Source organism: Bubalus bubalis, chromosome X (assembly GCF_019923935.1).
Source record: "Bubalus bubalis isolate 160015118507 breed Murrah chromosome X, NDDB_SH_1, whole genome shotgun sequence".
In the NCBI taxonomy this organism is placed as follows: Eukaryota; Metazoa; Chordata; class Mammalia; order Artiodactyla; family Bovidae; genus Bubalus; species Bubalus bubalis.
Genome location: NC_059181.1, coordinates 58,122,789 through 58,266,967, shown reverse-complemented (window position 1 = coordinate 58,266,967; position 144,179 = coordinate 58,122,789). Strand labels below are relative to the sequence as shown.

Here is a 144,179-nt window from a genome sequence, read left to right as displayed (position 1 = left end):
CCTAGATGTCCACCGACAGATGAATGGGTCTAGAATCTGTGGTACATATATACAATGGACTACTATTCAGCCATAAAATGGAACACATAATTAACACATTAGTCAATTTTAGTGAGGTGGATGAAACTAGAGCCTATTATACAGAGTGAAATAAGTCAGAAAGAGAAAAAGAAATATTGTATATTAATGCATATATATGGAATGTAGAAAGATGGTACTGATGAACCTATTTGCAGTGCAGCAGTGCATATGCAGACATAGAGAGCAGACTTATGGCCATGGTGGAAAGGGAAGGAGAAGAGGACGGGGTGTATGGAGAGTGTAACATAGAAACATAAATTGTCATATGTAAAATAGATAGCCAATGCGAATTTACTATATGACTGAAGGAACTCAAACTGGGGCTCTGTAACAACCTAGAGGGATGGGATTGGGAGGGAGGTTTAAAAGGTTGGGACATATGTACACTTATGGCTGATTCATGTTGATGTTTGTCAGAGGCCAACAAAATTCTGTAAAGCAATTATCCTTCAATTAAAAATAAATAATTTTTTTAAAGTATGGCTGTTGTTTTTTCAGTTCCATATTTTCTGTTTTATATATTTTTATATTTCTTTTTGTTTTCCTCAGACATTAGGAAATTTATGTCAGCTATTCCCATGGTTTTTCCTGTAGTCATGTACTGATGTGAGAGTTGGACTGTAAAGAAGGCTGAGCACCAAAGAATAAATGCTTTCAACAAGGACAGGGAGTGGGGGAAGAAGAGGGTGAAATGAATGGAGAGAGTAGCATGGCAGCATATACACTACCATATGTAAAACAGATAGCCAAAGGAAGTTTTCTGTATGACTCAGAGAACTCAAACTGTGACTCTGTAACAACCTAGAAGGGTGGGAACAGGTGGAAGGTGTGAGGGAGGTTCAAGAGGGAGGTAATATATGTATACCTATGGCCAGTTCATGTTGATGTATGGCAGAAATCAAAAGAATATTGCTCCTTCAATTAAAAAATAAATTTAATTAAATACTGGATTGCTTGGGGCTGGTGCACTGGGACGACCAAGAGGGATGGTATGGGGAGGGAGGAGTGTTCAGGATGGGGAACTCATGTATACCTGTGGCGGATTCATTTTGATATTTGGCAAAACTAATACAATTATGTAAAGTTTAAAAATAAAATTAAATTAAAAAAAAGAAAAAAATAATTAAATAAAAAAGAAAAGTGGTAGTATCACAAATGGAAATGGAGACTTTGAAATAGGCAGTACCATGACAGCCAACAGAAATACCTGATAGTGTTGGAGTTCAGACCACAACTGCAGGGTATGCCTACCTAGGTTTAGTTCCAGATCTGCTATTTTCATTGGTTACATGACATAGAACAGGTAACAATCTTAAATCTGCCTCAGTGCCTTTATACATGAAGGGAGGACACCAATAGTATCTACACTAAAGGCTACTATGAAGATTAAATTCATTAATGCATGCAGAGCAGTTAGAACAATGTTTGGCATACAGGAAGCTCCTGAAGAAATATGGCTTCTATTATTTTCAGGATGAAGTGAAGATTTCCCTAAAGAAGTTTGGTAGTGCTTGTGAATTGAAGCATACAGACAACTAAGAGAGACTTACCTTTGAAGTGTGTCTCTCTTTAACTTCATCCCCTATTTTTTATCCCCACTTCCTGGGGCCTCATATGGGTCTTTATCATTTCTCATCTGGTCTTATTGTGCATGTATTGGGACAAGTAGAGCATAAGTTGAGGAATAGGATGTAATCCTGTTTGCCTGGGGCACCAAACTAAAGTAGAGTCAGGTCTTGATTACCAGGCAAAAGAGTTTAAACTTGATCCTTAGGCAATAAGGAGTCCTAGAAGATTTTATAAGAAATAATAGTATTGTAGAATTGTATTTTAAGGAACAGTCTCTTAATGGGAGAAAGACTAGGTGTGGAGAGACTAGCTAAAAGGGTTCCCCATAATCCAGGTAGAGAGTTAATGCTTGACACGGTACTGAAGAGGGAAAACAGGATAAAAGAGATATTGGAGCAGTTGATGAGAGTTTGCAAGTTAGTTTATTCATTCAGTATTCATTGAACACCAACTACATGCCTGACATGGTGACAGTTATTTGGGATCCAGCAATACATAATCATTCATTCAGTAAACAAATATTTATTGACAATTACAAAGTGTCACACATCATTCTAGGAGCTCACAGCCTAGACTGGGGGAAAGATAATGAAACAGACAATCATGGTACATTTCAACTAAACTGAGATGAAGATTAAATCCATGTCTAACCCGTTTTTTTGTTTGTTTGTTTGTTTGTTTTACAATGGGAGCCGTGCCACCTAAACTGTGGTGTATATGTGAGTGCTAAATCGTTTCAGTCATGTCCAATTCTTTGCTACCCTATAGACTGTAGCCCACCAGGCTCCTCTGTTCATGAGATTCTCTAGGCAAAAATGCTGGAGTGGGTTGCCATGCCCTTCTCCAAGAGATCCTCCTGAGCCAGGGTTCAAACCCATGTCTCTTATATCTCCTGCATTGCACCTGGGAAAACTGTGGTATTTGTGATAGTGAAACAGCAAAGGTGGAGGTCAGATAGGGAAGGGAAAAAAAAAAAAAACAAATTATGAAGGTCTTTAATTTCACAACACAGTATTTGAGCTTTCTCGTGGGCAAAAGGCAAGGATTAGAGGATTTAAACAAAGGTGTGCAAGCATAATTTAGAGATGTTGCCCTGGGAATTAAGGTAGGGGTGAACTACTTTAGGGACGGTCTCCCAAGTGGCCCAGGGAAAATGAATCTGCCTGCCACTGCAGGAGACGGATTGGATCCCTGGGTCAAAAAGATCCCCTGGAGTAGGAAATGGCCCACCCACTCCACTACTCTTGCCTGGAAAATTCCATGGACAGAGTAACCTGACGGGCTAAAGTCCATGGGGTTGCAGAGTCAGATAAGACTCAGCGACTGCACGCTGGTGCAGAACTACTTTGAAAGTATAAAGAGATAAGTTTCTTACAATCCTAGCTGGTCACAAAAGGCCCATCGATATGAGTAAAATCCTACGATATTAATCAATCTCTTTCAGTTTTGTGGACTGAGACCCTAGAGAGGTCAAGTGAACTTGTCACACAGCTAGTAAACTGCAAAGTTTAAATCTGAAATTCTGGTCTGATTCTCAGTCCAGTGATCTAATTACTACTCCCAGGTTTGGTGCTGGAGTATGGTCAGCAAAAAAAAAAAAAAAAAAAAAAAAACTACAGGGATGGATATAACAAGTGTGAAAGGCAAGAAAATGAAAGATCAGAAAAGGAAGTCAAAACATTACTGCTAAAAACAAAAGAACATTGCTTAGTCAGAAGGCCAAGAATGGTTAATGGTTAAGAGGGTTTGAGGGGGCGCGTGCTAAGAAGTTTATTCAGTCAGAGAAGAAAATGCGTGGACAAATCCCTAAAGAGCAGGTCAGAAAGTTGAGATTTCAGCCCATTTGGCTAACCACAACCTCCATCACGAAAGATGTACTCCAGCGCCCTCTGCTGAATCCTAAAAGCTGGTCACCTAACTCGTGCTGCTGGGAGGGACTGGGGGTAGGAGAAGGGGACGACAGAGGATGAGATGGCTGGATGGCATCACCGACAGAATGGACATGAGTTTGAGTGAATTCCAGGAGTTGGTGATGGACAGGGAGGCCTGGCGTACTGCAATTCCTGGGGTCGCAAAGAGTCGGACACGACTGAGCGACTGCACTGAACTGAACTGAACTCGTGCTGATGCAGTCTGAGAAATCAAAATGGTGGCGACGTTCCAACGCTCCGTACTGTGAAGGACAGGAAGAATTCAGCAACAATGACTGGAGGATGAACTTTGGGCACTGGCCACTGAGATTGGGGTTTTGGAATCCCGAGCTGTGACAGCATCCTCTTATGAAAGCGCTCTGGAAATTTTAAAAAGGTCTCTAAGCTCCAGGTATGGCGATGTTGTCATTACAGCAGGCAGTCCAGTAGGCAGCGGTAGAGTGTAGCATAAGAGCCTCAGCTGTTCCCTCTTTGTTTCTAGATCTGAGCTGTTATGACAGGATTTGAAGCTAAGTTAAAGTGTAAGACTGGTGACATTTAGACTTAAAAAGAAGGAGTTTTAATCTCAGATACCTACATGAGCTACATGGATGGGATTTATGCTAGTAGTAGTAGTAAAGGTCAGTGAGTGAACTCCTTAAAATAGTATGTAAAAACATATATGTGTGGATTTCTGTGTATTTTGGGTGACAGAGGGTCCAAAACTTTCATCAGAGTTTTTCAAAAGGGTTGGTGAATCTTTTTTTTTTTTTTTAAGGATGTGGCTCTTGGGGAAGAATACCATACCAAAATGATTATGCAGAACTTTAGAGCCAGACTCTCTGGTTTCACATCTTTACGGAGATTGCTAGCTGTGTGACCTTAAGCAAGCATCTTAACCTGTCTGTGCTTCACTTCTTCATCTGTAAAATGGGGATAATACCAGTGCCTACTGCTGAGGGTTGTGATAAAATGAGTTTATTAACTAAAATTTGTTATACTAAGCATACATTAACTAAAAATAATTTAATGGCTTCCCAGGAGTTTAGTAACCATTGGCAGCATTATATTGTGTGTATATATATATATCTCATGTTGTTAACACTTTCAACTTCCATTCTCTCCTTTGATTCTTCTTGTGATTTTCTGAGGTTGATTTACACATGAAGAAAATTGAGACAAAGATAGACTAAGTAACTTATATGAGGTTGTCCTGGTCAGTGACTGACGGGATTTTAGAACCAGGTCTGCTAGATTCTTGGCCTCACGCTCTTATCAATATGTCATGAGGGACTTGTGCAAAAGACCTTAGTTAAAGATGGGTTAAATCTTCTAACCCTGACTCTCATTTTAGAGTTAAGAAAATAAATTCTCAGTTTGGTTAAGTTGCTCGGTTATGACTGACTCTTTGCGACCCCATGGACTGCAGCATATCAGGCTTCCCTGTCCATCACCAACTCCCAGAGTTTCCTCAAGCTCGTGTCCATCGAAACAGTGATGCCATGCAACCAACTCATCCTCTGTCGTCCCCTTTTGCTCCTGTCTTCAATCTTTCCCAGCATCAGGGTCTCTTCCAATGAGTCAGTTATGTGCATCAGGTGGCCAAAGTATTGGAGCTTCACCTTCAGCATCAGTCCTTCCAATTATTCAGGACTGATTTCCTTTAGGATTGATTGGTTTGATCTCCTTGCAGTCCAAGGGACTCTCAACAATCTTCAATACCACAGTTCAAAAGCATCAATTCTTCAGTGCTCACCTTTCTTTATAGTCCAACTCTCACATCCATATATGACTACTGAAAAAACCATAGCTTTGACTATACAGATCTTTGTTGGCAGAATAAGTCTCTGCTTTTTAATATGCTGTCTTGGTTGGTCATAGCTTTCTTCCATGAGCAAGCGTCTTTTAATTTCAAGGCTGCAGTCACCAACTGCAGTGATTTCAGAGACCAAGAAAATAGTCTGTCATGGTCTCCATTGTTTCCCCATCTATTTGCCATGGAGTGATGGGACTGGATACCATGATCTTAGTTTTTTGGATGTTGAGTTTTCAGCCAGGTTTTTCACTCACGTCTTTCACTTTCATCAAGAGGCTCTTTAGTTCCTCTTCACTTTCTGCCATAAGGATGATGTCACCTGTGTATCTGAGATTATTGATACTTCTCCTGGCAATCTTGATTCCAGATTATGCTTCATCCAGCGTGGCATTTTGCATGATGTACTCTGCATATAAGTTAAATAGGCAGGATGACAGTATATAGACTTGTCGTACTTCTTTCCCAATTTGGAACCAGTCCATTGTTCCATGTACAGTTCTAACTTTTGCTTCTTGACCTGCGTACAGATTTCTCAGGAGGCAGGTACAGTGGTATGGTATTCCCATCTCTTTAAGAATTTTCCAGTTTGTTGTGATCCATACAGTCAAAGGCTTTGGCGTAGTCAGTAAAGCAGACGTAGATGTTTTTTTCTGGAACTTTCTCGCTTTTTTCAATGATCCAGTAGATGTTGTCAACTTGATCTCTGGTTCCTCTGCCTTTTTTAAATCCAGCTTGAACATCTGGAAGTTCATGGTTTACATAGTGTTGAAGCCTGGCTTTGAGAATTTTGACCATTACAAGAAAGTAGGGAAAACCACTAGACCATTCACGTATGACCTAAATCAAATCTCATGATTATACAGTGGAAGTGAAAAATAGAATTCAAGGGATTATATCTGATAGACAGAGTGCCTGAAGAACTATTGGTGGAGGTTCATGACATTGTATAGGAGGCAGGGATCAAGAGCATCCCCATGGAAAAGAAATGCAAAAAGGCAAAATGGTTGTCTGAGGAGGCCTTACAAATAGCTGAGAAAAGAAGAGAAGCTAAAGGCAAAGGAGAAAAGGAAATATATACCCATTTAAATGCAGAGTTCCAAAGAATAGCAAGGAGAGATAAGAAAGCCTTCCTCAGTGATCAATGCAAAGAAATAGAGGAAAACAATAGAATGCGAAAGACTAGAGATATCTTCAAGAAAATTAGAGATACCAATAGAACATTTCATGCAAAGATGGGCACAATAAAGGACAGAAATGGTATAGACCCAACGGAAGCTTAATATTTTAAGAAGAAGTGTCAAGAATACACAGAAGAACTCTACAAAAAAGATCTTCATGACCCAGATAGCCACGATGGAGTGATCCCTCACCTAGAGCCAGACATCCTGAATGCGAGGTCAAGTGGGCCTTAGAAAGCATCACTATGAACAAGGCTAGTAAAGGTGATGGAATTCCAGTTGAGCTATTTTAAATCCTAAAAGACAATACAGTGAAACTGTTGCACTCAATATGCCAGCAAATTTGGAAAACTCAGCAGTGGCCATAGGACTGGAAAAGGTCAGTTTTCATCCCAACGCCAGAAGCCATGCTATAATTTTTGATTCTTATTTCTGCTTTAACTCTTATATATCATTAATTTAACAAATACTAACTGAGCACCTACTTTGTTCCCAGCATTATGCTATGTGCTGAGGATACAACATCTAGCTTTGTCCCAGCAAAGCCCCTGTCTTCATGCAAATTTCATTCAAGTGTGTAGCTTAGTGCTCAGTTGCTCAATCATGTCTGACTCTTTGTGACCCTTTGGACTGTAGCCCACCAGGCTCCTATGTCCATGGGATTTTTCAGATGAGAATATTGGGGTGGATTGCCATTTCCTCCTCCAGGGCATCTTCTCAATCAAGGGATTGAACCCATGTCTTCTGCATCTCTTGTGTCTCCTACATTGCGGGTGAATTCTTTACCACTGAGCCATTGGGGAACCAAGCTCAGTATTAAGCTGTAATTCACATAATAAATTAATCAAAATTTTAAATTATGAAAATAAGAAGAATAATATGCTATGAGAGCACATAACTTAGGACTATGTAAGACTTCCCTGAAGAGGGGATGCTTGAGTTGAGGGAATTAAATAAAGAGAAGGAAGAGAGTCTGGGCAGAGAAGAGAGCATGTGTACAGTGTCCCAAGGCAGTGAGAGGGTGATGTATTTGGAAATCAAAAAGAAGGCCAGTGTGTAGTTGACATGTAGAGGAATGCTGGACAGAGTAATGAGACAAGGGTGAAGGAGTGGGCAGGAGCTTTATAGGCCACAGAAGTAATTTGAAGTTAATTTTTCTTGAAGTTTTCTTTTTCTTGAAGTTAATGAGAAGCCACTAAAGAGTTTTCATCAGGGAAACGACATGGTCAAATTTGGATTTTGTAAAGATAACTCTACCTGCTGAATAACATATCAGAAGATTTTGAGACAACTCAGGATGCTTTTAAGATAATTCAGGCAAGAGAGGTGGTGGCTTCTGTTGGGTTTGTGTCCATAAGGGTCAGAGAGATGAGCATATTAAGGGATTAATTGGGAAGTAAAACTAATAGGACATAGAGAGTGATTATATATGAGGGAAGAAGATAGTCATGTAGAGAGAACAGAAGTCCAAGGTTCCTAGTTTCTATCTTGAACAATTAAGTGAATGGTGGTATCATTTTCTGAAATCAGAATGCTATAGATTTTGGGTGCAAACAGGTGATTTTAGATATTATTTGAGCATCTTTTCATGTTTGTTGGCCATCTGTATGTCTTCTTTGGAAAAATTCTATTTAGGTCTTCTGCACATTTTTTTATTGGATTGTTTGTTTTTTGATATTGAGCTACATGAGCTGCTTGTATATTTTGGAGATTAATTCCTTGCTTCATTTGTGGATGTGTATGTTAGTCATTCAGTCACTTTTTGTGACCCCATAGACTGCAGATATTTTCTCCCATTCTGAGTGTTGTCATTTTATCTTGTTTATGGTTTCCTTTGCTATGCAAAATCTTTTAATCTTCATTAGGTACCATTTATTTATCTTAGGTTTTATTTTCATTAATTTAGGCAAGGTTAAAAAAGATATTGCTGTGATTTATATTAAAGAGGGTCCTGCCTTGCTTTTCCTCTAAGAATTTTATAGTGTCTGGCCTGACATTTAGGTATTTGATCCATTTTTTTTCCAAAGAAGTATATACACTTACTTATTTTGATAATTGACCTTGTACATTGACTAGTAACTGCTTTTTCTGTATAGAATTCAGATGAAGCTTTCAAGTTAGACGTTTGATACATAGGCTATACCTGAGTTGTTGAGGACAGGAGAGGCACAGAACGCAGAAGTGAAAAGGAGGGAGAAAATGAGTCAGGGTTTGAAATCTAGAGAAAACATTTAGTGGGAGAAAAGAGACAAGATCTATTTAGTGCACTTTACTCATTTTAAGCAAACTCTTTGAAAGAATCATGAAAGCTATAGTCTTTCTCATCACAAAAATATATCTACACAAAACTTTACACATAGTTCTCAGGGGTTTACAGACTTCCAAAATCACTGCAGATGGTGACTGCAGCCTTGAAATTAAAAGACACTTACTCCTTTGAAGAAAAGTTATGACCAACCTAGATAGCATATTGAAAAGCAGAGACATTACTTTGCCAACAAAGGTAAAGTCAAGGCTATGGTTTTTCCAGTGGTCATGTATGGATGCGAAAATTGGACTGTGAAGAAAGCTGAGTGCTGAAGAATTGATGCTTGTAAACTGTGGTGTTGGAGAAGACTCTTGAGAGTTCCTTGGACTGCATGGAGATCCAACCAGTTCATCCTAAAGGAGATCAGCCCTGGGTGTTCTTTGGAAGGAATGATGCTAAAGCTGAAACTCCAGTACTTTGGCCACCTCATGCGAAGAGTTGACTCATTGGAAAAGACTCTGATGCTGGGAGGGATTGGGGGCAGGAGGAGAAGGGGACGACAGAGGATGAGATGGCTGGATGGCATCACTTACTCGAGGGACATGAGTCTGAGTGAACTCCGGGAGTTGGTGATGGGCAGGGAGGCCTGGCATGCTGCAATTCATGGGGTCACAAAGAGTCGGACATGACAGAGTGACTGAACTGAACTGAAATCTTATATATATACCCCAGATTTTGCATTATATTAGTGATTAAGATGCTATTTTTGTTAGAGTTTACTTATATTTTTGATAAAGAATATTATTTCTTATTGGCTTCCCAAGTGGCTCAGTGGCAAAGAATCCTCCTGCAAATGCACCAAACACAGGAGCTGTGAGCTAGATCCCTGGGTCAGGAAGGCTTCCCAGAGAAGGGAATGGCAACCCACTCCAGCTTTCCTGCCTTGGAAACTATGCACAGAGGAGCCTGGCAGGTAACAGTCAATGGGGTCGCAAAGATTTGGACATAATTGAGTGACCAAGCACACATTCTTTCTTATACATCCCTAGATATTTTCATTAGAGATAATTATTTTACAATATTGTGATGGATTTGCCATACATCAACATGAATCTGCATTTAGGTATACATATGTCCTCTCCCTCTTGAACACCCCTCCTGACTTCCTCTCCATCCCACCTCCTCTAGGTTGTCACAGAGCATTGGCTTTGATTTCACTGTATCATACATTAAACTCCCACTGGCTATCTGTATTACATATGATAATGCACATGTTTCAGTGCTGTTTTCTCATATCCCATGCTCTCCTTCTCCCACTGTGTCCAAAATGACTGTGCCTCTTTGTTTTCTTGTAAGTAGGATCATCAGTTCTGTCTTTCTAGACTCCATATATATGCATTAATATATTAATTTGTCTTTCTCTTTCTGACTTACTTCACTCTGTATAATAGGCTCTAGGTTCATCCACTTCTTTAGAACTGCCTCAAATATATTTCTTTTTATAGGCAATATTCCATTGTGTAAATGTACCACAACTACATTATTCATTCATTAATCCACGGACATCTAGATTGCTTCCATGTCCTAGCTATTGGAAACAGTGCTGCAGTGAACATTGGGGTACATATGTCTTTTTCAATTATGGTTTCCTCAGGGTATATGCTGAGTAATATTAGTGGGTCATAGGGTAGTTTTATTGATAGTTTTTAAGGAATCTCCATACTGTTCTCCATAGTAGCTGTATCAATTTACATTCCCACCAATGGTGTAAGAGTGTCCCCTTTTCTCCACATCCTCTCCAGCATTTATTGTTTGTAGAGTTTTCGATGATTGCCATTCCAACTGGTGTGAGATGATACCTCATTGTAGTTTTGATTTGCATTTCTCTAGTAATGAAAGATATTGAGCATCTTTTCATGTGTTTATTAGCGATCTGTATGTCTTCTTTGGAGAAATGTTTGTTTAAGTCTTCTGCCCACTTTTTGATTTTTTTTTTTTTTTTTCAATCTGGTATTGAGCTGCATGGGTTGCTTGTGTATTTTGGAGATTAATTATTTGTCAGTTTTGACATTTGCTATTAATTTCTCCCATTCTGAGGGTCATCTTTTCATCTTTATCATAGTCTCCTTTGTTGTATAAAAGCTTTTAAGTTTAATAAGGTCCCATTTGTTTATTTTTAGTTTTATTTCTATTATTCTAGGAGGTGGGTCATAGAAAATCTTGCTGTCAGAGAGTGTTCTGCCTATGTTTTCCTCCAAGAGTTTTATAGTCTCTGGTCTTATATTGAGGTCTTTAATTGATAGTGAGTTTACTCTTGTGTATGGTGTTAAGGGGTGTTCTAATTTCATTCCTTTATACGTAGTTGACCAGTTTTCCCAAAACCTCTTGCTGAAGAGACTGTCTTTTCTCCATTGTATATGTTTGCCTCCTTTGTCAAAGGTAAAGTGCCCATAATTATAAGGATTTATCTCCTGGAATTCTGTCTTGTTCAGTTGGTCTATATTTCTGTTTTTGTGCCAGTTCCATACTGTTTTAATGACTGTAGTTTCATAGTTAGTCTGAAGTCAGTAAGGTTGCTTCCTACAGTTCCATTCTTCTTTTGCAAGATTGCTTTGGCTGTTTGCGGTTTTTTGTGTTTCCATACAAATTGTGATATTATTTGTTCTAGTGCTATGAAAAATACTATTGGTAATTTGATAGGGATTGCATTGAATCTATAGATTGCTTTGGGTAGTATAGTCATTTTCACTGTATTGATTCTTCCAATCCAAGAACGTGGTATATCTCTGTTTCATCTTTGATTACTTCCATCAGTGTCTTATAGTTTTCTTCATACAAGTATTCTGTCTCTTTAGGTAAATGTATCCCTATGTATTTTATTCTTCTTGATGCAGTCGTGTATGGGATTGTTTCCTTAATTTCTCTTTCTACTTTCTACCTTTTGATTGTTAGTATATAAGAATGCAAGGGATTTCTGTGTATTAATTTTATATTCTGCATCTTTACTATATTCATTGATGAATTTGCTCTAGTAATTTTCTGGTGGCATCGTTACAGTTTTCTATTTGGAAAATAATGTCATCTGCAAACATTGAGAGTTTTAAATCTCTTTTCCAATCTTTATTCCTTTTATTTCTTTTTCTTCTTTGATTGCTGTGACTATGACTTCCAAAGGTATGTTGAACAATAGTGGTGAGACTGGGTACCTTTGTCTTGTTCCTGTATTTAGAGGAAATGCTTTCAGTTTTTATCCACTCAGGACAATGTTTGCTGTGGGCTTGTCATATATAGCTTTTATTGTGTTGAAATATGTTCCTTCTATCCCTACTTTCCGGAGAGATTTTATCATAAATTGGTGTATTTTGTCAATGGCTACCTCAGCGTCTGCTAAGATGATCATATAGTTTTTATCTTTCAATTTGTTAATATGGTGAATCACATTGATTGGTTTGCATATAATAAACAATCTTTGTATGCCTGGGATAAAGCCCACTTGATCATGATGTATGATCTTTTTTAAAAATTTTTATTTATTTATTTTAGTTGGAGGCTAATTACTTTACAATATTGTAGTGGTTTTTGCCATACATTGACATGAATCAGCCATGGGTGTACATGTGTTCCCCATCCTGAACCCCCTCCTACTTCCCTCCACATCCCATCCCTCAGGGTCATCCCAGTGCACCAGCTCTGAGAACCCTGTCTCATGCATCAAACCTGGAGTGGCGAATCATTTCACATATGGTAATATACGTGTTTCAATGCTATTCTCTCAAATCATCCCACCCTTGCCTTCTCCCACAGAGTCCAAAAGTCTGTTCTTGACATCTGTGTCTATTTTGCTGTCTTGCATATAGGGTCATTGTTACCATCGTTCTAAACTCCATATATATGCGTTAATATACTGTATTGGTGTTTTTCCTTCTGACTTACTTCACTCTGTATAACAGGCTCCAGATACATTCACCTCATTAGAACTGATTCAAGCGCATTCTTTTTAATAGCTCAGTAATATTCCATTGTGTATATGTACCACAGCTTTCTTTTCCATTTGTCTGCCGATGGACATCTAGGTTACTTCAATGTCCTAGCTATTGTAAACAGTGCTGCAATGAACACTGGGGTACATGTGTCTCCTTCAATTCTGGTTTCCTCAGAGAGTATGCCCAGCAGTGTGATTGTTAGGTTGTATGGCAGTTCTATTTCCAGTTTTTTTTTTAAGGAATATCCTCACTGTTCTCCACAGTAGCTGTACTAGCTTGCATTCCCACCAACAGTGTTAGATGTTTCCCTTTTCTCTGCACCAACTCCAGCATTTATTGTTTGTTGACTTTTTGATAGCAGCCATTCTGACTAGCGTGAGATGATACCTCACTGTGCTTTTGATTTGCATTTCCCTGATAATGAGTGATGCTGAGCATCTTTTCATGTGCTAGTTACCCATATGTATATCTTCTTTGGAGAAATATCTGTTTAATTCTTTGGCCTATTTTTTGGTTGGGTCGTGTATTGTTCTGAAATTGAGCTGCAGGAGCTCCTTGTATATTTCTGTGATAAATTCTTTGTCAGTTGCTTAATTTCTTATTATTTTTCCCCATTCTGAAACCTGTCTTTTCACCTTGCTTATAGTTTCCTTCATTGTGCAAAAGCTGTTAAGCTTAATTAAGTCCCATTTGTTTATTTTTGCTTTAATTTCCATTACTCTGGGGGGTGAGTCATAGAGGATCCTCCTATGATTTATGTCAGAGAGTGATTTGCCTATGTTTTCTTGTAGGAGTTTTATAGTTTCTGGTCTTAAACTTAAATCTTTACTCTATTTTGCATTCCTTTTTGTTACAAAGTGTTCTAGTTTCATTCTTTTACAAGTGGCTGACCAGTTTTCCCAGCACCACTTGTTAAAGAGATTGTCTTTTCTCCATTTTATATTCTTGCCTCCTTTGTCAAAGATAAGGTGTCCATAGGTGCGTGAATTTATCTTTGAGACTTTCTATTTTGTTCCATTGATGCATAATTCTGTCTTTGTGCCAGTACCATACTGTCTTGATGACTGTAGCTTTGTAGTATAGTCTGAAGTCAGGCAGGTTGACTCCTCCAGTTCCATTCTTCTTTCTCAAGATTGCTTTGGTATTCGAGGTTTTATGTATTTCCATACAAACTGTGAACTTATTTGTTCTAATTCTCTGAAAAATACCATTGGTAGCTTGATAGGGATTGTATTGAATTTATAGATTGCTCTGGGTAGTATGCTCATTTTCAATATATTGATTCTTCTGATCCATGAACATGGTATATTTCTCCATCTAGTTGTGTCATCTTTGATTTCTTTCATCAGTGTTTTATAGTTTTCTACATATAGGTCTTTTGTTTCTTTAGGTATATTTATTCCTAAGTATTTCATCTTTTTTCATTGCAATGGTGAATGGAATTGTTTCCTTAATTTCTATTTCTGTTTTCTCATTGTTAGTGTATAGGAATGCAAGGGATTTCTGTGTGTTAATTTTATATCCTGCAACTTTACTATATTCTTTGACTATCTCTAGTTATTTTCTGGTGGAGTCTTTAGCGTTTTCTATGTAGAGCACCATGTGGTCTGCAAACAGTGAGAGTTTTATTTCTTCTTTTCCAATCTAGATTCCTTTTATTTTTTTTCTTCTCTGATTGCTGTGGCTAAAACTTCCAAAACTATGTTGAATAGTAGTAGTGAGAGTGGGCATCCTTGTCTTGTTCCTGACTTTAGGGGAAATGCTTTCAATTTTTCACCATTGAGAATAATGTTTGCTGTGGGTTTATCACATAGGGCTTTTATTATGTTGAGGCATGTCCTTCTATGCCTGCTTTCTGGAGGATTTTTATCATAAATGGATATTGAATTATGTCAAAGGCCTTCTCTGCATCTATTGAGATAATCATACGGCTTTTATTTTTCAATTTGTTAATGTGGTGTATTACATTGATTGATTTGTGAATATTGAAGAATCCTTGCATCCCTGGGATCAATCCCACTTGGTCATAATGTATGATCTTTTTAATATGTTGTTGGATTCTGTTTGCTAGAATTTTGTTAAGGATTTTTGCATCTATGTTCGTCAGTGATATTGGCCTGTAGTTTTCTTTTTCTTTTTTTTGTAGCACCTTTTTCTAGTTTTGATATTAGGGTGATGGTGGCCTCATAGAATGAGTTTGGAAGTTTACCTTACTCTGAAATTTTCTGGAAGACTTTGAGTAGGATAGGTGTTAGCTCTTCTCTAAATTTTTGGTAGAATTCAGCTGTGAAGTTGTCTGGTCCTGGGCTTTTGTTTGCTGGAAGATTTCTGATTACACTTTTGATTTCCATGCTTGTGATGGGTCTTTTAAGATTTTCTATTTCTTCCTGGTTCAGTTTTGGAAAGTTATACTTTTCTAAGAATTCATCCATTTCTTCCAATTGTCTATTCTATTGGCATATAGTTGCTGATAGTAATCTCTTATGATCCTTTGTATTTCTGTTATATGTTTTGATTTCTCCATTTTCAACTCTAATTTTCTTGATTTGATTCTTCTCCCTTTTTTTCTTGATGAGTCTGGCTAATGTTTTTTCTATTTTATTTATCTTCTTAAAGAACCAGGTTTTAGCTTTGTTGTTTTTTGCTATGGTCTCTTTTGTTTCTTTTGCATTTATTTCTCCCCTTATTTTTATAATTTCTTTCCTTCTACTAACCCTGGGGTTCTCATTTCTTTCTTTTGTCATTACTTTAGGTGTAAAGTTAGGTTATTTATTTGATTTTTCTCTTGTTTCTTGAGGTAAGCTTGTATTGCTATGTACCTTCCCCTTAGCACTGCTTTTACTGAATCCCATAGGTTTGGGGATGTCATGTTTTCATTTTCATTCATTTATATACATATTTTGGATTTCTTCTGTGATTTGTTGGTTATTAAGAAGCATGTTGTGTAGCCTCCATATGTTTGTATTAATAATACAAACATAATAGTTTGTATTATTATAACTATTAATACATATAACTATTAATACATAATAGTTTTTTTTTTTTCCTGTAGTTGACATCAAATCTTACTGCATTATGATCATAAAAGATGCTTGGAATGATTTCATTTTTTTGAATTTACCAAGGCTAGATTTATGGCTCAGGATGTGATCTGTCCTGGAGAAGGTTCCGTGTGCACTTGAGAAAAATATGAAATTCATTGTTTCGGAGTGAAATGTCCTACAGATATCAATTAGGTATAACTGGTCCATTGTGTTATTTAAAGTTTGTGTTTCCTTGTTAATTTTCTGTTTAGTTGATCTATACATAGTTGTGAGTGGGTTATTAAAATCTCCCACTATTACTGTGTTACTGTTAATTTCCACTTTCATACTTGTTAGCATTTGCCTTATATATTGCAGTGCTCCTATGTTGGGTGCATATATATTTATAATTGTTATATCTTTTTCTTGGATTGATCCTTTTATCATGATGTAGTTTACTTCCTTGTCTCTTTTCATGGCCTTTATTTCAAAGTCTATTTTATCTGATATGAATGTTGCTAATCCTGCTTTCTTTTGGTCTTCATTTGCATGAAATATCTTTTTCCAGCCCTTCACTTTCAGTCTGTTTGTGTCCCTAGGTTTGAGGTGAGTCTCTTGTAGACAGCATATATAGGGGTCTTGTTTTTGTATCTATCCAGCCAGTCTTTGTCTTTTGGTTGGGACATTCAGCCCATTTACATTTAAGGTAATTATTGATAAAAGACGCTTACTCCTTGGAAGAAAAGTTATGACCAACCTAGATAGCATATTGAAAAGCAGAGACATTACTTTGCCAACAAAGGTCCGTCTAGTCAAGGCTATGGTTTTTCCAGTGGTCATGTATGGATGTGAGAGTTGGACTGTGAAGAAAGCTGAACACCGAAGAATTGATGCTTTTGAACTGTGATGTTAGAGAAGACTCTTGAGAGTCCCTTGGACTGCAAGAAGATCCAACCAGTCCATGCTAAAGGAGACCAGTCCTGGGTGTTCATTGGAAGGACTGATGCTGAGGCTGAAACTCCAGTACTTTGGCCACCTCATGCGAAGAGTTGACTCATTGGAAAAGACTCTGATGCTGGGAGGGATTGGGGGAAGGATGAGAAGGGGACAACAGAGGATGAGATGGCTGGATGGCATCACTTACTCGATGGACATGAGTCTGAGTGAACTCCAGGAGTTGGTGATGGACAGGGAGGCCTGGCGTGCTGCGATTCTTGGGGTCGCAAAGAGTCAGACACGATTGAGTGACTGAACTGAACTGAATGATCCCTTTAATATTTACTTTATTGTTGGGTTCGAGTTTACATACCTTATCTGTGTTTCCCGTCAGAGAAGATCCTTTAGCATTTGTTGAAGAGCTTGTTTGGTGGTGCTGAATTCTCTCAGCTTTTGATGGTCTGTAAAGCTTTTGATTTCTCCTTCATATATGAATGAGATCCTTGCTGGTTACAGTAATCTGGGTTGTATGTTTTTCTCTTTCATCATTTAAAGTATGTCCTGCAATTCCCTTCTGGCCTGAAGAGTTTCTATTGAAAGATCAGCTGTTATGGGAATCCCCATGTGAGTTATTTGTTGTTTTTCCCTTGCTGCTTTTAATATTTTAACTTTGTGTTTGATCTTTGTTAATTTGATTAATATGTGTCTTGGGGTGTTTCACCTTGGGTTTATCCTGTCTGGGACTCTCTGAGTTTCTTGGACTTGAATAGCTATGTCCTTCTCCATTTTAGGGAAGTTTTTAACTATTATCTCCTAAAGTATTTTCTCATGGCCTTTCTTTTTGTCTTCTTCTTCTGGGACTCCTATTATTCGAATGTTGGGGCACTTAACATTGTCCCAGAGGTCTCTCAGGTTGTCCTCATTTCTTTTAATTATTATTTTTTTCTTTTTTCCACTCTGCTTCATTTATTTCCACCATTGTATCTTCCACCTCACTTATCCTATCTTCTGCCTCAGTTATTCTACTGTTGGTTCCTTCCAGAGTACTTGTCATCTCAGTTATTGCATTATTCAGTATTGATTAATTTTTTTAAATTTTTTCTATGTCCTTGTTAAACATTTCTTGTATCTTCTCAATCCTTGTCTCCAGACCATTTATCTGTAACTCCATTTTGTTTTCAAGATTTTGGATCATTTTTACTATAACTATTTTGAATTATTTTTCAGGTAGACTCCATATCTCCTCCTTTTTTGTTTGGTATGGTGGGCTTTTATCATGTTCCTTTACCTGCTGAATATTTCTCTGCCTTTTCATCTTGTTTAGGTTGCTGTGTTTGGAGTGGCCTTTCTGTATGCTGGAAATTTGTGGTTCCTCTTTATTGTGGAGGTTCCTCCCAGTGGGTGGGGTTGGATGAGTGGCTTGTCAATGTTTCCTAGTTAGGGAAGCTTGCATCTGTGTTCTGGTGGGTGGAGCTGAATCTCTTCTCTCTGGAGCACAATGAAGTATCCAGTAGTGAGTTTTGAGGTGCCTATGGCTTTGGTGTGACTTTTGGCCCCCTGTATTTTAATGCTCAGGGTTATGTTCCTGCATTGTTGGAGAATTAGCTTGGTATACCTTGCTCTGAAACTTGTTGGCTCTTGGGTGGAGCTTGGTTTCAGTGTAGGCATGGAGGCTTTTGGATGAGCTCTTGTCAATTAATGTTCCCTGGAGTCAGGAGTTCTCTGGTGTTCTCAAGTTTTGGATTTAAGCCTCCTGCCTCTGGCTTTCAGTCTTCTTCTTACAGTAGCCTCAAGACTTTTCCATCCATACAGCACCAATGATAAACCATCTAGGTTAATGGTGAAAAGATTATCCACAATGAGGGACACCCAGAGAGTTTCACAGCGTTACATGGAGAAGAGAAAAGGGAGGAGGGAGATAGAGGTGACCAGGAGGAGAAGAGGGGGAATCAAAAGTGGGGGAGAACAATCTAGCCAGTAATTAATTCCCTATTTACTCTCCACAGTCTAGAACACTCAGAGTTTCATGGAGTTACACAGAGAAGAGAAGAGGGAGGAAGGATTATAGAGATGACCAGGAGGAGAAGAGGGGGAGTCAAAAGGAGAGAGACAGATCTAACCAGTGATCAGTTCCCTGAGTGTTCTCTACAGCCCAGAACACCCAAAGAGATTCACAGAGTTGGATAGAGAAGAGAAGGGGGACGGAGGAGATAGAAGTGACCTGGGGGAGAAAAAGGAGAGTCAAAAGGCAGAGATAGCAATCAAGCCAGTAATCACACTCTTAAGTAAAAATGGGGTACTGAAGATTGGATTCTTAAAGGTACAGAATTGATAACAAATACCAAAAAGCAAATATTAAAAATCTAGAGTAGAGGTTAGAGTCTCAAAAATACAATATAAAAAAAAATCACAAAATTATAATATATATATGTATATATATATATATATATGAACTTTGCTTTACAGTTCTAATGAGGTGGATGAAACTGGAGTCTATTATACAGAGTGAAGTAAGCCAGAAAGAAAAACACCAATACAGTATACTAATGCATATATATGGAATTTAGAAAGATGCTAACAATAACCTTGTATACAAGACAGCAAAAGAGATACTGACATATAGAACAGTCTTTTGGACTCTGTGGGAGAGGGAGAGGGTGGAATGATTTGGGAGAATGGCAATGAAACATGTATAGTATCATATATGAAACGAGTCGCCAGTCCAGGTTCAATGCACAATACTGGATGCTTGGGGCTGGTGCACTGGGATGACCCAGAGGGATGGTACGAGGAGGGAAGGGGGAGGAGGGTTCAGGATGGGGAACACGTGTATACCTGTGGCGGATTCATGTTGATATATGGCAAAACCAATACAATATTGTAAAGTTAAAAAATAAAATTTTAAAAAAAGAAAAAAAAATTGGATCTTTTCCACAAGGTAATGGACAGGGAGGCCTGGCGTGCTGCAATTCATGGGGTTGCAAAGATTCAGACACAACTGAGCAACTGAACTGAACTGAACTGAGTAGGTTATAAAAATGAAAATTGAAAGAGTGATAAAGAACTTAAATTTTTTTTAAAAAATGAAAAATGATAATAGTAAATGATATCTAGGAATTTCTCTGGAGCTATTGTGGGCAGTATGGGGTCAGTTCAGATTCAGATATTTACTTTTTCCAGCTTATACTTCTTCTCAAGGTCTATAGGCCCCTTCCAGTGTAGTCAGTGCTAACTACAGGGTTTTAATCTGTTGCACCTGTCACTTCCAAATAAGTTCCCTCTTCTTACTTTATTTTGGCTTCCTCTGTTTGCAAGTCTCTTCAGTGTCTAATTTCCACCCTGACACAAGGGGGCAACGGTGGTCTCTTATTTAGGCTCACTTGTTCAGTTGTGCAGTGGGGAGGGAGGAACACTGAAAACAATATCACTGGCAGGTGTGGGGAGTGCTTGCAGTGTCTGGGCCACCCTGGGTTTGCCCCCGCTCATGGCGCATATGCTTTCCTGGTCTACACTGCTCAGGCTCCATGTTACTCTGCAGGGGAACTGTCTAAAGTGGGCCCTGGGTTGCATGCACTTCCCAGGTCTAAGCCACTCAGGTTCAGGTTTTCCAGTACTCCAAAAAGGCACAGATTTGGTTGGGCCTGCATTTTATGCCCTTCACAGGTGCAAGTAGCTCAGGTGACCAGGTTCTTGGCGACTGAACTGTCCCAGGCAGATTGTGCATCTTATCACCTCCCCGGTCCCAGCCGCTTAGTTTCCTGGGTGCACAGCAAGAGCACTGTCTCAGATGTGCCATATGTCTCCTCTTTGGAGCTGATTTCTGGCTGCAACCCTCTGGAGGATCTCAACCGTCCAGGATCCCAGGAAGACCTGTTTAGCAACTGGGAGCCTGCTCCCAGTTCGGTGGAGGATGCCGTCTCTGGGGCCGAGATTGCCCCTCACCTTTTGGCTCTGGCTGTCGCCTGTCTGCCTCTCTGCCTCTGGCAGGGGGAGGGGCTGGTCTGCAGCCGGATAGCTCTCCTCTGCTATTCGCTCAGTCCTTTGTTCTGTGAGCAGGTCAGCAGTGCCTTAGGTTAGAGCTTTTCATGGGAAAGTTCTCTTTCTCTCTTTCCTTTTTTTTTTTTTTTTTTTTTGTCTTTTTCTCTCTCTCTGGCTTTCCCAAGCTTTGGGTTGCTATCTCATGTTAGCTCCCTTAGATTTCCCTCAGGGCATTCTGGCCTGCTTCTTACCCTAAGCAATGCAGCCCGCACCTCCCTGTTCAGCCCCCACTTGCTGGTGGTGGACGTGAGTCTCTGGGCTACTTCTCCCATGGGAGTTACAGTTAGGCACATAATTTGTGTGTTTTATTTATTTATTTTTCCTCCTGGTTATGTTGCTCTCTGAGATTCCCTCCCCAGAGACCCACTGGTGAGAGGGTTTCCTGGTGTTTGGAAACTTCTCCTCCTTCACGAGTTTCCTGGTGTTTGGAAACTTCTCCTCCTTCACGACTCCCTCCCTGGGATGGGTCTCCATCCTTAACTCTTTTGTCTCTCTTTTTATCTTTTATATTTTGTCCTACCCCCTTTCAAAGAGAATGGCTGGCTTTCTGGGTGCCTGGTGTCCTCCGCCACCATTCAGAAGTTGTTTTGTGGAATTTGCTCAGCGCTCAAATGATCTTTCAATGAATTTGTGGGGGAGAAAGTAGTCTCCCCATCTTATCCCTCCAACCTTCTTAGGACCACCCCCTGTATGATCTTTTTAGTGTGTTGTTGGATTATGTTTGCTAGAATATTTGAATATTTTTGCATCTATGTTCATCAGTAACATCTGCCTGTAATTTTCTGTTTCTCTTTTCTTTATTTTTATAGTGGCATCTTTGTCTGATTTTGGTATTACAGTGATGGTGGCTTTGTTTGGAAATGTTCTTTCCTCTTCAATTTTATGGAAGAGTTTGAGCATGATAGGTGTTAGCTCTTCTCAAAACGTTTGGTAAAATGCACCTGTGAGGCCATCTGGCCCTGGGCTTTTTTTCCTTTTAGATAAAATATTATAGGTTTCAGTTCAGTTCAGTCGCTCAGTCATGTCTGACTCTCTTTAGGACCCCATGAATCACAGCACGCCAGGCCTCCCTGTCCATCACCAACTCCAAGAGTTCACTCAGACTCACATCCATTGAGTCAGTGATGCCATCCAGCCATCTCATCCTGTGTCATCCCCTTCTCCTCCTGCCCCCAATCCCTCCCAGCATCAGAGTCTTTTCCAATGAGTCAACACTTCACATGAGGTGGCCAAAGTACTGGAGTTTCAGTTTTAGCATCATTCCTTCCAAAGTAATCCCATGGCTGATCTCCTTCAGAATGGACTGGCTGGGTCTCCTTGCAGGCCAAGGGACTCCCAAAAGTCTTCTCCAAAACCACAGTTCAAAAGCATCAATTCTTCGGTGCTCAGCCTTCTTCATGGTCCAACTCTCACATCCATACCTGACTACTGGAAAAACCATAGCCTTGACTAGACAAACTTTGTTGGCAAAGTAATGTCTCTGCTTTTGACTATGCTATCTAGGTTGGTCATAACTTTTCTTCAAAGGAGTAAGTGGCTTTTAATTTCATGGCTGCAGTCACCATCTGCAGTGATTTTGGAGCCCCCCAAAATAAAGCCTGACACTGTTTTCACTGTTTCCCCATCTATTTCCCATGAAGTGATGGGACCGGATGACATGATATTCGTTTTCTGAATGTTGAGCTTTAAGCCAACTTTTTCACTTTCATCAAGAGGCTTTTTACTTCCTCTTGGCTTTCTTCCATAAGGGTGGTATCATCTGCATATCTGAGGTTATTGATATTTCTCCCAGCAATCTTGATTCCAGCTTGTGTTTCTTCCAGTCCAGCGTTTCTCATGATGTACTCTGCATATAAGTTAAATAAGCAGGGTGACAATATACGGCCTTGACGTACTCCTTTTCCTATTTGGAACCAGTCTGTTGTTCCTTGTCCAGTTCTAACTGTTGCTTCCTGACCTGCATATAGATTTCTTAAAAGGCAGATCAGGTGGTCTGGTATTCCCATCTCTTTCAGAATTTTCCACAGTTTATTGTGATCCACGCAGTCAAAGGCTTTGGCATAGTCAATAAAGCAGAAATAGATGTTTTTCTGGAATTCTCTTGCTTTTTCCATGATCCAGCAGATGTTGGCAATTTGATCTCTGGTTCCTCTGCCTTTTCTAAAACCAGCTTGAACATCAGGAAATTCACAGTTCACGTATTGCTGAAGCCTGGCTTGGAGAATTTTGAGCATTACTTTACTAGCGTGAGATGAGTGCAATTGTGCGGTAGTTTGAGCATTCTTTGGCATTGCCTTTCTTTGGGATTGGAATGAAAACTGATCTTTTCCAGTCCTGTGGCCACTGCTGAGTTTTCCAAATTTGCTGGCATATTGAGTGCAGCACTTTCACAGCATCATCTTTCAGGATTTGAAATAGCTCAACTGGAATTCCATCACCTCCACTAGCTTTGTTCATAGTGATGCTTTCTAAGGCCCACTTGACTTCACATTCTCCAGGATGTCTGGCTCTAGGTCAGTGATTACAACATCGTGATTATCTGGGTCGTGAAGATCTTTTTTGTACAGTTCTTCTGTGTATTTTTGCCATCTCTTCTTAATATCTTCTGCTTCTGTTAGGTCCATACCATTTCTGTCCTTTATCGAGCTCATCTTTGCATGAAATGTTCCTTCGGCATCTCTAATTTTCTTGAAGAGATCTCTAGTCTTTCCCATTCTGTTGTTTTCCTCTATTTCTTTGCATTGATTGCTGAAGAAAGCTTTCTTATCTCTTCTTGCTATTCTTTGGAACTCGACATTCAGATGCTTATATCTTTCCTTCGCTCCTTTGCTTTCCGCTTCTCTTCTTTTCACAGCTATTTGTAAGGCCTCCCCAGACAGCCATTTTGCTTTTTTGCATTTCTTTTCCATGGGGATGGTCTTGATCCCTGTCTCCTGTACAATGTCACGAACCTCATTCCATAGTTCATCAGGCACTCTATCAGATCTAGGCCCTTAAATCTATTTCTCACTTAAACTTAATTCTCATCTTGAATATGCAAAATATGAATTCTACAAAATGTTAATTTTTTCTTTACAGTTTACAAATATACAAAATGGAAGGTTGCTTAAATTTATATTACATATTATTAAGGCAGGGAATTATATTAAAACATTTGTTCTGCTTAAGGTATACTTGGGAATAAACCATTGTACATATTATTGCACATATGGAACCACAATGCATAACAGACTGTCTGTATAAAAAGATTTAAAGTAAACCAAGTGTATTTCTCAGACTTAGGCCATAAATGTAGCTCAGAAGGCAAAAGTATATTTTCCTTGACAATGTAGCAGTTTATGAACTCTGGCTCCACTTGGTACTTTTAGAACCAAGACTTACCAAGCACCATCGTTTAGGCTATTAAAAACATTTTCTGTACTTGAATTTTGTCCTCTTATAAGGTCATAATTGGAGAAGCCAATGGCACCCCACTCCAATACTCTTGCCTGGAAAATCCCATGGGCAGAGGAGCCTGGTAGGCTGCAGTCCATGGGGTCACGAAGAGTCATACATGACTGAGTGATTTTACTTTCACTTTTCACTTTCATGCATTGGAGAAGGAAATGGCAACCCATTCCAGTGTTCTTGCCTGGAGAATTCCAGGGATGGGGGAGCCTGGCGGGCTGCCGTCTATGGGGTCGCCCAGAGTCAGACACGACTGAAGTGACTTAGCAGCAAGGTCATAATAATGGCTTTTAGAATGCAAGGAGAACACAACATGATGTTTGTTCTTATATCACATTGAACAAATTCAGTGGATTCTGGTTTTCCCTCCCCCTCAACTCTAAGATCTAATTTATACCCTGATATCCACAACTTCCAGTCATCTCTTTGGCTTTTCGTAACTCCAGGAATATGTATTCAATTTCGATTTAGAATTGGAATGATAGAAGATCCAGCAACAGACCCCATCTGTTTTTTTTTTTTTTTCTTGTTTGTTTGTCTTTTGGATTCCTACTGTCTCCTGATTATCCATTCACAAGTTGACCGGTTGAGAATTTGACCATGATTATAGTGCTTTCCAGCTGGGTTTCTCTCCTCACCGGGAAGACAATATGAAAGGTTAAAAATACTGAATTATCTTCTGGCAGTGCAGGTCACATCCACTGTTTGGGGATTTAAAAGCGCCTCTTTGGGGGGTGGTCCTAAGATGGTGGAGGAATAGGACAGGGAGACCACTTTCTCCCTCACAGATTCATCAAAAGAACATTTGAACGCTGAGTAAAATCCAGAAAATAACTTCTGAATGCCAGCAGAGGACATTAGGCACCCAGAAAAACAGCCCAGTGTCTTTGGAAGGAGGTAGGAAAAAATATAAAAGACAAAAAAAGAGACAGAAGAGGTAGGGATGGAGCTCTATCCCAGGAAGGGAGTCTTAAAAGAGAAGTTTCCAAACACCAGGAAACACTCTCACTGCCGAGTCTTGGTACCACAGAGGACAACATAACTGGGAAGAAAAATAAATAATAATTAAAACCCACAAAATAAATAAATAAATAAAAATAAAACCCACAGATTACATGCCCAACGATAACTCCCCCAGCAGAGAAGCAGTGCAGATGCCTGCTCCCACCACTAGCAAGCGGGGGCTGGGCAGGGAGGCACGGGCTGCATTGTTTAGAGTAAGGACCAGGCCTGAATGCCCCAAGGGTAATCTGAGGGAACTAACCTGGGCTAGAAAACCAGACTGTGGGATAGCTACCACGTGAAAAGCCCTAACCTAAGACATTACCAGGCCTGCTCACAGAACAAAGGACTGAACAGAGCTAGCCCGCTGCAGACCATGCCCCTCCAGTTGCAGGCAGCCAGCACCGGAAGCGGGCAATCGCGGCCCCAGAGAGACATTATCTACCAAACTGCAACCAGGCTTATTTGCCAACTAAGACTTCTTGAGGTTTTGGACGGTCAACATCCGCCTGAGAAGGTGTGTCAGTTATACAGCCATAAAACCGAGTGGGAGGGACGGGGCAGGTGATAAGTCGCAGTGACTGCACTCACCAAACACCTCATCACCTGAGCTGCTCGGACCTGGGAAGGGCACAAAACGCAGGCCCAACCAAGTCTGCCTCTCTGAGGACTACCTGAGTGCCTGAACCTTAGCGGCTTAGACCTGGGAGGTGCATGCAGACCAGGGCTGGCCTCAGACGGTTCCCGGTGGTGTAACCTAGAGCCTGAGCAGTGTGGGCAGGGAGGACACACATGCCGTGAGCAGGGGCAGGCCCAGTGTGGCTGAGACACTGCGAGCACATGTCAGTGTTACTTGTTTGCAGCGTCCCTCCCTCCCCACACCACGACTGAACAAGTGAGCCTAAAAACGTGTCCATCACCATCCCCTTGTGTCAGGACAGAAATCAGACACTGAAGAGACCGGCAAACAGAAGAGCCTTGGAAGTGACAAGTGTAATAGATTAAAACCCTGTAGTTAGTACCAACTACATAGGAAGGGGCCTTTAGATCTTGAGAAATATAAGCCAGACCAAGGAACTATCCAAAAATGAACTGACCCCACACTGCCCACAACAATACCAGAGGAAGTCCTACATATATTTTTACTATTTTTACTATGCTTTTTTAATTTTTTTTTTAATTTTTAAGTCCCCTATTACTCCTTTAATTTTCATTTTTACAACCTACAATTACTCTGAAAAAAAAAAAAAAAAAAGAGAGACCCTAATTTTTAAAGCAAACTTCAGTACCCATTTTTACTTGGGAGCAAGATTACTGGTTTGACTGCTCTCTCCCCCTTTGGACTCTCCTTTTTCTCCACTAGGTCGCCACTATCTTCTCCCTCCCCCACTCTTCTCTGCCCAACTCTGTAAATCTTTTTGTGTGTTCCAGAAGGTGGAGAACACTTAGGGAACTGATTACTGGCTGTATTTGTCTCTCTCCTTTTGATTCCCCCCTTTTTACTCCTGGGCACTTCTGTCTCCTTCCTCCCTCTTCTCTTCTTTGTGTAACTCCATGAACATCTCTGAGTGGTCCAGACTGTGGAGCACACAAAAGGAAGTGATTACTGGATAGCTTGCTCTCTCCTCTTTTGATTCCACCTCATGTCATTTGGGTCACCTCTAACTCCCTCCTCCCTCTTCTCTTCTCCATGTAACTCAGTGAACCTCGCTGAGTGTCCCTAACTGTGGAGAAACTTTTCATCTTTAGCCTAGATGTTTTATCAATGGTGCTGTTTAGATGGAGAAGTCTTGAGACTACTGTAAAAATAAGACTGAAAACCAGAAGCAGGAGGCTTAAATCCAAATCCTGAGAACACCAGAGAACTCCTGACTCCAGGGAACATTCATCAACAGGAGTGCATCAAACGCCTCCATACCTACACTGAAACCAAGCACCACCCAAGGGCCAACAAGTTCCAGGGCAAGACATACCATGCAAATTCTCCAGCAACACAGGAACACAGCCCTGAGCTTCAATATACAGGCTGCCCAAAGTTACTCCAAACCCATTGACATCTCATAACACATTACTGGACACTTCATTGCACTCCGGAGAGAAGTCCAGCTCCACCCACCAGAACAGGGACGCAAGCTTCCCTAAGCAGGAAACCTTGACAAGCCACTCACACAACCCCACCCACAGTGAGGAAACTCCACAATAAAGAGAAGTCCACAAACTGCCAGGATACAGAAAGGCCACCACAAACACAGCAATATAAACAAGATTAAGAGACAGAGGAATACCCAGCAGGTAAAGGAACAGGATAAATGCCCACCAAACCAAACCAAACCAAAGAGGAAGAGATAGGGAATCTACCTGATAAAGAATTCCGAATAATGATAGTGAAAATGATCCAAAACCTTCAAATCAAAATGGAATCACAGATAAATAGCCCCGAGACATGGATTGAGAAGATACAAGAAAGGTTTAACCAGGACCCAGAAGAAATTAAAAAAAGAGTCAATATATAATGAATAATGCAATAAATGAGATAAAAACAACCTGGAGGCAACAAATAGTAGAATAACTGATGCAGAAAATAGGATTAATGAAATAGAAGATAAAATGGTATAGATAAATGAATCAGAGAGGAAAAAGAAAAATGAATTAAAAGAAATGAGGACAATCTCAGAGACCTCCAGAACAATGTTAAATACCCCAACATTAGAATGATAGGAGTCCCAGAAGAGGAAGACAAAAAGAAAGACCATGAGAAAATACTTGAGGAGATAAAAGTTGAAAACTTCCCTAAAATGGGGAAGGAGATAATCACCCAAGTCCAAGAAACCCAGAGAGTCCCAAACAGGATAAACTCAAGGTGAAACACCTCAAGACACATATTAATTAAATTAACAAAGATCAAACACAAAGAACAGATATTAAAAGCAGCAAGGCAAAAACAACAAATAACACACAAGGGGATTCCCGTAAGGATAACAGCTGATCTTTCAATAGAAACTCTTCAGGCCAGGAAGGAATGGCAGAACATACTTAAAGTGATGAAAGAAAATAAACTACAGCCGAGATTACTGTACCCAGCAAGGATCTCATTCAAATATGAAGGAGAAATCAAAAGCTTTACAGACAAGCAAAAGCTGAGAGAATTCAGCACCACCAAACCAGCTCCAACAAATGCTGAAGGATCTTCTCTAGACAGGAAACACAGAAAGGGTATATAAACTCGAATCCAAAACAATAAAGTAAATGGCAACGGGATCATACTTATCAATAATTACCTTAAATGTAAATGGGTTGAATGCCCCTACCAGAAGACAAAGACTGACTGAATGGATACAAAAACAATATCCCTATATATGTTGTCTACAAGAGACCCACATCAAAACAGAGGACACATACAGACTGAAAGTGAAGAGCTGGAAAAAGATATTCCATGCAAATAGAGACCAAAAGAAAGCAGGAGTAGCAATACTCATATCAGATAAAATAGACTTTAAAACAAAGGTTGTGAAAAGAGACAAAGAAGGACACTACATAATGATCAAAGGATCAATCCAAGAAGAAGATATAACAATTATAAATATATATGCACCCAACATAGGAGCACCACAATATGTGAGACAAATGCTAACAGGTATGAAAGGGGAAATTAACAATAACACAATAATAGTGGGAGACTGTAATATCCCACTCACACCTATGGATAGATCAACTAAACAGAAAATTAATACAGAAACACAAACTTTAAACGATACAATAGACCAGTTAGACCTAATTGATACCTATTGGACATTTCACCCCAAAACAATGAATTTCACCTTTTTCTCAAGCGTACACGAAACCTTCTCCAAGATAGATCACATCCTGGGCCATATATCTAGCCTTGGTAAATTCAAAAAAATTGAAATCATTCCAAGCATGTTTTCTGACCACAATGCAGTAAGATTAGATCTCAATTACAGGAGAAAAACTATTAAAAATTCCAACATATGCAGCCTGAACAACACACTGTTGAATAACCAACAAATCAAAGAAGAAATCAAAAAAGAAATCAAAATATGCATAGAAACGAATGAAAATGAAAACACAACAACCCAAAACCTGTGGGACACTGTAAAAGCAGTCCTAAGGGGAAAGTTCGTAGCAATACAGGCACACCTCAAGAAACAAAAAAGTCAAAGAAATAACCTAACTCTACACCTAAAGCAACTACAAAAGGAAGAAATGAAGAACCCCAGGGTTAGTAGAAGGAAAGAAATCTTAAAAATTAGGGCAGAAATAAATGCAAAAGAAACAAGAGGCCATAGCAAAAATCAACAAAGCCAAAAGCTGGTTCTTTGAGAGGATAAATAAAATTGACAAACCATTATCCAGACTCATCAAGAAACAGAGGGAGAAAAATCAAATCAATAAAATTAGAAATGAAAATGGAGAGATCACAACTGACAACACAAAACTACAAAGGATCACTGTCCTTTGCATATATGCTTTGTATATCCTCTGTACATACAAAGATACTACTATCAGCAATTATATGCCAATGAAATGGACAACATGGAAGAAATGGACCAATTTGTAGAAAAGTACAACTTTCCAAAACTGAACCAGGAAGAAATAGAAAATCTAAAAAGACCCATCACAAGCACAGAAATTGAAACTAATCATAAATCTTCCAGCAAACAAAAGCCCAGGTCCAGACGGCTTCACAGCTGAATTCTACCAAAAATTTAGACAAGAGCTAACACCTACCCTACTCAAACTCTTCGAGAAAATTGCAGAGGAAGGTAAACTTTCAACCTCATTCTCTGAGGCCACCATCACCCTAAGACCAAAACCTGACAAAGTTGCCACAAAAAAAGAAAACTACAGGGCAATATCATTTATGAATATAGAAGCAAAAATCCTTAACAAAATTCTAGCAATCAGACTCTAACAACACATTAAAAAGATCATACACCATGACCAAGTGGGCTTTATCCCAGGGATGCAAGTATTCTTCAATATCCACAAATCAATCAATGTAATACACCACATTAAGAAATTGAAAAATGAAAACCATATGATTATCTCAATAGATGAAGAGAAAGCCTTTGACAAAATTCTACTTTTTTTACTAATGCATATATATGGAATTTAGAAAGATGGTAATGATAACCCTGTATGCAAGACAGCAAAAGAGACACAGATGTATAGAACAGTCTTTTGGACTCTGTGGGAGAGGGAGAGGGTGGGATGATTTTGGAGAATGGCATTCAAATATGTATAATATCATATATGAAATGAATTGCCAGTCCAAGTTCGATGCATGATACTGGTTGCTTGGGGCTGGTGCACTGGGATGACCCAGAGGGATGGTATGGGAAGGGAGGAGGGAGGGGGGTTCAGGATGGGGAACACGTGTATACCTGTGGTGGATTCATGTTGATGTATGGCAAAACCAATACAATATTGTAAAGTAATTAACCTCCAATTAAAATAAATTAATTAATAAAAAAAAAGATACAAAGCTCATCTAAACCTTCTACCCTGTGACAGCCTTTCCCTTCAGATATGGGCAGAAAGTGACCAAGGCTTGAGGCTTCTCAAACCAAACATAGTGCAGTGTGGGGTGTAGCAATGCCTGCATATCTGGATGTCTCACCAATGCTAAGAATAAGAATTTTATAACCTGCTCTCTGGATACGAGACAAATCCCTTCAGTTCAGTTCAGTTGCTCAGTCCTGTCTGACTCTTTGTGACCCCATGAATAGCAGCACGCCAGGGCTCCCTGTCCATCACCAACTCCCAGGTTTCACTCACACTCATGTCCATCGAGTCAGTGATGCCATCCAGCCATCTCATCCTCTGTCGTCCCCTTCTCCTGCCCCAATCCCTCCCAGCATCAGGGTCTTTCCCAGTGAGTCAACTCTTCACATGTGGTGGCCAAAGTATTAGAGTTTCAGCTTTAGCATCAGTCCTTCCAAAGAACACCCAGGACTGATCTCCTTTAGAATGGACTGGTTGGATCTCCTTGCAATCCAAGGGACTCCCAAGAGTCTTCTCCAGCACCACAGTTCAAAAGCATCAATTCTTTGGCACCCAGCCTTCTTCACAGTCCAACTCTCACATCCATGCATGACCACTGGAAAAACCATAGCCTTGACTAGATGGACCTTTGTTGGCAAAGTAATATGTCTGCTTTTGAATATGCTATCTAGGTTGGTCATAACTTTCTTTCCAAGGAGTAAGCGTCTTTTAATTTCATGGCTGCAATCACCATCTGCAGTGATTTTGGAGCCCCCCAAAATAAAGTCTGACACTGTTTCCACTGTTTCCCCATATATTTCCTTAAAGTGATGGGACCAGGTGCCATGATCTTAGTTTTCTGAATGTTGAGCTTTAAGCCAAATTTTTCACTCTCCTCTTTCATTTTCATCAAGAGGCTTTTTAGTTCCTCTTCACTTTATGCCATAAGGATGGTGTCATCTGCATATCTGAGATTATTGATATTTCTCCCGGCAATCTTGATTCCAGCTTGTGCTTCTTCCAGCCCAGCGTTTCTCATGATGTACTCTGCATATAATTTAAATAAGCAGGGTGACAATATACAGCCTTGACATATTCCTTTTCCTATTTGGAACCAGTCAGTTGTTCCATGCAAAGAAATAGAGGAAAACAACAGAATGGGAAAGACTAGAGATCTCTTAAAGAAAATTCGAGATACCAAGGGAACATTTCATACAAAGATGGGCTCAATAAAGGACAGAAATGGTATGGACCTAACAGAAGTAGAAGATAAATCGCTTATATGATTATTAATCTTTTATGATTGTGTATCCCTTAGTGTGGTCACAATAGCTTTATTCTTTCTCCTATTTATGAATTTATTTATTGTCTACTTATGTGTTTGTTTATGTGCCAAGCATATCATGCTGTGGATTCATTTCGAAACTGAACTGAGCTAAACAACTGTAATATTTTGCAGAAATGCTGCTTCAAATTACTTTGGACCTCATCCTATAAGTAGAGCTTTAGAATGAAGTATCTATTTTTTGTTTGTTTGTTTGTTTCCATTCCTAGTGACAGTTTTCTATCCCCACAAAGCAGTTGGTAGGTGAGAAGTAGTATGGTATAGTAAAAAGGGTTCAAATCTCAACACTTCTGCTTAGCAATTCTGTGCTCATTTGGATGTCACTTAATGTTTTATATATTCCTTTTTTTTTTTTTTTTTCATTTTTAAGATAGAGCTAATAATCCTCAGATCTTGGATGTACTCTAGAAGGGTTATTGCGATAACATATAAATTGCCTATCTCAGTTCCTGCATATAGTACACATGCAAGAGATGGCATTTCTGGTGTTTCCAATTAGTGTTGTTGTTTATTTGCCAAGTTGTATCCGAACCTTTTGTGACCTCATGGACTATAGCCCGCCAGGCTCCTCTGTCCATGGGATTTTCCAGGCAAGGATACTGGAGTGGATTGCCATTTCCTTTTCTAGGTTACAATTAGTAAATTGGCATAGTAATAATAATGGCACCTTCCCATAGTTATAATGATTAAAGGAAATACATGTGTAAAGAATTCTAGAGGACTATGCTACCTGTTGTTTTAAAAGTAATATTATTAGCAAATACATTTGTAGAACGGTCAGAGTTATACAGCCTTCTGGTCACTGTGTGCTGAACTTCCAGTCCTAGGCCTAAGAAGGTAGTGTGTAGGGAAAACACACAGGGGTTTGACTAATTGCCTCAGTTGAAATTACATTCTCTCAGAGGAGGATTGCATTAGGAAAAAACATTAGAAACTAATGACAAGAAAGTAGACTAATAAGGTTAAAATAATAATAAAATGTAGAAAAAGTAGAGGGAAAAGATTAATAATTATAGACATAGTAGTTGTCACTGTCATTCTAACAGGTCTCAGTTATTGAGTTCCTGTGTCTGGAACTGAATTAGAAAGTCTATAAATATTCTCAAATCTTCTGACCTTGTTTCTTTCCGTATTTTATAGATAGGGAAACAGAATTTCTGAGAGATTAAAGTACTTGCCTAAAATGACACAGTATGCAATTTTTTTTTTTTAATTTTAAGTGGCCATTCTGGGATCCCAATTTAGACTCCAAAGACATTCTATTGTGCCCTGCCCTTATTCATTGGAGCAAGACAGCACGATGTAGCATGCTTAGAGTCAGGTTCTGGTTATAATTCTGGATTAAGCTTGTACTTGCTGTGTGCCCTTGGACTATTCAGTTAACTTGTCTGATCTTGAGTTTCCACATATATAAAATAAGGAAAATAATACTTCAAAGAGTTGTTCTATTGGATAAATGAGATTGTATGTATAAAGTGTTGTGAGAGTCCCAGCATTGCCAATATTATATCACTGGAGAATATCCAGTGACATAATCTGAGAAGGGTTAGAGAAATAGAGGAAAACCAGGAGGTGACCATGTTTTCCAACACAAGAAATAATGTTTCCCAAAGAAAAGGGTGGCTGATACTGAAAAAATAAATAAATAAATAAGAAAATGAGTGAAAATGTTCTCTAAAATGTGGCAGTATAAAGGTCATTTGTGACCTCAGGGAAAGAGCATTGGGCTACAAGCCAGATTACAATAATTTGGGAAGCTAATGGAAAGTGAAGACATGGAAACAGTGAATGAAGACTACTTTAGTCAGAAATTTGGCTGAGAAAGAAAGACAGATGAGGCTATTATGTGAGGAGGCAATGTGGTAGAAGATTTTACTTTGCAGTGGTAAGAAGGGTATGTTTTGTGAGTAGAAAGGTTGGGCACAAGGGGGAAGGTGAATAATAATGATACCAGTGAGGCAGTAGTTTTAAAATAAGTCTTGGTTCTACTGAGTGAAGTCTAAGAGAGAGAGACAGATATCATATAATATTACTTATATGTAGAATCTAAAAATGGGAACAAACTAATTTATCTACAAAACAGAAATAAAATTACATATGTAGAAAACAAATTTATTGCTATCAGAGTGTAAGAAGCGGGAGGGATAAATTGGGTGATTGAGATTGACATATATACACTATTATATATAAAATAGATAACTAATAAGGACCTACTTATTAGAGTTCCACAGGGAATGCTATTCAGTACTCTGTAATGGCCTACACAGGAAAAGACTAAAAAAGAGTGGATATATGTATATGTATAACTGATTCACTTTGCTGTACAGCAGAAACTAACACAACATTGTAAATCAACTATACTCCAATAATTTAAAAAAAAATAAAAAACAAAGTACAAAAAATGAGGCATGGTTTATAGGGAAGGGGTGAAGGGAAGATCTTGAGCTCTTGAGGCTAGGGTTGTTGAAAATCTCATAAGTCTGACCTTGAAGAATGTTTCCATCTTAGCTGGAAAGGACTTGTGTTAAAAAAATAAATAAATAAAAGATAGCAAGGATGTGTCCATGGGAGAGTGCCCCCAGGCTAAAGGGTCCTCTTGCTGCCAGCTCACGTTTCTTCATCCTGTGGGGCTCTGTGGCTACTCAACTTAAACATATTCAAAGTCTTTCTGACCTCTTCCATTCTGTCCTTTACCCCTGGTTCTCTAGTTTATTTATTCCTTCTTCTATATACCAGTCTCCTTCCCAGCTCTGTCACGTATTAGCTATTTGACATTGGGCAATCAGACTATGCTTCAGTTTTCTTATCTCTAAATTGAGAATCAAACTAGAGTAGTTATGAGGATTAAATTAGTTAATATATGTAAAACATTAAGAAGAGTGCCTGGAAGATATCAAGTGTTGCATAAGTGTTGTTATTGAGTGTTAGCTCATAATGCTTACCGATTAGTGGAAGGGAAAGGACAGACATTAAACAACCAAGCAAATTTATCAACTAAATTATTACAGATTACAATCCAGTGACAGTAAGGAAATAAGCATAATGCAGTGGACAAAGGGACGACTTGAATGAGTGAGGCTTATGTACAGAAGTGACACTCTGCCACAAAGACTCAAGTCCTCCCGAGAAACCACAGATCTTAACCAGCTCCACAACCTCTCCTGCTTCTATTCCCTTTCTCCCTGCTGTAGTCCCTGGAGTTTTCCAGTTCCTGCCAAAGGTGGGGCTTTTTCACTATTCACCCACCCTTCCCCAACTCCTCCCCTAATTTCCCTGTCAGGGGTGAAACTTCTTTGTGTAGCCACGCCTAGACACTGCAGTGATCCAATAGCTGCTTCATGGGGGCGGGGAAGTAGGCAGTAGCATGAAAGGAAAGAGAATAGGTTCTGGCTGTTGTTGCTGCACATGTGAAATGAGTCAGAGTCTACTGAGTGTGTGGTATGGAGGCTGGGGGCTGAGAAGTGGGGGCTTGGTGGGATATCTGGCCTGCGCTGAGGTACATTTGTCCAAGAATTCTGTTGCTGGAACAAGATCCATCCATCCATTCATTTACAGGGTAAGTGTGGAACACTCTCTGGTGTGGCAAGGTGGTTGAGATTTTTGGAGCATAGATATGGGAGTTCAGGATCATGTTAGGTTGATCCTGCTAAGGTGCTACAAAGTCAGAATGGCTGGGGAGGTGTCCTGTGGCTGTCTTTTTACCCACCCATCTGTATCCAGAAAGTGCTGTGTAAAATGCCAGGGACCTGCACTAATACCCTGATGACCTTGGTGAGCCAGTTCCCCTGGGTAGGCTTTTACTCTACCCCTACGTCCTTTGGAAACATGCCTGGACCGTCCAACCACCCTAACTGCAGTTGGGAGATAAGGAAGAGAAGGAGTCTAGGAGCTTAGGGAAGGGAGGGAGGAGTCGGATCATATTTGTAAAGCATCCCTAAGGAAGTTGAGCTGCTGGCCTACCCACGTGGCCCCTGGGCAAGTCGGGGCTTGTGTAAAGAGCTTGTAGGTTCTATTTGGGGGTTTTCAGTTTTCACCCTCACCCACCGGGCTGGGTTTCACTTGATCCTTCATTCCTGGAAACTGAACCCAGGGCAGTGATATTTTGATCCTTCCTTATCTCAAACATTGGCCAAGGCTAAGGCAGCTGTGAGAACTGGGGGACAAGAAAAGACCCACCAGGAAACTAGGCTGGGGAAGCAGAGACTGCAAGATATTATTTAGACAGATGTTGGCAGCTTTGACCAGTATATCACACCATGCAGGGTGGCTAAGGCAGGAGAGTATGGGGTATCTTCCCCTACACAATTCTTCAGTCCCTTCCTTCACCCCAGCATACCTCCAATTCAACATAACAGATTCACTGAGCACCTACTCTGTGCCACACTGTATGAGACAGACATATGCCTAAAGACATAGTCTGTGCCCACTAGCACCTCGTCATGGGTATATTAGCAATTAAATAAGATAAGCTTTAAAGATCCTGTCAAAATGTTTTGATGTTGTCAGATAAGGATCACATCTAATTAAGCCAGAGAAAATCAGAAAGGGTTTTTTATTTATTTTTTTTTTTGACATTTTAGCACCTTTCAGAGCTGCAAAGCCAGACTACTTGAACTCAAATCCCATCCCTACCATTTATTAACTGTGTGATATTGATCAAGCATAATTACTACACCCTGTCTGAATTCTGTTTTAATCTAGGCTAAAGCCATAGATAAAAATAGAGCTTACTTTATTAAGTTTCTGTGAGGATTAAATTAGATAATCTGCGTGAAATAATTGCACACACTTAGCACAGTGGCTGGACCAAAATAAGCACTTTATAAATGTTAACTATTATTTTTATTTATGATGAGCCATGAAACACAGATAGGATTTCAACAGGTGGAAACAGGAGAGACGGCAGTCCAAGCAGAGAAAAAAACAAGAACAACTGTTTGGAGTAAGGGAAGCTCTGGGCTTGTGAAAAGAACACCAGCTGAACTGGACTTTAGATTACAATTAGGTGGAAAATGGAAGTTAAAGTTGCCATGGTAGATTGATGACAAACCATGGAAGACTTTTGAATGTTAGATTTTCTCTTTAATTCATCAGACTTTGGAAAATCATTGAAAGTTTCTGAGCTAAAGGAAGAAGACAAATCTGTGTCTCAGAAAGAATAATCTGGTAAACATGAGTTACCTTAATTGGAATAGGAAAACATGAGAGGTAGATAAACCAGATGCAGAGAGGGAATGAGACCGTGGAGGTGGTGACTATGGGAATGGAAATGAGGCAATGAATTTAACAAGATATCACAGAAGATGAATCTGCAGAATTTGGAAGTTGACAAATTACATGAGATTGAAAAAAGAAGAATGAGAGAATCAATATCTTTTGGGGTTGGTTTAGACTTTAAAATGTTGTGTATTCCACTAATTCCATCCATTTTTGTGGATGGTACAAATAGAAAGGATATCCAATTTCTGAGTTAGACACAGCTTATTAAAGTTCTGAGTCTGCTACTTTTGCTGTTTGTGATCCTAAGCATATCAATTATTCCTTATTTCCAACCAGGATCAAAACAGTACTCATAGGACATTTAGAAATAGGTCCTGGGAGTGTGATTTTTGTACACAAGAAATGAAGTACTACTGCATTTAATGCCAACCAGTTTGATACAGCAAAGCATTGTTCCTACTACCCAATTATTATGCAGGTAGCTAGCCCACTGAGAAATAAGAATTTCTCCAAAACTGTTTAGAGGGAGAATAGTATCCATATCATAGGTTTGTTGAAAGGATTAAAAGAAGTAATCCTTGCAAAATGTCTAGCATGATATCTGATGCATAGTAGGTTTTTATGAATCATAATTTTCTTTCACTCCAATTAACTACACCTTATAAAATCTTTGCTAGTTTCTGCCTGAATACTTTCAGAGGGAATGTACTTAATAATCTCTGAGAGAGTCCATTCCCTTCCATAGAAAGCCCTGACTCTGCCAAAGTTCTTCCTTTTGTTAAGCTAAACTCAGTATTCCTGTGGCTTCCAGAGGTTCTAGTCATTCTCTCTGGGGCCACTCAGAGAAGTCTTCTCAGTCTCTTCAGGATAGTTCCTCAAAGATTTGAAAACCAAAGACCAGATTCTCATTCATCTTTCATTCCCAGGTCAAAAATTCTTCCATCTTTACTCTTATAGCATGCTGTCATGTCAAATAAGACTCTGAGATTTTAAGTTATATAAGTTGGGGTGGTGGTGGTACCTTCAAAGTGATGGGAAACACTAAAAGGAACATGATGGATGAATGTGACAAGTTCCTTTGTAATTTATTATTTCTTAAATTCCCACTATGTGCCATGTACTTTCAAATACATAATCCCACTGACTACTTAACCCTAGGGAAGGTCCAGGTCTTCTGGTCTTAATTGTACAGGTGGCCAAATAGGCCCAAAGAAAATGAAACTTGCTAGAAATCATCGAGTTAGTAAGTGAGCAAAAACTGGAAACCAGATTTTTCTTACTTCAAGGTCAATTTTGTTTTGTTTTACTTTTGACACTAGGTCCTAAATTTGGAGGCTTCAAATTCTAGTCCTGGCTCTGCCACTGACTGGCTATGTAAATGAAGAGAAATTCTATACTTTCTCGAGGAGCCTCAGTCTCCCCATCTGGATCATCAAGGGAATGAGGTTAGGTTGTCTTAAAGAATCCTTTTGAGATTCCATGACAATGTTTTCAATTATTTGATGGTTTGAAGTTTTAGCCAGTTACCAAAGATGAGGGGAAAAAAAAAAAAAAAAAACCAACATAATGAACTGAGGTGCCCGCCTATTACTAAAGAAGTTCAAGTAGATATGGATGGCATTTCTTTATTGAGCAACAGACCTTTGGGAATAAGATGACTTTTGAATTTCCATCTAACTCTAAGATTGTACGATACTGAACATTGTTTTATAGGATGTACATTTACATATGAGATCATGAACTTCTTGTTATATCAGTTTCACCTTTCCCCCACTATCCCGCCACCTATCTTTTCCTTGCTGCTGCTGCTGTTGCTAAGTCACTTCAGTTGTGTCCAACTCTGTGCGACCCCAGAGACAGCAGCCCAGCAGGCTCCCCAGTCCCTGGGATTCTCCAGGCAAGAACACTGGAGTGGGTTGCCATTTCCTTCTCCAAAGCAGGAAAGTGAAAAATTAAAGTGAAGTCGCTCAGTCGTGTCCAACTCCTAGCGACCCCATGGACTGCAGCCTACCAGGCTCCTCCGTCCATGGGATTTTCCAGGCAAGAGTACTGGAGTGGGGTGCCATTGCCTTCTCCGATCTTTAGGCAGCCTAAAAAATAAAAGTCAAGCAATATTTTGGCATCAATATCTCATCCTGTACAGACAGGCTTCACTCTATGGACTGATTCTCCCATTCATAATGTGAGGATAAGTAGCCCTGAGCTGTGCTTGCAAATGCTTATCAGTTTGTATGTCTGTTTCCTTAGGATATTTCTGGCCTGTGAGGAAGAGATAGTGCATATGATAGAATTTAGATTGCTTTGTGAGAAAAAGCACTGTTCTTATTGACATCCTCAGAGAGATATAGCTATTCCAGATAGTCTGGTAAATTGGACAGGGTGGAGAGAATATGGGGCAAGACCAAAGAACATTAATAAAAATCAGAAATGAGAGCACTTGAATGAGTTTTATCGAGTTCCTAACCCTGTAAAAAAAATCATACTACAAATCCAGTTTTCAGCTGGGAGAACTCAGTCAAGAGTATATCCTCCTTGGGAAGTCACCTAGTACTGCTGGTGGTGTGTGTGTGCGCGCATGCATGTGCATGCTCAGTCAATTCAGTTGTGTCTGATTCTTTGTGACCCTATGAACTGTAGCCTGCTAGGCTTCTCTGCCCATGGGGATTCTCCAGGTAAGAATACTGGACTGGGTTGCCACGCCCTCCTCCAGGGGATCTTCCTGACCCAGGGATCAAACCTATGTCTCTTAAGTCTCCTGAATTGGCAGGTGGGGTTTTTTGTTTGTTTTATCACTAGCACCACCTGGGAAGCCTATTGCTGGTGATGTAGGTAGCTTTTAATGATACCAGAATTTCATGGTATCTTGTGTTGGTCAGTACATGAATGTGACTCACTTTGGCTAGGGACACTGGGGAACAAAAGCAGTGGTTTGGGGTATTGGTTGTTTGTCTGGCCTGTGGCCTCTCTTCAATGCCCTTTGCTCCCAAACTCTGGGTGGAATAGAAACAACACTCATAGCAACCCCTCATATATGTAGCACAATTTGGAGTTTCCAGAGCACTTTCACATACATTATTTCATGTATCCCTTGAACATCATCCAGGGTAGTTTTTGTACCCTTGCTCATACTTGGGAAAACTGTTTTAGCAATCATTAATGTTTTCCTAATATGCTGGGAAAGATTGAGGGCAGGAGGAGTAGGGGACAACAGAGGATGAGATGGTTGGATGGCATCACTGACTCAATGAACGTGAGTTTGGGTAAACTCCAGGAGTTGGTGATAGACAGGGAGGCCTGGCGTGCTGCTGTTCATGGGGTTGCAAAGAGTCAGACATGACTGAGTGACTGAACTGAACTGAACTGGATATGTTTTCATAATCAGCCCAAAGATGGCTGGTCTTAATTATATCACCATATTCTTAGCTACACTTTTCTCTTCCCCACTCCCTTTAACAATTTTTTCAGCAGTCTCCAGACACTAACCATATATTTATATACATTTTAGCATGTCCCCCCTCAATTTAGAGTCTTTTAAGTTATGTTTGTCTTTTTTAGATTTATGCTTTTTTTTATTGTGGATGTGTGTGTTTTCACATGTTTTGAAGGAGAAAGATTTTAACTCACATGGTTAACATTTGTTTTTGGATGAATTAGAATTGCCCCATTGGATATTAATTCTATCTGTACAGTGACAATTGTTTTTAATAAAATTTTATTTTATTTTTCTACCTCAACATCTTTATTCTTGCTGAGTCATTATCTGTTGCTCTGTACACTGGAATAAAAAACAAGGTAAATAGTTGTGACATCTTTAACTTTGCTAGCTCTCTTTATTCTCCTCTGTTGATATACTAATCAACAGTACTGAACCAAACGTTGCTATCACTAACAGTTGAAATACTTCAACCACTTTGTAAATGAAAAGAGAAGCTTGATAAAAACTGTAACAACCACCTGTGGTCTCTGAATTATTTCTATTCCATGCACATATTGTGATATATTTGAATATTAAGAGGCAATCTACTTTGTCACATACCAACAAAATAATGCATTTCCAGTCCTGATGCTCCTTCACGTACCTGTACCAACAGCTGACACTATTGCTTATCTTTTACTTCTTAAAACTTTGTCCTGCACTATCCCATCCAGGTTCTATTCTTTCTTCCCTGGATTCCCCTTCTTGGTTGCTGCTAGCTATTCTTCTTCTTCCAGCTTCAAATATGGATGTCTACTAGTGTTTCATTCTTAACATTTTTCTTAGCTCATCAAGCCTCTGTTGTGATTTACTTAGGCCAATGTTGCTTAACCTTCCAAAAGCTTGTTTTTTTTTTTTTTTTTAATTCGTCTAAGGTTTAAGTATGTTTTAAAAGTGAAAGTGTTAGTTGCTCAGTTGTTTGCGACTCTTTGTGACCCATGGACTGTTGTCTGCCAGGCTCCTCTGTCCGTGGAATTCTCCAGGTAAGAACACTAGAGTGGATAGCCATTCCCTTCTCCAGGGAATCTTCCTGACTCAGGGATCAAACCTAGGTTTCCTGCATTTCAGGCAGACTCTTTACCATCTGAGCCAACAGGGAAGCCCTATGTTTTAAAGTACCCCAGATAATTCTGATGTGCATCCATGAACTGAGCTGGTATTTTTATGCATTTGACTTATTTCTAGCCCAAACCTATGTTCTACGTATTTTAATTGCCTGTTGGGCACCACCACTGACATGTTCCTTTGTCTACTCCAACTTTCCAAACTTAAAACAATTTAATACTAAGTATGTTGTTGTTGTCGTTGTTTTTAACTAAAAAGGAACTCCCCTTTCACACTCTATGTGGTCCCAAGGTTATCCTGGCTTCCCAGGCAGAAACCTTTAGAATCTTCTCTGACTTATGCCTTTCTCTCAATTCTCACATCCATGTAATTGTAGGGTCCTATGGACTTTCCTTGTAAGATCTGTATCTCCCATGATCACTTCCTTTCTGCTCCTAGTGCTACCATGTTTATCCTGGCCCTTATCTCCTAGGGCTTGAGCAGAAAACCTATCTAGCCATTCTTTAAAGAACAGATGAATGTTCAGAAAATATTTTTGTCCCTATAAGATTACTGAGGAAATAGTAAATTTAGGTGACAGCCTGGGAGGACCTCCATTCCCTAATTTAGAGTTCAATACTGCCTTGGAAAGCATGTCATAATCATAAGTCTTAAATTACCTGTGAGTCCTGGTTTTGTTTAATGCTAGTTAAATAAATTTCAGTTCAGTTCAGGTGCTCAGTCATGTCTGACTGCAACCTCAAGGACTGCAGCAGGCCAAGCTTCCTTGTCCATCACCAACTCCCAGAGCTTGCTCAAACTCATGTCCATTGAGTCAATGATGCCACCTAACCATCTCATCCTCTCTCGTCCCCTTCTCCCCCCACCTTCAATCTTCCCCAGCATCAGGGACTTTTCCAATGAGTCACTTCTTCCCATCAGGTGGCCAAAGTATTGGAGTTTCAGATTCAGCATCAGTCCTTCCAATGAATATTCAGGATTGATTTCCTTTAGGATTGACTAGTTTGACCTCCTTGCAGTCCAAGAGACTCTCAAGAGTCTTCTCCAACATCACAGTTCAAAAGCATCTATTCTTCAGTGTTCAGCTTTCTTTATAGTCACATCCATACATGACTACTGGAAAAACCATAGCTTTGACTAGACAGATTTGTTGGCAAAGTAATGTGTCTCTGCTTTTTAATATGCTTTCTAGGTTGGTCATAACTTTTCTTCCAAGGAGCAAGCGTCTTTTAATTTCATGGCTGCACTCACCATCTGCAGTGATTTTTGAGCCCCCCAAAATAAAGTCTCTCACTCTTTCCATTGTTTCCCAATCTACTTTCCATGAAGTGATGGGACTGAATGCCATGATCTTAGTTTTCTGAATGTTGAGTTCTAAACCAACTTTTTCACTCTCCTCTTTCATTTTCATCAAGAGGCTCTTTAGTTCTTCTTCACTTTCTGCCATAAGGGTGGTGTCATCTACATATCTGAGGTTATTTATATTTCTCCCAGCAATCTTGATTCCAGCTTGTACTTCATCCAGCCCGGCATTTTACATCATATACTCTCATTATAAGGCAAATAAGTTAAATAATGCATATAAGTTAAATAAGCAGGGTGACAATATACAGCCTTGGCATACTCCTTTCCTGATTTGGAACCAGTCTGTTGTTCCATGTCCACTTCTAACTGTAGCTTCTTGAACTGCATACAGATTTCTTAGGAGGCAGGTAAGGTGGTCTGGTATTCCCATCTCTTTAGGAATTTTCAACAGTTTATGATACATACAATCAAAGGCTTTGGTATAGTAAATAAAGAAGTAGATTTTTTTTTGAACTCTCTTGCTTTTTTGATGATCCAACAATTTGATGGATCAACAATTGCCAACGATTTGTTGGCAATTTGATCTCTGTTTCCCTTTGCCTTTTCTAAATCCAGCTTGAACATCTGGAAGTTCACAGTTCACATACCCTAGAAGCCTGACTTGGAGAATTTTAAGCATTACTTTGCTAGTGTGTGAGATGAGTACAATTGTGTGGTAGTTTGAACATTCTTTGGCATTTCCCTTCTTTGGGTTTGGAATGAAAACTGACCTTTTCCAATCCTATGGCCACCGCTGAGTTTTCCAAATTTGCTTACATACTGAGTGCAGAACTGTCACACCATCATCTTTTAGGATTTGAAATAGCTCAACTGGAATTCCATCACTTCTACTAGCTTTGTTCATGGTGATGTTTCCTAAGGCCCACTTGACTTCACATTCCAGGATGTCTGGCTCTAGGTGAGTGATCACACCATCATGGGTATCTGGCCCATGAAGATCTTTTTTGTATGGTTATTCAGTGTATGTGAGGTATTTTTTTCACTTTAAGCCTCTGTTTTAAAAATCCATTAATTGGTGATAACAATCCATGGCTTATTCTCAGAGTTATTGGAAGAAACTATTGAGCTAACTGTTATGAAACCCTTTCCAATTGTGAAACCTTTCACTAGGCCAGAAGATTGTTACCATTTTTTTGGTAATTGTTTACCATTCACTCATTCAACAAATATTTATTTAGTCCCTACTGTATGCCAGGCATGTTCTAGGCATTGGGGATGAAGTACTAAACACAACGACCATGATCTCATGGTGCTTGCATTTTAGTTGGGTTAGAAACAAGCAATAAAGAAGTAAATAAGTAAGATATAAAATGTGTCAGATGGTCATAAGTGCAATTGAGAAGAATGAAACAGGAGAAAGACATAGGGAATATGGTGTGAAGTTGAAGTTTTAAGAGGGTGGTTAGAAAAGCCTCCCTAAGAAGATATTATAAGATCAAAGAACTGAAGAAGGTGAGGAAAGTAGTGATGTAGATATCTAGGGGAACACATGCCTGACTAAAGGAACAGTGAGTATCAAAGACCTTAAAGTGGGAGCATTTTCAGGTTAGTTTCAGGAAGAGCAAGGAGGTTGGCATGGTTTGAGTTAAGAGAATAATAGGAAGAAGAGTAGATTATGGGATTAAAGAGGTGATGGGGAGGTAGGAAGATCACCTAAAGCCTCATTGGCCATTATGAGAACTTTAGTTTTATTGAGTAGGGAGAGCCATCTATGCATTTTGAGGTTGGAAGTGACATGATTTAACATATTTTAAAGGATCATTCCACCCTCAGCCCATGTCACACTATTACTTATTCTTTCCAGAAAAAAAAAAAAAAATGAGTAGGCCTCAAGTTACTCCCTCATCAAGTTCCCCCTAAATGTGAGGGAACATAAAGTCCTTTTTCTGACTGCACCTAATATTCAGGCGAAATGTACAAGAGCCAAAAAGAGCCTTAAAACAATGATTTTCAGGGAATTCCTTGAGTACCCAGTGGTTAGGACTCTGAACTTCCACTGCTGGAGGCCTGGGTTTGATCCCTGGTTGGGGAACTCAGATCCCACAAGTTGAGTTGAGGAACCAAAACAGAAAAAACAAATGATGACTTTCAAAGTTGGCTGTACATGAGAATTACCTCCTGAATTTTTAAAAATTCAAAATACATCAGAATCTCAGGAATGCAAATGAAATATATGTGTTTTTTGGAGTTCCCAAGATGCACTAGGTGAGAACCACTAGTCAAAGATTTGACCAAATCCTCATGGTATGATTGGGGACCTTGAGTCCAGCAATGGGGAGGAATACACTTTTGATAGCACAACTAGACCTGGGACCACTCACCATTCTGAGGAATGCAGAATTCACAAATATGTGGGCAGAAAGAAGATAAGAAGTTTGATACTTTGGAAGCAGATTATGGGCAAGAGAAAGCTGGGATAGAAGTGGCCCTGAGCCATGCCAAGAAAGAGAAGGCTGAGAGCCAGCACCAAGTGATAAAACAACATCTGGATTATAGGCCAAACATCTGGAAATAATGAAGGCATTGCACAGATTGGAAGCTTGATTTTCAAAGAAATTACTATTCTCAAGCCCACACTGAGCAACTACTTTGACTTTTGCCAGTCCCCTGCATGTGGATGACTGGGTAGGCTCACAAGGAGAGGAATGGGCAGGGTATGGACCACCTGCTGTCTTCCTCATCCTCTTTAATTTCACATCTCCTGCACTGCCCAGGCAAAGCAAATATCTTCCATCAAGTCCTGAGTTCTTAATTTAGACCTGTCATCCTGTTTTGCCCACCCATCCTAGATAGAGAAAGCACGTTTCATTCCACAGGCATGTGCAAGTTGAGAAGAACAGCAGTCACAAGCTGTGGCCAAAGGCAGCTGCACTGGCAGTAGTTTAAGTACCTAATATCAGCAGAAACTTGGCAATGTCAATTTTTCAGGGCACCATGAGCTCATGTGGGAATTACTATTAATGTCAGTCTCATTGCTTATCCTTTTCCCTGTCAACTTGCATTCTTATTTTTCTAGGTTATTTTTTTCAAAGGGGACAGGATCATGACAAGAGGATAGACAGGGTGAACAGTCACATAACAAAGACAAAATAAGGAGATACTCTAGTCATCTTGCCACTTGTCAGCCCCTCTGGTTAAACCCAATCAATAACCCAAACAGCACTTAATAGATAAATTTGCATTAAAAATCATTTGGAGGCATATATAAGAATATTCATAATACCTTTTTAAATTTTAATTTGGGAAATAGCAAGCATTGTCTAATAGAATGATATAGGGTAGTTCAAGGTATTAAAGGAAACGCTGAAGAACTAGGATTTTTATGAAATATAATTCTCATGTCATAAATGTCACTTTTGTAAAGTGTACAGCTCACCGTTATTTTTGTTTTGTTTTTTGTTGTTGTTGTTGTTTGTTTTTTAACATATTCACCAAATCACACACCATCACTACTATCTAGTTCCAGACAGTACCCATTGAGTAGTTATTTCACATTCTCTCCTTCCCTCAGTCCCTGGCAACTACTAGCCTACTTTCTGCCTCTGTGAATTGTCTATTCTGGATATTTCATATAAATGGAATCATGTATTTTTCCTTTTGTGTGGCTTCTTTCACTTAGCATTATGCAAGGTCCATCCACATTGTAGTCCTTATTGAGTATTTCACTCCTTTTTCTAGCTAAATAATATTTAATTGTATTGCCCGTACTCTTGCCTGGAAAATCCCATGGACGGAGGAGCCTGGTAGGCTGCAGTCCTTGGGGCCGCTAAGAGTTGAGCACGACTGAGCGACTTCACTTTCACTTTTCACCTTCATGCATTGGAGAAGGAAATGGCAACCCACTCCAGTATTCTTACCTGGAGAATCCCAGGGACAGAGGAGCCTAGTGGGCTGCCGTCTATGGTGTCACACAGAGTTGGACATGACTGAAGTGACTTAGCAGCAGACTACACTTTGTTTATCCACTTATCAGTTGATTTATATTTGGGTTGTTTCTACGATTTGGGCTATTATGAATAGTGGTGCTAAGAATATTCATGTCCAGATTTTTGTGTGAATATATATTTTCATTTATTTTGGTTGTATAACAAAGATAGGAATTGCTGGATCACATGGTAACTTTATGTTTAATATTTTCAGGAACTGCAAAACCATTTTTCAAAGAGAGTACAGCACTTTACATTTACCAGCAGTATATGAAGTTGCAATTTACCACATCCTTCCCAACATTTAATCATCCCCCTTTTTTTTATTATGGCCACTTTAGTGGGTATGAAATAGTATTCATGGTGATTTTGATCGACATTCCCCTAATTGCTAATGATGTTAAAACATCTTTTTTTTTTTTTCCTTATTGGCCATTTTAATATGTTCTTTGAGCAATGTATATTCAAATATTTAATTAGATTATTTGTCCTTTTATTGTTGAGTCATAAGATTTCCATATTGTATGTGCTAAGTGTGTGCTAAGTCACTTCAGTCATGTCCGACTCTGTGCAACTCTATGGACTGTAGTCTGCCAGGGTCCTCTGTCCATGAGATTCTCCAGGTAAGAATACTGGAGTGTGTTGCCATGCCCTCCTCCAGGGGATCTTCCCGACCCAGAGATTGAACCAGCATCTCCTATGACTCCTGCATTGACAGGCAGTTTCTTTACCACTGCTTCCCTGGTAGCTCAGAGGGTAAATCATCTGCCTGCAATGCAGGAGACCTGGGCTTGATCCCTGGGTTGGGAAGATCCCCTGGAGAAGGGAATGGCAACCCACTCCAGTATTTTTGCCTGGAGAATCCCATGGCTGGAGGAGCCTGGTAGGCTACAGTCCACAGGGTCACAAAGAGTTGGACACTACTGAGTGACTTCCCTTTCCCTTTCTTTATCACTAGTGCCACCTGGGAAGCCCATTATATATGTGTGTGTGTGTGTATGTGTGGTTGTGTGTGTGTGTGTGTGTGTGTATTACAATATATATAATATAATATACATATTATGTTACAATATATACATTATACATGTGCATTATATATATATATGTATATACACACATACATTGATATATAGTTTGTGTGTTCATGCTTAGTCACTCAGTTGTGTCTGACTCTTTGGGACCCCGTGGATTGTAGCCTGCAACCTCTGTCCATGGAATTCTTTAGGCAAGAATACTAAAGTGGGTTGCCATTCCCTTCTACAAGGAATCTTCCCAACCCAGAGATCAAACCTGGGTGCCCTGCATTGCAGGCGGATACTTTGCTGCCTGAGCCACCAGGAAAGCCCTACATATAGCTTGTCAGTTCTCTATAACTTAGTTTTTTTTTCCTGTTATGTGGGTTGTCTTTTTATTTTCTTGATAGTGTCCTTGAAGCACAAACGTTTTAAATTTTGGTTAAGTAAAATTTATGTATTTTTTTCCTGTTTTGTTGTGTTCCTTCTGGTGCTATGATCTAAGAAATCATTGCCTAATCAAAGATCACGGTTTATACCTATATTTTCCTATAAGAAAAAAATTTAATTATAAACATTTTTGTTTCCTTATAAAAACTCTTTTAAGAGTTTTATAGTTTTATAGCTTTCATTTAGAGGTTTGGTCCATTTTAAGTTAATTTTATATATGGTATGAGATAAGGGTCCAATTTGATTCTTTTTCATGTGACTATACAGTTGTCACAATATGTTTTTTTGAAAAGCTTATTCCTTTCCCATTGAATTTTCTTGGCACTCTCTTTGAAAATCATTTGACCATAGTGTAACAACTTTATTCTAAATGGCCACAAATTAGAAACAGCCCAAAAAGGGAACCCTCTTACACTGTTGGTGGGAATGCAAACTAGTACAGCCACTATGGAGAACAGTGTGGAGATTCCTTAAAAAACTGGAAATAGAACTGCCTTATGACCCAGCAATCCCACTGCTGGGCATACACACTGAAGAAACCAGAATTGAAAGAGACATGTGTACCCCAATGTTCATTGCAGCACTGTTTACGATAGCTAGGACATGGAAGCAACCTAGATGTCCATCAGCAGATGAATGGATAAGAAAGCTGTGGTACATATACACAATGGAGTATTACTCAGCCATTAAAAATAATACATTTGAATCAGTTCTAATGAGGAGGATGAAACTGGAGCCTATTATACAGAGTGAAGTAAGCCAGAAAGGAAAACACCAATACAGTATACTAATGCATATATATGGAATTTAGAAAGATGATAATGATAACCCTGTATGTGAGACAGCAAAAGAGACACAGATGTATAGAACAGTCTTTTGGACTCTGTGGGAGAGGAAGAGGGTGGGATGATTTGGGAGAATGGCATTGAAACATGTATAATATCATATAAGAAATGAATCGCCAGTACAGGTTCAATGCAGGATACAGTATGCTTGGGGTTGGTGCACTGGGATGACCCAGAGGGATGGTATGGGGAAGGAGGTGGGAGAGGGGTTCAGGATGGGGAACACGTGTACACCCGTGGTGGATTCATGTTGATATATGGCAAAACCAATACAATATTGTAAAGTAATTAGCCTCCAATTAAAATAAATAAATTTAAATTAAAAATAAAATTAAAAAAAGAAAGAAACAGCCCAATGCCCATCAACCAAAAGAAAAAAAAAACACATATAAAATAAATTATGGCATATTCAAACAATGGAATACTACACAGCAATGGTAAGGAATAAATTTTGCTATACACAATGTCATGGGTAAATCTTACAGATGTTGTACTGAGCAAAGAAAGCCAGAAACAAAAGAGGGCTCTCATATGAATCAAATTTACATGACATTCAAGGACAGGTTAAACTAATAATGGTTATAGAAGTCAGAATAAAAATTACTTCAGAGAAGGAAATGGCATTGACTGGGAAGGGGTATGAGAGAGTCTGCTGAGGTAATGAAAAGGTTTTTTTTATCTTTATCTGGAAGCATTTGTATGAGTATATTCCCTAGTGGCTCAATGGTAAAGAATCTGCCTGCAATGCAGGAGACACAGGAGCTGTGGGTTATATTCCTGGTTCATGACGATCCCCTGAAGGAGGGCACGGCAACCCACTCCAGTATTGTCTGGAGAATGCCAGAGACAGAGGAGCCTTGTGTGCAATAGTCCATGAGGTTGCAAAGAGTCAGTGATGACTGAAGTGACTTATCACACATCCATGCATATGTCGAAATTGTATAGATCCATCTATGTTGCTGACTTATACAGCAGTTTGGAGGATTCAGATGTATCTTCTGGGATACTTTGGAAGAGTGTCTAGCTGCAGTTATAGGGCACCTCAGAGTAGCTCTGATTTTCTCAAAACTTATTCTCTCTCACCTTCTCTTAAAATAAAAAGGCAGTACATCTACAACAGGACACTGCTGACCACAGGGAAGAACTTGACATAAGGCCTGAGTTTGTCCCTTGGCAATAATTTAGCCATTATTAGACAATTTTACTCATAGCCATGACTTCTTCATAACAGATCAGAGTCATTGTGGCTTCTCTTTAAAAAAGGTAATTTGTTAAACTTATTTTGAAAGACAGTTTAATTTGCTTGCTTGGGATAAACAGTTTGACAAAGTAGGAGGGAAAAAAAAAAAGGCCTATGTTTGTTCCCTGGAGCTTGATACGGGGATTTGGCCATACACCTAACTTGCCTACTCACAGGTCTCAAAGCCAAGGTTAGAGGGACATGTTAAGATTCATGCCACATGACATTTATTAGATGGAAAGGACTCTGGATACCAAATATAATAAAGTGTCTCAGATACCCAAAGGGCAGAAACAGATGCTATGGAGATTTCAGATGCCTATATTGGGAGCTTATCTTAAGGGCATGACTGCTCTTTGGCTCCTGCCAATGATTTTCTGATTTTGTGGGCAAGAATAGGATACAGGGGAGTTGCCCAGACCAGTATTCTGGCCCTGTGCCCATGACACTTAATTCTCTTGTCATGAGAGCTGTGAGACCACTGATAGTTCTTGTTCCTAATGACACGATGTGGGGTAGGGAGGGGAGTGTGCCTACTGAGGCTGACACTATGGGTCAATAATAAAAACAGCAGATGGGGGCATCTTAAGCTTATGTAAAAAATGGATTTTGTAGCCTACTTTGTTCTGAATTAAGAAATGGGAAAGAATGGCCCAGTTGATCGTGGGAAAAGGTACATTCAAGCAAGAATCCCAGACAGGAAAACTTACTCCATTGCTACTGGGGACTTTTGAAGGGAGGAATGATGGTATCTAGCACAAGGTATACATACACACTCTCCTCTATTCTGACTGGAAGTACACATTTAGGATTTTATATACTTTGAGAAACCACCTGAAGTTCACCGTGGTATGAGGTTAAGGAGTGAACAAAAGAACCTCACCCCACCTTTCTCTTTGAGCAGTGCAAGCCCCATGTATCAGTTACTTACATTAAAATTCATCTTTGTAGAAAATTACCTCTCTATATACTCAACTTTATCTTATTTTGTATAACTTCTCAAATCCTTCAGAATGCTTTGATGGACCCTAGTTCATTTAATCATTCCAAGGACTATATAAGGTAGGTAAGGAACATACCGACCCCTTTCTTCAGATTAAGTAACTGAAGCCAGAAAAAATAAAGTGACTCATACAGAATCATAGATTGAAGGAAGAGCCAAGTAAGTTGACCAACCATCCCAGTTTACCTGAGACTGTCCTAGTTTCAACCCTGAAAGCCCCATATCCTGAGGAAGCTTATTAGTCCTAAACAAACCTGTATCCAGGATAGAACCGATATCTCCCAACACTTTGACCAATGCTAGTGCCAGTGCCCTATACCATTTGTATTTTGAAACCTGTTATCTGAGTAGTGTTTCCTTTTCTCTGCACTTTGGTGTACCAGGACATTTCTTCAAGCTGGATCATTCTCCCCTCCCACGCTTCCAAGGACAGAAGCAATGACAGCTAGTTTTCTTCAAAGGTGCTTGAGACAGTTTTGGCAAAAGAGAACCATGCTTCAGCTTTCTCATCCACAAAGGGATAATAATCTCTATTGCTTACAACATGGATGTTATGTGGATCAAATATAATGAGTATGAAAGTGCTTTCAAAACTGTTAATAGCTAGTAACATGTGAGAGATTGTGGCTATACTCTATTTTCTAGGCAGATACCAGCTCCTTGTCTTATCATTTTCTTTCCAGTTCAGCAAGTGTTACAACCACTAACTGTATGAACATTGGTGAATTCCTTGGTCTTTATGCCTCATTTTTCACACATTCAAAATTAGGTTAATAATAATTTATGATATGGTTGTTTTAAAGCTTGAATTATTACATTTAGACCATTTAAGACTTCTTGGCATGTGGTTAGTGCTATCTAGGCATTAGCTGTTTTGAGTTGGCTTCCTCAAACCTTCTAACCCAGGTCCAGAGACTAGACTAAGAGGTCAATAAACCAACTGAGATGGAAGCCACTACTTGCCTTGAGATCCTTTCCATTTGTTCCATAATTGTATTCTGTGCCCATAGCCTTCCCACCATGGATTGCCAAGAAAATGAGTACTGGGACCAATGGGGACGGTGTGTCACTTGCCAACTGTGTGGACCTGGACAAGAGCTCTCCAAGGTAAATACCCCTGGTCAGGATACTTATTTCTGTTACATCCTAGAAAAGCAGACTGGCAACCAAGAAAGTCCAAGATCAGGAGAGTCGACCCCATCTGTGGCTAATAGGTTTAGCAAATAAAACATGAAATCCAAAGATTATGACAATAGCAGTCACAGTTCCATTAAGAATTCAACCTGGCAGCATCAGAGGCAGGTGAGGATTCCATGAGATAATGGAGTATCTCAATAGGAGATATATAATACAAAGGCTTAAGAAGGCTGTTAAGTATTATGGACATATGTCAACTAAAGCAAGATCCACTCATTTGGGGCTCAGGAGCCAGCTATCAAGTCTTGGGAATGGAAAAGAGAGAACTGAGTAGGTTGAAATGTGGCCTCTGTATAGAGGAACTGGGCCACTGAGGAAACTGCAAGAGAGGATTCATTGATGGGGAACTAGGAAGGGTCTAGAATCCCAGTTGGTAACAAAACAACCCACAAGGCAGGAATTATATACTCAACCCTGATTTGCAGAGCTGCATAATTGTTTTTGCTTCAGGTCCCTGTTGGTCCCAGAAACTGAGAGTGGTATTAAATTGAGACTGAAGTTGGGGACACAAAGGTTCGGAGCAGACAGCCAGCAGATTTTTTTCACACTCACATATTTTCTGCAGTTGTCTAATAATTCAGCAATCACTTACTGGTTTTGTTCATTGTTATTCAGTCGCTAGGTTATGTCCTACTCTTTGCGACCCCATTGACTACAGCACACCAGGCTTCCCTATCCCTATCCTTCACTATCTCCTGAGTTTGCTCAAACTCATATCCATTGAGTCGATGATGCCATCCAAACATCTCATCCTCTGTCACCCCATTCTCCTCCTACTCTCAATCTTTCCTAGCATCAGGGTCTTTTGCAATAAGTCGGCTCTTTGCATCAGGTGGCCAAAGTATTGGAGCTTCAGCATCAGTCCTTCCAGCGAATATTCAGGGTTGATTTCCTTTAAGGTTGACTGCTTTGATCTCCTTGCTGTCCAAGGGACTCTCATGAGTCTGCCAACACCACAGTGCAGAAGCATCAAGTCTTCGGTGCTCAGGCTTCTTTATGGTCCAACGCTTACATCCATACATGACTACTGGAAAAAACCATAGCTTTGACTATATGAACCTAGTCAGCAAAGTGGTGTCTCTGCTTTTTAATATGCTGGCTAGGTTTGTCATAGCTTTTCTTCCAAGGAGCAAACGTCTTTTAATTTCTGCAGTCACTGTCCACAGTGATTTTAGAACCCAAGAAAATAAAGTATGTCACTGTTTTCATTGTTTCCACATCTATTTGACATGAAGTAATGGGACTGGAGTGAAGAGGAACTAAAAAGCCACTTGATGAAAGTGAAAGAGGAGAGTGAAAAAGGTGGCTTAAACCTCAATATTCAGAAAACTAAGATCATGGCATCTGGTCCCATCAATTCATGGGAAATGGATGGGGAAACAGTGGAAACAGTGTCAGACTTTATTTTTCTGGGCTTCAAAATCACTGCAGATGGTGACTGCAGCCATGAAATTAAAAGACACTTACTCCTTGGAAGGAAAGTTATTACCAACCTAGATAACATATTGAAAAGCAGAGACATTACTTTGCCAACAAAGGTCCGTCTAGTCAAGGCTATGGTTTTTCCAATAGTCATGTATGGATGTGAGAGTTGAACTGTGAAGAAAGCTGAGTGCCTAAGAATTGATGCTTTTGAACTGTGGTGTTGGAGAAGATTCTTGAGAGTCCCTTGGACTGCAAGGAGATCCAACCAGTCCATTCTAAAGGAGATAAGCCCTGGGTGTTCTTTGGAAGGAATGATGCTAAAGCTGAAACTCCAGTACTTTGGCCACCTCATGCGAAGGGTTGACTCATTGGAAAAGACTATGATACTGGGAGGGATTGGGGGCAGGAGGAAGAGGGGACAGTGGAGGATGGGATGGCTGGATGGCATCACTGATTCGATGGACATGAGTTTGGGTGAACTCTGGGAGTTGGTGATGGACAGGAGGCCTGGCTTGCTGCGATTCATGGGGTCACAAAGAGTCAGACACGACTGAGAAACTGAACTGAACTGAACTGAATGGGACTGGATCACATAATCTTAGTTTTTTGAATGCCGAGTTTTAAGCCAGTGTTTTCACTGTCCTCTTTCACCTTCATCAAGAGGCTATTTAGTTCCTCTCTGCTTTCTGCCATTAGGGTTGTGTCATCTGCATATCTGAGGGTATTGGTATTTCTCTTGGTAATCTTGATTCCAGCTTGAGCTTCATCCAGCCCAACATTTCACATGATGTACTCTGTATATCTGTACACATGATGTACTTTGGCCACCTAATGGGAAGGACTAACTCATTGGCAAAGACTGTGCTGCTGGGAAAGATTGAAGGCAGGAGGAGAAGGGGACAACAGAGGATGAGATGGTTGGATGGCATCACTGACTCAAGGGACATGAGTTTGAGCAAGCTCTGGAAGTTGGTGATGGGCAGGGAACCCTGGCATGCTGCAGTCCATGAGGTTGCAAAGAGTTGGACATGACTGGGTGACTGAACTGACCTGACTGTATATAAGTTAAATAAGTTGTGTGACAATATACAGCCTTGGCATAGCCCTTTCCCTATTTGGAACCAGTTCATTGTTCCATGTCCGGTTCTAGCTGTTGCTTTTTGGTCTGCATACAGGTTTCTCAGGAGGCAGGTAAGGTGGTGTGGTACTCTCATCTCTTTAAGAATTTTCCACAGTTTGTTGTGATCCACACAGTCAAAGGCTTTAGTATAGTCAATGAAGCAGAAGTAGATGTTTTTCTAGATTCCCTTGCTCTTTCTATGATCCAACAGATGTTGGCAATTTGGTCTCTGGTTCCTTTACTTTTTCTAAATCCATCTTGTACATTTGGAAGTTCCCAGTTGATGTACTGTTGGGGCCTAGCTTGAATTATTTTGAGCATTACCATGCTAGCATGTGAAAAGAGTGCAGTTGTGTGGTAGTTTGAACATTCTTTCACATTGCCCTTCTTTGTGATTGGAATGAAAACTGACGTTTTCCAGTCCAGTGGCCAGTGCTGGGTTTTCCCAAGTTGCTGGCATATTAAGTGCAGTACTTTAACAGCATCATCTTTCACGATTTGAAATAGCTCCACTGGAATTCCATCACCTCCACTAGATTTGTTTCTACTAATGCTTCCTAAGGCCTACTTGACTTCACACTCTAGGATCTCTGGCTGTAGGTGAGTGGTCACACCATTGAGGTTATCCAGGTCATTAAGACCTTTTTTGTATAGTTCATCTGTGTTTTCTTGCCACCTCTTCTTAATCTCTTCTGCTGCTTTTACGTCCATACCATTTCTGTCCTTTATTGTGTCCATCTTTGGAGAAGGGAATGGCAACCCACTCCAGCATTCTTGCCTGAATAATCTCATGGACAGAAGAACCTGGTAGGCTACAGTCCATGGGGTCGCAAAGAGTCAGACATGACTGAGTGACTAACACTTGCATTAAATATTCCCTTGGTATCTAATTTTCTTGAAGAGATCTCTAGTCTTTCCAGTTCTATTGTTTTCTCTATTTCTTTGCATTGTTCACTTAAAAAGTCTTTCTTATCTCTCCTTGCCATTCTCTGAAACTCTGCATTCAGTTTGGTATATTTTTCTCTTTGTTCTTTGCTTTGTGCTTCTCTTCTTTGCACAGTGTTTGTAAGGCCTCCTCAGACAACCATTTTGCCTGTTTTCATTTCTTTTTTGGGAGATAGTTTAAACACCTACAAACTGGCAGGCATGGTTTTAGGCACTGTGGATGTGGCAAAACAAAATTTTTTGCCTTCACCAACCTTACCTTTTTTTCTAAATTTATTTATTTTTTATTGAAGGATAATTGCTTTACAGAATTTTGCTGTTTTCTGTCAAACCTCCACATGAATCAATCATAAGTAAATTAGTGAAACAGTGAACAAGATACATATATAGATATGGAAGTATGACAAGAATTAAATTACAGTAATCTTATACAGAGTGACTGGTTAGCTCCTATCATGTAGTACAGTAATGCCTTTTTAAGGAGGTGCCTTCTGGGAAGAGGATAGAACTACTGCAGAGTTCCAAGGTGAGAGTGAACTAGGAATGTTCAAAGAAGAGGAAGAATGTAAGTACAGCTGATGATTGTTGGGTGAGAGACAGAGTAGTACATAATGAGGTCTCAGAGAGAGAGATTGGCCAAATCATGGGGACTCTTCAAGTTTATGATGAGAAATTTTTTTTTAAGTGCACCAGGAATCCTTCAGAGAGTTTTAGGTTTGAGCTTCCCTGGTACCTCATATGGTATATAATCTGCCTGCAATGCAGGAGGCCCCAGTTTGATCCTTGGATCAGGAAGATCCTATGGAAAAAGGAATGGCAACCCATTCTAGTAATCTTGCCTGGAGAATTTCGTAGACAAGGAGCCTGGCAGACTACAGTCCAAGAGTCAAAAGAGTAGGACACAACTGAGCAACTATCACTTCACTTCACAGGTTGGAGAGTGACATGATCCCCTGACTGAAACAAAATGTAGTAATTATTTAGCCTGCCTCTTTTCTACCTATTTTGCAAATAGAGACTAAGGCCCAGGGATACCAAGAAACAAGCACTAATTCTAATTTTAACTCCTCTACACATAACATTCTATACCACAGTGGGGTACCCACATGGTTTATAAGGGATCCCAAGACCAAGGAATGATCACCAAGAGTTCGGTCATGCTGGACATTAGGATGGACCCAATGGAATAAGCTACTTGGCTTGACGAAATCTATTTTAAATATCACCTTGATCTTCATGATCAGAAGTCTCAGCACTTTTATAAGAACAAGGTATTAGATAAGTCACCCATATTTACAAACCTAAACTTCTCCAAGGGGAAGAAACAGGTCTTTCTGTCAAACTGTTATTTGTTACCAAACTCTCAAAATTAGCTCATGATGAAGTGTATATTTGTCTAAGCATCTCTTTGGTTGTAATTTGTTTCAGCACTACTATAAAGCTCAGGAAAAAAAAAATGAATTAACTGCAATACTGTGTTCTTCCAACAACTTTACATATAAATAGCTTGTGCTTGTATAGCAGTCTGTGCTTTGTAAAGAGCTTTCATGTGCATTATCTCATTTGGCTGTCATTCCCACCAAGAAGGTATTATAAATCCCATTTTAGATGATGAAACTAAGACTCAAAGAGGATATGTGTCTTGCTTAAAGTCACAGTGGTTCAGTAAAAATAAACATGAGACAGATGCACATGGATTTGAGTCCCAGCTTTGCTGTGGGCAAATTAATCTTTTATTCAGTTAGGATGTACTAAGTTAAAAATAACATAAAACTTAACACTGACTTGAACCATAAACACGTTTACTTATGTAATGAAATCTGGAAGCAAGAAACCTTGGTGTTGGTTGGGCAGAATGTTGTCAACATCCTGGGCACCTTGCTATTTTTCCTCATGCTTGTGGTCTTTTGGTTACCATAACTGAAAACATTACATCCTTACATCATAGTCAGTTAGGAAAAAGGGACAGGGAAAAAAGCAGCTTAATATTGTAAGGGGAGAAGGTGGCGCTAGCGGTAAAGTACCTGCCTGCCTAATGCAGGAGACAGAAGAAGCACAGTTTTGATCCCTGGGTTGAGAAGATCCCCTGGAGAAGGGTGTGGCAACCCACTCCAGTATTCTTGCCTGGAGAACGCCATGGACAGAGAGGAGCCTGGTGGGCTATATTCCATAGGATCGCAAAAAGTTGGACACAACTGAAGTGACTTAGCACACACACACATTTTCCTAGAAGCTCCCCAACAGATTTCCTTTTGAATCTTTTGTATCATATTAACCAGAGTTGGGCATTATAAGTATCTCAAAATTGCATCCGATGCTAGGACATGAGTACTTGGCAAACAAAAATGAGATTGCCATAACAGAATAAGACCCATTAAGAATCAGTTCTTGAGACTGGTCACTTTACCACCCAGAATGAAATAAATGTTATGTTAATAAGGAAGAAAATGAGCAATGAATTTTGGATAAGAAGCTAACAGCATCTGACACAATCTTATTTTTATAATTTATTTTATTTAGTTTTTAAGTTCACTCATATGAACTGTAAAGTGTTAGTCACTCAGTTGTGTCCAACTCTTTGTGACCCCATGGACTGTAACCCACCAAGCTCCTCTGTCCATGGACTTGTCCAGGTAAGAATACTAGAGTGGGTTGCCATTTCCTTCTCCAGGATGAACTGTAAACATCACTGTAAATAAATCTTTAGAGAAGAGCAACACTCTTCCAGCAGGACATTTTTAGAAGTAAAATGATCAAGCTAAATAATGCATTCAGTTTTAAGAATCCTGTAATATATTAGCAGATAACACTTTCTTTCTTTATTTTACTAATTTCCACTATAATTACAATTATTGTCAATAGTGCATGGAGTTCTTATATCCCAGAAACCTAACCAAGCATGAATAATGTATGTGTCTATCATTTATTTTATGTCTTCCTTTGTCACATTAAATTACTAACATGAGAGGAGTTTGTTTTCTTTTGTTTTTCCTTTTTTTATTTGATAGGGGAAAATACCACCTTTTGGTGTTTATTTGCAGTGTTGTGAACTGTTTCTGAACTTTTGTTTTTCCTATTCTACTTACTGTTTATCATTCATTCTTCACTCATGTAGGGCACCTGACTAGAAATGCATATAGCAGAATATGGAGTATTTTAAAAATCTTTTATATAATGTATAATATTTTTTAAATCAGAAATGATTTTTAATTTTATTTCATTTTGTCATTATTTCATGACTATTTAATGAGTATATCATAGATATATTAATTTTATAACCTATATTAATAAATTCCAAAATTAAAATATCTTCCATCCCCAGGATAAGGCATTTTTTATTGTGATTTTGGGTTAAATGCCCTCTTATGTTTTATAAGTTAATATTTTATTTATAATAAATAAGTACTCTTATTTATAAATAAGTATAATAAATAAGTTGGAGAAGGCAATGGCAACCCACTCCAGTACTCTTGCCTGGAAAATCCCATGGATGGAGGAGCCTGGTAGGCTGCAGTCCATGGGGTCGCTAAGAGTCCGACATGACTGAGTGACTTCACTTTCACTTTTCACTTTCATGCGTTGGAGAAGGAAATGGCAACCCACTCCAGTGTTCTTGCCTGGAGAATCCCAGGGACAGGGAAGCCTGGTGGGCTGCTGTCTCTGGATTCGCACAGAGTCAGACTTGACTGAAGCGACTTAGCAGTAGCAGCATAATAAATAAGTACACTATCAACATCAAAATTGATATCAGCACTATGCTGAAAATGAAGTAAAAGTGTTAGTTGCTCAGTCGTGTATGACTTTTTGCGACCCCAAGAATGGTAGCCTGCCAGGCTCCACTGTCCATGGAATTCTCCAGGTAAGAATACCGGAGTGGTTAGCTAGTCCCTTCTCCAGGGGATCTTCCCAACCCAGGGATCAAACCCAGGATTCCTGCATTGCAGGCAGATTCTTTATAGTCTGAGGCACCAGGGAAGCCCTTGTGCCTCAAATTTTATATCAGAACTGTGCCAGCTTGGTAAAATTAATTAAGAACATCAATATTTTTCTTGTTATAAAACTAGTTAGCAGGAAAAGAATTTGGGGGGACATGATCATTTGAACATGTTTTCTTTGTTTCCCCATTAGGAAACAAAATTTTCAATATAAATTTTTCATGATACTTTCTTCCTTTTTAATTTCTTAAGAAATGAAACTCCTATTTAAGAAATTCTTTTTAAAATTAATTAACTTATTTTAATTGTAGGATAATTAGTTTACAATGTTGTAATGGCCTCTGTCATACATCAGCATGAATTGGCCATAGGCATATGTGTATCGTTGCCCTCCTGAACCCCTCTTCCAACTGCTTCCCTACCCACCCCTCTTCACGTTGTTACAAAGCACCAGCTTTGGATCCCCTGCATCACAGATGAAACTCCCCTTGGCTATCTATTTCACATTTGGTAATGTGTATATTTCAGTGCTATTTTCTCAAATCATCCCACCTCACCTCCCATTGTGTCCAAAAGTCTCATCTTTATGTTGTGTCTCTTTTGTTGCCCTACACATAGGATTGTCAGTACCATCTTTCAAGATTTCATATATGTGCATTAATATATATTTGTCTTTCTCTTTCTGCCTTACTTCACTCTGTATAATAGTCTCTATGTTCATTCACTTCATTGGAACTGACTCAAATGTGTTCTTTTTTATAGTTGAGTAATATTCCATTGTGTATATGCACCATAACTTCCTTATCCATTCATCTGACGACATCTAGGTTGCTACCCATTCTTATCTTATCCTTATCCTTATCTTATCCTTACCCATTCATCTGGACATCTAGGTTGCTTCCATATACTAGCAATTGTAAATAGTGCTGCAGTGAACATTGGGGTACATGTGTCTTTTTCAGTTATGGTTTCCTCAGTATATATGCCCAGTACTGGGATTGCTGGGGCACATGGTAGTTTTATTCCTAGTATTTCAAGGAATCTCCATACCATACTCCATAGTGGTTGCATCAATTTTCATTGCCACCTACAGTGTAAGAGGGTTCCCTTTTCTCCACACCCTCTCAGTATTTATTGTTTGTAGACTTTCTGATGGTGGCATTCTGCCCAGTATGAGATGATGTTGTTGAAGACACTATTTTCTCCAGTGTATTTTTTTTTTGTCTCGTTTTTCAAAGATAAGGTGTCCATAGGTGTATGGATTTATCTTCTGGTTTTCTGTCTTGTTCCATTGGTAAATATTTCTGGGTTTTTGCCAGTACTATACTATCTTGATGATTGTAGCTTTGTAGTATAGTCTGAAGTCAGGAAGGTTGATTCCTCCAGCTCGATTCTTCTTTCTCAAATTGCTTTGGCTATTCAAGGTGTCTTGTGTTTCCATACAAATTGTGAAATTATTTGTTCTAGTTCTGTGAGATGTACAGTTCATAGTTTGATAGGGGTTGCATTGAGTCTATAGATTACTTTGGGTAGTATAGTCATTTTCATTATATTGATACTTTCAGTCCAAGAACATGGTGTCTCTCTCTGTTTGTGTCATCTTTGATTTATTTTATCAGTGTCTTATAGTTTTATGCATATAGGTGTTCTCTTTAGGTAAATTTATTCCTAAGTATTTTATTCATTTTGTTGCAATGGTGAATGAAATTGTTTCCTTAATTTCTGTTTCTGATTTTTCATTGTTAGTGTATAGGAATGCAAGGGATTTCTGTGTATTAATTTTATATCCTATGACTTTACTATGTTCATTGATTAGCTCTAGTAATTGTCTGGTGGTGTTGTTAAGGTTTTCTATGTAGAGAATCATGTAATCTGCAAACAGTGAAAGTTTTGCTTCTTTTCCAATCTGAATTCCTTTTATTTCTTTAATTCTCTGACTGCTGTGGCTATGGCTTCCAAAACTATGTTGAATAGTCGTGGTGAGAGTGGCTCCTTCATCTTGATTTTAGAGGAAATGCTTTAAGTTTTTCACCATTGAGGATAGTGTTTGCTATGGGTTTGTTGTATATGGTCTCTATTATGTTGAGGTATGTTTCTTATGTGCCTACTTTCTGGAGAGTTTTTATCATAATGGGTATTGAATTTTGTCAAAGACTTCCTCTGCATCTACTGAGATGATCATCTTGTTTTTATCTTTCAATTTGTTAGCATGGCATATCACAGTGTTTGATTTGCATATATAGAAGAATCTATGTATCCCTGCAGTAAAGCCCACCTGATCATGATGTATGATCTTTTTAATATGTTGTTGAATTCTGTTTGCTAGAATTTAGTTGATAATTTTTTCATCTACATTCAACAGTGATATTAGCCTATATATATATTTTTTTTTTGCATGTGTGTCATCTTTGTCTGGTTTTGGTATCAGGGGATAGTGGCCTCATAGAATGAGTTTGGCAGTTTTCCTTACCCTGAAACTTTCTGGAAGGGTTTGAGTAGGATAAGTGTTAGCTCTTCTCTAAATTTTTGGTATAAATTAACTGTGAAGCCATCTGGTCCTGGGCTTTTGTTTGTTAGGAAGATTTTTGTTTACAGTTTTGAGTTCCATGCTTGTGATTGGTCTATTCATATTTTCTATTTCCTCCTGGTTCAGTTTTAGAGGGCTATATTTTTCTAAGAATTTGCCCATTTCTTCCAAGTTGTCCATTTTATTGGCATATAGTTGCTTGTAGCAGTCTTTAATGATCCTTTTTGTTTCTGATTTGTTTGTGGTAACTTCTCTGTTTTCATTTCTAATTTCATTGATTTGCATATTCTCCATGTTTTTTCTTGATGAGTTTGGCTAATGGTTTGTCCATTTTGTTTATCTTCTTAAAGAACCAGCTTTTAGTTTTGTTGATCTTTGCTATAGCTGCCCATTTCTTTTTCAGTTATTTCTGCTCTGATCTTTCTGATTTCTTTCGTTCTAGTAACTTTGGTTTTTTGTTTTTGTTTTTGTTTTTCTTTCCCTAGTTGCTTTAGGTGTAATGTTAGGTTGTTTACTTGATGTATCTCTTGCTTCTTGAGGTAAGCTTGTATTGCTAAGAACTTCCTTATTAGCACTGCTTTTAGTGCATCTTGTAGGTTTTGAGTAGTTGTGTTTTCATTTTCACTTGTTTCTATGCATATTTTGATTTACTTTCTCATATCTTCAGTGATCTTCAGAACTGTGTTGTTTATCTTCCATGTGTTTGTGTTTTTATAGTCTTTTTTTCCTGTAGTTGATATCTAATCTTACTGCATAATGATCAAGAAAGATGTTTGAAATGATTTGTTTTGGTTTTTTTTTTTTGTTTTGTTTTGTTTTTTTTTTTAATTAACAGGGCTTGATTTATGGTCCAGGATGTGATCTATCCTGAAGAATGTTCCATGTGCACTTGAGAAAATAAGTGAAATATATTGGTTTTGGATTAAATGCCCTGTAGATATGTTAGGTCCAACTGCTCCAATGTGTCATTTAAAGCTTGCATTTCCTTATTAATTTTCTGTCTAGATGATCTGTCCATTGGTGTGGGTGGAGTATTTATTAAAGACCTCCATTATTACTGTGTTGCTGTCAATTTCCCCTTTAATAGTTGTTATCATTTGCCTTATGGATTTAAGTGCCCCTACATTGGGTGCATATATATTTATAATTGTCTTCTTCTTGGATTGATATCTTGATCATTATGCAGTGTCCCTCTTTATCTCTTAAAACAGTCTTTATTTTAAAGTCTATGTTATCTGATATGAGTATTACTACTTCTGCTTCCTTTTGATCTCTTTTTGTATAGAATATCTTTTTCCAGCCCCTCACTTTCAGTCTATGTGTGTCCCTAGGTTTGAGGTGAATCTCTTGTAAACACCATATATGGGAGTCTTGTTTTTGTATCCATATGGCCAATCTATGTCTTTTTATTGGAGCATTTAGCCCATTTACATTTAAGGTAGTTATTGATATGTATGACCCCATTGCCATTTACTTTATTGTTTTCAGTTTAATATTGTGTTTATTTTTTGTTATTTTGTTTTGGGTTTGTTTTTATAGGCCTTTGCTGTGTTTTCTATCTAGAGAAGTTCCTTTATCATTTGTTGAAGCATTGGTTTGGTGGTGCTGAATTCTCTTAGCTTTTGCTTGTATGTAAAGCCTTTGATTTCTCCTTCACATCTGAATGAGATCCTTGCTGAATAGAGTAATCCTGGCTGTAGATTTTTCCCTTTCATCACTTTAAGTATTCCTGCCATTCCTTCCTGGCCTGCAGAGCTTGTGTTGAAATTCAGTCATTCACCTTATGGGGATCCCCTTGTGTGTTATTTGTTGCTGTTCCCTCACTGCTTTTAATATTTGTGTTTAATTTTTGTTAGTTTGATTAATATGTGTCTTGACATGTTTTTCCTTTAGCTTGTCCTGCCTGGGACTCTCCGGGCTTTTAGGATGGTTATTTCTTCCCTATTTTAGGGAAGTTTTCAGTTATAATCTCATATATTTTCTCATGCCCTTTCCTTTTATCTTCTTCTTCTGGGACATCTATGATTCAAAAGTTGGGGTGCTTAATGGTGTTTCAGTGGTCTCTTATGCTATCTTCATTTCTTTTTATTCTTTTTTCTTTATTCCTCTCTGCTTCATTTATTTGCACGATTCTGTCTTCCAGTTCTCTTATCCATTCTTTTGCCTTAATTACTCTACTGTTTGTTCCCTCCACCGTATTTTTAAACTTAGTTATTGCATTGTTGACTGTTTTTTCGTTAATTCTTCCAGGTCCTTGTTAAACATTTCTTGTATCTTCTCAATCCATGCCCCCAACTATTTATCCATGCCTCTATTTTGTTGTCAAGATTTTGGATCATCTTTCCCATCATTATTCTGAATTATTTTTCAAATAGATTCCTTATCTCCTCCTCATTTGTTTGATCTTCTGAGTTTTTACTGTGTTCCTTCATCTGCTGTATATTTCTCTGTCTTTTCATTTTGTTTAGTTTGCTGTGTTTAGGGTCTCCTTTCTGCAGGCTGGAGGGTGGTAGTTTCTCCTAATTGTGGAGTCTGCTGCCCATGGGTGGGGTTGGACCAGTGCCTTGTGAAAGTTTCATGGGTGGGGGGACTTGTGCCAGTGTTCTGTTGGATAGAACTGGATATCTTCTCTCTGGAGGGCTTTGCAGTGTCCACTAGTGAGTTTTGGGGTGTCTATGGGTTTGCTATGGCTTTGGGCACCCTGTCTGCTAATATTCAGCATTGTGTTCCTGTTTTGCTGGAGGATTGGCATGGGGCATGCTGCACTGGGAGCTTGCTGGCTCTTGGTGGAGTTTTGTCTCAGTGTAGGTATGGAGGCCTTTGGGTGGGCTCTCATCTATTAATGTTCCATGGCTTTGGGGGTTCTCTGATGGTTCAAAGAACTGGACTTGAGTCTACTGCCTCTGGGGTTCAGGCCTAACCTCTTACAGTAGCATCAAGACTTCTCAGGCTACACAGCACAGAAGACATAACCCCTCATTCTGAGGAGACTGTTTTGTCATTCTGGACATCTGGGGTCCTCTGCCAGTGTTCAGAAGTTGTTTGGTGGAATTGTTCCACATGGAGATGATCTTTTGATGTGGGAGAGGTGATCTTTTGTAGGGGAGAAGATGCTCTCTCCATTCTATTCCTCCACCATCTTGAAGCCCTGAGGGCAATTTGATAGTGTTTATTGTATACACTGTGCCAATCTCAGCTCTTAATTGGTGTACTAAATTTTTTATATTTACAGTAACTGTTGATATGTTAGGCCCTAAGTATGCCATTTTATCCATTTGTTTTTTATGTTTCTTGTTCTTCCATGCGTCATTCCTTGCTTCCCTGTGGATTACTTGAACAAATTTTTAGGATTCCATCTTGATTTATTTGTGATAATTTTGTATAGCTTTCCTCAACATCATTATGGGTATGCTAAGTCCCCTACATATGAACCTTCAAGTTGTGAATTTTCAAAGATACAAGTATGTGTTGCATCAGTGTCAGATGTGAGTGAAATTGCAGCTTGCCCTCCATCTCCTATTGCTGACAATCCTTTATCTCTACCATCTCCCACCTCCTCTCCCTCTCCAGTCATTAAATCTTGCCCATTCAATAGATGCCAACACCTGTGTGCCAGCTGTTGCACTGTACTAATGTACTTTTCAAGGTTATATATAGTAAGATTTAAAATGTTCTCTTTATTTTTTGTTTTTATGTATTATTTGTGTGAAAAGTATTATAAACCTATGACAGTACACTACTGTATAGCCAACTGGGTACCTATGCTAACTTTGTTGGACTTACAAACAAATTGGACTTAATGAACATGCTCTCAGAATGGAATTCATTTGTATATAGTGGACTTAGAGTGGATTTACTGTATTATACACATGTGAATTAACACTCTCCACTGGTATCAACATTTTATCATTTTTTGAGTACAGTATGGAAACATTAATTCTACTTAGGTTCCTTTACTTTCTCACTTACAAATATCATTGCTATGAGTATCAGATAATTTTAAGATTTTTTCTTTAATCAATAAACACAATTTATAAAATTCATGAGGACAGTTGATTGTATATACCCATATTTTTGCTCTTTCAATGTTTATTTTCTTCTTGATGCTCCAGAATTTCTTCTATAATTTAATCATTTATTTTCTGTTTGAATTTTTATTTATCTTTGAAGAACTCCATTTATCCATTCTTTAAGAATAGATCTACTAGAAACACATTCTTTTAGTTTTCCTTTGCCTCAGAATATATTTATTTCCTCTTAATTCCTGAAGGATACTTTCACTTAATGCAGAATTTGCACTTACGACAGTTTTTTTTCTTTCAGCACTTGAGAAACATTCACCTCTTCATTCAAGCCTGCATAACTTCAAGTAGAAAACCCCTGTCATTTCTATTGGTATTGTCTTTAGTTGGTGTCATTTATTTCTAGCTACTTCTAAGATTTTTTTCTTAGTCTTTAGAAATTTCATTACAATATGTTTTGGTTTGCATTTCTCTAAACTTACTCTATTTAGGAATTTCTCATCCTCTTGAATCAGTAGCTGTTTTGCCAAATTTGTGAAGTATTAACATTTATTTCTTTGAAAATATTTTCAGTCACATATTTTACTTTTATTTTCATGAAACTCTGATAATATATTTGTTTGAACTTTCATTGTTGTCCCACAGGTCCATGATTGCATACATTCTGTTTTTCTGTCCTCAAGTTCAGTGATTCTATTATCTGCCATCTCCTTACTACTACTGAGTTCATATAGTGAGATTTATTTCTGTTTTTATTTTTAGAATTTCTATATAAAATTACATATTTTATAATTCCTATTCCTGTACTGTGATTTTCTAATTTTTCTTTTCTCTTAATATAATTTGTGATTGCTTGTTGATGCATGCCTTAAAATCCTTGTCAGGTTATTCCAACATCTGTTTCATCTAAGTATTGGTGTCAGTTGATTGCCATTTCTTATTCACATTGCACTTCCCTGATTCTTGTTTTGACAGGAGATTTTTTTTTCCACATCTTGGACATTTTCTCAATTAGGAGATTCAGGGTTCTATTTAAATTTTTTATTTTAGGAGACAGTTACCCGTTTGTGTTTATCACACAGATCCTAGTCTACTTTTGAGTCCGGTTCTAATAATTTAAATTTCAGAGTCTTTCTGGTTGTGAATTTGGTCTGTGTGATTTATCTAGTTCTTCTCTGGCTCTCAATACTCTTAGCTGATCCTGCCTAGGGGATGTAAGGGATTGAGCCAGGTCTCTGGTGCATCTGGATTAGAGGAAAGAAGTCTCTGAGTTGTGGAAGAAAGGAAAGGACACTTCCCAGACCAGTGCACTTTTTGAGGTAGGATACCATCACATTTCATAGCTGTGAAAAGCAAAGGAGAAATGGAAAGATATAAGCATCTGAACGCAGAGTTCCAAAGAATAGCAAGAAGACCTAAGAAAGCCTTCCTCAGTGATCAATGCAAAGAAACAGAGGAAAACAACAGAATGGGAAATACTAGAGATCTCTTCAAGAAAATCAGAGATACCAAATGAACATTTCATGCAAAAATGGGCTCGATAAAGTACAGAAATGGTATGGACCTAACAGAAGCATAAGATATTAAGAAGAGGTGGCAAGAATACACAGAAGAACAGTACAAAAAAGAGCTTCACGACCCAGATAATCATGATGGTGTGATCACTGACCTAGAGCCAGACATCCTGGAATGTGAAGCCAGGTGGGCCTTAGAAAGCATCACTAGGAACAAAGCTAGTGAAGGTGATGGAATTCCAGTGGAGCTCTTTCAAATCCTGAAAGATGATGCTGTGAAAGTGCTGCACTCAATATGCCAGCAAATTTGGAAAACTCAGCAGTGGCCACAGGACTGGAAAAGGTCAGTTTTCATTCCAATCCCAAAGAAAGGCAATGCCAAAGAATGCTCAAACTACCATACAATTGCACTCATCTCACATGCTAGTAAAGTAATGCTCAAAATTCTCCAAGCCAGGCTTCAGCAATATGTGAACCGTGAACTTCCTGATGTTCAAGCTGGTTTTAGAAAAGGCAGAGGAACCAGAGGTCAAATTGCCAACATCTGCTGGATCATGGAAAAAGCAAGAGAGTTCCAGAAAAACATCTATTTCTGCTTTATTGACTATGCCAAAGCTTTTGACTGTGTGGATCACAGTAAACTGTGGAAAATTCTGAAAGAGAATGGAATACCAGACCACCTAACTTGCCTCTTGAGAAATCTGTATGCAGGTCAGGAAGCGACAGTTAGAACTGGACATGGAACAACAGACTGGTTCCAAATAGAAAAAGGAATATGTCAAGGCTGTATATTGTCACCTTGCTTATTTAACTTCTATGTAGAATACATCATGAGAAACGCTAGACTGAAAGAAACACAAGCTGGAATCAAGATTGCCAGGAGAAATATCAATAACCTCAGATATGCAGATGACACCACCCTTATGGCAGAAAGCCAAGAGGAAGTAAAAAGCCTCTTGATGAAAGTGAAAGTGGAGAGTGAAAAAGTTGGCTTAAAGCTCAACATTCAGAAAACGAATATCATGTCATCCGGTCCCATCACTTCATGGGAAATAGATGGGGAAACAGTGTCAGACTTTATTTTGGGGGGCTCCAAAATCACTGCAGATGGTGATTGCAGCCATGAAATTAAAAGACGCTTTCTCCTTGGAAGGAAAGTTATGACCAACCTAGACAGCATATTGAAAAGCAGAGACATTACTTTGCCAACAAATGTCCATCTAGTCAAGGCTATGGTTTTTCCTGTGGTCATGTATGGATGTGAGAGTTGGACTGTGAAGAAGGCTGAGCACTGAAGAATTGATGCTTTTGAACTGTGGTGTTGGAGAAGACTCTTGAGAGTCCCTTGGACTGCAAGGAGATCCAACCAGTCCATTCTGAAGGAGATCAGCCCTGGGATTTCTTTGGAAGGAATGATGCTAAAGCTGAAACTCCAGTACTTTAGCCACCTCATATGAAGAGTTGAATCATTGGAAAAGACTCTGATGCTGGGAGGGATTGGAGGCAGGAGGAAAAGGGGACGACAGAGGATGAGATGGCTGGATGGCATCACTGACTCGATGGACGTGAGTCTGGGTGAACTCCAGGAGTTGGTGATGGACAGGGAGGCCTGGCTTGCTGCGATTCATGGGGTCTCAAAGAGTCAGACACGACTGAGCGACTGAACTGAACTGAACCATCACATTGCACCAATACACCATTGCCACCTGTCTCTCGGTTGGGGAGAAGTTTCAGACTCACAGGACAGAGAGTCTTTTTGGACTGGATATATATTGCTTTGGAATCCCCCTTGCATCTCAGGTGGCACTGCTACTGCTGCTAAGTTGCTTCAGTCGCGTCCGACTCTGTGCCTCCCCATAGATGGCAGCCCACCAGGCTCCCCTGTCCCTGGAATTCTCCAGGCAAGAACACTGGAGTGGGTTGCCATTTCCTTCTCCAATGCATGGAGAGGCGGGTTTTATCCCTAGGTTGGGAAGATGCCCTGGAGAAGGAAATGGCATCCCACTCCAGTATTCTTGCCTGGATAGAGGAGCCTGGCAGCCTACAGTCCATGGGGCCACTAAGAGTTGGACACGACTGAACAACTGACCATGTTGCACCCACTGCAGCCTAGTATCTCTGATTATGGAAGAGTTTTCCCAGGATGGGTCACTTGTTGTGATACACCACTGTACCTCAACCCTGCTTATTTGTGAAACACAGATGAGAGTGTGCAACTTGGGATTGTTATACAGGAATTTGTCTGATTGATTCAATTTAGTCACAACATCTAGAATAGCATCATTACACAGAGTAGTTGCTCATTAAATATTGTTTGAATTTGTGAATAAAATAAAGAGGCATGACTCACACATGGTTGATTCCCAATAAATACTAGCTAGCTAGGTCTCATCATTCCTTTGTCTAGCAAGTGAACAACGGAGGAGTGAGGTCCAGGTCTTTTTATTCCAGTGCTCATGATAAAGAAATGCCTCCAATATGAACAATACCTAATGTATATTAAAGACTTACTATGTTTCAGTCATGATGATAGCATTATGCACACACACACATCCTCCTTCCTCTCCCTTCCTCTTCTCTTTCCTTTCCCTTCTTTCTTCTCCCCCTCCCTCACCTTTCTTCTTCCCCTTCAGTTTCTTCTTTTTCTTCTTCATCATCTTCTTCTTTCTCTCTCTCTTTCATCTTAGGTTGACTTGTTTCATTTAAATTTTAAAGAATTGGTTTATTTTCAATCTAACCTTGTTATATCATTGTGTAAGTTATTTACATTCTTTAAAAGCCTAATCTATAAAACAATGCATATTCCCAAATTCTCAGTTCTATGCTTGTCCCATCCAACTTATTCCTTCCTTCTTCTTTTAGGTATGTCCCCTGCTCCCCATTATGGTTTTAATTTTTGTTTTATGGCTTATCCTTCTATTGTTTCTTTTTTTGTAATATAAGCAGATATGTATGTGTGTGTACTTGGACCAACTTTACTCTTTCATATTTAGATAAATGGTAGCTTGCTTTTCTCGACCTTGATTTTCTTTTTCATTTGACAATATGTCTAGGAGATCATTTCATTGCACTCTATATAGATTATCCTCATTCCTTTCTATACCTGCAAGATACTCTGTTGTTTATCTTCTGTAGTTTATTCAACCAGTCTCCTCCTGATGGAATTTTTTTCTATTACAAATAGTACTATAATGAGTAGCTTCACACATGAACCATTTGTCCATTTTTTACAAATGTCATTGTATCTGTGAAATACGTTTCTAAATGTGTGACATGGGTTTGGGTGGACTCTGGGAATTGGTAATGGACAGGGAGGCCTGGTGTGCTGCAGTTCATGGGGTCTCAGGGATTCGGACACGACTGAGCGACTGAACCAAACTGAACTGATATATATATATATATATACACACACATACATACATACATATACATACACACACACATACACATACATATTTGCAACTTTACCAAAGAAATTCTTGCACTGTTAAGAAAGTTCTAGGACCCACAACAGATTTCCCAACCTGGGAATCTGGGAGAGGGACTGAGAAGCCCCAGGGAATGTGACTTTGAAGACTAGTAGGATTTGTTTATAGAACTTCCACAGAACTGGAAAAATAGACTTTTTAAAAGAAGGTGCCATTACTTTCAATAACCCTACCATAGTTTGACCTCAGGCCAAAGAACACGGAGAGAACACAGCCCCACCCATCAATAGAATATTTGATTAAAGATTTCCTGACCATGGCCCCAACCATCAGAACAAGACCCAGTTTCCCCCCACAGTCAGTCTCTCCCATCAGGAAACTCCCATAAGCCTCTTATCCTTATCCATCAGAGGGCAGACAGAATGAAAGCCACAATCAGACAAAACTAACCAAACTGATCACATGGACCACAGCCTTTTCTAACTCAATGAAACTATGAGCCATGCTGTTTAGGGCCACCCAAGATGGATGGGTTATGGTGGAGAGTTATAATAAAACATGATCCACTGGAGAAGGGACTGGCAAACCACTTCAGTATTCTTGCCTTGAGAACCCCATGAACAGTATGAAAAGGCAAAAAGATGTAGCACTGAAAGATGAAGTCCTCAGATCACTAGGTGCCCAATATGCTACTGGAGAAGAGTGGAGAAATAGCTCCAGAAAGAATGAAGAGACAGAGCCAAAGTGAAAACAACGCCCAGTTGTGGATGTGACTAGTGATGGAAGTAAAGTTCAATGCTATAAGGAACAACATTGCATAGGAAAATGGAATGGTAGGTCCATGAATAAAGGTAAATTGGAAGTGGTCAAACAAGAGATGGCAAGAGTGAACATTGACATTTTAGGAATCAGTGAACTAAAATGGACTGGAATGGGAGAATTTAATTCAAATGACCATTATATCTACTACTGTGGGCAAGAATGCCTTAGAAGAAATGGAGTAGCCCTCGTAGTCAACAAAACAGTCTGAAATGCAGCATTTGTGTGCAATCTCAAAAATGACAGAATGATCTCTGTTCATTTCCAAGGCAAACCATTTAATATCACAGTTATCTGGGTCTATGCTCCGACTAGTAATGCTGAAGAAACTAAGGCTGAACGGTTCTAAGGAAATCTACAAGACCTTCTAGAACACCCAAAAAGCTGTCCTTTTCATCATAAGGAACTGGAATGAAAAAGTAGGAAGTCAACAGATACCTGGAGTAACAGGCAAGTTTGGTCTTGGAGTACAGAATGAAGCAGGGCAAAGGCTAACAGAGTTTTGCCAAAAGAATGCACTGGTCATAGGAAACACCCTCTTCCAACAACACAAGAGATGACTCTACACATGGATATCACCAGATGGTCAATACTGAAATCAGATTAATTATATTCTTTGCAACCAAAGATGGAGACGCTCTACACAGTCAGCAAAGGCAAGACTGGGAGGTGAATGTAGCTCAGATCATGAACTCCTTATTGCCAAATTCAGACTTAAATTGAAGAAAGCAAGGAAAACCACTAGACCATTCAGTTCAGTCACTCAGTTGTGTCCGACTCATTGTGACCCCAAGGACTGCAGCACACCAGGCTTCCCTGTCCATCACCAACTCCCAGAGCTTACCCAAATGCATGTCCATTGAGTCAGTGATGCCATCCAACCATCTCATCCTCTTTCTTCCCCTTCTCATCCCACCTTCAATCTTTCCCAGCATCAGGTTCTTTTCTAGTAAATCAGTTCTTCACATCAGGTGGCCAAAATACTGGAGCTTCAACTTCAGCATTAGTCCTTCCAATGAATACTCAGGACTGACTTCCTTTAGGATAGACTGGTTCGATCTCCTTGCAGTCCAATGGACTGTCAAGCCTCTTCTTCAACACCACAGTTCAAAAGCATCAGTTCTTCAGTGCTCATCTTTTTTATAGTCCAACTCTCACATCCATACATGACTACTGGAAAAACCATAGCTTTGACTAGATGGACCTTTGTTTGCAAAGTAATGTCTCTGCTTTTTAATATGCTGTCTAGGTTGGTCATAACTTTTATTCCAAGGAGAAAGTATGTTTTAATTTCATGGTTTCACTTACCATCTGCAGTGATTTTGGAACCTGAAAAAATAAAGTCTCACACTGTTTCCATTGTTTCCTCATCTATTTGCCATGAAGTGATGGGACTGAATGTCATGATCTTAGTTTTCTGAATGTTGAGTTTTAAGCCAACTTTTTCACTCTCCTCTTTCACTTTCATCAGGAGGCTATTTAGATCTTCTTCACTTTCTGCCATAAAGGTGGTGTCATCTGCATATCTGAGGTTATTAGTATTTCTCCCAGAAATTGTGATTCCAGCTTGTGCTTCATCGAGCCCGCCATTTCACATGTGAATAAACAGCCTGATGTACTCCTTTCCCAATTTGGAAACAGTCTGTTTTTCTATTTCCAGTTCTAACTGTTGCTTCTTCACCTGCATACATATTTCTTGGAGGCAAGTAAGGCGGTCTGATATTCTCATATCTTGAAGAATTTTCCACAGTTTGTTGTGATCCACACAGTCAAAGCCTTTGGCATAGTCAGTAAAGCAGAAGTAGATTTTTTTTTCTGGAATTCTCTTGCTTTTTTGATGATACAGTGGATGTTGGCAATTTAATCTCTGGTTCCTCTGCCTTTTTTTCTAAATTCAGCTTGAACACATTCAGGTATGACCTAAATCAAGTCCCTTATGATTATACAGTGGAAGTGACAAATAGATTCAAGGGAGTAGATTTGATAGACAGATTGCCTGAAGAACTGTGGATGGAAGTTCATGACATTGTACAGGAGGCAGTGATCAAGACCATCCCCAAGAAAAAGAAATTCAAAAAAACAAAATGGTTGTCTGAGGAGGCCTTACAAATACCTGATAAAAGAAGAGAAGCTAAAGGCAGAGGAGAAAAGGAAAGATATGCCCATTTGAAAGCAGAGTTCCAAACAATAGTAAGGAGCGACCAGAATGTGTTTCCCAGTGATCAATACAAAGAAATAGAGGAAAAGAATAGAATGGGCAAGACTAGATGTCTCTTTAAGAAAATCACAGATACAAAGGGACCATTCATGCAAAAATGGCCACAATAAAGGACAGAAACGGTATGGACCTGGCAGAAGCAAAAGATATTAAGAAGAGGTGGTAATAATACACAGAAGAACTATCCAAAAAATATCTTAATGACCTAGATAACCACGATGATGTGATCACTCATCTAGAGCCAGATATCCTGGAGTGTGAAGTCAAGTGAGCCTTAGGAAGCATTATTATGAGCAAAGTTAGTGAAGGTGAAGGAATTCCAGTGGAGCTATTTCAAATCCTAAAAGAAGATGCTGTTAAAGTGTTGCAGTCAATATGCCAGCAAATTTGAAAACGCAGCAGTGGCCACAGGGCTGGAAGAATGTTGTTTTTCATTCCAACCCCAAAGAAAGACAATGCCAAGGAATGTTCAAACTACCACACAATTGCATTAATCTCACATGCTAGTAAAGTAATGCTCAAAATTCCCCAAGTGAGGCTTCAACAGTATGTAAACTGAGAACTTCCAGATGTTCAAGCTGGATTTAGGAAAGGCAGAGGAACAAGAGATCACATTTCCAACATCAATTGGATCATTGAAAAAGCAAGAGAGTTCCAGAAAAAATCTACTTCTGCTTTATTGACTACACTAAAGCTTTGACTTTGTGGATCACAACAAACTGGAAAATTCTTCAAGAGATGGGAATACTATACCACCTTACCTGCTTCCTGAGAATTCTGTATGCATGTCAAGAAGCAACAGTTAGAACCGGACATGGACCAACAAGCTAGTTCCAAATTGGGAAAGGAGTACCTCAAGGCTGTATATTGTCACCCTGTGTATTTAACTTCTATGCACATTCCATCATGCCAAATGCTGGCTCGATGAAGCACAAGCTGGAATCAAGATTGCTTGGAGAAATATCAATAACCTCAGATATGCAGATGACACCACCTTTAGGGGAGGAAGTGAAGAGGAACTGAAGAGCCTCTTGATGAAAATAAAAGAGGAGAGTGAAAAAGCTGGTTTAAAACTCAACATTCAAAAAACGAAAATCACGGCATCTGGTTCCATCATTTCATGGGAAATAGATGAGAAAAAAATGGAAACTGTGAGAGGCTTTATTATCTTGGGGTCAAAAATCACTTCAGATGATTGCAGCAATGAAATTAAAAGATGCTTGTTCCTTTGAAGAAAAGCTATAACCAACCTAGACAGCATATTAAAAAGTAGAGACATTACTTTGCCAACAAAGGTCCATCTAGTCAAAGCTATGGTTTTTCCTGTAGTCATGTATGGATGTGAGAGTTGGACCATAAAGAAAGCTAAGTACCAAGGAATTGATGCTTTTGAACTGTGTGTTGGAGAAGACTCTTGAGAGTCCCTTGGACTGCAAGTAGATCAAACCAATCAACCCTAAAGGAAATCCGTCCTTAATATTCATTGAAAGGAATGATGCTGAAACTGAAGCTCCAGTATTTTGGCCACCTGATTCGAAGAACAGACACACTGGAAAAGACCCTGATTCTGGGAAAGATTGAAGGCAGGAGCAAAAATGTACAACGGAGGATTAGATGGTTGGATGGCATCACTGAGTCATTGGACATGAGTTTGAACAAGCTCTGGGATTTGGTGATGGACAGGAAATATTGGCTTGCTACAGTCCACCGGGTCACAAAGAGTTGGACAAGACTGAGCAACTAAGAACACATATTAAGGATGTTAATATTCAGTCTGTTATGATTTCCTGTGATCAAACACCATTGGCTTTAAAGCCAGATTCTTTGTGGGCGCCTCCTCCCATTGCCAGAACCCCAACTGGGAAGCCTGACATGGACTCCGGACTTTCATTCCTGTGGCAGGGCCTCTGTGATACAATTGCTTTCTAGTCCGTGGGTCAGACTCCCAGCAGGTATGGAATTTGATCTTATCAGTTTCACCCCTCCTACCATCTCACTGTGGCTTCTTCTTTGTCTTTGATTTTAGGGTACCTTTTTTTTTTTTTTTTTTTTTGGCAGGTTCCAGTGTTTATTTGTCAATGATTGTTCAGCAGTTAATTGTGATTTTGGTGTTACTGTAGAAAGGGTTAACCCCACGTCCTTCAAATCTGCCATCTTGAACTTATGCTTCTCTCCTTATTTTTTATGTATTTTTTTTTTCTTTTTTCTGTTCTGCTTCAGTGATTTCCACTACTTTGTTTTTCAAGTCACTGATCTGGTCCTCGGTATCATTGTCATATAATCTACTATTGATTCCTTTTATTGTATGTTTCATTTGCTTACTTAATTTTCCATCTCTTTTATTGTTCTTTATAGTTTCTAATTGTTTATTTAAAACTTTAAACATTTCACTCTGTTTATATCATCTTCTCATGAGTTCTTTGAGCATCTTTATGAACATAACTTTGAACTCTTTATCAGGTAGGTTGTCTATCTCCACTTCACTAGTTCTTCTGTAGTTTAACTTATTCCTTCATTTGGAACATATTCATTTTGTCTAATTTTGCCTAATCCTCTTTTCATTTCTGTGCATTTGGTATATTGGTTACATTGTATAAGTGGCTTTTTGGGGGAAATGTCCTATGCACCTCAGCATTGTACTCCTTTTTGGTCATCAGAGATATGGTTATCCCCCATGTGAGTTGTGTGGGTCCTCCTATAGTGGCAGACTGACTACTGTGTGTGGTATGGAGGTTGTATCTCACTCCCAGTCAAGTTGGTTGCTAGGCCCTTCCTTGTGAAGAGGCTATCTGCCACAGATTTGTAGGTCCAGATCACAAGGTAGCTGGCTGCAGAACCCCATGTTTTCCCAGGGCTAGTCCTGGCCCTCTGGTTGGGGGAGCCAGGTTCTGCATTGGGTGGCTGAGGGTTGGTATTCCCAGATCTGTTTTTGTTCTACTACTGGGCTAGGTCATTTCCTGACATAACTAGGTACTGGGTCTAGGGTGTCCCAAATAGATGCTGGCCTTTTGGTGACTGGATCTACATCATGGGTCACCTGGCTAGGGTCCAAGGTATCTCTGGGCAGTTGTCCACCCACTGGTGGATGAAGCCATGTCCTGAGGCTAGTGCTGGTATACTGGTAGACAGAACCATGTCTTGAGGCCTCTGGCTGCAGGGCCGGGTCATCCCAGAGCTGTTATTGGCCCACTGAAGGGTAGAACTGAAGCCTAGGATTTCTCAGGGCTAGTACGAGATCATTGGTGGCAGAACCGGATCATGCGACCATGGGGATCCCAGTGTTGGTGTTTCAGGTCACTGGTGAGCAGAATTGGACTCGCTGGGACCTGGGGATAGTTTCTGTCAACTGGTGAGTGAAGCTGATCTCAGAGCTAATGCTGTTCCAGTAGGTGAACATAGTCAGATTTCAGCATCTGTGGCTGCAAGGCCCTTGTGTTCCCAGGTCTAGTGCTGGTGAACTGGTTTGTTGCAGGCCAAAGTCTTAGGCCATCTGGTGGACTGAGTTGTGTTCCTGGTTGGCTGTAGGCTCAAGGGATCTTAAGGCAGCCTTCCTCCTCATCAGTGGGTCTTCATCCCTGCCTGGTGACTAGTTGCTTGGCTGTAGGTGTTGCTGACCCAGGCAGGGCTGGGTCACTGCACTAATAAACTAGAAGTGTGATTCCAAAATGTCAATTACCAGCACCAGCATCTTCATGGTAGAACCAGCCCACAAAAAAATCACTGCAATAAATACCTATGTCCCCAGGGTGAGCTGTCTCCAGTTGCATTTGTCTCTCCAGGAGGCGATCCAAGACCAACAGGTGGGTCTGACCCAGCATCCTATATGATTACTGCTTCTGATCTGGGTCCTGGAGTGTGTGAAATTTTGTTTGGTACAATTGCTCTCCAATTTCTCCATCCTCTAAGAATGGAGTCTCTATGGGACTTCCCTCATGTTCCAGTGGCTAAGATTCCACACTCCCAATGCAGGGGTCCTGGGGTTTGATCCCTGGTCAGAGAACTAGACCCAGGATGCCACAACTAAGGGTTCACATGGTGTAACTAGAGGATTTTCCATGACAAAACTAAGACCTGTGCAGCCAAATAAATTTATTCATTAGAAAAAAATAAGAATGGAGTCTGTTTCCCACAACCCTCTGGGTCTCCTGTAAGTAAACCCAAATGGCCAAATGTCCTGGGAACTTATGTTCCCAGTTCAGGACTCCTGGACTGTAGACCCTAATATGGGTCTCTGCCCCCTTACTCCTTAGGGGAGAACTTCTGCAGTTGTAGTTGCCCTCCCACTTATGGATCACCCACATTGGGATGTAGGTCTTGAATATATCATACTTTTGTCCTTCCTACATTGTTGGTGTAGTTCTTTCTGTACCTTGAGCTGTGGAAGATCTTTTTTTCTAATCTTCCAAGCGTTGTTATCAATAGTCCCTCTGTAAATAATTGCAATTGTATGCCGATGGCAGAGGATTAGCTCAGAATATTCCTATTGTGCCATTTTGGACACTCCTCTCTTCAGTTAAATTAACTTCCAGATATTTTATGTATTTAGATATCATGAAGTGTAACTACTTTTTAATTTCCTCTTTGGATTGTTTCGTGTGGGGTATTGAAATACACCAGATTTTTCTGTGTTTATCTTGCATACTGCTACTTTTCTGAGTTCATATATGTATTACTTTGCTAGGGCTACTATAACTGTAGAACTATAACTATATATGTGTCTAGAATCTATGTATATATAATTTATTAAATGAACAATGCAAAGAAATAGAGGAAAACAATAGAATGGGAAAGACTAGAGGTAAGAAAATGAGAGCTATCAAGGGGAAATTTCATGCAAAGATAGGCAAAATAAGGACAAAAATGGCAAGGACCTAACAGAAGCAGAAGAGATTAAGAAGAGGTGGCAAGAATACACAGAAGAACTGCACAAAAAAAGGCCTTAGTGACCCAGATAACCACCATTGTGTGATAACTCACCTAGAGACAGATCCTAGAGTGGGAAATCAAGTGGGCCTTAGGAAGTATTACTAAAATCAAAGCTAGTGTGGATAATGGAATTCTAGCTGAGCCATTTAAAATCTTAAAAGATAATACTATTAAAGTTCTGCACTCAATCTGCCAAAAAAACATGGAAAACTCAGCAGTGAACACAGGACTGGAAAAGGTCAGTTTTCATTCCAGTCCCAAGGAAGGGCAATGCCTAAGACTGTTCAAACTACTGTACAATTGTCTGAATTTCACATAATAGCAAGGTAATGCTCAAAATTCTTCAAGCTAGGCTTCAATAGCACATTAACTGAGAACTTCAAGATGTACAAGTTGTACTTAGAAAAGGCAGAGGAACCTGAAATCAAATTGCCAGCAATCGTGGATCATAGAAACTTCAAGAGAAGTCCAGAAAAACATCTACTTCTGTTTCATTGACTATTCTAAATCCTTTGCTGTGTGTATCACAAAAAAAAACTGTGGAAAACAATTAAAGAGATGGGAATACCAGAGGACCTTACCTGCCTCCTGAGAAACCTGTATGCAGGACAAGAAGCAACAGTTACAACCGTACATGGAACAATGGACTGGTTGAAAATTGTGAAAAGAGTATGTCAAGGATGTATATTTTCACCCTACTTATTTAAATTTTATGCAGAGTACATCATGTGAAATACTGGGCTTAATGAACCACAAGCTAGAATCAAGATTGCCAGGAGAAATATCAATAACTTCAGATATGCAGACAACACCACCCTAACGACAGAAAGTGAGGAGAAACTAAAGAGTCTTTTGATGAAGATAAATGGGGAGAATGAAAAATTTGGCTTAAAACTCAACATTAAAAAAAAAAAAACTAAGATGCCAAATAAAGATGGCATCTGGTCCCATCATTTCAAGGCTAATAGATGGGAAAAAACATGGAAATAGTGACAGACATTTTCTTGAGTTCCAAAATCACTGCAGATGGTGACTGCAGCCATGAAACTGAAAGTTGCTTGATACTTGGAAGAAAAGCTATAACAAACCTAGACAGCAAAAATGCAGAGACATCACTTTGCTAACAAAGGTCCATTGGCAAAGAAAAATCATTTTTCCAGTTGTCATGTAGTTGGGCCTTAAAGAAGGCTGAGCACTTTTGAATTGTGCTGCTTGAAAAGACTCTTGAGAGTCTCTTGGACTGCAAGGATATCAAACCAGTCAATCAGAAAGGAAATCAACCCTGAATATTCATTGAAAGTACTGATGTTGAATCTGAAGCTCTAATACTTTGGCCACCTAATGCAAAGAGCTGATTCACTGGAAAAGACCCTGATGCTGGGAATGATTAAGGGCAGGAGAAGTAGGTGACAGAAGATGAGATGGTTGGAGGGCATCACCAACTAAATGAACATGAGTTTGACCAGACTCCAGGAGATGGTGAAGGACAAGGAAGTCTGGTGTGCTGCAGTCCATGAGGTCACAAAGAGTCAGAAAAGCCTTAGTGACTGAAAAACATCAACGGTTGTTATAAATATGTGTGTGTGTATGTATATATGTATAACTCAGTGAAACTAAGCCATGCCATGTGGGGCCACCCAAGATGGCCGGTTCATGGTGGAGAGGTCTGACATAATGTGATCCACTGGAGAAGGGAATGGCAAACCACTTCAGTATTCTTGCCTTGAGAACCCCATGAACAGTATGGAAAAGCAAAAAGATAGGACACTGAAAGATGAACTCCCCAGGCCAGTAGGTGTCCAATATGCTACTGGAAATCAGTGGAGATATAACTCCAGAAAGAATGAAGGAATGGAGCCAAAGCAAAAACAACACCTAGTTGTGGACATGGTTGGATGGCATCACCGACTCAATGGACATGAATCTGGGCAAACTCCAGGAGCTGGTGATGGACAGGGAGGCCTGGCATGCTGTGGTTCATGGGGTCACAAAGAGTCAGACATGACTGAGTGACTGAACTGAACTGAACTGATTATGTACACGCAGTGGAGTTTTACTCCTCATAGTTCTTGAGGTTAGAATGCTGAAATCAAAGTGTGGACTAGCTTTTATTCATTCTGAGGCCCTCCTTGCTTACATCTCTCTTCTTGTTCTTTGTTTTCACGATTTTCCCTCTATGCATGTATATATGTGAATCTGGTTTCTCCCTTTCTCTATTCCCTAATCTCTTTCTTATTTTTAATTAATTTATCTCTTTATTTGGAGGGTAATTACTTTACAATATTGTAACAGTTTTCCCATACATCAGTATGAATCAGCCATAAGCATACATGTGTCCCCTCTTTCCTGAATCCCCTCCTATATCCCTCCCCACAGTATTCCTCGAGGTTGTCACAAAGCACCTGTTTTGGGTGCCCTGCTTCATAAATCAAACTCACACTGGTTATCTATTTCACATGTGGTAATGTATACATTTCAATGCTAATATCTCAAATCATCCCACCCTTCCTCCTCCCACTGAGTTCAAAATATCTTCTTTATGTCTGTGTCTCCTTTGTTGCCCTGTACATAGGATCATTTATACCATCTTTCTAGATTTCATATATATGTGTTAATATATGGTATTTGTCTTTCTCTTTTTGACTTACTTCATTCTACATAATAGGCTCTAGGTTCCTCCACCTCATTAGAACTGACTCAGATTCATTCCTTTTTATAGCTGAGTAATATTCCATTGTGTATATATACTATAACTTCCTTATCCATTTATCTATAGATGGAAATCTAGGTTTCTTCCAAGTCCTAGCAATTGTAAACAGTGCTGTAATGAATACTGGGGTACATGTGTATTTTTCAATGCTCAGTAGTGGTATTACTGGCTTATATGATAGTTTTATTCCTAGTTTTTTTTTTTTTTTAAAGGAATCTCCATATTGTTTTCCATACTATCTGCATCAGTTTGCATTCACATGAACAGTATAAGAGGATTCCCTTTTCTCCACACCCTCTTCAGCATTTATTGTTTGTAGGCTTTTTGACGATGACCATGCTGACCAGTGTGAGGTGATACCTCATTGTAGTTTAGATTTGAATTTCTATAATATGAGTGATGCTGAGCATGTGTTAATTAGCCATCTGTATCACGATGCTGTGATCACTTACCTAGAGCCAGACATCATGGAATGTGAAGTCAAGTGGGCCTTAGAAAGCATCACTATGAACAAAGCTAGTGGAGGTGATGGAATTCCAGTTGAGCTATTTCAAATCCTGAAAGATGACGCTGTGAAAGTGCTGCACTCACTATGCCAGCACATTTGGAAAACTCAGCAGTGGCCACAGGACTGTAAAAGGTCAGTTTTCATTCCAATCCCAAAGAAAGGCAATGCCAAAGAATGCTCAAACTACCACAAAATTGCGCTCATCTCACACGCTAGTAAAGTAATGCTCAAAATTCTCCAAGCAGGCTTCAGCAACACATGAACCATGAACTTTCAGATGTTCAAGCTGGTTTTAGAAAAGGCAGAGGAACCAGAGATCAAATTTCCAACATCTGCTGGATCATAGAAAAAGCAAGAGAGTTCCAGAAAAACATCTATTTCTGCTTTATTGACTATGCCAAAGCCTTTGACTGTGTGGATCACAATAAACTGTGGAAAATTCTGAAAGAGAAGGGAATATCAGACCACCTGACCTGCCTCTTGAGAAATCTATATGCAGGTCAGGAAGCAACAGTTAGAACTGGACATGGAACAACAGACTGGTTCCAAATAGGAAAAGGAGTACATCAAGGCTGTATATCATCACCCAGCTTATTTAACTTATATGCAGAGTACATCATGAGAAATGCTGGACTGGAAGAAGCACAAGCTGGAATCAAGATTGCCAGGAGAAATATCAATAACCTCAGATATGCAAATGACACCACCCTTATGGCAGAAAGTGAAGAACTAAATAGCCTCTTGATGAAAGTGAAAGAGGAGAGTGAAAAAGTTGGCTTAAAGCTCAACATTCAGAAAACTAAGAAAATGGCATCCAGTCCCATCACTTCATGGCAAATAGATGGGGAAAGAGTGTCAGACTTTATTTTTATGGGCTCCAAAATCACTGCAGATGGTGATTGCAGCCATGAAATTAAAAGACACTTACTCTTTGAAAAGAAAGTTATGACCAACGTAAACAGCATATTAAAAAGCAGAGACATTACTTTGCCATCGAGGTCCGTCTAGTCAAGGCTATGGTTTTTCCAGTGGTCATGTTTGGATGTGAGAGTTGGACTATAAAGAAAGCTGAGCACTGAAGAATTGATGTTTTTCAACTGTGGTGTTGGAGAAGACTCTTGAGAGTCCCTGGGACTGCAAGGAGGTCCAACCAGCCCATCCTAAAGGAGATCAGTCCTGTGTGTTCATTGGAAGGACTGATGTTGAAGCTGAAACTCCAATCCTTTAGCCACCTGATGCAAAGAGCTGATTCATTGGAAAAGACCCTGATGCTGGGAAAGATTGAAGGCATGAGGTAAAGGGGATGGCAGAGAATGAGATGGCTGGATGGCATCACTGACCTGATGGACGTGGGTTTTGGTGGACTCCGGGTGTTGGTGATGGACAGGGAGGCCTGGCGTGCTGCGGTTCATGGGGTCGTAAAGAGCTGGACACGACTCAGTGACTGAGCTGAATGTCTTCTTTGGAGAAATGTCTATTTAGGTCTTCAGCTACTTTTTGATTGGGTTATCTGTTTTTCTGGCATTGAGCTACATGAGCTGCTTATATTTTTTGGAGATTAATTCTTTGTGAGCTGTTTCATTTGTTATAGTTTTCTCCCATTCTGAGGGTTGTCTTTTCACCTGCTTATACTTTCCTTCGTTGTGCAAAAGATTTTAAGTTTAATTAAGTTCTATCTGTTTATTTTTGGTTTTAATTCTATAACTTTGGGAGGTGGGTCATAGAAAATCTTACTGTGATTTATGTCGATAGTGTGCTCTGCCTATGTTTTCCTCTAAGAGTTTTATGGTTTCTGTTCTTACACTTAGATATCTAATCCATTTTGAGCTTATTTTTGTGTATGGTGTTAGAAAGTGTTGTAGTTTCATTCTTTTACACATAATTGACCAGTTTTCCCAGCACCACTTGTTGAAGAGACTGTCTTTACTCTCTTGCATATTTTTGCCTCCTTGGTCAAAGATAAGTTTTTAATGGGTGTTTGGATTTATATCTGGGCTTTCTATATTGTTCCATTTATCTATATTTTTGTTTCTGTGGCAGTACCATAATCTCTTGATGACTGTAGCTTTGTACTATAGTCTGAAGTCAGGAAGGTAGATTCATCCATTTCCATTCTTTCTCAAGTTTGCTTTGGGTATTCAAGATCTTTTGTGTTTCCATACAAATTGTGAAATGATTTGTTCTAGTTCTGTGAACAGTACCATTGGTAGTTTGATAGAGATTGCATTCAATTTATAGATTGCTTTGGGTAATATAGTCATTTTCACATATATTTATTCTTCCAATTCAAGAACATGATATATTTCTCCTTCTATTTGTCTCATCTGTGATTTCATTCATCAGCATTTTGTAGTTTTCTGTATACAGGTCTTTTCTCTCTTTAGCTAAATTTATTTGTAAGTATTTTATTCTTTTTTTGCAGTGGTGAATGAGATTCTTTCCTTAATTTCTCTTTCTGATTTTTCATTATTAGTGTATAGGAATGCAGAGGATTTCTTGGTATTAATTTTATATCCTGTGATTTAGTATAATCATTGATTACCTCTAGTGATTTTCTGGTGACATCTTTAGGGTTTTCTATGTAGAGAATTGTGTAACCTGGAAACAGTGAGAGTTTTACTTCTTTTCCAATCTGAATTATTTTTTATTTATTTTTCTACTCTGATTGCTATGGCTAGGACTTCCAACACTATGGTGAATAGTAGTGATGAGAGGAAGCACCCTTGCCTTGTTCTTGATTTTAGAGGAAATGCTTTCAGTTTTTTACCATTGATGATAATGTTTGCTGTGGGTTTGCATATATGGCTTTTATTACACTGAATTTGTTCTTTCAGTGCCTACTTTCTTGAGAGTTTTTTTTTTAATATTTTATTTATTTATTACTTTATAATATTGTATTGGTTTTGCCATGCATCAACATGCATCTGCCATAGGTGTACACATGTTCCCCCTGTGTACCCCAGTGTTCATCGCAGCACTGTTTATAATTGCCAGGACATGGAAGCAACCTAGATGTCCATCAGCAGATGAATGGATAAGAAAGCTGTGGTACATATACACAATGGAGTATTACTCAGCCATTAAAAAGAATACATTTGGATCAGTTCTTGAGAGTTTGTTTTTTTTTTTCATGAATGAGCTTCGAATTTTGTGAAAGACTTTCTCTGCATCTATTGAAATAATTGTATGGTTTTTATCTTTAAATTTCTTAGTATGGTATATCACATTGATTAATTTGCATATATTGAAGAATTCTTTCATCCCTGGGATAAAGCCCACTTGATCATGATGCTTGAACTTTTTAATATGTTGTTGGTTTCTGTTTGCTGGGATTTGGTTGATGATTTTTGCATCTGTGTTCACCAGTAATATCGGCCTGTAATTTTCTCTTTGTGTGGCATTTTTGTTGGGTTTTGGTATCAGAGTGATGGTGGCTTTGTAAAATTATTTTTTGAGTTTTCCTTCCTCTATAATTTTCTGGAAAAGTTTGAGCAGGATAGCTCTTCTCTAAATTTTTGGTAGAACTCTCCTGTGAAGCCATGTGGTCCTGGGCTTTTGTTTATAAACTTATTATCATAGTTTCAATTTCCATGCTTGTGATCGATCGGTTTATATTTTCTATTTCTTCCTGGTTCAGTTTTTAAAGGTTATACTTTACTAAGGATTTTACATTTCTTCCAAGTTGTCCATTTTGTTGGCATATCATTGCTCATAGTAGTCTTTTATGATTCTGTTTCTGTGTTGTCTGTTGTAATTTCTTTTTCACTTGTAATTTTATTGATTTTAGTCTTCTCCCTTCTTTATTGATGAGTCAGCCTAATGTTTTTTCTATTTTATCTTCTCAAAGAACCAATTTTTTCTTTTATTGATTTTTGCTATATTCTCCTTCATTTCCTTTTCATTTATTTCTGCTCTGATCTTTATGATTTCTTTTCTTCTACTAACCGTTAGTGGGTTTTTTTTTTCTTCTCTTTCTAGTTGCTTTATGTATAATGTAAGGTTGTTTATTTGAAGTTTTTCTTGTTTCTTGAGGTAGACTGTATTACTATAAACTTCCTTTTTGGCACTGCTTTTACTGATTCCATAGGTTTGACTTGTCATTTTTTTCATTTTAATTTGTTTTTATGCAGATATTGATTTCCTTTTTGATTTCTTCAGTGATCTGTTGGTTATTCAGAAGGGTGGTTTTTCTGAATAATGAACACAATTCCATGTGTTTGTTATTTTTTTTTTTTTACTGTTGATATCTAATCGTATAGCATTGTGATCAGAAAAGATGTTTGAAAAGATTTCAATTTTTTAAAAATTTACCAAGACTTGATTTGTGGCCCAGGATATGATTGGTCCTGGAGAATAGTCCTTGTGCACTTGAAATAAAAAGGTGAAATCCATTGTTTTTGTGTGAAATGCCCTATAGATATCAATTATATCCAACTGTTCCAATGTATCATTTAAAGCTTATGTTTTCTTATTAACGTTCTGTCTGGATGATATGTTCATTGTGTGACTGGAGTATTAAAGTCCCCCCTATTATTGTGGTAGTGTCAATTTTCCCCTTTATTTTTGTTGTTGTTCAGTCACTCAGTTGTGCCTCTTTGTAACTCCATGGACTGCAGCACCCCAGGCTTGCCTGTCCTTCACCATCTCCCAGAGCTTGCTCAAACTCATGTCTATTGAGTCAGTGATGCCATCCAACCATCTGGTCCTCTGTCGTCCTCTCCCCCTTCTGCCTTCTATCTTTCCCATCATCAGGGTCTTTTCCAATGGGTCAACTGTTTGCATCATACTGGCATAAGTCCTTTGGAGGAGGTCACCATTACCCCTACCATAGTTTGGCCTTATGCCAAACTACAGGGAGGGAACATAGCCCCACCCATCAGCAGAAAATTGTATTAAATATTTACTGAGCATAGCCTTGCCCACTAGAGCAAGACCCAGTTCTCCCCACGGCCAGTCCCTCCCATCAGGAAGTTTCCACAAGCCTCTTATCCTCATCCATCAGAGGGGAGACAGAATGAAAACCACAATCACAGGAAACTAACCAAACTGATCACATGGATCACAGCCTTGTCTAACTCAATGAAGCTATGAGCCATGCCATGTAGGGCCACCCAGGATGGACGGGTCATGGTGGAGAGTTCAGACAAAACGTGGTCCACTGAAGAAGGGAATGGCAAACCACTTCAGTATTCTTTCCTTGAGAACCCCATGAACGGTAAGAAAAGGCAAAAAGATATGATACTAAAAGATGAACTCCCCTTTAATAGTTCTTAGCATTTACCTTATGTATTTTGGTTCTGCTATGTAGGGTGCATATATAATAATAATTGTTATGTCTTCTTCTTGGAATGGTCCCTGCATTATGTAGTGCCCTTCATTGTCTCTCATAACAGTCTTTATTTTACAGTCTATTTTATTTGATATGAGCATTGCCACTCCCACTTTCTTTTGGTCTCCGTTTACATGAAATAGTATTTTCCAGCCCCTCACTTTCAGTCCGTATGTGCCCCTAAGTTTGAAGTGAGTCTCCTGTAGACAGCATATATAGGGTCTTATTTTTATATCTATTCAGCCAATTTGTGTCTTTTGTTTGGAGCACTTAACCTATTTACACTAATGTAATTAGTGAGAAGTATGATCCCATTATCATTTACTTCATTGTTTTGGATTCCCTTTTATTGACCTTGTCTGTGTTTTCCTTTAGCATTTGTTGAAAAGCCAGCTTTGAGGTGCTGAATCATCTTTGTTTTTGCTTATCTGTAAAGTTTTTTATTTCTCCTTCACATCTGAATGAGACCCTTGCTGTATAGAGTAATCTTGCTTGTAGGTTTTTCCCTTTCATCACTTTAAGTATATCCTGCCATTTCCTTCTGGCCGGCAGCGTTTCTGTTGAAAGTTCAGCTGTTAGCCTTTTGGGGATCACACAGTATGTTATTTGTTGCTTTTTCCTTGATGCGATTAATATTTGCTCTTTGTGGTTAATTTTTGTTAGTTTGATTAATATGTATCTTGGTGTGTTTCTCCTTGAGATGATCCTGTATGGGACTCTGAGCTTCTTGGAGCTGGGTGGCTATTCCCTTCCCCATTTTAGGGAAGTTTTTGACTATTATCTCTCAAGTATTTTCTCATACCCTTTCCTTTTGTCTTCTTCTTCTAGGATACCTATGATTCAAAAGTTGGGGTGCTTAACATTGTTGCAGAGATCTCTGAGGCTGTCCTCATTTCTTTTTATTGTTTTTTTCTTTATTCTACTCTGCTTCATTTATTTCCACCATCTGCTTTTAGCTCACTTATTCATTCTTCCACCACAGTTACTCTACTCTTGGTTTCCTCTCAGATCAGATCAGATCAGTCGCTCAGTCGTGTCCAACTCTTTGTGACCCCATGAATCACAGCACGCCAGGCCTCCCTGTCCATCACCAACTCCCGGAGTTCACTCAGATTCACGTCCATCGAGTCAGTGGTGCCATCCAGCCATTCATCCTCTGTCGTCCCCTTCTCCTCCTGCCCCCAATCCTTCCCAGCATCAGAGTCTTTTCCAATGAGTAAACTCTTCACATGAGGTGGCCAAAGTACTGGAGTTTCAGCTTCAGCATCATTCCTTCCAAAGAAATCCCAGGGCTGATCTCCTTCAGAATGGACTGGTTGGATCTCCTTGCAGTCCAAGGGACTCTCAAGAGTCTTCTCCAACACCACAGTTCAAAAGCATCAATTCTTTGGCGCTCAGCCTTCTTCACAGTCCAACTCTCACATCCATACATGACCACAGGAAAAACCATAGCCTTGACAAACGAACCTTTGTTGGCAAAGTAATGTCTCTGCTTTTGAATATGCTATCCAGGTTGGTCATAACTTTCCTTCCAAGGAATAAGCGTCTTTTAACTTCATGGCTGCAGTCACCATCTGTAGTGATTTTGGAGCCCAGAAAAATAAAGTCTGACACTGTTTCCACTGTTTCCCCATCTATTTCCCATGAAGTGGTGGGACCGGATGACATGATCTTCGTTTTCTGAATGTTGAGCTTTAAGCCAACTTTTTCACTCTCCTCTTTCACTTTCATCAAGAGGCTTTTGAATTCCTCTTCACTTTCTGCCATAAGGGTGGTGTCATCTGCATATCTGAGGTTATTGATATTTCTCCCAGCAATCTTGATTCCAGCTTGTGTTTCTTCCAGTCCAGCGTTTCTCATGATGTACTCTGCATAGAAGTGAAATAAACAGGGTGACAATATACATCCTTGACGAACTCCTTTTCCTATTTGGAACCAGTCTGTTGTTCCATGTCCCGTTCTAACTGTTGCTTCCTGACCTGCATACAGATTTCTCAAGAGGCAGATCAGGTGGTCTGGTATTCCCATCTCTTTCAGAATTTTCCACAGTTTATTGTGATCCACACAGTCAAAGGCTTTGGCATAGTCAATAAAGCAGAAATAGATGTTTTTCTGGAACTCTCTTGCTTTTTCCATGATCCAGCATATGTTGGCAATTTGATCTCTGGTTCCTCTGCCTTTTCTAAAACCAGCTTGAGCATCAGGAAGTTCACGGTTCACATATTGCTGAAGCCTGGCTTGGAGAATTTTGAGCATTACTTTACTAGCGTGTGAGATGAGTGCAATTGTGTGGTAGTTTGAGCCCTAATCTCAATTATTGTGTTGTTTATTGTTGATTGGCTGTTCTTTAATTCTTCTAAGTCCTTGTTAAACATTTCTTGCACCTTCTTAATCCTTGTCTCTAGTCTAGTTATCTGTATCTCCCTTTTGTTTTCAAAATTTTGAATTGTCTTTGCTATCATTATTCTGAATTCTTTTTCAGGTAGACTCTCTATCTCCTCCTCTTTGGTTTGGTAGGTTTTTATCCTGTTCCTTCACCTGCTGGAAATTCTCTATCTTTTCATTTTGTTTAGTTTTCTGTGTTTGGGGTCTCCTTTCTGTAGACTGGAAGGTTGTAGTTCCTCTTAATTGTGGAGTCTGCTCCCTCTGGGTTGGGTTGGACTAGTACCTTGTGATGGTTTCTTGGGTGGGGGAACTTTTTTCTGTATTCTGGTGGGTAGAGCTGGACCTCATCTCTCTGAAGGCCAGTACAGTGTCCAGTAGTGAGTTTTAGGGTGTCTCTGGGTTTGGCATGGCTTTGGGCAGCCTGTCTGTTAATGTTCAGGATTATTTTCCTGTTTTGCTGGAGGATAAGCATGGGGAGTCTTGCACTGGAACTTTGGCTCTTGGGTGGTGCTTGGTTTCAGTAGAGGTGTAGAGGCTTTTGGGCAGACTCTCATCTATTAATGTTCCCTGGGGTCAGGATTTCTATGATAGCCCAAAGTTCTGGAGTTTAGCCTCTTGCCTCAGGTTTTCACTTCTCAGTCCACACAGAACTGAAGACAAACCCATAGGTTAATGCTGAAACAACTCTCCACAGCCAGGAACATCCTAGGAGATTCACAGAGTTATATAGAGAAGAGAAGAGGGGGGAGGGGGAAAGAGGTGACAAGGAGGAGAAAAAGGGAGGGTCAAAAGGGAAGAGAGCAATCAAGCCAATAAGCAAATCCCTAAGTGAAAATTAATACTAAAAAATTAGAATTTTAAGATACACAATTAATAACAAAAGATCAAAATGCAAAAATTAAAAACCTAAAATAAAAATTAGACTCTCAAAAGTAGAATATAAAAAACAAAATCAAACACATTTTTAAAGTTATTGAATTTATTTTAAAATAAGTTTTTTTAGAAAGATAAAAGTAGAGTAAAAAATGAAAGTTAAAAGAGTAATAAAGAAACATATAGGACAGTATGAGGGAAAAAAAAGAAAAAGGGGGTCAAAGAAAGGGGGAAAATGAGGAAAAAAATAAAATTTTAAAATAATAAAATAATAATTATAATAAAAAATTTATAGGAGGTGGAGAGTATATATCCCGTGGTACTGAGATGAATGTTCTCTTTTCCTGCTCCAGCTGAGTTGCTCACTCAGAAGGCCTCCTGATATATCTAGGAAGGCCTGCAGAATTTTAATCTGTTGCACTTGCCATTTCTGGGGTGGTTCCCCCTTCTTTCTTTACTCTCACTGGCTGCCTCTGCTTGCAAGTCTCTCTTCAGTGTCTGAACTCCACCCTGACACAAGGGGGCAAGAGTGGCCACTTATTCGGGCTCACTTGCTCAGTTGTGCTGTGGAGAGGGAGGGATACTGCTGGCATGTATGAGTGGATGGACCACACAGGGATTGCCACAGCTCATGGTGGGTGTGCACGTCCTAGGGCCAATCCATTTGGGCTCCCAGGTATGTTGTGAGGTCACAGTCCCAGGTGGACTACGAGTCTCCTCAGGGGAGCTGGTCTTAAGCTATGACACTCCCAGTAGATCTGAGCTGTCCAGGATCCCAGGAAAACATGGGTAGTGGCTGGCTGTCTGTTCACAGCTTGGCAGCAGATGTGGTCTCCGGGGCTGAGATTGCAGGGGCCCTTTGCCTCCTGCCTCTGGCTGGTGCACACCTGCCTCTCTGCTTCCTGGGCTGTAAATGGCAGCAAGCTCACCCCACTTTGATACTCTGTTTCTATGAGCACACCAGGAATCAAAATGAGGCGTTAGAGCTGTCCCATGGGAACGGTCCTTTGTTTCTCTGGAAATCCCACGTTTTCCCCATTCTGTCTGTGCTATGTCACATTAGCCCCCTCAGAGTATCCTCACAGCATTCAACCCAGGTCCTTTCCCTGAGAATCGATGACACAGCCCATGCCTCTGCACCCAGCTCCCACTCGCTGTCTGTGGATGCAAGCATGTGAGCCTCTTCTCAGTACTATTTCTGTGGTGAAATTTTCTCAGTCTTCCCTCTGAGTTTCCTAAGCTCCCATTGACCCTGCTTTTGAGAAGGTTTCCTATTGTGTATGAAGTTCTTCTCCTTCATGACTCCCTCCCCAAGGAGAATCCCTGTCCCAAAACCCTTTGTCTCTCTTTTCATCCTTATCCTCATTCTGAGGAGATTGGTTTGCATTTCTGGGCATTTGGTGTCCTTTGCCAGTGTTCAGAAGTTGTTCTGCGGGAATTGCTCCACATGCGGTGGATCTTTTGTTGTATTTTGGGAGGAGAAAGTGAACCCCCTATCCAATTCCTCCTCCATCTTGGGACTGCCCCCCAAAATCTCTTCTTGTAAGGATATTAATCATATTGCATTAGGGTACACCCTACCATCCCATTTTAATTGAATTATCTCTGTAAATGTTTCAGCTTGGAAATACAGTCACATTCTGAGGTACAAGAGTATAATAATATGGCCTCAACATATGATTTGGGGCATGGGAGGTAATTCTGTGGTCTTCTCTGGTAGCTCAGCTGGCAAAGAATCCACCCGCAATGCAGGAGACCCTGGTTCGATTCCTTGGTTGGGAAGATCCACTGGAGAAGGGATAGGCTACCCACTCCAGTATTCTTGGGCTTCCCTGGTGGCTAAACTGATAGAGAATCCACCTGTAATATGGGAGGCCTGGATTCCATTCCTGGGTTGGGAAGATCCCCTGGAGAAGGGAACAGCTATCCACTCTAGTATTCTTGCCTGGAGAATTCCATGGACAGAGGAGTTTGGCAGGCTACAGTACATGAGGTCACAAAGAGTTGGACATGACTGAGTGAATAAGTGCACCACAGCACATAATTTAGCCTATAAAAATTTACTAGTAGGCATTTGTGTGTAATAATTGGATTTTCTACACATAGGATCTTGTGATCTACAAATATAGTTTTACTTTTTTTTTTTTTTTCTTGGCCATGTTGCACAGCACATGGGATCTTAATTCCCCAATCAGGGATAGAACCTTCACCCCCTACATTGTAACTGCAGAGTCTTAACCACTGGACCACCAGGGGAGTCCCTAGTGGTCCAGGGACTTCTTTATTTCCAATTTGTATTCATTTTATATATTTTCCTTCCATAATAACTTTGGCTAGAACTTCTATTAAGATGCTGACTTGTAATAGTAAAAGTGGCCATTCTTTTTGTTTGTAATAGGGGGAAGGTGTCAGTATTTTACCATTGAATTTGATATAAACTTTGGATTTTTCATGTATGTTTTTTACCATAATGGGGAAGTTCCCTTTTATTTCTAGTTTAATTTGGCAATTGAGATGATCATGTCTTTTTTTTTCTCTTTATTTTATTAGTGAATGATGTTAACACTGATTTTCTTATGTTAAATCATCCAAGCATGCTTATGATAAACTTCTCTTGGTGTGTAATCCTTTTAATATGCTATAGGATTCATTATGCTTATATTTTTTGAAATGTTTAAGTGAATATACATGATGAATATTGGTGTATAATTTTCTTTTCTTGCATGTTTTTATCTGGTATTTTATCAGGTTATTGCTGGCTTCATAACATGAGTTAGGTATTAAATTTCATTTAATTTTTTGGTAAATTTTGAAAAAGATTAGGAGTAATTCTTTTAATGTTTGTTAGAGTCAGTAGAGAAGCTGTTTCTTCCTGGATTTTTCTACTTTGAGAGATTTATGATTACTGATTCATGCTCTTTCCTTGTTATAACTCTGTTGATATTATCTATTTATTATTGACTCAGCTTAGGTAATTTGTGGATTTCTAGGAACTTACCCCCTTCATCTAGATTACCTAATATGTTGGTATATAATTGTTCAAATATTCTTTGCTAATTTTATTTAATTTCTGTAAGCTTATAGTTAATAATAGTATACCCAAATTCATTTCTTTGTTATTAATATTTATTTTACATGTATACTTGTTTTACAATGTTGTGTTAGTTTCAGATATACAGAAAAGTGATTTTGTTATATATCTATACATAATATATTATTTTTCAGATCCTTTTCCCATATAGGTTATTAGAGAATACTGAGATGAGTTCTCTGTGCTATACAGTAGATCCTTGTTGATTATCTATTTTATATATAGTAATGTGTATCTGTTAAAACCAACCTCCTAATTTATCCCTCCACTCAACGTTTCATTTGTTAACTATAAATTTATTTTCTAAGTCTGTGAGTCCCTTTCTGTTTCTTGAATAAGTATATTTGTATCATTTTTTAGATTCCACATATGGATGATATAGTATTTGTTTTTTTCTGTCTAACTTACTTAGCATGATAATCTATACTTCCATTTGTGTTGTGGCAAAGGGCACTATTTCAATTTTTATGATGAAATAATATTCCATTATACAAATGTACATCTCTTTAACCTTTCACTGTAGATGGACATTTAGGTTATTTCCATGCCTTGACTATTGTAAATAGTGCTCAATGAACATTTGAGTTCAAGTATCTTTCTGAAGTATGGTTTTTGCCATATATATGCCCAGGAGTGGGATTGCTGGATCTTCTGGTAACTCTATTTTTAGTTTTCTAAAGAACCTCCATCATAGAAGGCAATGGCAACCCACTCCAGTACTCTTGCCTGGAAAACCCCATGGATGGAGGAGCCTGGTAGGCTGCAGTCCATGGGGTCGCTAGGAGTCGGACACAACTGAGTGACTTCACTTTCACTTTTCACTTTCATGCATTGGAGAAGGAAATGGCAACCCATTCCAGTGTTCTTGCCTGGAGAATCCCAGGGACGGGGGAGCCTGGTGGGCTGCCGTCTCTGGGGTCGCACAGAGTCGGACACGACTGAAGCGACTTAGCAGCAGCAGCAGCAGCAGCAAAGAACCTCCATACTGTTCTGTATAGTAGCTTTATCAATTTACATTCCCATCAACAACACAAGAGGATTCCCTTCTCTCCACCTCCTCTCCAGAATTTATTGTCTATAGATTTTTTGAAGATGGTCATTCTGACCAGTGTGAGGTGATACTGCATTGCAGTTTTGATTTGTATTTCTCTAATAATTAGTTATTATTAATTCCAAAAATGCTCACTCAGTCATGTCCAGCTCTTTGTGACACCATGGACTGTAGCCCACCAGGCCCCTCTATCCACAGGATTTTCCAGGCAAGAACACTGTAGTGGGTTGCCATTCCCTTCTCCAGGGGATCTACATGACACAGGGTTTGAACCTGCATTTCCTGCATCTCCTGCATTGGCAGGTGGATTCTTTATGGCTGGCGCCACGTGGAAAGCCCAATAATGAGTGATGTTGAGCATCTTTTCATGTGTTTTTTGGCCATCCATTATTCCTTTTTGAAGAAAGATCTATTTAGATAATTTCCCCATTTTTTGATAAGGTTCTTTGTGTGTGTGTGTGTGTGTGTGTGTGTGTGTGTGTATATCTAGAGAGAGAGAGAGAGAGCTGTTTGTATATTTTGGAGATTAATCCTTTGTCAGTTGCGTTGTTTGGAAATATTTTATCCCATTCTGTGGGTTACCTTTTTGATTTGTTTATTGTTTCTACTGCCATGAAAAACCTTTTAAGTTTAATTAGGTCCTATTTGTTTATATTTATTTCTATTTTCATTACTCTGGAGGTGAATCCAAAGAGATAGTTCTGTTATTTATATCATAGAGTGTTCTCCTTATGTTTTCCTCTATGAGTTTTCTAGCATGTGGTCTTATAAATATGACCTTAATCCATTTTGAGTTTATTTTTTGTGTATTGTATTTGAGAATGTTCTTTTTCAAAATTTATTTATTTTAATTGGAGGCTAATTACTTTACAATATTGTAGTGGTTTTTGCCACACATTGACATGAATCAGCCATGGGTGTACATGTGTTCCCCATCCTGAACATCCCACCCACCTCCCTCCCCATTCCATCCCTCAGGGTCATCCCAGTGCACCAGCCCTGAGCACCCTGTCTCATGCATCGAACCTGGACTGGCAATCTGTTTCACATATGATAATATACATGTTTCAATGTTATTTTCTCAAATCATCCCATGCTCACCTTCTCCCACAGAGTCCAGAAGACTGTTCTATACTTCTGTGTCTCTTTTGCTGTCTCACATATAGGGCCATCGTTATCATCTTTCTAAATTCCATATGTATGTGTTAGTATATTGTATGGGTGTTTTTCTTTATGGCTTACTTCGCTCTGTATAATAGGCTCCAGTTTCATCCACCTCATTAGAACTGATTCAATGTATTATTTTTAATGGCTGAGTAATATTCCATTGTGAATATGTACCACAGATTTCTTATCCATTCATCTGCCAGTGGACATCTAAGTTGCTTCCATGTCCTGGCTATTATAAACAGTGCTGCAATGAACATTGGGGTACATGTGTCTCTTTCAATTCTGGTTTCCTTGGTGTGTATGCCCAGCAGTAGGATTACTGGATCATATGGCAGTTCTATTTCCAGTTGTTTAAGGAATCCCCACACTGTTCTCCATAGTGGCTGTACTAGTTTACATTCCCACCAACAGTGTAAGAGGGTTTTTTCCCTTTTCTCCACACCCTCTCCAGCATTTATTGTTTGTAGACTTTTGGATAGCAGCCATTCTGATGAGTGTGAGATGGTACCTCATTGTGGTTTTGATTTGCATTTCTCTAAGAATGAGTGATGTTGAGCATCTTTTCATGTGTTTGTTAGCCATCTGTGTCTTCTTTGGAGAAATGTCTGTTTAGTTCTTGAGCCCAATTTTTGATTGGGTTGTTTGTTTGTTTGTTTGTTTTTTTCCTGGTATAGAGCTGCATGAGCTGCTTGTATATTTTTAAGATTAATTCTTTAGCAGTTGCTTCATTTGCTATTATTTTCTCCCATTCTGAAGGCTGTCTTTTCACCTTGCTTATAGTTTGCTTCATTGTACAAAAGCTTTTAAGTTTAATTAGGTCCTATTTGTTTATTTTTGCCTTTATTTCCATTACTCTGGGAAGTGCATCATAGAGGATCTTGCTATGATTTATGTCAGTGAGTGTTTTGCCTATGTTTTCCTCTAGAAGTGTTATAGTTTCTGGTCTTACATTTAGATCTTTAATCCATTTTGAGTTTATTTTTGTGTATTGTGTTAGAAAATGTTCTAGTTTCATTCTTTTACAAGTGGTTGACCATTTTTCCCAGCACCACTTGTTAAAGAGATTATCTTTTCTCCATTGTATATTTTTGCCTCTTGTCAAAGACATGGTGTACATAGGTGCGTGCATTTATCTCTGGGCTTTCTATTTTTTTCCATTGATGTACATTTCTGTCTTTGTGTCAGTAACATACTGTCTTTATGACTATAGCTTTGTAGAATAGTCTAAAGTCAGGCATATTGATTCCTCCAGTTCCATTCTTCTTTCTTATTTGAGAATGTTCTCATTTCATTATTTTATGTGTAGCTGGCCAGTTTTCCCAGAACCATTTATTGAAGAGACTGTCTTTTCTCCATTGTATATTCTTTCCTACTTTTTCATAGATTAACTGACCATACGTGTGGAAGTTTATTTCTAAGCTTTATATCCTGTTCCATTGCTCTATAAATCTGTCTTTGTGCCATACCATATGTTTTTGAGTACTGTAGCTTCTTAGTATAGTCTGAGTTCAAGGAACCTAATTCCTCCAACCATGTTTTTCTTTCTCAAGATTGTTTGACTATACAGTCTTTGTTTTTCCATATAGATTTTAAAATTTTTAGTTCTAGATCTTTTAAAAATGCCATTGGTAAATCGATAGGGGTTGCAATGAATCTGTAGGTTACCTTGTGTGGTATAGTCATTTTGACACAATTTTTCCAATCCAAAATCATGGTATATCTTTCCATCTGTTTGAGTCATCTATGATTTCTTTTGTTATCATCCTAGTTTTCAGAGTAGAGGCCTTTTGTCTCCTTAGATAGCATTATTCTTAGGTATTTTATTATTTTGATGTGATAGTATCAGGGATGATTACCTCACAAAATAAACTCCTAAATATTCCTGCCTCTGCACTTTTTTAGACGAGTTTCAGGAAGGAAGGTACTAAGAAGGATGTTGACTCACCTATGAAGCTACTTGGTCCTTGACTTTTGTTTGTTGGTTTTTTTAATCACAGTTTCAGTTGCAGTGTTTGTGATTGGTCTCTTCATGTTTTCTATTTTTTCCTAGTTTAGGAAATTGTAACCTTGGGAGATTGTAACTTTCTAAGAATTTGTCCATTCTAGGTTGTACAATTTGGGGGGATATAGTTGATTGTAGTTGTCTCATTATCCTTTGTAGTTCTGTGCTGTCAGTTGTGATTTCTCTTTTTTATTTTGTAATTTTATTGATTTGACCCTCTCTCTTTTTATTTTGATGGATCTAGGTAAGGATTTATCGATTTTGCTTATCTCTTCAAAGAACCAGCTTTTATTTTAATTGACTGTTTCTATTTTTTTAAGTCCCTTTCATTTACCACTATTCTAAATTTTATGACATCTTTCCTCCTGAAACTTTGGGTTTTGTTTGTTCTTCTTTCTCTAGTTGCTTTATGTATAAGGTTAGGTTGTATATTTGTGATTTTTCTTGTTTCTTGAGGTAATGTATTGCTATAATAAACTTGCCTCTTAGAACTGCATTTGCTGTATCCCATCATTTTTGGATCATTGTGTTTCCATTTTCTTTTGTCTCTAGGTTTTTACTTTAATTTTCTCATTGATTTCTCCAGTGATCTTGTTCGTTTAGTGCATATTATTTAGCCTCCATGTGTTTGTGGGTGTTTTCTACAATTTTTTTTTTCTTAAAGTTGATTTCCAATCTAATAGCACTATGGTTGGAAAAGATGCTTGATATGATTTCAATTTTCTGAAATTTATCAAGGTTTTTCTTTATGGCCCAGAATGTAATATACCCTGGAGATTATTCTAACTGTGCTTAAGAAGAATGTGTATTCTGCTGCTTTTGGTTGGAATGACGTATAAATATTAAATTCATCTGGTCTAATGTGTCATTTAAGGCCTGTGTTTCCTTATTAATTTTCTGTCTGAATATTTATTGATGTAATTTGGGTATTACTGTCCCCACTAGTATTATGTTACCTAGCTCTTCTTTCATAACTGTTAGTGTATGCCTTATATATGGGGGTACCCTTATGTTGGATGCATATATATTTGCAACTGTTATCTCTTTTGCATTGATAACTCGATTATTATGTAGTATCCTTGTTTGTCTCTTTATTTTAAATATATTTTGCAAAAGGGTTTAAGTTTAATTATACCCAATTGTTTATTTTTGCTTTTAGTTCAGTTAGTCTAGAAGGTAATTTTTTTTTTTTTATTTATTTCCTTGGGCTCCAAAATCACTGCAGATGATGAATGCAGCCATGAAATTGAAAGATGCTTGCTCCTTGGAAGAAAAGCTAAAACAAACCTAGACAGTATATTAAAAAGCAAAGATACTACTTTGCCGACAAAGGTCCATATAGTCAAAGCTATGGTTTTTCCAGTAGTCATGTATAGACATGAGAGTTGGACCATAAAGGCTGAGTGCTGAAGAATTAATGCTTTTGAACTGTGATGTTGGAGAAGACTCTTGAGAATACCTTGGACTGCAGAAAAATAAAAACAATCAATTCTAAAGGAAACCAGTCCTGAATATTCATTGAAGGGACTGATGCTGAGGCTGAACCTCCAATACTTTGGCCACCTGATGTGAAAAGCCAGTTCATTGGAAAAGACCCTGATGCCAGGAAAGATAAAAGGCAGGAGGAGAAGGGGACAACAGAGGATGAGATGGTTGGATGGTATCACCAACTCAATGTATATGAGTTATCCATTTTGAGTTTATTTTTATGTATTAGGATAGGAAGTGTTCTATGTTCACTCTTTTCCATGTAGCTATCCAGTTTTCCCAGCCCCACTTATTGAAGAGGCTATCCTTTCTCCATTGTATATTCTTACCTCCTTTGTCAAAGATAATGTTCCCATGGGTGCATGAGTTTATCTCTGGGCATTCAATCTTGTTCCATTGATCTTTATTTCTGTTTTTGTCCCAGTACTGTACTGTCTTGATGACTGTAGCTTTGTAGTGTAGTCTGAAGACAATAAAGTTGATTCCTCCAGCTCCATTTCTCTTCCTAAGGACTTCTTTGCATATTCAAGATGTTTTGTGTTTCCAAACAAATTGAATTTTTTGTTCTAGTTCTGTGAAAAATACTATTGGTAATTTGCTAAAGATTGCATTGAATCTGTAGATTGCTTTGGGTATTATGGTCATTTTCACAATATTGATTTTTCAAAAAGCTTTTGTACAGAAAAGGAAACAATAAACAAGATTAAAATACAGTCCTCAGAATGGGAGAACATTATTGCAAATGAAACGAAAGATTTGTTTTTGTTGCTTTTCAGTCTCTGAGTCATGTCTGACACTTTGTGACTCCATGTACCACAGCACACCATACTCCCCTGTCCTTCACTATCTCCCATAGTTTGCTCAAATTCATGTTCATTGAATTGGTGATACGATCTAACCTTCTCATCCTGTACTACCACCTTCTCATTTTGCCCTCAGTCTTTTTCAGCATCAAGGACTTTTCCAATGAGTTGGCTATTCACACAATGTGGTCAAAGTTTTGCGGCTTCAGCTTCAGTATCAGTCCTTCCAATGAATATTCAGGGTTGATTTCCTTTCTGATTGACTGGTTTGATCTCCTCATAGTCAAACGATCTCCCTAGAGTCTTTTCCAGCACTACAATTCAAAAGCATCAAATCTTCCATGCTCAGCCTTCTTTATGGTACAAATTTCACATCAGTACATGACTACTGGGAAAACAATAGCTTTGACCACATGGACCTTTTTGTGCAAAGTGATGTCTATTTTTTAATTCACTGTCTAGGTTTGTCATAGCTTTCCTTCTGAGGAGCAGACATCTTTTAATTTCATGTCTGGAGTCACCATCCTCAGTTATTTTGCAGCCCAAGAAAATAAAATTGATCACTGCTTCCACTTTTTCCCCTTCTATTTGCCATGATGTGACAGATCTAGATGCAATTATCTTAGTTTTTGGAATGTTGAATTTCAAGCCAGATTTTTCACTCTCATCTTTCACCCTCATCAAGAGGTTCTTTCGTTCATCTTCACTTTCAACCATTAGAGTGGTATCATCTGCATATCCGAGATTGTTGATGTTTCTCCCAGCAATCCTGATTCCTGTTTGTGATTCATCCAGCCAAGCATTTCATATTATGTACTCTGCATATAAAATAAATAAGCTGTTTTCATTCTCCTTTCCCAGTTTTGAACCAGTCAGTTGCTCCATGTCTCGTTTTGTTACTTCTTGACCCACATACAGGTTTCTCAGTAGAAGGTAAGGTGCTCTGGTATTCCCATATCTTTAAGAATTTTCCACAGCTTGTTGTGATCCACATAGTCAAATATTTAACATAGTCAATGAATCAGAATTAGATGGTCTTTTTCTGGAATTCTCTTGCTTTCTCTATGATCCAGTGAATGTTGGCAATTTGGCTTCTGGTTCCAATGTCTTTTCTAAAGTCAGCTTGTATATCTGAAAAGTCCTCAATTCACATACTGCTGAAGCCTAGCTTGAAGTATTTTGAACATAAATTTCCTAGCATGTGAAATGAGTACAATTGTACAATAGTTTGAACATTCTTTGGCATTTCCCTCCTTTGGGATTGGAATGAAAATTTACCTTTTCCAGTCCTGTGGCCAGTGTCAAGTTTTCCACATTTTATAACTTATTGAGTGGAACACTTTAACAGCATCATTTTTTAGAATTTTAGCTCTGCTGTAATTCCATCACCTCCACTAACTTTGTTTGTAGTAATGCTCCCTAATGTCCCTTGACTTCACACTCCAGGATGTCTGGCTCTTAGTGAGTGATCATATCATTGTGATTATGTGAGTCATTATTACCTTTTTGCTATAGTTCTGTGTATTCTTGCCACCTTTTATTAATCTCTTCTGCTTCACTTAGGTTCTTACCATTACTGTCCTTATCATGCCAATCCTTGCATGAAATGTTCCCTTGACATCTCCAGTTTACTTGAAGAGATCTCTAGCCTTTCCCTTTCTATTGTTTTCCTTTCTTCTTTCTATTGTTCATTTAGGAAGGTCTTCTTATCTCTCTGTGCTATTCTGTGAAACTCTGCATTCAGTTGGGTGTGTCTTTCCCTTTTTCCCTTGACTTTTGCTTCTCTTCTCTCCTCAGCTCTTTGTAAAGCTTCCTCAGACAACCATTTTGCCTTTTTACATTTCACTGACTCCTATTCAATGCCATAAATCTCCATCCATAGTTCTTCAGGTACTCCCTTGAATCTATTCCTCACCTCTACTGTGTAATCAAAAAGGATTTGATTTAGGTCATAGCTGAATGGCCCCATGATTTTCACTACTTTTTTCAATTTAAGCCTGAATTTTGCAATAAAAAGCTCATGATCTTAGCAACAGTCAGCTCCAGGTCATGTCTTTCCTGACTATATAGATCTCCATCTTCAGCTGCAACAAATAGAATTAATCTGATTTTATTGACCATCTGGTGAAGCCCATGTATACAGTCACCTCTTGTGTTGTTGGAATAGGATGTTTACCATGACCGGTGTGTTCTCTTGACAAAACTGTGTTAGCTTTTGCCCTGCTTCATTTTGAAATCTAAGGCCAAACTTGCCTGTTACTTCAGATATCTCTTAACTTCCTGCTTTTGCTTTGCAATCCCCTATGATGAAAGACACATCTTTTGGGCATTAGTTCTTGAAAGTATCAACTTTAGCTTTTTTGACATTACTGTTTGTGGCATAGACTTGGATTACTGTAATGCTGAACGGTTCTCCTTGGAAATGAATCAAGGTCATTCTATCATTTTTGAGACTGCATCCAATTACTGCATTTTGGACTCTTGCTGACTATGAGGGCCACTTCATTTCTTCTAAGGAATTTTTGCCCACAGTAGTAGATGTTTTGGTCATCTGAATTAAATTCGCCCATTCCTGTCCATTTTAGTGCACTTATTCCTAAGATGTCAATGTTCACTCTTGCTATCACCTGCTTGACCACATTCAATTTACCTTAATTCATGAACCTATCATTCCAGGTTCCTATGCAATATTGTTATTTGCAGCATCAGATTTTACTTTCACCACCAGACATCCACAACTGAGCATCATTTGTGTTCTTCCCCAGACAGTTCATTCTTTTCTGGAGCTATTAGTAATAGCCCTCTGCTCTTACCCTGTAGCATATTGGACACCTTGGAGGCTCACCTCTTTTTGTCTTTTTACACTGTTCAAGGGGTTCTCCTGGCAAGAATATTGGAATGGTTTATCATTCACTCTTTCAGTGGACCACATTTTGTTAGAACTCCTCACTATGACCCATTCATCTTGGGTGGCCCTTCAATGCATGGCTCATAGCTTCATTATGTTATGCAACCAACTTTGCAATATTAAGGCTGTGATCCACGAAGGAATTAATCTCCAGAATATATAAGCAGCTCATACAACTTTGTTAGGAAAACAAACAGAGCAATCAAAAATTTGGTAAAAGACCTAAACAGGCATTTTTGCAAAGAAGGCATACAGATGGACAGTAAACACATGAAAATGTGCTCAGCACTCTAATTATTAGAGAAATACAAATCAAAACTATAATGAGCTATCACCTCACCTCACAGCAGTCAGAATGGCCCTCATCAAAAAATCTACAAACAATAAATGCTGGAGAGGATGTGGAGAAAAGGGGACTCTCCTACACTGCTGGTGGGAATGTAGATTGATACAGCCATTATGAAGAACTGTTTGGAGATTCCATAGATAACTAGGAATAAATCTACCATATGACACAGCAACCCCACTACTGGGCATATACTCTGGGAATGCCATAATTGAAAAAGACACAGGTACCCCAAAGGACTTGGACATGACTGAGAAAGTTCACTTTCACTTTTCACCCCAATGTTCATAGCAACATTATTTACAGTAGCCAGGACATAGAAGGAACCTAGATGTCCAATGATAGATGAATGGATAAGGAAGATGTGGCACATATATACAATGAAATATTACTCAATCATCAAAAGGAATGAATTTGAGTCAGTTTTAATGAGGTGGATGAATCCAGAGCATGTTGTACTGAATGAAGTAAGTCAGAAAGAGAAACACAACTATAGTATATTAACACATATATAAGAAATCTGGGAAAATGGCATTGATGAACATATTTGCAGGGGAGGAATGGAGAGGCAGATGTAGAAAATGGACTTGTGGATACAGTGGGGCAAGGCAAAAGTAGGAGGAATAGAGAAAGTAGCATCAATGTATATACTCTATCAGGTTTAAAATGGATAGCTGGTGAGAAGTTACTGTGTACCACAATGAACCCAATCTGGTGCTCTGTGATGACTTCAAGGGTTGGGAAGGGGGAAAGGAGGGAAGGGAAAGAGGGAGTGGATGTATGTACATTACGCCTGATTTGTATTGCTGTATGGCAGAAACCAAGCCATTATAAAAAGTAAAAAACAAATTAAAAAAAATAAAGTCAGTGTTTTTCCTAAGTGTTGCTACTGCAGCTTTCTTTTGATTCCCATTGTATAGAATACCTTTTTTCATCCCCTCACATTCAGTCTGTGTGTGTCCTTAGATTTGAAGTGGGTCTCTTATAGACAGTGTATATATATATATATATATATATATCTTGTTTTTGTATCTATTCAGCCAGTCTGTATCTTTTGGTTGAAGCATTTAATCCATTTACACTTAAGGTAATCACTGATATTTATGTCTTAATGCTATTGTGTTAATTGTTTTAGATTTGTTTTTTAGGTTTACCCCACTTCCTTTTTATTCTCTTCTCTAGGGATTTGATGCGGAGAAGGCAATGGCACCCCACTCCAGTACTCTTGTCTGGAAAACCTCATGGACGGAGGAGCCTGCTAGGCTGCAGTCCAAGGGGTCGCTGGGAGTCGGACACAACTGAGCGACTTCACTTTCACTTTTCACTTTCATGCATTGGAGAAGTGGCAATGCACTTTACATTGGAGAAGTAGCGACCCACTCCAGTGTTCTTGCCTGGAGAATCCCAGGGACAGGGGAGCCTGGTGGGCTGCCATCTATGGGGTCCCACAGAGTTGGATATGACTGAAGTGACTTAGCAGCAGCAGGGATTTGATAACTATCTTTAGAGTTCTTTTGTTTTCTTTTTTATTTTTTATGTGTGTATCTATTACAGATTTTTGGTTTGTGGTTCCCATGAGGTGTTGACATGCAGTATGTATGTGTGTGTGTGTGTGTGTGTGTGTGTGTGTATGTGTGTGTGTGTGTGTGTGTGTGTATATATATATATATATTGCTTTAAAGATTGCTTTAAAGTTGCTGGTCTATCAATTTCAAACACACTTACAATATCCTGCATTTGTATTCTCCTCTTCTCATGATTGTGGGTTTCAATAATATGTGTATGAATGATTCCATACATTTTCTATATGTTTACATTTACTGTTGAGCTTTCCCATTATGTAATTTTCCTGTTTCTAATTGTAGCATTTTCAGCCTATTTCATCATTTGTTGTAAAGCTCCTTCATCATTTGCTGTAAAACTCATTTGGTGGTACTGAATTCTCTTAGCCTTTTCTTGTTGGTAAAGTTTTTGATTTCTCCCTAAAATCTGAATGAGAACCTTGCTGAATAGAGTATTCTTGGTTGTAGGTTTTTCCCTTTCATCACTTTAAGTATACAGCATCGTGCTACTCATGTCTTGCATGCAGAATTTCTGGTGAAAAAAATCAACTTAATAGCCTTATGGGGATTCCCTTATATGCTATCCATTGCTTTTCTCTTCTGCTTTTAATATTTTCTCTTTGTGTTTTTGTCAGTTTTTTTTTTTTTTTTTTTTTTTTAATGTATGTCTCGGTGTATTCCTCTTTTGGATTTATCATGTATGGGACTCTCTGTGCTTTCTGAATGTGGATGGGTATTTATTTTCTCATGTTAGGAACATTTATGGCTATTGGGTCTTCAAATATTTTCTCACATTCTTTATCTCTCTTGTAGCCTTCTGGTACCCTTATAATGTGATGTGTCCCAGAAGTGTCAGAGACTGTCCTCACTTTTTTTCATTTTTCTTTATGCTATTCTACAGATTGATTTCAGCCATGTTTTCTTCCTTCTCACTTAATCCTTCTGCTTCATTTACTCTCTTTTTGGTTCCTTGTAGACTTTACTTTGCCAACAAAGGTCCATCTAGTCAAGGCTATGGTTTTTCCAGTGGTCATGTATGGATGTGAAAGTTGGAGTGTGAAGAAAGCTGAGCACCGAAGAATTGATGCTTTTGAACTGTGGTGTTGGAGAAGACTCTTGAGAGTCTCTTGGACTGCAAGGAGATCCAACCAGTCCATCCTAAAGGAGATCAGTCCCGGGTGTTATTTGGAAGTACTGATGCTAAAGCTGAAACTCCAATACTTTGACCACCTCATGTGAAGAGTTGACTCCTTGGAAAAGACTCTGATGCTGGGAGGGATTGGGGGCAGGAGGAGGAGATGACAGAGGATGAGATGGCTGATGGCATCACCGACTCGATGGACATGAGTTTGAGTGAACTCCGGGAATTGGTGATGGACAGGGAGGCCTGGCATGCTGCAATTCATGGGGTCGCAAAGAGTCGGACACAACTGAGTGACTGAACTGAACTGAACCGAGTGTACTTTTCATTTGTGTCATTTTATTCTTCAATTCTGTTTAGTTATTGTTTATATTTTCTACCTCTTTGTTAAAAACTTCTTGTATTTTCTTACTCTGTGCATCCATTCTATTCATGAATTCTTGGATCATCTTTACAATTATTACTCTGTACTCTTTCTTGGGTGAATTGCCTCTCTCCACTTCACTTAGTTGTTCTGGGGTTTTATCTTGTTCCTTCATCTGGAAAATATTCCTCTGCCATCTCATTTTGACTAACTTTTTGTGTTTTGAATCCCACAGGCTGTAGGATTTTAGTTCTTATTTCTGGTGTTTGCCCACTGGTGGTTGAGGCTGGTCTTGTGCAGAGTTCCGGGTGAGAGGGACTGATGTCTGCCCACTGTGTCTTGTCACTCTGGTTGCCAGGGCTCTGTTAAGGTGTGTATTTAGAGATGGCTGTGTGCTCAGGAATATTTTAAGTAGCCTGTCTTCTAATGGTTTGGGCTGTGTTCCTGCTCTGTTTGTTGTTTACTCTGAGGTCTCCTAGCACTGAAGTCTAAGGGCTGTTTTGTTGGACCAGGTCATAGTGTCAGAGGTGGCCTCCTAGACAGCTCATGCCAAGGAGTATTCCCCTCTACCTCTGCCACCAGTGTCCTTGTCCCCACAGTGAGCCACAGTTGCCCCATATCTCCCCAGGAGACCCTCCTGGGCCAGCTGGTAGGTCTGACCCAGGCTACTATGAAGTCACTGCTTTTCTCCCTAAGTCATGGTGCACATGAAACCTTGTGTGTGCCTTCTAAGAGTGTTGTTATTATTTTTTCAAGTATTGCAGAGTTCTTGCCATCAAGCCACACTGGTCTTCAAAGCCAAATGCTCTGGGGCTCCTCCTAATGACACCATAGCAGCAAACTTGGGAGCCTGACGTGGGGCTCAGAACTCTCAGTTCTGTGGGAGATCCTCTGAAATTTAATTAATTTCCAGTTTGTTGGTTGCCCACTTGGCAGGTACAGGATTTCACTCTATTGCAGATGCACACCTCCTATCATTGCACTGTGGCTTCTTCTTTGTCTTTGAATGTAAAATATCTTTTCCTAGGTTCCAGTACTTTTTTGTTGATAGCTGTTCATCAGGTAGTTGTGACTTTAGTATTTTCATTGAGAAGTTAAACTTAGGTCCTTCTACTCTGCCATCTTATCAGGAAACTCTCACTTTCATTTCTGATCTTAGTCATTCTTATCTTCTCTCTTTTTTCTTTGTCAATGTAGCTAAAAGTTTGGAAATTTTATTCTTCATTTCAAGGAATCTACTTTTTATTTCATCGATCCTATTGTTTTTTCTACTCTATCTCCACTCTAATCTATATCATTTCCTTCTTTCTGCTAGCTTTGGGTTTACTTTGCTCTTTTTTCCCTCATTTCTCATGATGTAAAGTTAGATTATTGATTTGAAATCTCTTTTCTTTTTTAATATAGACATTTACAGGTATAGATTTCTTTCAGAGTGCTATTGCCCTGATGTATACTATAAATTTTAGTATGTGGTATTTTCATTTTCATTCAGCTTAAAAGTAATTTATAGTTTCACTTAAGCTATTTTCTTTGATCCATTAATTTCTTTAAGAATGTGGTGTTTAATTTCCACATGCTTGTAGATTTTTCTATTTTCTTTCTGTTTTTGCTTTACAGCATCATTTTCTTGTGGTCAGAAAAAGCACTTTGTATAATTTCAGTCTTTTAAAATTGATTGAAACTTGTCCTTTTACCTAACATATGTGATCTAACTTACAAAATGTTCCACGTGCAATTGAGAAAAACGTTATCTTCTTTTGTTAGGTGTAGTGTTCTATATATGTCAGTTATATCTAGTTGTTTTATAGCGTTGTTAAAGCCCTCTACATTGTTATTGATCTTCTCTCTAGATATTCAATCCATTATTTAAATGTGGTATTAAAGTCTCCAACTATTTTTGTAGAACTGCTATTACTTATTTAAATTTTGTCAATGGTTCATAGATTTTTTTGGGGGGGGTGATTTGTTGTTTGGTGAATGTATGCTGAGAGTTGTTATAACTTCTTGATGTAGTGACCATTTGTTAAATATATAATATTCTTCCTTTCCTTTTATAAAAGTTTTAACATTAAAGTCTCTTTTGTCTGTTATCAGTATAGATATCCCAATTATCTTTTCATTACTATTTGCATGGAATATGTTTTCCATTCTTTTACTTTCAACCTATCTGTGTCTTTGGATCTAAAGTGATTCTCATTGTATAGCATATAGGTAGATTATATTCTTTTTACCTATCCAGCAATCTGTACATTTAAAGAGTTTAGTCCATATACATAAAGATTAATAATGATAAGAGAGTCCTTCTGGTATTCTATTATTTGTTTTATGTATTTCTTACATCTTTTTTATTGTCTTCCTCATTGCCGTTTTTGTGCTAGTTTTTTTTTTTTTTTTTTTTTTTTTTTTTTTTTTCTTTGCAATGAAAAGTTTTAATTCCCTTACCATTTCTTTCGTGGGATTCTTTTGGATATTTTTCTCTGTGGTTACCATGTGGATTCCCTTTAACATACTCAACTTTATTTTTTTTTTTTTACATTTTTTTAAGTTTTATTTTATTTTTAAACCTGAAACACTGTATTAGTTTTGCCAAACATCAAAACGAATCCGCCACAGGTATACTTTATTTTTTAAAATTTTATTAGAGTATACTTGATTTATGATGTTGTTAGTTTTAACTATACACCAAAGTAAATCAGTCATACATATACATATATCCCCTCTTGTTAGATTATTTCCCCATGTAAGCCATTACAGAATATTGAATAGACTTACCTGTGCTATACAGTTGGTGTTTATTAGTTATTTCATATGTTGCATAATAAATTTTAACAATGTAGTTTGAATTGATGCCAACTTATTGATAACTTCAATAGCATACAAAAACTGCTCTTGTACAGTTTGATATCACCTTCCTTTGTGCTATTTTTGTTACTTTTGCTTTTATCTGCTACAAACAAGTGTCCTTTCATTTTAATATAAATTTATTTTAATTGGAGGTTAATGTGAAGAATTCCCTTTAGCACTTATTAAAATGCTACTCTAATAGTATCAAACACCTTTAGCCTCTTTTCTTTACCTAGGGATGTTTTAATTTCTCACTCATGTTTTTAAAGTTTGGTGATTTTTTTAAATGTGGACCATTTTAAAAGTCTTTATTCAATTTGTTACAATATTGCTCCTGTTTTATATTTTGATTTTTTGGCCATGTGGCATGTGGGGTCTTAGCTCCCTGACCATGGATCAAGCCCACACCCCCTGCATTGAAAGGTGAAGTCTTAACCACTGGACTAGCAGGGAAGCCCCTCTCCCTCATTTTTTAAGGATTTTTTTCAAGGTATAAATTTCTTGGTTAACAGTTTATTTCTTTTATTTATTTTTTTAAATTTATTTATTTTAATTGGAGGCTAATTACTTTATAATATTGTAGTGGCTTTTGCCACACATTGTCATGAGTCAGCCATGGGTGTATATGTGTCCCACATCCTGAACCCCCCTCACACTGCCCTCCCCATCCCATCCCTCAGAGTCATCCCAGTGCACCAGCCTTTAGCGCCTAGTCTCATGCATCGAACCTGGACTGGCAATCTATTTCACATACAGTAATATACATGCTGCATTGCTATTCTCTCAAATCATCCCACCCTTGCCTTCTCCCACAGACACCAAAAGTCTGTTCTTTATTTCTGTGTTTCTTTTGCTGTCTCGCATATAGAGTCATCATTACCATGTTTCCAAAATCCATATATATGCGTTAATATACTGTATTGGTGTTTTTCTTTCTGGCTTACTTTACTCTGCATAATAGGCTCGTTTCATCCATCTCATTAAAACTGATTCAAATGCATTCTTTTGAATAGCTCAGTAATATCCATTGTGTATATGTACCACAGATTTCTTATCCATTCATCTGCCAGTGGACATCTAGGCTGCTTCCATGTCCTAGCTATCATAAACAGTGCTGCAATGAACATTGGGTGGGGTACATGTGTCTCTTTCAATTCTGATTTCCTCGGTGTGTATGCCCAACATTGGGATTGCTGGGCCATATGGCAGTTCTATTTCCACTTTTTTAAGGAATCTCCACACTGTTCTCCATAGTGGCTGTACCAGTTTGCATTCCCAGCAACAGTGTAAGAAGGCTCCCTTTTCTCCATACCCTCTCCAGCATTTATTGTTTGTAGACTTTTTGATCACAACCATTCTGACTGGTGTGAGATGGTACCTCATTATGGTTTTGATTTGCATTTCTCTGAGAATGAGTGATGTTGAACATCTTTTCATGTGTTTATTAGCCATCTGTATGTCTTCTTTGGAGAAATGTCTGTTTAGTTCTTGAGCCCATTTTTTGATTGGGTTGTTGTTGTTTTTTTTTTTTTCCTGGTATAGAGCTGCATGAGTTGCTTGTATATTTTTAAGATTAATTCTTTAGCAGTTGCTTCATTTGCTATTATTTTCTCCCATTCTGAAGGCTGTCTTTTCACCTTGCTTATAGTTTCCTTTATTGTTCAAAAGCTTTTAAGTTTAATTAGGTCCTATTTGTTTATTTTTGCCTTTATTTCCATTACTCTGGGAAGTGGATCATAGAGGATCTTGCTGTGATATATTTCAGTGAGTGTTTTGCCTATGTTTTCCTCTAGGAGTGTTATAGTTTCTGGTCTTGCATTTAGATCTTTAATCCATTTTAAGTTTATGTTTGTGTATGGTGTTAAAAAGTGTTCTAGTTTCATTCTTTTACAAGTGGTTGACCAGTTTTCCCAGCACCACTTGTTAAAGAGATTGTCTTTTCTCCATTGTATATTTTTGCCTCTTTTGTCAAAGATACAGTGTCCATAGGTGTGTGGATTTATCTCTGGGCTTTCTATTTTGTTCCATTGATGTATATATCTGTCTTTGTGTCAGTAACATACTGTGTTGATGACTGTAGCTTTGTAGAATAGTCTAAAGTCAGGCAGATTGATTCCTCCAGTTCCATTCTTCTTTCTCAAGATTTCTTTGGCTATTCGAGGTTTTTTGTTTTTTGTTTTTAATTTCCATACAAATTGTGAAATTATTTGTTCTAGTTCTCTGAAAAACACCATTGGTAGCTAGATAGGGATTGCTCTGAATATATAGATTGCTTTGGGTAATATATTCATTTTCACTACATTGATTCTTCTTATCCATGAACATGGTATATTTCTCCATCTATTTGTGTCATCTTTTATTACTTTCATCAGTGTTTTACAGTTTTATATACTTAGGTCTTTTATTTCTTTAGGTTGATTTATTCCTAAGTATTTTATTCTTTCCTTTGCAATGGTGAATGGAATTGTTTCCTTAATGTCTCTTTCTGTTTTCTCATTTCTAGTGTATAGGAATGAATTCCTATACACTAACAGTTTTTTTCTTTTGACAGTTATGTCATCTTATTGCCTTCAAGCTTCCACAGATTCTGAAAAGATATCAACTTTGAATTTATTGAGGATCCCTTGTACTAGACAAATTGTTTCTCTCCTTCTGCTTCAAGATTTTCATTTTGTCTTTGACTATCTACATATTGTTTATGTCTCAATATGGGTCTTTTTGAGTTTTTCCAACTTAATGTTTGTTGAGCATGGTGAATGTGTTATTCATGTCTCTTCTAAATCTTGAGAAATTTCAGCCATTATTTATTCAAAATTTTTTTTGGCTTTTTTTTTTTCTCTCTCTCTTACTTCTGGGTCTCCCATAATGTGTATATTGGCCCACTTGATGGTGTCTCTCAGGTTTTGTTTGCTTCTTTCATTATTTTTAAGTTTCTGCTCCTCTGACTTTATACATTCAACTGTCAGGTTTCAGGTTTGCTGATTTACTCTTAGACCTGCTCAGATCAGCTGTTGAACTCTTCTAGTGAATTTTTTATTTCACTTATTTTACTTTTCAATTCTAGTACTTCTGTTTTGTTCCTTTTTATAATTTTTCTTTATTGATAGTTCCATTTTGCTCATACATTAATTTCCTTATATTCTTTAATTCTTTGTCTCTGTTTTTCCATGTTTCTCTTTGAGCACATTTAAGAAAGTACTTTTCCATCTTTGTCTAGTAAGTCTGATGTCTGGACTTCCTCAGGAACAGTTTCTGTCAATTTTATTCATTATTTTAAATGGGTCATACATTCCTGTTTCTTTTTATGCCTTGTGTTTTTTGTTGTCATTGTTAAAAACTGGTCACTGTTTTAATTATAATGTGGTAAATCTGGAAATCAGATTCTCCCCCTTCCCCATTGTTAACTGTTTTCAGTTGTTATTTTATTTGATGATGGCTATAGTAGTCCATTTGTTTAGGAGTTTTAACCAAACTGTTAGGTAGGAAGATAGGCATGAGCAATTAGGGGTGGTCTAGCTGAAAAAGATGCAAGCTGATCTCTAAATCTTACCCCAGACATGCCCCAGTGAAGCCAAGGAGAATTCACAGATATGGTACAAAATAACCACGGAGACCTTTCCAACTCCAGTGTATGCTCCCTAGGCGCACAGTGGATAAAAATTAACAATAGGGCTTCTCCAGGTCTGGTACATGCCCTCTTGATACACAGCTGAGACCTTAGGCAGCTGGGAACCTGTTCAGTTCAGTTCAGTTCAGTCACTCAGTCATGTCTGACTCTTTGCGATCCTATGAACCGCAGCATGCTAGGCCTCCCTGTCCATCACCAACTCCCGGAGTCCACCCAAACCCATGTCCATCGAGTTGGTGATGCCATCCAACCATCTCATCCTCCATCGTCCCCTTCTGTTCCTGTCCTCAATATTTCTCAGCATCAGGGTCTTTTCAAATTAGTCAGCTCTTTGCGTCAGGTGGCCAAAGTATTGGATTCAGCTTCAACATCAGTCCTTCCAATGAACACCCAGGACTGATCTCCTTTAGGATGGACTGGTTGGATCTCCTTGCAGTCCAAGGGACTCTCAAGAGTCTTCTCCAATACCACAGTTCAGAAGCATCAATTCTTCGGTGCTCAGCTTTCTTCACAGTCCAACTCTCACATCCATACATGACCACTGGAAAAACCATAGCCTTGACTACACAGACCTTTGTTGGCAAAGTAATGTCTCTGCTTTTGAATATGCTATCTAGGTTGGTCATAACTTTCCTTCCAAGGAGTAAGTGTCTTTTAATTTCATGGCTGCAATCACCATCTGCAGTGATTTTGGAGCCCAGAAAAATAAAGTCAGCCACTGTTTCCACTGTTTCCCCATCTATTTTCCATGAAGAGACGGGACCGGATGCCATGATCTTCGTTTTCTGAATGTTGAGCTTTAGGCCAACTTTTTCACTCTCCTCTTTCACTTTCACCAAGAGGCTCTTTAGTTCTTCTTCACTTTCTGCCATAAGGGTGGTGTCATCTGCATATCTGAAGTTATTGATATTTCTCCTGGCAATCTATTAAGGGTTCATAAATACTCTTTATATACATGTGCCATGTGTTTAGTTACTTAGTCATGTTTGACTCTTTGTGACCCTATGGACTGTAGCCCGCCAGAGACCTCTGTCTATGGGGATTCGCCAGGTAAGAATACTGAAGTGGGTTGCCATGCCCTCCTCCAGGGGATCTTCCTAACCCAAGGATCCAACCCAGGTCTCCTGCATTGCAGGCATACATACGTCTTATTATAGCAGACTGAATTATGGGAAAGATATGCACAATAGAACCTGTTGGTATGTAACTTGCAACTATCAATCAAAATTGTCAGTTCATGCCCACCTAAATAAATATCTAAACACCCTGCCATTTTTAATCCCTGATACTTCATCATTTCTGGTCCAGTGCCTCTCTTGGCTTGCCCTACCTCCCCCTTGAGGTGTTCTTTCTGATCTTTCCTTAAAAAACTTAATTTTGCCACAGGTAAGAGCTCATATTCTTCTTTGTGTCCTCAACAAGAACCGAGGCCCATGAGGGAGGTTCCTCTTGGACCCTCTCCTTACCCAGTAACAGAACTATTTGCACAAAAGCTGTATTTCTTGTTATATGTGATCGCTGAAATCTGTATTCATTTAGATCATATTCAGCTAATATTTTAACAGGGATTTCCTTGAATCCCAGCAGTTAAAAGCAAGCAACAACAATAACAACCAAAACCCCCACATATCTCAGGCTTTGCAGATTGGTTCTGTGCTGAAGCATTCCTTCAACACTTAGCCAAACTGTCACTTAGCCTGTAGGTCAGTCTTGCATGTAAGCTTTGGGTGTTTTACACTTTATTCTAATCATGTATCTCGCCATAGACATGCTGGTACCTTTTTAAACTACCCCTCCAAATATAGTGGTGCTTTTGAATGTCTTAATTTCCCAATCTTCTCCAGCTTTTTCTTAGGCAGTCTATTATATGTCTCCACTCATAATTTCTTTCCCCAGGCACCTCTGGCTTATTACTTTGCTTTGAAAATATTTTAAACAAATACCCACCCATTTTCCAGGCTAAATTCTGAATTCAGTAAAACAGAGAAGAGAAACCTGTATCTGTCCTTCAGATAATAGTTTAAAATAGACATACATAATAATTTTTCAAGAAATTTTGTTTAATTCACTCTGGAACTAGGAGTGAGGGTTTCACACTAGGAACATAGGCTGCTGCTACTTTAAGACTTCTTTCATTTGAGGACTCTTGCTAGGGAGAAGGGTGCAGTAAAGGCAACTAAAAATGGCATAAAGCTTTCCTATCATTTTCAGGATGACTTTTTCTTATTTCAGCATTTGCTTCATTGCTGTAAACGTTTGACTCTTTTCCAGAGTTCTAATAATGTTGATTCGGACACCTTCTGTTTGTCTTCCTACACCTCTGTGAGGGAATGAAAGCTTAGAGCTGCTGTTTCCTCCATTTCTTTGATGTCCTTGTCATTTTTAATATATTGATTCCAACATCTCTCTGGAAGTCCCTGTACACCAGAAAATCAAAATATAAAGAAAGTTAGAGAGATTCTAATTATAAAATAAGCATAAAGGAAAAAAAAAGGTTTTTTGTTTGGCCAGGCCTGAGAGATACATGCATCATTTCATCCATATTCCATTGGCTGGAAATTAAGCACATGGACCTACAGAAATGAAATGGAGTTAGGAAATGTTGGCTAGTGGTATTCTGAGGAGAAAAGGAGAATGAGTTTAGTGAAAAACCAGCCAGCTTCTTTCACAGCTGCTGTTATTGCTGCTGTTAAGTCGCTTCAGTCGTGTCTGACTCTGTACGATCCCATAGATGGCAGCCTACCAGGCTCCTCCATCCCTGGGATTCTCCAGGCAAGAACAGTGGAGTGGGTTACCATTTCCTTCTCCAATGCATGAAAATGAAAAGTGAAAGTGAAGTCGCTCAGTCGTGTCTGGCTCTTCACAACCCCATGGACTGCAGCCTACCAGGCTCCTCCATCCATGGTGTTTTCCAGGCAAGAGTACTGGAGTGCATTGCCATTGCCTTCTTTCACAGCTAACAAATAACTAATATCCCTTGTTAAGTAGATTTGTGTCTTTGACAAAGAGCTATGACATAACAACCAGGAGCCTTGTTCCTAGGTTATAATGTCAGAGCTTGAAGGATATTTAAAGACCATCTATTTCAGTATCTCCAGATGTCGGGAACTCTAATGCCTGGAAATGGAGAGGGGCAGGCCTGTCACATTGTTACATCGAATCAATACCAAACATGAGACAAGATCCAGCTGGATTACTCATCTCTCTTCTATACCATCTTCATTCAAACATTTTTGAGCTTTTACAAGAGTAAGATTCAGTCTTAGAAGAGTGTATTTTCCTAGAAATTTATCCATGTTTTCTAGGTTGTCCAACTTGTTGGCATATAATTATTCATGATTATTTGTATTTCTGTGATACTGTCTGTAACATGCACAGAAAAGGACATCAACAAAACAAAAAGACAACCTACTAGGTAGGAGAATATATTTGCAAGTGAAATATACATTAAGAGGTTATACAAAGAACTGATAACATTAAACATCAAAAGAAAAAAGCCACACAAATAATCCAATTAAAAATGGGCAGAGGGATGGCAGTCCTAAGATGGCGGGGGAAAAGGACAGGGAGACCACTTTCTCCCCCACAAATTCATCAAAAGAACATTTAAATGCTGAGTAAATTCCACAAAACAACTTCTGAATGCCGGCAGAGGACATCAGGTACCCAGAAAAGTATCCCATTGTCGACAAAAGGAGGTAAGAAAAAATATAAAAGACAAAAAAAAAAAAAAGAGAGAGAGACAAAAGAGGTAGGGATGGAGCTCTGTCCTAGGAAGGGAGTCTTAAAAAGAGAGAAGTTTCCAAACACCAGGAAACGCTCTCACTGTCGAGTCTGCGGCAAGCCTTGCAAGCACAGAGGGCAACATAAGAGGGAGGAAAAATAAATAAATAATTAAAACCCACAGATTATGAGCCCAACGGTAACTCCCCCAGTGGAGGAGCAGTGCAGATGCCTGCACCCGACACTAGAAAGTGGGGGCTGGGCGGGGAGGCACAGGCTGCATTGCTTAGAGTAAGGACTGGGCCTGAATGCCCCGAGGGCAATTTGAGGGAACTAAGTTGGTCTAGCAAACCAGACTGCAGGATAGCTACCACAGGAAAATCCCTAACCTATGAAACTGCCAGGCCCACGCACAGAACAAAGGGCTGAACAGAACCAGCCGGCTTCAGACCATACCCCTCCTGTGACAGGCAGCCAGAGCCACACGGGGGCAATCACAGCCCCAGAGAGACATTATCTACCAAACTGCAAGCAGGCTTCTTTGCTAACTAAGACTTCTTGGGGTTCTGGACAGTCAACATCTGCCTGAGAAGGTGCGCCAGTTGTACACCCAGAAAACCGAGCAGCAGGGACAGGGGAGGCAATAAGTCGCAGTGACCATGCTCACCAAGCACCTCATCGCCTGAGCTGCTCGGACCTGGGAAGGGCACCAAACACAGGCCCAATGGAGTCTGCGCCTCTGAGGACTAACCGAGTGCCTGAACTTGAGGGGCTTAGACCTGGGAGGTGCATGTAGCTCAGGGCCGGATTCGGACGGTTCCTGGTGGAGCAACCTAGAGCCTGAGCAGTGTGGGCAGAGAGGACACACACACAGTGAGCGGGGGCAGGTCCAGTGTGCCTGAGACACTGCAAGCACACGCCAGTGTTATTTGTTTGCAGCGTCCCTCCCTCCCCATAGCACGACTGAACAAGTGAAGCTAAAAAAAGTGTCCACCACAGCCCCACTTGTGTCAGGGCAGAAATCAGACACTGAAGAGACCAGCAAACAGAAAAAGCTAAAACAGAGGGAACCGCCTTGGAAGTGACAGGTGCAATAGGTTAAAATCCTGTAGTTAGTACCGACTACATAGGAAGGGGCCTATAGATCTTGAGAAATATAAGTTGGAACAAGAAACTATCCGAAAATGAACTGAACTCACACTGCCCACAACAATACCAGAGAAAGTCCTACATATATTTTTACTATTTTTACAATCATTCTTTTTTTAATAATTTAAAATTTTTAAGTCCTCTATTACTCCTTTAATTTTCATTTTTATAAACTACTATTACTTTGCAAAAAAAAGACCCTATTTTTAAAGCAAACTTCATATACATATTTTTATATAATTTTTGTGACTTTATTTTTTCTTCTTCTTTTCTTTAATATTGTATTTTTGAAAATCCAACCTCTAGATTTTTAATCTTCACTTTTTGGTATTTGTTTTCAATTTTGTACCTTTAAGAACCCAATCTTCAGTACCCACTTTTACTTGGGAGTGAGATTATTGGCTTGACTGCTCTCTCCCACTTTGGACTCTCCTTTTTCTCCACCAGGTCACCTCTGTCTCCTCCCTCCTACTTCTCTTCTCTATCCAACTCTGTGAATCTCTGTGTGTTCCAGCCAGTGGAGAACACTTAGGGAACTGAATACTAGCTGGATCTGTCTCTCTCCTTTTGATTCCCCCCTTTTATCCTCCTGGCCACCTCTGTCTCCTTCCTCCTTCTTCTCTTTTCTATATAACTCCATGAACATCTCTGAGCGGTCCAGACTGTGGAGTGCACATAGGGAAGTGATAACTGGCTAGCTTACTCTCTCCTCTTTTGATTCCACCTCATCTAATTCAAGTCACCTCTAACACCTTCCTCCCTCTTCTCTTCTCCATGTAACTCTGTGAACCTCTCTGGGTGCCCCTCACTGTGGAGAAACTTTTCATCTTTAACCTAGATTTTTTATCAGTGGTGCTGTATAGAAGGAGAAGTCTTGAGACTACTGTAAAAATAAGACTGAAAACCAGAAGCAGGAGGCTTAAGTCCAAATCCTGAGAACATCAGAGAACTCCTGACTCCAGGGAACATTAATCGACAGGAGCTCATCAAATGCCTCCATACCTACACTGAAACCAAGCACCACCCAAGGGCAAACAAGTTCCATAGCAAGACATACCATGCAAATTCTCCAGCAACACAGGAACACAGCCCTGAGCTTCAATATACAGGCTGCCCAAAGTTACTCCAAACCCATTGACATCTCACAATTAACTACTGAACACTTCATTGCACTCCAGAGAGAAGAAATACAGCTCCACCCACCAGAACACCAACACAACAAATAGTAGAATAAAGGAGGCAGAAGATAGGATTAGTGAAATAGAAGATAGAATGGTAGAAAATAATGAATCAGAGAGGAAAAAAGAAAAACGAATTAAAAGAAATGAGGACAATCTCAGAGACCTCCAGGACAATATTAAATGCCACAACTTTCAAATCATAGGAGTCCCAGAAGGAGAAGACAAAAGAAAGAACATGAAAAAATACTTGAGGAGATAATAGTTGAAAAATTCCCTAAAATGGGGAAGGAAATAATCACCTAATTCCAAGAAACCCAGAGAGCCCCAAACAGGATAAACACAAGGCAAAGCACCCCAAGACACATATTAATCAAATTAACAAAGATCAAACACAAAGAACAAATATTAAAAGCAGCAAGGGAAAAACAACAAATAACACACAAGGGGATTCCCATAAGGATAACAGCTCATCTTTCAATAGAAACTCTTCAGGCCAGGAGGGAATGACAAGACATACTTAAAGTGATGAAAGAAAATAACCTAGAGTCCAGATTACTGTACCCAGCAAGGATCTCATTCAAATATGAAGGAGAAATAAAAAGCTTTACAGACACGCAAAAGATGAGAGAATTCAGCACCACCAAACCAGCTCTCCAACAAATCCTAATGAATCATCTCTAGACAGGAAACACAAAAAGGTGTATAAACTCGAACCCCCAAAAATAAAGTAAATGGCAATGGGATCATGCTTATCAATAATTACCTTAAACATAAATGGGTTGAATGCCCCAACCAAAAGACAAAGACTGGCTGAATGGATACAAAAATAAGACCCCTATATATGTTGTCTACAAGAGACCCACCTCAAAACAAGGGACACATACAGACTGAAAGTGAAAGGCTGGAAAAAGGTATTCCATGCAAATAGAGACCAAAAGAAAGCAGGAGTAGCAATACTCATATCAGATAAAATAGACTTTAAAACAAAGGCTGTGAAAAGAGACAAGGAAGGACACTACATAATGATCAAAGGTTCAATCCAAGAAGAAGAAATAACAATTATAAATGTATATGCACCCAACATAGGAGCACCACAATATGTAAGACAAATGCTAACAAGAATGAAAGGGGAAATTAACAATAACACAATAATAGTGGGAGACTTTAATACCCCACTCAAACTTATAGATAGATCAACTAAACAGAAAATTAACAAGTAAACACAAACTTTAAATGATACAATAGACCAGTTAGATCTAATTGATTGATATCTATAGGAGATTTCACCCCAAAATAATGAATTTCACATTTTTCTCAAGCGCACATGGAACCTTCTCCAGGATAGATCACATCCTGGGCCATAAATCTAGCCTTGGTAAATTCGAAAAAATTGAAATCATTCCAAGCATCTTTTCTGACCACAATGCAGTAAAATTAGATCTCAATTACAGGAGAAAAACTATCAAAAATTCCAACATAAAGGAGGCTGAACAACACGCGGCTGAATAACCAACAAATCACAGAAGAAATCAAAAAAGGAATCAAAATATGCATAGAAATGAATGAAAATGAAAACACAACAACCCAAAACCAGTGGGATACTGTTAAAGCAGTGCTAAGGGGAAAGTTTATAGCAATACAGGCTTACCTCAAGAAACAAGAAAAAAAACTCAAATAAATAACCTAACTCTACACCTAAAGCAACTAGAAAAGGAAGAAATGAAGAACCCCAGGGTTAGTAGAAGGAAAGAAATCTTAAAAATTAGGGCAGAAATAAGTGCAAAAGAAGCAAAAGAGACCATAGCAAAAATCAACAAAGCCTAAAGCTGGTTCTTTGAAAGGATAAATAAAATTGACAAACCATTAGCCAGACTCATCAAAAAACAAAGGGAGAAAAATCAAATCAATAAAAGTAGAAATGAAAATGGAGAGATCACAACAGACAACACAGAAATACAAAGGATCATAAGAGACTACTATCAGCAATTATATGCCAATAAGATGGACAACATGGAAGAAACGGACAAATTCTTAGAAAAGTACAACTTTCCAAAACTGAACCAGGAAGAAATAGAAAATCTTAACAGACCCATCACAAGAATGGAAATTGAAACTATAATCAGAAATCTTCCAGCTAACAAAAGCCCAGGTCCAGACGGCTTCACAGCTGAATTCTACCAAAAATTGAGAGAAGACCTAACACTTATCCTACTCAAACTCTTCCAGAAAATTGCAGAGGAACATAAACTTCCAACCTCATTCTGAGGCCACCATCACCCTAATACCAAAACCTGACAAAGATGCCACAAAAAAAAGAAAACTACAGGCCAATATCACTGATGAACATAGAAGCAAAAATCCTTAACAAAATTCTAGCAATCAGAATCCAACAACACATTAAAAAAATCATACACCATTACCAAGTGAGCTTTATCCCAGGGATGCAAGTATTCTTCAATATCTGCAAATCAATCAATGTAATACACCACATTAACGAATTGAAAAATAAAAGCCATATGATTATCTCAGTAGATACAGAAAAAGCCTTTGATGAAATTGAACATCCATTTATGATAAAACTCTCCAGAAAGCAGGAATATGAGGAACATACCTCAACATAATAAAAGCTATATATGACAAACCCACAGCAAACATTATCCTCAATGATGAAAAATTGAAAGCATTTCCCCTAAAGTCAGGAACAAGACAGGGTGCCCAGTTTCACCACTACTATTCAACATAGTTTTGGAAGTTTTGGCCACAGCAATCAGAGCAGAAAAAGAAATGAAATGAATCCAAATTGGAAAAGAATTAAAACTCTCACTATTTGCAAATGACATGATCCTCTACATAGAAAACCCTAAAGACTCCACCAGAAAATTACTAGAGCTAATCAGTGAATACAGTAAAGTTGCAGGATATAAAATCAACACACAGAAATCCCTTGCATTCCTATACACTAATAATGAGAAAATAGAAAGAGAAATTAAGGAAACAATTCCATTCACCAACGAACAGAATTAAATACTTAGAAATATATCTACCTAAAGAAACTAAAGACCTATATATAGAAAACTATAAAACACTAGTGAAAGAAATCAGAGGACACTAATAGATAGAGAAATATACCATGTTCATGGATCAGAAGAATCAATATAGTGAAAATGAGTATACTACCCAAAGCAATCTATAGATTCAATGCAATCCCTATCTAGCTACCAATGGTATTTTTCACAGAGCTAGAACAAATAATTTCACAATTTGTATGGAAATACAAAACATCTCGAATAGCCAAAGCAATCTTGAGAAAGAAGAATGGAACTGGAGGAATCAACATGCCTGACTTCAGGCTCTACTACAAAGCCACCGTCATCAAGACAGTATGATACTGGCACAAAGACAGAAATATAGATCAATGGAACAAAATAGAAAGCCCAGAGATAAATCCATGCACCTTTGTACACCATATCTTTGACAAAGGAGGCAAGGATATACAATGGAGAAAAGACAATCTCTTTAACAAGTGGTGCTGGGAAAACTGGTCAACCACTTGTAAAAGAATGAAACTACAGCACTTTCTAACACCATACACCAAAATAAACTCAAAATGGACTAAAGATCTAAACGTAAGACGAGAAACTATAAAACTGCTAGAGAAGAACATAGGCAAAACCCTCTCCGACATAAATCACAGCAGGATCCTCTATGACCCACCTCCCAGAATATTTGAAATGAAAGAAAAACAAACAAATGGAACCTAATTAAAATTAAAATCTTCTGCACAACAAAGGAAACTATAAGCAAGGTGCAAAGGCAGCCTTCAGAATGGGAGAAAATAAAGCAAACGAAGCAACTGACAAACAACTAATCTCAAAAATATACAAGCAACTCCTACAGCTCAATTCCAGAAAAATAAACGACCCAATCAAAAAATTGGCCAAAGAACTAAATATACATTTCTCCAAAGAAGACATACAGATGGCTAACAAACACATGAAAAGATGCTCAACATCACTCATTATCAGAGAAATGCAAATCAAAACCACAATGAGGTACCATTTCACGCCAGTCAGAATGGCTGCGATCCAAAATCTACAAACAATAAATGCTAGAGAGGGTGTGGAGAAAAGGGAACCCTCTTACACTGTTGGTGGGAATGCAAACTAGTACAGCCACTATGGAGAACAGTGTGGATATTCCTTAAAACCTGGAAATAGAACTGCCTTATGACCCAGCAATCCCACTGCTGGGCATACACATCTAGGAAACCAGAATTGAAAGAGACACGTGTACCCCATTGTTCATCACAGCACTGTTTACGATAGCTAGGACATGGAAGCAACCTAGATGTCCATCAGCAGATGAATGGATAAGAAAGCTGTGGTACATATACACAATGGAGTATTACTCAGCCATTAAAAAGAATACATTTGAATCAGTTCTAATGAGGTGGATGAAACTGGAGCCTATTATACAGAGTGAAGTAAGCCAGAAAGAAAAACACCAATACAGTATACTAACTCATATATATGGAATTTAGAAAGATGGTTACAATAAACCTGTATGCGAGACAGCAAAAGAGACACTGATGTATAGAACAGTCTTTTGGACTCTGTGGGAGAGGGAGAGGGTGGGATGATTTGGGAGAATGGCATTGAAACATGTATAATATCATATAAGAAATGAGTCACCAGTCCTGGTTCGATGCAGGATACAGGATTCTTGGGGCTGATGCACTGGGATGACCCAGAGGGATGGTATGGGGAGGGAGGTGTGGGGGGGCAGCTCAAGATGGGGAACACGTGTACACCCGTGGTGGATTCATGTTGATATATGGCAAAACCAATACAATATTGTAAAGTAATTAAACTCCAATTAAAATAAATAGATTTAAATTAAATAAAAATGGGCAGAGGACCAGAATAGACATTTTTCTAAAGAAGATATATAGATGGCCAATAGACATGTGAAAAAACGTTCAACATCACTAATCATCAGGGAAAATGGAAATCAAAATCACAATGAGATATCACCTTATATATCTTAGAATGGCGATTATAAAAAAGACAAGAAATAACAAATGTTGGAGAGGATGTAGAAAAAAAAAAAAAGAGAACCCTCATGTACTGTTGGTGGGAATGTAAATTGGTGCAACCATTATGGAAAACACTATAAAGTTTCCTCAAAAAAATTAAAAATAGAACTACCACTTGATACATCAATGAAAAGCTACCATTTGATCCAGAAAATGAAAGCACTAATTCATTTCTGGTATGAAAACAAAAGATATATGCACCCCAGTATTTATTGCAGCATTATTTATAATAGCCAAGATGTGGAAGCAACCTAAGTGTCCTTCAACAGATGAATGGATAAAGAAGATATAGTCTAGATATATACAAGGAAATGTTACTCAGCCATAAAAATGAAACCTTGTCATTTACAACAACATGGATGGATCTAGATGGTATAATGTGAAGTGAAATAAGTCAGAGAGAAAGACACATGTTGTATGTTTTCACTTACATGTGGAATCTAAAAATATAAAACAAAAAAAAGTGAAATACAACTGAGACAGAATTACACATGTAGAGAACAAGATAGTGGTTGCCAGAGAGGAGAGAGGTAGAGTAAAATAGGTGAAATCAGACAGAGAAAAAAAAATACTGTATGTTTTCACCTACATGTGACATCCAAAAACATCTAAAAACAAATAAACAATTCTAACCAAACAAAAATAGACACACAGATACAGAGAATAAACTAGTGTTTGCCAGAGGTGAGGAGGATAGGGGTAGGGGGAAAATAGGTGAAGGGAATTAAGAGGTATAAACTACCAATTAAAAAATGAATACCTCACGGGGATATAATGTACATTACAGAGATTATTGTCAATAATATAATAACTTTGTATGATGTGTAATCTATAAAAATTATTGAATCACTGTTGTACCCCTGAAACTAATATAATGTTGTGTCAACTATATATACTTCAATAAAATGTAAGAAACAAATTTTTTGTCACAACCTAACATATGCTTACATATTTTATCTGTAAAAGTTCTATAAAATTATACTGAGGATAGGTAGTGATTAGACTTCATTGTCAAATATTTCCAGATCCCCTCCTCTGGCACATTATAGAACTGTATTTTATTTTGCTTTGTAGTTACTAATGATCAGATCAGATCAGATCAGTCGCTCAGTCCTGTCCGACTCTTTGCGACCCCATGAATCGCAGCATGCCAGGCCCCCGTGTGTATCACCAACTCCCGGAGTTCACTCAGACTCACATCCATCGAGTCAGTGATGCCATCCAGTCATCTCATCCTCTGTCGTCCCCTTCTCCTCTTGCCCCCAATCCCTCCCAGCACCAGAGTCTTTTCCAAGGAGTCAACTCTTTGCATGAGGTGGCCAAAGTACTGGAGTTTCAGCTTTAGCATCATTCCTTCCAAAGAAATCCCAGTGCTGATCTCCTTCAGAATGGACTGGTTGGATCTCCTTGCAGTCCAAGGGTCTCTCAAGAGTCTTCTCCAACACCACAGTTCAAAGGCATCAATTCTTTGGCGCTCAGCCTTCTTCGCAGTCCCACTCTCACATCCATACATGACCACAGGAAAAACCATAGCCTTGACTAGACAAACCTTTGCTGGCAAAGTAATGTCTCTGCTTTTGAATATGCTATCTAGGTTGGTCATAACTTTCCTTCCAAGGAGTAAGCGTCTTTGATAAGCTCACAATATTTTCTTTTCTCTGATGCTCCAATCATAGCAGCATAAAAATGAAGCCTCTGTCATCCTATGTAGTCAAGGCAGAGCCCCTAGGAAATCTCTGGTAGCCAAATAGTGTGATGAATAAATAACTTTTTGTTCTTTTGAGACATAGAAGTTTGGAGTTTGCTTTTCTATCATAGCATTGCCTACCCAAAAGGGAAGACTCTACAAATGGACATCACCAGATTGTCAATACCGAAATCAGATTGATTATATTCTTTGTAGCCAAAGATGGAGAAGCTCTATACAGTCAGCAAAAACAAGACTGGGAGCTGACTGTGGCTCAGATCATAAGCTCCTTATTGCCAAATTCAGACTTAAATTGAAGAAACTAGGGAAAACCACTAAACCATTCAGGTATGACCTAAAGAAAGCCCGTATAATTATACAGTGGAAGTGAGAACTAGATTGACGGGATTAGATCTGATAGACAAAGTGACTGAAGAACTATGGACAGAGGTTCATGACATTGTACAGGAGTCAGGGATCAAGACCATCACCAAAAAAAGAAATCTAAAAAGGTAAAATGGTTGTCTGAGGAGGCCTTACCAATAGCTGTGAAAAGAAGAGAAGTGAAAGGCAAAGGAGAAAAGGAAAGATACAACCATTTGAATTCAGAGATCCAAGGAATAGCAAGGAGAGATAAAAAAAAAAAAGCCTTCCTCAGTGATTAATGCAAATAAATAGAGAAAAACAATAGAATGAGAAAGACTAGAAATCTCTTCAACAAAATTAGAGGTACCAAGGGAACATTTTATGCAAAGATGGGCACAATAAAGGACAAAAATGGTATAGACGTAACAGAAGCAGAAGATATTAAGAAGAGGTGGCAAGGATATACGGAAGAACTACACAAAAAAGATCTTCACAACCCAGATAATCACAATAGTATGATCACTCACCTGGAGCCAGACATCCTGGACTGTGAAGTCAAGTGGGTCTTAGGAAGCATCACTACAAACAAAACTAGTGATGGTGATGGAATTCAGTTGAGCTATTTAAAATCCTAAAGATGATGCTGTGAAACTGCTGCACGCAATATGCCAGCAAATCTGGAAAACTCAGCAGTGGCCACGGGACTGAAAAAGGTCAATTTTCATTCCAATCCCAAAGAAAGGCAATGCCAAAGAATGCTCAAACTACCACACAATTGCACTCATCTCACATGCTAGTAAAGTAATGCTCAAAATTCTCCAAGCCATGCTTCAACAGTATGTGAACCATGAAATTCCAGATGTTCAAGCTGGTTTTAGAAAAAAAAAAAACAGAGGAACCAGAGATCAAATTGCCAACATCCGTTGGGTCATTGAAAAAGCAAGCAAGTTCCAGAAAAACATCTATTATTGCTTTATTGACTATGCCAAAGCTTTGACTGTGTGATCACAACAAAATATGGAAAATTCTTAAATAGACCAGAATATCAGACCACCTGACCTGTCTCTTGAGAAATCTGTATTCAGGTCAGGAAGCAACAGTTAGAACTGGACATGGAGCAACAGACTGGTTCCAAATAGGAAAAGGAGTATGTCAAGGCTGTATATTGTCACCCTGCTTTTTTAACTGATTTGCAGAGTACATCATGAGAAATGCTGGGCTGGATGAAACACAAGCTGGAATCAAGATTGCCGGGATAAATATCAATAACCTCTGATATGCAAATGATACCACCCTTATGGCAGAAAGTGAAGAGCTAAAGACCCTCTTGATGAAAGTGAAAGAGGAGAGTGAAAAAGTTGGCTTAAAACTCAACATTCAGAAAACCAAGATCATGGCATCTGGTCCCATCACTTCATGGGAAATAGATGGGGAAACAGTGACAGACTTTATCTTTTGGGGCTCCAAAATCACTGCAGATGGTGATTGCAGCCATGAAATTAAAAGAAGCTTGCTCCTTGAAAGAAAAGTTATGACCGACCTAGATAGCATATTAAAAAGCAGACATTACTTTGCCAACAAAGGTCCATCTCGTCAAAGCTATGGTTTTTCCAGTAGTCATGTATAGATGTGAGAGTTGGACTATAAAGAAAGCTGAACACAGAAGAATTGATGCTTTTGAACTGTGGTGTTGGAGAAGACTCTTGAGAGTCCCTTGGACTGCAAAGAGTTCCAATCCATCCTAAATTAAGTCAGTTCTGAATAGTCATTGGAAGAATTGATGCTGAAGCTGAAACTCCAATATGTTGGCCACCTGATGCGAAGAGCTGACTTATTGGAAAAGACCCTGATGCTGGGAAAGATTGAAGGCGGGAGGAGAGAGGGACTACAGAGGATGAGATGGTTGGACGACACCACTGACTCAATGGACAAGAGTTTGAGTAAACTCAGGGAGTTGATGATGGACAGGGAGACCTGGCGTGCTGCAGTCCATTGGGTCGAAAAGAGTCGGACATGACTGAGCAAGTGAACTGTACTGAACTGACCTAGCTTATGATAATTGATATAAATACCTAGCTTTAGTACATGCTCTTCACTCTGATATTTAGTGTCATTATTTTATTTTATCTTATTTCAGCTTTCAATACTAACTGGTTGAAACCTTTTAAATTGATGTCATGATTCAGTAATGGGTTGCAACCTGCAGTTTGTAAAATGTTGCTCTGTGCAGTGTCCACTAGTCCCATAGCTAATCCTATCTCAAAATTTTTGTAATGTTAGTAACTCACATTTCTCTACAGGATTGTGGTTATGGAGAGGGTGGAGATGCATACTGCACAGCCTGCCCTCCCCGCAGATACAAAAGCAGCTGGGGACACCATAGATGTCAGACTTGCATCACCTGTGCTGTCATCAATCGTATCCAGAAGGCCAATTGTACAGCTACCTCTAATGCCATCTGTGGGAACTGTCTGCCCAGGTGAGCCTTCTGTATGAGGTCAAACTCTTCTTGTCCTTCTCTAGCCCTTGGAGATCTCACTGACCCTTACCTCTCAGCCTAGTTGAAGTATTCTAACTGTCCATATATTGATGAGGTTAAGCTCCCATAAGGGCAAAACAGTATCTTCTGAAGATCCTCCTATAAAGTGCCTACCACACAGTCAGTTATAGATGAGTTGTAAACAGCTTTTTTTTTTTTTTTATCATGCTGGCATACTTTGCTCAGACCCAAGTTTCAAGGTAAATCTCATTGTATATCTAAAAGAGATTAAGAAGCAGTTGGTATCAAAGCAGTGTTTCCTTCTCTTGTGAGACCAGTTCCTCTTTGGCTATAGGGTCTGGTGAATGGGGGAAGAGGTGAGGAGTCTGGAATTCTAAGTCAGAAACAGACACAGAGGCAGAGAACTCAAGAGTAGTCAGAATGAGAGATGGCTTCCTAGAGGGCAAGACTCTTAGAAGCTGCCTATGGTTCAAGACAGACCAATCCAAGTACATTGCTTGTTTGATCACCTTGCCATTTCTTTTTGTTCTGACCACAGATTCTACCAAAAGACACGTATTGGAGGCCTACAAGATCAAGAATGTATCCCGTGCACAAAACAGACACCCACCTCTGAAGTTCAGTGTGTGTATCCAGTTCTCTTCTCCCCTTTCTTCCCCAATCCATTGGATGACAGCAAAATGGGGTAGAAAAGTCTTCCCCTACCCTCTCCTCCTCCTTCCTATAGGGTAGATTGGCAAGAGAATCTGTTACATTTGAATAATAGTTTCACAATATATTTTCTGTGTAACCTTCTAAAAATCATTGGAACTCATTGAACTTCATTTCCCTTATCTGAAAAAAATGTAAGTCATGAAAATTGTTCTTCATACCTTGTGGGATGCTATTTCTAAAGAAATAATAGGTTAGAAGCACTTTATAAATTATAACATTTGTACACTTGTGGATTATTTATTTGAAGTTTATAGAAGTCCCTAATTGTTAGGAATGGTAACAGGCTGAAATACTAGGATCTAGTCTGTAGCCATATCACTATCCATTTATATGTCTATCATTTTTGTCTATCTACTGTCTATATGAAGTATTTCAAACATGTAAAAATATTTTAAATGCAGAAAAATATAAAAAAATAAAAATGTTCAGTTATACAGTATCAGTTAAGTTTAGTTCAGTTCAGTTCAGTCACTCAGTCATGTCCGACTCTTAGAGACCCCATGAACTGCAGCATGCCAGGCCTCCCTGTCCATCACCAACTCCTGGAGTCCACCCAAACCCATGTCCATTGAGTTGGTGATGCCATCCAACCATCTCATCCTCTGTCGTCCCCTTCTTCTCCTGCCCTCAATCTTTCCCAGCATCAGGGCCTTTTCCAATGAGTGAGCTCTTCGCCTCAGGTGGCCAAAGTATTGGAGTTTAAGCTTCAACATCAGTCCTTCCAATGCACATTCAGGACTGATCTCCTTTAGGATGGACTAGGTGGATCTCCTTGCAGTCTAAGGGACTCTCAACAGTCTTCTCCAACACCACAGTTCAAAAGCATCAATTCTTCTGTGCTCAGCTTTCTTTACAGTCCAACTCTCACATCCATACATGACCACTGGAAAAACCATAGCCTTGACTAGACGACTTTGTTGGCATTACTTTGTTGGCAAAGTAATGTCTCTGCTTTTTAATATGATGTCTAGGTTGGTCATAATTTTCCTTCCAAGGAACAAGTGTCTTTTAATTTCATGGCTGCAATCACCATCTGCAGTGATTTTGGAGCCCAAAAAAATAAAGTAGCCACCGTTTCCACTGTTTCCCCATCTATTTGCCATGAAGTGATGGGACTGGATGCCATGATCTTAGTTTTCTGAATGTTGAGCTTTAAACCAACATTTTCACTTTCCTCTTTCACCTTCATCAAGAGGCTTTTTAGTTCTTCTTCACTTTCTGCCAAAAGGGTGGTGTCATCTGCATATCTGAGGTTATTGATATTTCTCCCAGCAATCTTGATTCCAGCTTGTGCTTCCTCCAGCCCAGCGTTTCTCATGATTTACTCTTCGTATGAGTTAAATAGGCAGGGTGACAATATACAACCTTGACGTACTCCTTTTCCTATTTGGAACCAGTCTGTTGTTCCATGTCCAGTTCTAACTGTTGCTTCCTGACCTGCATACAGGTTTCTCAAGAGACAGGTCAGGTGGTCTGGTATCCCCATCTCTTTCAGAATTTTCCACAGTTTATTGTGATAAATCTCAAAATTGTACATATTTGCTTCAGATATTTTTTAAAACGAAGATTCCACAGGTTAAACGGAGCTCATTTTTCTGTCGTTTCTGAGTTTCAGTCTTTCTTTACCTCCCCAGAGGCAACCAGTAATATAAAATTGTGTGTATCTTGTTGGTAGGATATATTACTGCAACAAACTCCCAAATCTCAGTGGTTTAATATAATAAAAGTTTGCTTCTTGCTATGCAAAGGTCTTCTCCCATCTTGTGACTATACCATCAAATTATGTGACTTCCACATTGGTGGGACAGGGTAAGAGATAGAGGAGACAGACATATTAGCTGTTAACTATTTCAGTCTGAAGGTAACATATATTACTCCCACTCACAGTTCATTGGCCAGAATTACTCCGATGGCCTTACTACAAGGGTATTTGGGATATGTAGAGAAGCATGTGGATAACTGGTGAGCATTATGACTCTGCCATACTCTCCAACCATATTTTGATACATGCAAATGCATATATATATTGATAGCCAATATATGCTATTTTTAAATTTTGTAATATTTTGCATAAATGATATCAAACTATATACTCTCCAGTTTACTTTTCCCCTCTGGTTTATTTATATTGAACCATATAGGTCTTTTATTTCAAATGCTATATAATATTACATTATAGAATTATATCATGATTTATTTATCCTGTGCCCTGATGAGCATTTTAGTTTGTTTCTATTTTTCTAGGTTATATAACTAGATGTGACATGGAAAGACCATAAGATATGTGAATCTTCAATTAGCTATACTAATTTATACCATATCAGCAATAGATCTGAATTCCTCACTTTGTTCTATACACTTTTCCTTGCTCTACAAGGGAGTAGAACCAATTTAGCAGCCCTAATTGAAGAATACCCTAGGGAGAGGGTGCTGGCCTGAGGAAGTCCAGACCCAGTGTCAGGATCACTACTGACTGCCTATAGTGACTGACCTCCCCCAATTTCTTGTCTCACAGGTGCCTTCCAGCTGAGCTTAGTGAAGGCAGATGTACCCACAGTATCCCCTCAGGAGGCCACACTTGTTGCACTGGTGAGCAGTCTGCTCGTGGTGTTTACCCTGGCCTTCCTGGGGCTCTTCTTCCTCTACTGCAAGCAGTTCTTCAACAGACATTGCCAGCGTGGTAAGGGTAGCTGCTTCACATATTACATGAATCAGGAACAAGTTTCTGACTAGCTGAATAGAGGAACTTTCTGGGATTGAGAGTTAATGGACTTTCCCTACAGTGATGAAAAGCCTCAAAGGTAGATTATCTGGGGGTAGCAATGGGCACAAGACTTCAGAGATAATTGAGGGTGACCCTGTGAGTTTATGGGACCTGGTTCATTAAGGTATGGGAGTTCATAAAGGACTACAACATTATGGGAAAACCCTTGAGAAAGGCATCTGGAGACCTAGGTTCTAAATCTACCTCTAAATCACTGTGTAATTTCAGATAAGTCATCTAGCTTCTTTATCCTTAATATTTAAATCTTTCTCCTTAACCTTTAAAATGATAGAGGTAATTTCTAAGTTCTTTTCTAGCTAGTCATTTCTACAAATAGGTATAGATTCTGGAGCATGTCAGGAAAGGAGGAAGGCTGGCTGGAATGAGACGTGACTATAATTAAAGTGAGTGAGGTCTGGTTATCAGTATAGTGATATACCAGATGTGAGTAACGGAGTCCAATGTCCAGAGGAATTCACAAAATTAGACATTTTTTCTCAGACAGTAATGATACCCAAAGAGGTCTGGCCCAGCCCATAGGAGATTTAAAGTCAGGATAACATCATGATCTGTTTTCAGCACAAGTCCAGCCATTAGCCAAGAATGTGAGGCAGAAATTCCAGGTCACTGAGGGCAAATATGAGGGAGGTGGGATGGTGGCAGGCCAAAACCAAACAAGGGGTTAAATTTTTAATCAAGAGTACTGAGTCTTGGTGTACCTTCAGTGCCCTCAAGGGAGCTGAGAGCTAAACAGAAACACCAAAATAGGAACCCAGGCTAGTAAATGGAGTTGACTTAATAAAGGGAAGACACATTCTAATAGATACACAGATGCTTAGGACTCCTCATCAGTCTACTGGATATTGGATCCAAAGCAACACAACTTTTTTCAACCTCTCTGTATAAAGATACTGCTTATATAGACCTGCCTTTTACAGGTTCAGATCTAGGGCCTGCTATATGATTTTCAAAAGGACTAGCAGATATGTTTGACTCTACCACTTAAGTGGAGATAAATCTAGAATTTCCAGGGATGCAGGGCACAAGGGGAACACTATTATCCCTTAGTGGTTTAGTCGCTAAGTCGGGTCTGACTCTTGCGACCCCATGGACTGTAGCCTGCCAGATTCCTCTGTCCATGGGATTCTTCAAGAAATAATACTGGAGTGGGTTGCCATTTCCTTATTATCCCTTTATGATCCTTCTAAAACTCTGCTTCTCTCACCTCTACTCTCTGATGTCTCCCGGAACATTGTGGCTCAGGGTGAACCATCTTGTTTCTGACTTTGGAGGCCAGTTTCTCAAATAAGGGCAGTTGGCCAATCCCTGGGCATGGGCAATGAAATATGTTGGCTCCAGAGCCCAGAAGGAAGAAGATGAAGCAATATTTGAGAGCTGCCTGTTTCCCTCCCCCTGCCTTAGGAGAGGGGAAATAAGTAACCTTTCTGGGCGCCTCCTCTGTCTTCAAAATAATAATGCAGCACTCTTCTCTGAGGATACGAGGGCAGGTATCATGTTCTCCATAGGGGAAATAGGGTAAGACATTTTCTCATTTGGGGAAGGTGTTTATCAGAAGTCACTGACTTTTATGCATACTGGGCTTGTATAGGTGAGATTAATATGTGAATTGGATCCAACATAAGGTACAATAGAGAGAAGTAAGAATTGTGACAAACTGAATAGTTCATCCCCTGTCTAAAGGGAATCTACTACCCAGCTTTAGCTGTTTATTACCATGTAGGAATATTCAATGTTTCAAAACCTTCTGAATTTTCAAGAGAAGCCAAGAATCTAAATTTTTGTATGAAATAGTGTTAAGTTCTAGCAATGAGTTGTAATTAAAAGCAACCAAAGCCACAATGCAGGGGTCAAACAAATACACATCCCATAGGCTCTTAGTTTGTAACCTGATGTTGAATCAGATTTATGCATGAAAGGCATATTAATTTTCTATCACTTCTATAGTAAATTCAGTTCAGTTCAGTCGCTCAGTCGTGTCCGTCTCTTTGCAACCCCATGAATCACAGCATGCCAGGCCTCCCTGTCCATCACCAATTCCCGAGTTCACCCAAACTCATGTCCATCGAGTCAGTGATGCCATCCAGCCATCTCATCCTTTGTCATCCCCTTCTCCTCCTGCCCCCAATCCCTCCCAGCATCAGGGTCTTTTCCAGTGAGTCAACTCTTCGCATGAGGAAGCTAAAGTATTGCAAAGTTAATAGCTTAAAATAACACTCATTTATTATCTTACCATTTGCATAGATCAAAAGCTTTGTAAGCTTGGCTGGATCTCCACTTAGAGTCTAACGAGGCTGAAATCAAGGTGTTGCCAAGGCTATATCCCTTTCTGGAGGCTTCAGAAGATAATCTACTTCCTGAATCATTCAGAAAGATAGAAAAATTCAGTTCCTTGCAGTTATAGGGCTGAGGCCCCATTTCCTTGCTGAAAGCCAGTCCCAGTTTCTGTATACCACCTGCTTTTTGGCTTATGACCGCTTCCTATTTTCAAAACTACCAATGGTGGTCAAGTCCTTTTTATTTCACATATTTGATACTCTCTCTGACTCTTCTTACTCCATATTCCCTTTATAAGGACACGTGTGATTACATTGGGCCCACTTGGGAAATCCAGGATAATCTACCTAGTTTAAGGTCCATAATCTTAATTCCACCTGAAAATTGCCTTTTGCCATATAACACAACATATACACAGGAATAGCACCAGGAAATAAAGCTCATTGCCAAACCTAGAGTGGAGATTGTTAAACTCCTGTTTCCCACAAAGGATTCTCTTTCTCTGGGGAAATTCCTTTTTCTCTGATCCACCACCAGGTAGCCTCAATCTGATACCCCAATGTAAATGTGTTTCTCAACTGTATCATCTTAGCCTGGTGCTATATGCTCTGATTCTCAGGGATGGGGAGGAGTGTACTAGTTCCCAGATACTTCCCAATTTTGTGCTCAGGACCAGCTGCTCCACTGAGAGGAGCCCCTACTTTTGGCTTCCTCTGACCCAGTGGCTTTCTGTTTCAAGTTGCAGGAGGTTCACTGCAGTATGAGGCTGGCGAGACAGCAGAGGAAGAATCTCTCTTCCCCATACCACCTGGCCAGAAGACCAGCCCTGAGTCTCCACTGAGTGAAAGCATATTTGAGACCCAGCCACTTAATTCCATCCTAGATGACAACGGCAGCTCAACTCATGGCTTCCCCATACAAGAATCTTTTACCTTGGCCTCCTGTGCCTCAGAGAGCCATTCCCACTGGGTCCACACTCCCGTTGAATGCACAGAGCTGGATCTGCGAAAGTTTTCCAGTTCTGCTTCCTATACTGGAGCTGAGACCTTAGCAGGAAATGCAGCTGAAAGCTCTGGAGACAGGCCAGAGCTCACTGTGCTCTTTGAAGTCCTCAGCCCTTAACTCTACTGAGGTGAGCTGGAAAGGTAAGACAGAAAGGCCAGAAACTGGGGACCATCCCCAGAGGAATTATCCCCTGGAGTTCAGTAGGGCTAGGGGTAGAGGAACAGCAAGCTAGAAACACTGGTGGATGGAGGGACAACAATGGTAATGCTAATTATTTTGAGCCAGCCAGCCATACATCACAGATCTGGGCCTATAGTTTTCAAGGAACTGGCCATGTTGACATAATAACAATTTCTATATCCTGGCCTTTTGCAAGCTTTCTTGGGGCCCCACTGTCTAATATTCAGTTATCTCCCATCATGTGTTCAAGCAGCAAGGTACAGTGGGAAAATACAAAAACCTCAGTATCTGGCAGTCCTATATTTCAAATCTACCTCTATTCCTTAATAGCTGTGTGAACCTTGTATAAATTCCTTCACCTCTCTGAGTCTCAGGTCCTTAATCTGTGAAAAATAAGAAATAGTATTCTCCTTATAGTGTGAGAGGTGAGTGAGAAATGGCATGTGCAATTGCCTTTTACAGTGTCTAATTCATTAGAGGTATTTAAACCATGTTAGTTTTTCTTTCCCTTCCTTGCTCCCAGTCACAATTTATATATCCCTACGTATACACTACAGTTACCTGGTCTTCATAACATCCCTTTGTGCTAAGCAGTTCAAGGTTTGTTAGCCTCATTTTATAGAGGCAAGACCTGAGACACAGAGAGGAGAAATGATTTGCTCAAAGTCACAGAGCATTTCAGTGGCAGAACTGAGCTAGAGCCCAGGTATTGAAGCTCCAATCCAGAGCTTGTCCAATTCAATCAATGTGACTATTCCATGGCCAATGTTACTTTCTCAAAAGCTTAAGGAAGTAACAAGGGACAGTATGAAGCATGAGAGTGGACTCTTGTTTTTCAACTAACCAACTACTTTCACTACCCATTTCAATATTTCTCCTAAGCTATGATAGTGTCCAGGTTCCCCATTGACTACCCCTCCCTATATCTCACCGAAGAAAATGTAAACAATATGTAGGTGAAAGCCAAGACTGCTACTAAGGTCAGTCTAGATACCTTCAAGGTCATATAATCCAACCTCCCTTCCAAGTCCTTCAATCCATGCTTGAGTCCCTTTTATAATATCCCCACAAAGTGTTGGTGTCATCCTTGCTCCTACTTACAATGTCAGGAAGCTATTCTCATCAATGTGTATTATTGCTATGGCTGATGGATTTGAGCTCAATGTAAAGAAAAACTTTCTTTCTCTCTATAGTAACCAACCCTGGGTCCTGCTCTGCTCCTTGGGCCACACAGACCTCATCTGCTTCCTGTGTAATGAGATAGCCCTGAAGAAGTCTAAAGAGAGCTTCTCCTGTCTGGAAAGTACCACTTTGATTCATTTAAAGTATGGGGTATTTAAAACTGAATCCAGTTTCATGTGAAATTGTCTTACCAATGTAGAGTAAGATAGAATTGTCAAGTCATCACCTCAAACAGGTGATGTTTTTCTGCTATTGTACCCTAACCACTGGCCTAAACCATTTTTTGAGGGATGGAGAGAAGAAACAGCTTATGAGATTGCCCCATTGGTTTCTAACTTGCTCTACTCCCTCCCTGGGTCTCTTGGGCTTCTGGCAGCCCAATCATTCTCTCTGGACTCTCCTGCCTTGTTCTTAAACCACAACAGCAGCAGGGCCATGGGATATGATATCTACAACAACCTGTACTCTACAGACAGAGCACATCCTATCTCATCCTACCAAAGGATTGATTCTTCATTATTTTCCCAAGACTGACCAGCAGCATTTCTTGCTTTCCTATCCTAGCTAGAAAGCTAGCCTAGAAAGCCAGATTACCCAGTCGTGGGACTACCAGATATGTTCCTAGCTTAGCTTGATTATAGACAGGAGGAGAATAGATGGCAATGAATGGGGTAGAGTTTTACTGCCTGCCTTTTTGGTCAGGTGAACCTAAAGGAGGAGCCTCTCAGTATCCTATTGATACATCTGCCTTGCATTTTAGGGACAAAATCAAACTTTTCCTCTTCAGCTACTCTGCACTGCTCCCCTCCCCAGTACACACACACACACATACACACACACACCCCTACACACATGTTAGGAGAGGCGTGAAACCTCAATTCCCCACACATCTCTTACACTGCTGTGGCTGTGACAATTGCAGAGCTAATCCCTTTGCCCCCTGGGGTTTTCCTTTCCACCTATAGGTTTCTTACCTTCTTTAGTGGGGCTCCAACTCAGTTTCTTTTTTGCCTTTAAAATGGTACTTTCTAAAGTTCCTTTTATCTTATTTCTCTTCTTTTCTTGCCTCTTTTGTCCCTTCATGGTGCCTGATCTTCTTAAGCCCAAGGCTGATTCTCTACATCCCCAGGGCCAAACTCAGAGCTCAGAGCATTGGCCTTTAGGGTGACTGTGAAGTCCCTGAGCTCTAGGGAAAACACTTAAGACCTTGGGTTTTCATTAAAGCCTGCCTTAGGGCCTCTCAGGAAACATTGGTGCTTTCTTAGTTTAGATAAAACCAGTAAATTGCTAAGCCTTCACGACCAGTTTCACACGCTTCTTAGAATAAAGTAAAACTGCTCCCTTCTTTGCTGATGCCACAGGGTAGGCCTGAACATCGAGGCTCAGGTGTAGCCACCATGTATTGTTTTTAAGTCTCCCTTATGTCCATAATAGGCCAATTAGGCTGACATCTACTCCCTCACATAGGTCAGATTTTGAAATAAAAGTTGCCCAGATGAATAGAGCAACTATTTTATTTGCTTGGTATTAATAGCAGCCTATATAGTCCAGCATAACCAGAAAAGAGCTATACAAAATATATCTTAGTGACCTGGATAACCACGATGGTGTGGTCACTCACCCAGAGCCAGTATAAAGTATGGAGTATGAAGTTAAATGGACCATAGGAAGCACTGCTGTCAATAAAGCTAGTGGAGGTGATAGAATTCCAGTAGAGCTATTTAATTTCCTAAAAGATGATGCTATCAAAGTGCTGCACTCAATACGTCAGCAAATTTGGAAAACCCAGTGGTGGGCACAGGACTGGAAAAGGTCAATCCTCATCCAAATTCCCAAGAAGGGCAGTACAAAAGAATGTTAAAACCACCAGACAGTTGCACTCATCTCCCATGCTAGTAAGGGTATGCTCAAAATCCTGCATGCTAGGCTTCAGCAGTACGTTAACTGAGAATTTCCAGATATCCAAGCTGGGTTTAGAAAAGGCAAAGGAACCAGAGACCAAATCGCCAACATTCATTGCATCATAGAGAAAGCAAGGGGATTCCAGAAAAAACATCTGCCTCTGTTTCATCTGCTACACTAAAGCCTTTGACTCTGTGGAGCATAACAAACTGTGGAAAGCTCTTAGAGAGATCTTACCTGTCTCCAAGAAACCTATATGCTACTTAAGAAGCAACAGTTAGAACCTTATATGGAACAACTGCCACAAGGGTGGTGTCATCTGCATATCTGAGGTTATTGATTTTTTTCCCAGCAATCTTGATTCCAGTTTGTGCGTCATCCATCCCAGCATTTCTCATGATGTACTCTGCATATAAGTTAAATAAGCAGAATGACAATATACAGCCTTGTTGTACTCTTTTCCCAATTTGGAACCAGTCCATTGTTCCATGTCCAGTTCTAACTGTTGCTTCTTGACCTGCATACAAATTTCTTAGGAGGCAAGTAATGTGGTCTGGTATTCCCATCTCTTTAAGAATTTCCCACAGTTTCCTATGATTCACACAAGGCTTTGGAGTAGTCAATGAAACATAAGTAGATGCTTTTCTGGAATTCTCTTGCTTTTTCTATGATACAACAGATGTTGGCAATGTGATCTCTGGTTCTTCTGCCTTTTCTAAATCCACCTTGAGCATCTGGGAGTTCTTGGTTCACATACTGTTGAAGCCCAGCATAGAGAATTTTGAGCATTACTTTGCTAGCATGTGAAATGAGTGCAATTGTGCAGTAGTTTGAACATTCTTTGGCATTGCCTTTCTTTGGAATTGTAATGAAAACTGACCTTTTCCAGTCCTGTGTCCACTGCTGGTTTTCCAAATTTACTGGCATATTGAGTGCAGCACTTTAACACCATCCTTATGGCAGAAAACAAAGAGAAACTAAAGAGCCTCTTGATGAAGGTGAAAGGAGAGTGAAAAAGCTAGCTCAAAACTCAACATTCAAAAAACAAAGATCATGGCATGCAGCCCCATCACTTCATGGCAAATAGATGGGGAAACAATGAAAACAGAGACAGACTTTATTTTCTAGGACTCCAAAATCCCTGCAGACGATGACTGTAGCCATGACATTAAAAGATGCTTGCACCTTGGAAGAAAAGCTATGACCAACCTAGACAGCATATTAAAAAGCAGAGACATTACTTTGCCAACAAAGGGCCATCTAGTCAAAGCTATGGTTTTTCCCATAGTCATGTATGGATGTGAGAGTTGGACCATAAAGAAAGCTGAGCGCCAAACACTTGATGCTTCTGCACTGTGGTGTTGGAAAAGACTCTTGAGAATCCCTTGTACTGCAAGGAAATCAAACCAGTCAGTCTTAAGGCAGATCAACCCTGAATACTCATTGGAAGGACTGATGCTGAAGCTGATGCTCCAATACTTTGACTAGCTGATGCAAATAGCCAACTCATTAGAAAAGACCCTGAAGCTGGGAAAGATTGAAGAAGAAGAGGGTGACAGAGGATGAGATGGTTGGATGGTGTCACTAATGCAATGGACATGAACTTGAGCAAACTCCAGGAGATGATGAGGGACAAGGAAGCCTGGCGTGCTGCAGTCCATGGGGTCGTGAAGAGTTGGATATGACTTGGTGACTGAACATCAACATAATCCAGAATGTTGGAGGTGATTTAACTTGTAAAAACCAAGACTGGACATAATAATCTTAGGATGTGAATGCTGGAATTTACTACGTATATGCACTAAACTTTGCAGTTTGCATTCAGAACAATCATCTCATTGGATCTTCATATAAACCCAAGGCCAGGAAACAGTGGCTGACTTTATTTTGGGGGGGCTCCAAAATCACTGCAGATGGTGATTTCAGGCATGAAATTAAAAGATGCTTACTCCTTGGGAGGAAAGTTATGAGCAACCTAGACATCATATTGAAAAGCAGAGACATTACTTTGCCAACAAAGGTCCGTCTAGTCAAGGCTCTGGTTTTTCCAGTGGTCATGTATGGATGTGAGAGTTGGACTATAAAGAAAGCTGAGCATAGAAGAATTGATGTTTTTGAACTGTGGTGTTGGAGAAGACTCTTGAGAGTCCCTTGGACTGCAAGGAGATCCAACTAGTCCATCCTAAAGGAGATCAGTCCTGGGTGTTCATTAGAAGGACTGATGTTGGAGCTGAGACTCCAATACTTTGGCCACCTGAGGCGAAGAGCTCACTCATTTAAAAAGACTCTGATGATGGGAAAGATTGAGGGCAGGAAGAGAAGGGGATGACAGAGGATGAGATGATTGGATGGCATCACCAACTCAATGAACATGAGTTTGGGTAAACTCCGGGAGCTGGTGATGGACAGGGAAGCCTGACGTGCTGCTGTTCATGGGGTCTCAAAGAGTCGGACGTGACTGAGCGACTGAACTGAACTGAAGGCCAGGATTACCATCCCCAGTTTGCATATGATGAAGCTGAGGCTCAGAGACCTTAGATTATTCAGTGATGTATATCATAATTATTAAAGCTAGGGGCCTCTCCAGTATCTTGAAATTTTCATTTTCTAGAAGTGTTTGTAGTAGCAGCTTTTCTGGCATATCTGTTCCAGAAAACAACTGGTTGGGGGAGGAAAATGGGTGAAGGCCAAATAAGACCCCTATGCCTGAATGTATTAAGGTAATATCCTTGCCCACAATACCAGGCCTATTCTCTCTGCCTCCCATTAGCTCGCCTACTCCCACCCTATATCCAGCTTTGATGTATATTCTCTGCCAGTGGAAAGGTAAGAGACTTTCCATCAGCACTATCTCTCAAGAGATTGAAAAGTGAGAAGTGCTGTAAGGTCAGACAAGACTCCATCTGTCTATCTTACTCATTTTCCCCTGGGGGGTAAGAGAGAAAGGAGAAAGATTGAAACCAGTAGAAGCGTACACCCTACTTGTCCTTCCTACCCTCCTGTGTTCAATTTAAGAGTCTCTGATCTTAGTTTTGGCAGTGACTTGAGTCTTCAACTTTATTTCGAGGTGGGAGAGGGCAAATATCCCATCTTTAAAAGCCTCTCCCAGATAGATTGCAGATATTTGAAAAAATCTGTCAATTATAATGCTTTAGTGCTTTATATTATTAAAAAAAGTTCTTTCATACATTATAACTGTCTTAAAGACGAGGAACCTGAGTTCAAGACAGGAATAGTAACTTACTCAAAGCAATTCATATTTGGGAAAGGCAGCCTGCTCCACATTCCCATCCCCAGACCAATGTATGGATTCCATGGCTGAGAACAGAGCCCAGGGAAGGTCAGGTAAAGCAGAAATGTCTCTTGACTATGGCAGAAGGGCTTCCCTGGTGTCTCAATCCATAAAGAATTCACCTAAAATTCAGGAGATCCAGGGTTGATCCCTGGGTCAGGAAGATACCCTGGAGAAGGAAATGGCAATGCACTCCAGTATTTTGCCTGGGAAATCCCATGGACAGGGGAGCCTGGTGGGGTGCAGTCCATGGGGTCACAAAGGTGAGTAAAGCAGTTCATTTCCACCACCAGAAAAATCAGCTGGCTCCATAATCTAAGTTGTGGAGGCAGCAGCATAGTCTTCCATTGAAAAACAGCACATGGCTTTATCCACATCCAGGATGGAGAGGGTTTCTTTTCTTTTTTGCTTTATTCTCTGTATAGCTCTTACTGCCTATGGCCTACAAGTTTTCTCCTCCCTTCTTCCAAGTCACTTTAGACTCATCACACTCCCTGTGTCAGCTGGATCGTCTTATGCATGTTTGAAGAGTGATGATCCTGTGTTGCAACATAGGGCATGGCAAATATTTTCCCTGTGAGTCTCCCAGGCCTCACCCTTTACTTGAAGTCCTATAACTCTCTGCCTCCAACAGGGAGCATGGTGGGAATTTGCCTTCTTGGAACCTTATAGAATATTTAGGAGCCAAAGTGACCTTCCCTCTTGGGCCTGAATTCCCCAAAGTACCTCCTGCTGCTGCTGCCGCTAAGTCGCTTCAGTCATGTCCGACTCTGCAACCCCATAGATGGAAGCCCACCAGGCTCCCCCGTCCCTGGGATTCTCCAGGCAAGAACACTGGAGTGGGTTGCCATTTCCTTCTCCAATGCATGAAAGTGAAAAGTGAAAGTGAAGTCGCTCAGTCGTGTCCTACTCTTAGAGACCCCATGGACTGCAGCCCACCAGGCTCCTCCATCCATGGGATTTTCCAGGCAAGAGTACTGGAGTGGGGTGCCATTGCAGACCTCAAAAGATACCCTCCAAAATACTTAGGGGTGGCTGAGTGGAGAGAGGAAAGAAGACCTACTGCCTCTTCCTATTGACATTTCAGTTGGATCTCAGATTTCTCATCATTCCTTCCTGTTTGATTCCTTCAGAATTATGCTTTTCCTTTAATTTCTACCTATATATCTCATGGGAGAAATA

General features: G+C 39.2%; 1 protein-coding gene across 4 annotated transcripts; it reads left to right on the top strand.

The window, feature by feature from the left end:
- Positions 1-35,457: 35,457 nt before the first annotated feature.
- On the top strand, positions 35,458-139,593 carry EDA2R (ectodysplasin A2 receptor). 4 transcript variants are annotated; one of them, XM_025276123.2, is made up of 7 exons: positions 35,468-35,637; positions 52,694-52,790; positions 129,464-129,642; positions 130,202-130,287; positions 132,893-133,057; positions 136,176-136,581; positions 137,815-139,593. In XM_025276123.2, the coding sequence occupies exons 2-6, from the start codon at positions 52,704-52,706 to the stop codon at positions 136,556-136,558; spliced, it is 900 nt and encodes a 299-aa protein (XP_025131908.1). In that variant the 5' UTR covers positions 35,468-35,637; positions 52,694-52,703; the 3' UTR covers positions 136,559-136,581; positions 137,815-139,593. The 4 variants fall into 4 exon arrangements, with proteins under 4 accessions (XP_025131909.1, XP_025131907.1, XP_025131906.1 ...); XM_025276122.2 differs by lacking the exon at positions 52,694-52,790 and having other exon boundaries at positions 35,460-35,637; positions 136,176-136,568; XM_025276121.2 differs by lacking the exon at positions 52,694-52,790 and having other exon boundaries at positions 35,461-35,637.
- The last annotated feature ends 4,586 nt before the right edge of the window (positions 139,594-144,179 follow it).

Coding starts and splice junctions, on each gene's coding strand:
- EDA2R (XM_025276122.2), top strand. CDS start 35,494: ATGAGTCAGAGTCTACTGAGTGTGTGGTATGGAGGCTGGGGGCTGAGA. Junction 129,643..130,201: donor TGTGGGAACTGTCTGCCCAG/GTGAGCCTTCTG, acceptor TTCTGACCACAG/ATTCTACCAAAAGACACGTA. Junction 130,288..132,892: donor ACCCACCTCTGAAGTTCAGT/GTGTGTATCCAG, acceptor CTTGTCTCACAG/GTGCCTTCCAGCTGAGCTTA.